Source organism: Malus domestica, chromosome 01, assembly GCF_042453785.1.
Source record: "Malus domestica chromosome 01, GDT2T_hap1".
Taxonomy (NCBI): domain Eukaryota; kingdom Viridiplantae; phylum Streptophyta; class Magnoliopsida; order Rosales; family Rosaceae; genus Malus; species Malus domestica.
This window is the reverse complement of record NC_091661.1, coordinates 31084919-31209314: the sequence shown is the minus strand read 5'-3', so window position 1 is coordinate 31209314 and position 124396 is coordinate 31084919. Positions and strand designations below refer to the sequence as shown.

At 37.0% G+C, this 124396-nt stretch overlaps 11 protein-coding genes, 1 non-coding gene and 1 pseudogene across 18 annotated transcripts; 6 read left to right on the top strand and 7 right to left on the bottom strand.

Annotated features, from left to right (window-relative positions):
- Window positions 1-12689: 12689 nt before the first annotated feature.
- On the bottom strand, window positions 12690-18401 carry LOC103443860 (protein phosphatase 2C 51-like). 3 transcript variants are annotated; one of them, XM_029104537.2, is made up of 3 exons: window positions 17514-18401; window positions 13617-13722; window positions 12690-13330 (listed from the first exon to the last, which is right to left on the bottom strand). In XM_029104537.2, the coding sequence occupies exons 1-3, from the start codon at window positions 18237-18239 to the stop codon at window positions 13326-13328; spliced, it is 837 nt and encodes a 278-aa protein (XP_028960370.1). In that variant the 5' UTR covers window positions 18240-18401; the 3' UTR covers window positions 12690-13325. The 3 variants fall into 3 exon arrangements, with proteins under 3 accessions (XP_028960370.1, XP_017190209.1, XP_008380981.2); XM_017334720.3 differs by having other exon boundaries at window positions 12690-13259; XM_008382759.4 differs by having other exon boundaries at window positions 12690-13225.
- Window positions 18402-25926: 7525 nt separating this feature from the next.
- Window positions 25927-30533, bottom strand: LOC103443868 (probable pectinesterase/pectinesterase inhibitor 34). Its single transcript, XM_008382766.4, has 3 exons — window positions 29184-30533; window positions 27693-27829; window positions 25927-26785 (listed from the first exon to the last, which is right to left on the bottom strand). The coding sequence occupies exons 1-3, from the start codon at window positions 30188-30190 to the stop codon at window positions 26088-26090; spliced, it is 1842 nt and encodes a 613-aa protein (XP_008380988.1). The 5' UTR covers window positions 30191-30533; the 3' UTR covers window positions 25927-26087.
- Window positions 30534-38173: 7640 nt separating this feature from the next.
- TRNAA-CGC (transfer RNA alanine (anticodon CGC)) lies at window positions 38174-38246 on the bottom strand. Its single transcript has one exon. It is a non-coding gene; the product is annotated as a tRNA-Ala (tRNA).
- A 1893-nt stretch (window positions 38247-40139) lies between these two features.
- LOC103443878 (protein BOBBER 1-like) lies at window positions 40140-42556 on the top strand. The gene is made up of 6 exons (XM_008382778.4): window positions 40140-40640; window positions 40968-41140; window positions 41359-41407; window positions 41718-41884; window positions 42121-42204; window positions 42286-42556. The coding sequence occupies exons 1-6, from the start codon at window positions 40202-40204 to the stop codon at window positions 42322-42324; spliced, it is 951 nt and encodes a 316-aa protein (XP_008381000.2). The 5' UTR covers window positions 40140-40201; the 3' UTR covers window positions 42325-42556.
- Window positions 42557-54933: 12377 nt separating this feature from the next.
- Window positions 54934-58173, top strand: LOC103417882 (zinc finger protein CONSTANS-LIKE 4). Of its 2 annotated transcripts, none has more exons than XM_008356037.4 (4): window positions 54934-55239; window positions 56210-56629; window positions 57206-57352; window positions 57750-58173. In XM_008356037.4, the coding sequence occupies exons 1-4, from the start codon at window positions 55135-55137 to the stop codon at window positions 57837-57839; spliced, it is 762 nt and encodes a 253-aa protein (XP_008354259.2). In that variant the 5' UTR covers window positions 54934-55134; the 3' UTR covers window positions 57840-58173. The 2 variants fall into 2 exon arrangements, with proteins under 2 accessions (XP_008354259.2, XP_008354258.2); XM_008356036.4 differs by having other exon boundaries at window positions 54939-55239; window positions 56210-56707.
- Window positions 58174-66284: 8111 nt separating this feature from the next.
- Window positions 66285-73993, top strand: LOC103443747 (histone-lysine N-methyltransferase ATX4). Its single transcript, XM_070820706.1, has 24 exons — window positions 66285-67833; window positions 67942-67997; window positions 68082-68271; window positions 68616-68744; window positions 68879-68947; window positions 69050-69118; window positions 69222-69313; window positions 69403-69495; window positions 69679-69814; window positions 69914-70019; window positions 70099-70198; window positions 70337-70461; window positions 70581-70726; window positions 71089-71193; window positions 71319-71383; window positions 71489-71714; window positions 71854-71940; window positions 72047-72103; window positions 72174-72263; window positions 72390-72476; window positions 72656-72730; window positions 72879-72979; window positions 73091-73286; window positions 73515-73993. The coding sequence occupies exons 1-23, from the start codon at window positions 66880-66882 to the stop codon at window positions 73179-73181; spliced, it is 3249 nt and encodes a 1082-aa protein (XP_070676807.1). The 5' UTR covers window positions 66285-66879; the 3' UTR covers window positions 73182-73286; window positions 73515-73993.
- Window positions 73425-74882, bottom strand: LOC103443732 (GCN5-related N-acetyltransferase 10, chloroplastic). Its single transcript, XM_008382630.4, has 3 exons — window positions 74289-74882; window positions 73991-74043; window positions 73425-73891 (listed from the first exon to the last, which is right to left on the bottom strand). The coding sequence occupies exons 1-3, from the start codon at window positions 74664-74666 to the stop codon at window positions 73501-73503; spliced, it is 822 nt and encodes a 273-aa protein (XP_008380852.1). The 5' UTR covers window positions 74667-74882; the 3' UTR covers window positions 73425-73500.
- Window positions 74883-78035: 3153 nt separating this feature from the next.
- LOC139192241 (B3 domain-containing protein At1g05920-like) lies at window positions 78036-78842 on the bottom strand. Its single transcript, XM_070813972.1, has one exon. It carries the CDS (start codon window positions 78840-78842, stop codon window positions 78036-78038), a length of 807 nt encoding a protein of 268 aa, XP_070670073.1.
- Window positions 78843-79342: 500 nt separating this feature from the next.
- LOC103445505 (eukaryotic translation initiation factor 1A-like) lies at window positions 79343-79943 on the top strand (annotated as a pseudogene).
- Window positions 79944-80545: 602 nt separating this feature from the next.
- On the bottom strand, window positions 80546-87702 carry LOC103443757 (uncharacterized). 4 transcript variants are annotated; one of them, XM_008382650.4, is made up of 5 exons: window positions 86372-87702; window positions 83143-84067; window positions 81618-82992; window positions 81451-81531; window positions 80546-81358 (listed from the first exon to the last, which is right to left on the bottom strand). In XM_008382650.4, the coding sequence occupies exons 1-5, from the start codon at window positions 87027-87029 to the stop codon at window positions 80666-80668; spliced, it is 3732 nt and encodes a 1243-aa protein (XP_008380872.1). In that variant the 5' UTR covers window positions 87030-87702; the 3' UTR covers window positions 80546-80665. The 4 variants fall into 4 exon arrangements, with proteins under 4 accessions (XP_008380872.1, XP_008380879.1, XP_017190187.1 ...); XM_008382657.4 differs by having other exon boundaries at window positions 81618-82962; window positions 86372-87675; XM_017334698.3 differs by having other exon boundaries at window positions 86367-87523.
- Window positions 87703-92238: 4536 nt separating this feature from the next.
- LOC103443780 (probable plastid-lipid-associated protein 14, chloroplastic) lies at window positions 92239-96406 on the top strand. The gene is made up of 14 exons (XM_008382679.4): window positions 92239-92547; window positions 93101-93402; window positions 93500-93543; window positions 93619-93697; window positions 93791-93907; window positions 94049-94231; window positions 94322-94408; window positions 94533-94636; window positions 94735-94822; window positions 94901-94981; window positions 95072-95148; window positions 95250-95385; window positions 95523-95585; window positions 95705-96406. Exons 2-14 carry the CDS (start codon window positions 93109-93111, stop codon window positions 96356-96358), a joined length of 2007 nt encoding a protein of 668 aa, XP_008380901.1. The 5' UTR covers window positions 92239-92547; window positions 93101-93108; the 3' UTR covers window positions 96359-96406.
- A 417-nt stretch (window positions 96407-96823) lies between these two features.
- LOC103443790 (splicing factor SF3a60 homolog) lies at window positions 96824-101417 on the bottom strand. The gene is made up of 12 exons (XM_008382689.4): window positions 101075-101417; window positions 100790-100903; window positions 100397-100501; window positions 99919-100061; window positions 99737-99833; window positions 99082-99246; window positions 98528-98599; window positions 98084-98242; window positions 97872-97949; window positions 97617-97745; window positions 97309-97455; window positions 96824-97240 (listed from the first exon to the last, which is right to left on the bottom strand). Exons 1-12 carry the CDS (start codon window positions 101246-101248, stop codon window positions 97094-97096), a joined length of 1530 nt encoding a protein of 509 aa, XP_008380911.1. The 5' UTR covers window positions 101249-101417; the 3' UTR covers window positions 96824-97093.
- A 637-nt stretch (window positions 101418-102054) lies between these two features.
- LOC103443799 (uncharacterized) lies at window positions 102055-104350 on the top strand. The gene is made up of 6 exons (XM_008382698.4): window positions 102055-102292; window positions 102404-102457; window positions 102972-103045; window positions 103204-103321; window positions 103761-103819; window positions 104075-104350. Exons 1-6 carry the CDS (start codon window positions 102188-102190, stop codon window positions 104151-104153), a joined length of 489 nt encoding a protein of 162 aa, XP_008380920.1. The 5' UTR covers window positions 102055-102187; the 3' UTR covers window positions 104154-104350.
- The last annotated feature ends 20046 nt before the right edge of the window (window positions 104351-124396 follow it).

Here is a 124396-nt window from a genome sequence, read left to right as displayed (position 1 = left end):
CTTTCATAAAAAGGGCTTGGGTCAAGTATTTTAATAAAAAAATTATGCTATAATTTTATTTAATGAAAAAGACTTAAATTTTAATATAAAAAAACTCCTAAACTTTAATAAAAAGACAAAAGAACTTAAATTTTAATGAAAAATACATAATTTTAATATTTAAAAAATTGACGTGCAAGGCGCACGCGTCTTCACACATATTGTTTATGAAACTTACTATGTTATTTATGAAGTTTAACGATACTACACTATTTATGAAATTTACTACGTTGTTTATGAAACTTATTACGTTGTTTATGAAATTTAACGGTACTACACTATTTAAAAAATTTACTACACTGTTTATGAAACTTACTATGTTGTTTATGAAACTTAATGGTATAATACTATTTATGAAACTTACCGGTGATATAATGTTTATAAAACTTACTACATTGTTTATAAAACTTAATGATACTACACTGTTTATGAAACTTAACAATAATATATTGTTTATGAACCTTATTACATTGTTTATGAAATTTAACGGTACAACACTGTTTATGAACCTTAACGATACTACACTGTTTATATACGTATGTTATTTCTTTTGCTTTAAGAAGATACAAGTGAAATATGCGTATATTATTTCATTAATTTTCCTTTTTATCAAAGACATCACAATTTTAAGGTAATGGGGGGAGATCCCCTTCTCAAGCTCATAACTGTAGATAGGTTCAAAGCTGATAAAATCATAAATAGGTTCGCACTGCATCCCAGGTGCCTTGTCTAGTCGAAGCCAGAAAGAAGCATCAATTTGTAAGTTTCCATTTGTAAGTTGTACTAGTCTTCAATCTTCAGGCTTCATCTAAACCAAATTATAATTGGTACTTTACTATGCCGCTGACAGACCTCCAAATCTAAATTCTTTGTTTGCTAAGTTTGTGAATGGAAGTGGCATGTTTTGCAATGAAAGATTAAAGTTAATTCCAAGCATTATTAAAGAATATTGGATGGTCAAGCCCGCGTGATTTTGGAACAAAAACTTGCCCACCATGAAAGGTTGCATCCTGTAATATTTGAGGCAAGCCAATTTCCTAGAGATTGATGTAGATATAGGACCATCATTTGTGGCAAGGCGTATCATCTTTGATTTTTATCAAAGAATTGAGAAACCATTACTGCAATGACGAGGAAGAAAGGTGGGGGTGTATGGTGGGAGGCGCTGGGCCAATGTCTTTTTTTATTTTCTTTCTTATTTTCTAGTATTTATTATTAAATAAAATTATTAGGTGTTTTTTTTATTTATTCATGTAGTACTGTCTCACTACGTCCTGTTGTTGGGCTGTTTCCTTCAATGATTCAGTGGCTAAAATAAAAGGGAAACCCGCCACAGCATAGAACAGCAGATTTATCTCTTTTCTATCTGAATGCATGCATGCCTTCGGTTTCAGTTTTTCGTATAAAGTAAGCTATGCACACAACTCCTTAATTGACAAATAATGAGTGGTTTTGGTTCCTCACTTTTCTTTTAGTGGGTGCTATAAAAACAAAAGAAAAGAAAACAAAGAAACTCCATGTGTTTCTTACTTTGGTACGTACTAAAGTACCATTCGATTGAGCTGGAAAGACACTAATCAAGGTTTCATAAAAAATTAAAAAAAAATGTGATGCGAGAGAGATTATTTTTTTAGATTATCTTTTTAGACTATATTTTATAGGCCACATGATGTTGCTGTTAACTACATTGCAAAAATGAATAATTGGTACAGAGGAAGAGAAAGAATTGGTAGAGAGAAACAAGAGAGATTGTATTGATTGACTAGAGAAAATGCATACAACTGAACTTAAGGAAATGATAGCTATACAATTCCTTATATATATAGCCATATATCCCATTTACAATAATACCATTCTAAATATATTTCTGTTATATCAATTATTACTTCCCCCTCAAACTAAACTTGGAGTATCTAAGTGAAGTTTGAACTAGCTAGGTATTTGAGACTGATCTAGAACTACGAAACTAAGATGTCTGCAATGCTTCAAGAACATTGGACTGTGCAATCCTTGTGGAAATACATCTGCAATTATTGTTACGAATCAACTGAAAACTTTCTTGGATGCATCTCGAGTCATCTATCTCTCATGCAAAGTCAGAGTGAGTGCCCTGAGGAATGTAGGGAAGCTGTTCCATCTTTCATGTACGCTGCAACACGATTTTTTTTACTTGCTAGAATTGTGTGACCTCCGAACTCTGTTTACTGAAAAATATGGAAATTCTCTCCAACATTTTCTGAATAAAGAGTTTGTGGAGAGGTTGAAATCAAAGCCTCCAACGAAGGAGATGAAGATTCAGTTAATGCAAGACATAGCATGGGAATTCTCAATTGAATGGGATTCAAAGGCCTTGGAACAGAAACTGTATACTTCGCCTACACCTGACCAAGGTCAGCATAGGTATAGGTCTCCAGTTGACAGCGATAACAATATGCACAAATCACATAAAGGGCAGGATAAGAGCAAGTTCATTGGGGGTGGGATAGGCCAGCACCCAGTGGAAAAAACAGGCTGAGACTCAGCCAATCCACTCCAGCCCGTGGAATCGACTGGCACCCAGCCCAAGCCAGTCCACAGGCCGGCCTAAAATCGACAGACCTTGGGATCGGCTCAAGTGACGCCTAGCTGACGCCAACGTGGTGTCGGAGGGCAAAGAGCCACGGAGGGAAGGAGCCACGGAGCAGGGATAAACATATATGTTTTGGAAGTGGCAAGGCGAAGACCAACTTCCCCACCCCCACTGAGCTCCATCTCGACGCCGTCAACAACGCCTCCAAATTAGCTGTGACGACGAACATCAGCAACAGCCACAGCAGCACCATGGAGTCTTCCTCCCCACCGTCCCCGCGCCCGCTCGACCTCACTCTCAAAACCCCCCTTTTGTCCACCGGCGGCGGCTACTTCACCGCCGCGAAAAGCTTCCGCCCACTTCCCGCTTTTCGTCCCGTGATCTTCTTCGACGCCTTCACACCGGCCGACAGTGCCGCTGCCCTCCAGCACGCCTACGAAACTTGCAGGTTCGACCCCCCCCCCCCCGCCCGCCCCCACATCAGGCTCAGGCCATATCAACTCGTCCTCGTCCTCAGTCATCGACTTCGAGCGCACCTTCCGCAACGGGCGGCTCGATCTCGACCTCAACCTTCCTTCCCCCTTAGAAGTCGCCTAAACTACCGCCGCCCGCTGCGAAAAATCCCCCTTTTTCTCTTTCCGGTCCAAGTTTGTTCATTTTTTATGTAAGAAACAAAACCCCTCTTAGCTTGGTGCCCAGCTTTATTTTTATTATTTTATAATAAAAAATAATTATTTTTTAATAAAATTGACTAGACTATTTTTTGTTAAGGGTGGAGATGCATTGGCCTATTACTGTTCATTGGAGTTTATTACTGTTCACTGGAGTGGATAAAGTGGCTGGGTGTTGGCACAAAGTCCTTAGGGGTGGATTTGCTCTAATGTTTTCTCGAAGAGAAGAAACCATGATGCCGAGGACAAATTAAGCCACACAACGACTTCTACTGCATCAAAAGGAAATAAGATCGACTTGAAATCTCAGGCAAGCAAGGGCGACTCTTATGACAGATACAAGCTACAGAGCAACAGTGAAGACGAAACCACCAGTGTATGATAATTTGGACAACCCTGCTATCTCGAAAGATAAAGTGATCCACAATTGAATGTTCATTCCCACACCTTAATACTCTTATGATAATTGTGTACTCTTCCACATTGAAAACAAGTCATCAAGAGCATGCACAGGAAAAGTCCAGAACACAGACCAACAGTTGCAGAGTTATTAAGGCATCCACACTTACAACCATAAGTCTTTCAATCTCCACCATACATTCAATGCCGCAATGCATCATCTGTTTTTCTTCCTATATGTCCACAAACATTCTTGACAAATTCTATGGCAACAAGAGAATGACACTCTTGACAAATTCTAAGGCAACAAGAGAATGATACTCTTGACATATTCTATGGAATCAAAGAAAGAATGATACTTTCTTAACCATCAAGAAAGAATGACACTTTCTTGAAATCTTGTAATCTAACAAAATTACTAAATGAAACAATAGTTTATCTCGTTGGATTTATCTCAACAGTAACACCAAGAATGTAACACCAAACCACCTCATACTTTCACACAGAGATCCATACCAAGAGTTGCATGCTCATATATACTTCCTTATTGCAAGGATGACAACGAATATGGATGCCAAAAGGCCCAATATAAATGAAACTTGTGCTGCAATTCAGTGAAGCAGAGAAATAGAAACACAAAAAGAATATCCAAATCTTTAACAAATATACTTCCAAAAGCAACACAAGCCACATCCAAGTAGTAGAACAGTAATTCTTAACCAGCACCAAAAAACTTGAGAAACCCATAAAAGATCCATTCTAATTGTTCAAGAATTCAGAGAAAATGAACTGAAAACATAACCTTCACAAAAAATCTTGAGTTGTGCATTTCGTCAAACATGTGGAGTGTACAAAGTTTTGAGCTTCCCTCCACATTAGAGAACAGAGCATGGATCAAAGCCACATAAAATATAATTCAGAGAGTTGATCTAAGAACACCACCAAGAATTCAAAAGCCTGATCTTGCACCAAGACACCAACATAATCACTCTTTGCATTTCGTCGATCAGATAGTGTGCAAGAATACGTTTGACTATTGCATCCAATTCACAACTTGATTTTGAAACCTTAGACGATATAGATGAAAACCCATAAACAATTCATCTCTAGAATCACATATTACTAGTGGAAGCAGTAAAGATCACACCACCAATAGTCATAATCTCAATCCGAAAAATGAAGAAGAAAGAAAGAAAAAAAAACTAATGAAAAGCAAAAGGGAAAAGGAATTGACTAGGGGTGGGTTAGAAAAACCAAAAATCGAAAAAAACCGGACCAAAAACCGAACCGAGGCTGAATAAATCGAATCAAATCTATTGAACCGAACCAAACCGAATCTGGTTGGTTCGGTTTCGATTTCTGGGGTTCGGAAACCAAACAGAACCGAAGTTAATTTATTAATTAATAATCCTAATTCTAAAACGGCACCATTTTTACCCCAAAGTGTAACCTAAACCTCGGTCCCGAATCCTCATCTTTCGATCTCTCCCTTTTTCCCACTTCCCAGTTTGTGTAGCAACCCACAAACTCCACATCTCCCCCAAATTCGCCCACCCCACTCCACCCTCTTCAGCATCGTCATCTCCGCCCGCCCCTCCTCCATCCACATCCGCGTCTTCCACTTCCTCGACGGCACCGCCCCTTCCAGATCCTCTTCTTTTCTGGCCCTGAGCTTGATGCCTTCGGCTCTGACGTCTCTGAGAAGCTTCTCGAGTCATGCTGAAAGGCGCTCAGGTCGTCCGACTTTTGGTTCAAGGACGAGTAGGCCCGAGTCATTCCAGGTTACCATAGAATCCTCTGTAATTTGGTTAATTAGATTGAAATTTGGGGTTAAAATTGAACTGAAAATTGGTGCAAATAGCAGGTGAGGAACAAGGTGTTTATGCCCAAAGGTGAACCTATACTCTCATTTTTAATATTCTGTTCTACTTATACAATTTTAGAGGTTTGGTTTGAATGTTTGCTCTCTGTGGTTGCCAGAGTCATTCCAGATTACCATAGAATCCCTTGTAATTTAGTTAATTAGATTGAAATTTGGGGTTAAAATTGAAATGAAAATTGGTGCAAATAGCAGATGAGGAACAAGAGAAAGAGAAAGAATTGGTAAAGAGAAACAAGAGATATTGTATTGATTGATTATAGAAAATGCATACAACTGAACTTAAGGAAATGATAGTTATACAATCCCTTATATAATCATATATCCTAATTACAATAATACTCTTCTAACTATATTTCTGTTATATCAATTATTACAATTGCGAGTGCTAGATTTCTTTTTAAATCATTAAAAAAAAATTAATCATCGTCTGCCATATCATATTATTTATAAAATTTATCTAAAAAATTGGTCTGACTAGTATTTTTCAAAAGAAAAAGTTGATTGTTTGTTTCTTTTAAGTTATAGCTGTCAAAGTTTTAGTGGTCTCTTTCGCGGATCAATTCCAATTTCGGATACACGTTTATCTTTTGAAATATGTCCTCGTCATTCAGGGATTCGATTCCATTTAGAACGAACAATACTGGTTGGATTAGGCCCCCCATGCAGTGATAGCTCTCTCGCCTTTGTTGATTAACCAAAATTTGGGTCATTCTTTCAACACGTGTATTAAGAATTAGTAAAAGCACCCTTCGAATTTATAGCAAGAATGATAAATAAAGATCTTATTTCTGAGTATAAAGAGCAATTTTCACGATATGCATACATCATTATTATAATGTTTCGTGTCAATCATATCTTATCGAGGGTTTGGACCATTGCAGTTTTCTCCAGCGGAAATGATTCTCGGTGACAATGTTGCACACGGAATTGGATCCCCTCCTGAGCAATTGGTGGGGATCCTCATGATCACACAACACGGACCGTTAGATTTTGATTCAATGGTTACAATTATTATAACTTTTAGAGAGATCCTTATTTGTAGCCGTTAGATCAAAATTCAACGGTCTGTGTTATTTGGTCATGAGGATCCCCACCATTTGCTCAGGAGGGGATCCAATTCCGTTGCACACATGCTATAAAAGTCTTTCTCAAATGTATGTCCAATGATACCCCTTTCTAGAGAAAAGATATATAAGATAATAAATAAATAAAAATTAGAGAACTAACCATTTAATATTACGGTATAGTGTTATTTTTCGTTACTTATAAGTGAAAGGTTTTATGTTCGATTATCGTCAAGGCGAATTTAAACCACATTATTACTAGTATATTATGAGACTTAACCCATTCGTTCATCATTTAATGTAGATAACATTGTAAAAAAAAATTAAAGGACTATAACAATGGACTACAATAAACCATTAAAAGAAGGGAACTTTAACGAATCACTTTAACGAAAAATCATATTTTTACACTAAAAAGTCAACATGTTACTATTCATTTTACATTTTATTTTACCCTTAACATTAAAACTCAAAGTCTTTAAACCATTTTCATTAGTTTTTCTTAAAAAAAAAAAAAAAAAAAAAGGCATCCGTAAATCCAGGACACGTGTTATCATACGTCTTCGAATAAATTTACAACCTCAGGCCCTCAAAGACTTTCCATTAAAAAGCTAGGTCCGCAATGATAGCCATATTCTTCCTTTAATTACGTGATTAGCACTCCTCAACCTATCTTACCTACAATTGAATTGATGTGGCAACAGTCGAGTCTTAATACGGAATCACCGAGCCATATATTTAGGTACTGTTATATATTTCTATTCATCCGATCAAATAAATTAGAAAAAAAATTGGATAAATATGAACTATAATGTATAAGTGAAAAAAAATATTAATAGGTGCACGAATAACAATTATCCTAGTATGTCTTCTGGTGGATGGCATGCCAAAGTAAATATATGGAAAAAGGTGTGCATATATTGTAATGTAAACAAGCATGCATGTAAAGTTATCGTAAGTTCATAACATCATCTTTTCAAAAGGTAGGGGAGTATAGTTCCTCTCACAGCTCATGATCATAACCAAAGTTGATATTTCAGATATATTTTTTGTTACTATTTTTTGCGTCGACAATCACTCAGCAGATCGAATGACGAAATACCCTCGCAATTCTCAACTACGGCTATTATTAAATTAAAGAATGATAAATTACGTTGCATATGTAATCAGAAATCGTTATTCGTACTTCAAGAATTTCATTGATCACTTCAAACAGTTTATTTTAAAAAATAAATATACATTTATAAGAAATACATAATGATTTTGGTGTGCAAATAATAACTCCTTAACATTATGAAACTTATTATTTTTTATTTATTTTATGGGTTAAGTATAAAAAGCAACCCAACATTTTCAGTGATTTTAACTTAGCCTTAACTTTTTTAAACATTTCAAATACCGAACGTTTTGAAAATTTGACATCTGATAAGTCATCTGAGACTTCTACCAACATTAGGTAATAAAGTTACTAGCATTGAATGATGAGGTGGACAAATACTAAAATTGGTTTCATGCACTGAACGTCTATATAGTTCTAACCCTCCAAATTGACCTATTTTAGCCCACTTAAACCATAAATTTGCTTAGTTAAATGACATTTGTTTATATCATATTTAGAGCATCCGTATTGAGATCTCGTACAAATATTCAGGGAACTTAAATGTAATTATGTAATAAAGGAATGGGCAAATATGTAATAAGTGAGGAGCCCTTATTCTATAAAATGACTCATCACCCTCATTATTTGGGGAGACCATTTCGTAAGCCTCCTCACCCCCTCAAGCTCTCTCACATACACATAGGCTCCCTCAAACTCTCTCCTTCTCTGGGGGGACTCCCCCTCACCCTTGTAATCCATACATACAATCAGAGAAATACAATTAGTGTAGACGTAGCCCAAACCTTGGGGTGAACCACGATACATCTTGTGTTATTTACATTTCTTGCAGATTCACGGTCGGATTTATGTTGTTCCAAGACCTCCGGTTTTGTGCATCAACATTTGGCGCCGTCTGTGGGAAACGATACTAAAAGTTGTGTCGATTCTCTTTCATTTTTTCACCTCCGCCGTGAATCTACAAAATCACAAAAAACCCCGAAACATAAAAGATCCAAATCTCAAACACTCCCCTTCTTTCTGCAAAATACACAGATTTAAACAAGTTCAGTTGGCATCAAAGTTGGGTCTTGTTGGGCAAGCGAATCCTCCTATTCTTTCAGCGAATGGAGCTCCTAAGTATGTCCACTCACCTTATCCGCCACGATCCCACCACAATCACTCTTGATCATACATCCAGCTTACATTCTTCTCCTCAAAAGTTATAGAGGAAACTAGGAGAGGAACAAATGGCATCGATGAACTCTAATGTGTTGGCATACAACTATGCAGTCTCCGGTGCCGGAAGATCTGAACTTGCAAAAGCAAAAACGACTTGCATGCTTTCAGTTGAATCAGCTGCTCAGACCAAAATAGTAGCAATCAGGGCCCAACAGCCTAGCACACAAAATAGTCAAGCAGCTGTTGGAAGAAGGTTGCGCTGTCCTCCCTGGCGGCCGTTGCTTTCACCGCTATTTCATCCAACTCCGCTGCCAATGCCGGTGTCATTAATGATTACCTCGAAAAAAAGCAAAGCCAACAAGCCTCTTCCTTTGAAGAACATCCCCGGAGACTACGGCCTCTCATTCGTGGGCCCCATCAGTGACCGCCTAGACTACTTCGACAACCAGGGCAGGGATGAGTTCTTCAAGTCCCGCGTCCAGAAATAACAGTCAACGGTGCTCTTCGACGTCTCGAAAGTTGAGAAGAAGGACATCTTCACCGGAACCTACTTGCCCTCAATGGAGCTCACCGACGACTACCGCATCCTCTCCTACCACGACCCATCAGACCCCAAGCACGACAAGCTGAAGCGGGTCATTTTCTACCTCCTCAAATCGAGTTGCGACTCTGTCCTACCCGAGTTTCACTCGTCATTCAATCTCCATTCTCTCCCCGGAGACTACGGCCTCCCATTCGTTGGCCCCATCAGCGACCCTGAAAGCTATTTAGAAGAACCCCTCATTTCAGGCTTGATTGATTCAAAAACCATCTGGGAATAGAGATTGAAGTCTGGGTCGGCTAGGAATAGGTGTGGAATGCAGGGGCAGTGAGAAAGAAGCTATGGATGATAGCTCGACGACAACAGCGTCTCGGTCCGGCGTCCCCATAGGTGTCGGTGTTCTTTTCCAATACCTATTTTAGTACAGGGTGCACAAGCATGACAGCTCAGAGACAGAAAGAGGTGCAGTAAACGGAGAAAGCAAAAACCATGCAGCAAAGAAAAAGAAAAAAGCAAAGCAAAAGTGAAAAGAAAAAAAAGGAAAAGAGAAAAGAAGAAAAGCAAAAGATTTTCCTATTATTATGATTCCTTCTGTCTGCCAGGTGAAGAGACAGAGAGAGGGCAGCAGAAAAACACAAGCAAAAGTAAGGAATAAACACCCCACCAGAATGATGTGGTTTACTTTCCCTATTTTTTTAACGATGTAATTTATTTTTCGTATCTTTCGGAGATATCTGTATAAACCCCTCAGAGGGTAATAAAAAAACGGCGAAACCCAAAATAAATGGGTTGGAATGTTGTTTTGAAGGCGAATACCCATAAGCCCAAAATAGCACCAACCAGGTGACCAAAACTACGTTCAGTACTACAAAAATTATTTAGCACGCTGCCGCTATTATCACCAACCAAGTGACCAAAAGTACGCCCAGTACTACAAAAAATTATTCGGCACCCCGCCGCTATTATCGCTAACCAGGTGATCAAAAGTACGTCCAGTACTTCAAATTATATATGAGCATTACTCATGTCAATCATATATAAACATTCATGAGCATCACTCATGTCAACATCCATGAGCATCACCCATGTTAACATCCATGAGCATCACTCATATCAATCAACATAAACATTCATGAGCATCACTCATGTCAATCAGCTTCAAAAGCTTTATTTACAAAAGCTCTAGCTTCAAAAGCTTCATTTACAAAACTCTAACTTCAAAAGCTTCATTTGCAGAGCTCCAGCTTCAAAGCTTCACTTGCAAAGCTTTACCTACAAAGCTTCAGTGCAGGGTATACAAATACCGTCTCTGAACAACCGCCACTTCGGCCCATACATGGATTTAATTTGAAGTCTCCAGCCCTTAGACTCTATTGACCGAAGACTTGGGGGACTACATTATGTACCATATATTGGGCCTCATGAAAAATATTTGGGGGACTCTAGCCCATCACTTATGTATTGAGGAGCGAGCCCTTATTCTATAAAAGAGACTCCCTTACCATCATTAGAGAGCATCAACTCTAGCCCATTATTCATGTATTAAGGAGCGAGCCCTTATTCTATAAAAGGGACTCCCTCACCTTCAACGCCACAAGCCGAGCCAACCAAGGCAACATAAGCCACAAGTCGAGTAGCCTCGCAGCATGTGCTACTTCTAGTTGAGCATCATTTCAGATTGAGCACCGCCTCATATCGAGCATCAGTTCAAGACAACATCTAGTTACTTCGGCCCACACATGGACTGAATTTCAAGTTTTCAGCCAAAAGACTCTCTTGACTGAAGACTTGGGAGACTACTGTTTATACCATATTTAGGGCATTCGTATTTAGATCTCGTACAAATATTCATGGGACTTAAATGTAATTATGTAATAAAAGAAGGAGCAAATATGTAATAAGTGAGGAGCCCTTATTCTATAAAAGGACTCCTCACCTTCACTATTAGGGAAGACCATTTCTTAAGCCTCCTCACCCCCTCAAGCTCTCTCATATACATAGAGGCTCCCTCAAACTATCTCCTTCTCTGGGGGACTCCCCTCACCCTTGTAATCCATACATACAATCAGAGAAATACAATCAGTGTGAACGTAGCCCAAACCTTGGGGTGAACCACGATACATCTTGTGTTATTTACATTTCTTGCAGATTCACGGTCAGATTTACGTTGTTCAAAGACCTCCGATTTTGTGCATCAACAACATCAATTTGGATATTCAAGTTTTCATATATGACTTGGGAGTTAAAACACGCTTGATATTTAACTATATGATCATGGAACACTAGTGAACCTACTAGATGTTCATTTTTCAAAACTTAGGTACTTTGTTAGAATGTTGTAAAAAGTTAGGACCAATTTCAATTCACTTCTAAAGGTCGAGTAATTATGTCACATCCTGACCTAAGTCCCCACCACATCCCGGGCTCGACTCCACCGTAGCACGATATTGTCTGCTTTGGGTCCCGACCACGCCTTCACGGTTTTGTTTCTAGGAACTTACATGAGAACTTCCTAGTGGGTCACCCATCCTGGGATTGCTCTCGCGTGAACTCGCTTAACTTCGAAGTTCCAATGGAACCCGAAACCAGTGAGTTCCCAAAAGGCCTCGTGCTAAGTAGAAATAGGAATATACATATAAAGCTTACAGGATCCACTCATGTGGGATGTTACAAATTATCCAGACTTTAACCCTGATTTTATTTATTATTAATTTATGGTGATAACACAATAATATTTGAAATATCATTTCCTCAACAAAAAAAAAAAAAAAAAAACCGATGGTATCCACACATTCCTTTTTACTCTCCACACCTCTCAATTCCGATCATCAAATCCAATGAACTGAAGAAAATCAAATAACAAAAATTAACTAGAAATATAAAAATAAAAATAGAAGGGTGAATCGCATTACTCAAAACATAAACAAAAAATATATATATAACTAACCAAGCAATTGTAAATTGCCCCTTTTTTTAGGATCTACCTAAGGGTTTATTTACACTTTCTTAGTATCCCATTAATTGAAACAGCACACATTCTATGATTATATTGAATTAATATTGGAGTAATGAAATAGCCAAGAATGACCAAGATATATGAAAATTGACTTGCTTTCTTTGTGGGAGTCTTATTTTTATATACTGGGAAAAGGAGACTTTAAAGATGAGTTCTTGACTGTTTAAGTATAAGATAAATAACTTGCTTCTACTGTTGATAAATGGTAAACTCGCGGGAATAATTGATACTTTTACTGGAAAACATGCCGACTGATTTTGATTCTTTGCTTTTACTGTACGAATAACGTCTGAAGCATATGCTTCACATGTGGTGCCTGACTGGTGTGAAATCACGTGACTTCAACTCCAAAGGTATAAAGGGGCAAAGAAAATATACGTTAATTTAAGAAAACGTTCTATATTTACTATAAAATAAAATGTAAAATGTAAAATGCATGCTCGCTACAGCGAGCTGGGTTTTGTGAGGTCGACCACAATCACGCTAATGTTATCTCTGCTTCCCCGAGCCATAGCTAGGTCAACCAAGACTGCCGCTGCCTCAGATGTGCGACTTCCTACATTTAGGAGAACACGATGTTCGTCGTGAATGGATATTCTCTTCATTCGGCCACGAAGACACTTTTTAACAACCTGACATGCTACGTCGTTTGATATAACATCCCACAGCCCGTCACTGGCAAGGATGAGGAATTCATCCTGGTCGGTTCGCCTGGTCACCGTCACCTCTGGTCTTGATATCACATATGGCCTCAGGTAATGGTCACCTGCACCCCCAATCAATTTGAAACACCACCAAGTCTGAGAAATGTCCGAGCAATATTTCCAAATTAATCCAAAAGGGGATCCATTTGAAAATTAAATCAATCAACCTAATGGAAGTGAATGAGTTAGCGTAAAACCGAATGCAGTAACGTTCTAAGATTCATACAGCCGACCACTTCAGTGAGATAAAGTTTTGTTGTTATAACCTAATGCAGGTGAATGTTACAACTGTTAATAAAGCTAAATTTGGTTGTTCACTTGAATTAGGCTCCTCGATTTGCTTTGTCCAATTGCGAGGATTTAATTTGGCCCGAGATGCTTAGTGATTTTATTTATAATGCCGTTACTAAGAGATTTAGAGTTTATATCCCGCCGATTGTATAATGTACATACCTATTGATCTGGAAGTGGCAAGCACCCCAAGTACACGGCTTCCGTTCCAGTTGATGACTCTCCCACCTGCAGCTTCAATTCTCTTCAACTCATCCACTCTGTCCGGCTTATATATGCACGTAGAAATTAAAAACCATTGCATCAACAAAATAATAAATGTACTCAGCTAGCGGAATTAAATTTTAAAGCAGTGATGACTGTGTTTAGTTGAACTTAATAATAAAGTACATAGGGCTCTACTGGAGAAATTTTTCAGTATTAGGTAAGTTCTAAAACATAAATACATGTAATAAAATTAAGGGAAAATTAGGTTCACATCCTTCTTTTTGTTACTCCATTGATTAAAATCCTATTCATTTTCAATTTTTGATCAAGGTCCTTGGGTATTAATAACATCATTAATTATTTGAATAATAAAATATTTTTATTTTTAAATATATTCCTTTTGTGTTAAAAATATTACAATTAGTATATTTATATTTATGGCTAAATTTTTTATCATATATTTTTATTTTTAGTTTGTACCAATTTTTAATTTGCAAATATTTTTTAATTTGTACCAATTTTCTTTTCATTTTTAATTTGTACCCATATATTAGTTTCTTTTTGTGCCCATATTTTTTAAAGTTTTATTTGTGTTTGTACCCATGTGTATACCATCACGTGACATTGTATATTTAATCAATGATAGAAAAATTACATATGGTATATTTATGTTTTTTGCCTAAACTTTGTATCATATATTTATATTTTTAGTTTGTACCCACTTTTAATTTGCAACATTTTTTTTTTAATTTGTAGTATTTTCTTTTTAGTTTTATTTTGTACCCATTTATTAATTTCTTTTAGCACCTATATTTTTAAAAATTCATTTGTACTCATAATTTTTAATCTTTTATTTGTATCCTAATTTATTTATAATGTACCCATTTCTTATTTATTAATGTACCACTTTGTTATATGTGAAATGTACCAATTTGTTTTGTAAAATGTACCAATTTTTTTAACACTATGGATACATTATTTTGCCATTTATTATTTCTTATTTTTACATAGTTTTTATCCATTTATTCAATTAAAATGTTTGAATTTTTTTATTATAACCATTTCTAATAGTATTATAATGAGGGATTTTAAATTTATAGGATTATAAATCTCATAAAATATCAAACAATTAATGTCAAAACTATAAGAATATAAATATTAATAGTAATATAATGAGGTGTACAAAGTCAAGGGACCTTGATCAAACTTTGAATACTATTAAGGTTTTAATCAAAGAATGTTAAGGATTAGGGACCGCAATCAAATTATCCCTAAAATTAATTGGTTGCGCAAGAGACTTGTAACTTAAACAATTAAGAGCATAAATTCATCCTTACACCTGAGATCGTGTGTTCAATTCCCTCATCTCCAATTGTTTGTACACAAATTACATGGTGAAAAATATTTAACTCTCACCAATGAACTCTCTAAATGAACTCCTAGTCAAAATATGGGAAGGAGTTGAAAATTTTCATCTCCAATCTATAGATCTCCTAAATTTAAGAAGTGAGAAAGGAGCTCATCACATTATTATCGTTTTAATAATATTTTAAATAAAAAAACTTTATTCCTATTGGTTCACAATTACTATGACTCCCTCGATTAGAGAGGGTGATTGAAGTAAATTTTTTCAGGAAGCTCTTAAATAACTTTAGTCTTTTTTGTTAGATTTTGACTTGAAGGTACTGATTACTTTGTCTAATATCAAGACTACCTGCATCACATATCTCTAGCCAATAAGTTCAAACTGTAAGAGTATGAGTATGATTCTTATAAGTCTTGGGATAATTGATATTATAAAGAAGTCTAAATCTGATAAGGAATGCAGTCTTGAGAGAAGTTCCAATTGGTTTTGGAAAAGAACTTTGTGTTGGAACTTTATAAAGTCTCATGAATCTTTATGGTTTGTATGTCTTTGAATCCTAGTCCAATTCTGATAGGGAATGGACGAAGGAGCACTATATATTTATGGTTCAAACCACTGCTCTTGCGATTATTAGCTTATGTTGTTCTAAGTCCTATTGATTAGAGAAGCTATTGTGATCGTAAAAGAGGAGAAGGTTTCGAACACAGAGGCTGCAATGGCTTCTTCATTGGTATCGAACAATGCAGAACCAGGTTTGAGTTCCTGTCTCCTTAGAAATCAAGGTTATAAAGGTACGATCCTATAGAACAGATCTTGTTCAGGTATGTACTGGTGCAATTGTTTCTGTTTTCACATTCACATTACATACACGATCAAAGGGTTGTGATTTCGTTGATTAGTCCTTATGTTCTTGGCTGATGCGTTAGTCTATAAGTTTATATCTCCTATCTTACACAAACAATACAGCTTTATATACTCATTTGAAAGTTATTTTAAAATTATTATATTACAAATGCATTTAAGAGTGCTTCATGCACTATGTTATGTACTTCTTACAAAAAACACAAATTATGTGATACGTAAGAAGAATGTCAAACACTTTTCATGATTGACTTATATTTATTAAAATTTTATGGAATTTTTGAACTTTAATCCTTGAAAAAAATTATAATTCAATAAAGACCTGGTGTTTAATTGGATATTGATTTTAGTCTTCTAATGTGTACTTAAGTTATTTTAAAATTATTATATTACAAATGCACTTAGAGTGCTTCATGCACTATGTGTTGTACTTCTTGCAAAAAGCACGGGTTATGTGATGTGTAAGAAGCACGTCAAGTGCTTTTTTCATGATTTACTTATATTTTTATTAAAAATTTATGGAATTTTTGAACTTTAATCCTTGAAGAAGATTAAAATTCAATAAAAACCTAATATTTGATTGGATATTGTTTTTAGTTCTCTAATGTGTACTTAATACAATTTTATATAATATTTTTATTTTAATATTTAATAAAAATCTTATTTAATATCATTATATTAAAATTAAAATTATTTATTATTATACACATTTTAATTCATTATATTTATTTTACTTTCTCTAATTAGTGTTCGTATCATAATATATTTTACTAAATTAATGTACCGAAATATCTATACCTAAATATATTATAGTGAATTAATGTCATATAAAAAAATTTACAAAAACATAAGTGTATCGTAAAATTTCGTACCTAAATATATGATAATAAACTAATATATCAAAATGTTTATACCTAAACATATTATACTAACCTAGCATACCAAAATACTCGTACCTAAATATATTATAATAAATTAGTGGCACGTAAAAAAAATATGCAAAAACATGTGTACCAAAAAATCTTTACAAAAATATTTTCTTATATAAGATACTTACCATAATGAGATTTAAAATTCATAATATTTTCATAAAATTTAATTTATGAACACCATAAAATTATAAATAAAAGAAGAGACATTTAATATACTAGCATTAAATAAAGTATAAGCACTAAAATCAATTTTTAATCTTGTATAATATATTTTTTCTAAACTTCATATTATTTAAGGATTAAAATCTAGTTTTTTTTTTAAATTTATTTCAAAAATACTTTCATCAAACACATTTTAAAAAACTCTTCCAAACGAGCTATATTTTCTATCTTTCTGTTCAATTTTATAGTCAATATTATGCAATATTTCCACTCAACAAGGCATCCTATCTTGCAACATATACAATGGGATGTGAATTTATACTAATTTCAAAATATGGAACAGAATTGTTGCCATGAGTTCTACATCTTTTGGGGCTTATTTACTGACACTAATTATATTTTTTTTTGTTGGATACTAATTAGTTAAATGTACGATGCATATAGTTATAACAAAGCACTTAAAATCAATGAAAATCAACTACAATGTCATCGTTGTCACAGATACATACATAAAGTTTGGTAACTACGCACCTTATGGTCATTGGACAAGGCCAAGGCAACACCACCTCTCGACAAAACAGCCCTAGAATCGCCACAATTGGCCACCACCACCTGCTCCTCCATCACCAAAGCCACCACCGCTGTCGCCCCAACCGTCCTCGCCGCTGCAATATCACTCACCTCCACATCCATTTTCTCAAAACACCCCTCCATCACCGTCTCCCAATCAATCGCATCACCTTTAGTCCCTTCCATTTCCACCACCTCCGCCACCACCTCATGCATCCTCTCCCTACAAGCCCCAGCCACGTCAGCCCCACCGTGCCCGTCATACACCCCGTAAAAGTCAGACTTCCCAAACCCTACCTCCGCTCTCACTGCATCTTCCATCTCCTTCCTCATCCCCTTCACCGAGACGATGCCATACCCTCCCCTCTCTTCCGAACCCTCACCACTCCTTTTCTCTCCGCCTTCATCTGATCCGGCCACGGATCCACTAGACAACACGACGTCATTTTTCGATGCCGAAAATGACACCGACAATATCTCCATAGAACTCCCAACATCTTTCTCTTGTTCCTTCAACTCCAATGTCTTGCAATCTTCGGAATCATGTTTCTGGCCGCTGCCGCCGGTGATCTGCACCTGGATCTTCTTCGCCTGACACGTGTACTTCAGTCGTCGGACTCTGAGTCGTTGTCGCCGGGCATTCTTGGTCTCGATGACGAAACTCCGTGGCCTCATCTTTCCATTCATTCCCCAGCCTGAAAGTGAAGGGCTTCTTTTAAATTAGATGAAAAAGCTGAGAGGCGTAGACCAGCTTCTAATCTCAGCCGTTGATTGTTTTCACGGCAAACGGATGATCGCCAGGCATGCTTTGTGCGGACCACTGGCTTTGATTTTATGAGAGAGACGTGGACGGTGTGGATGCGATCCTGGACACGTGGAACGATGGACGTGCCGCTAGTGATTCTGTATTGGTAGGAGATCTTTTGGTGCAGGGCGGGGCCTACCTGCTGTCGCTAGAAAATGTGTACGTGGCGAGCCGTGAGGGGATGGGGTGGTGCCTCTCCTTTACTTTTCTTTTCTATGTTTTTGCCTCGCTGACAAGGATGTTGACTTGTGGAAAAATGTAGCAACACGTGTCCTCGTTAGATCTCGTACCTTGTGTCGTTGCCGATTGTCGTGTACCGGTTTCTTTGGTTTGAAATAAGGACTTGGATTGTCTGCTCTCCCATTTCGGTACCTTTCTCGTGCCCTTCTGTTTTGTGTGATCACGGTTAAGTCATGTTAATATTTTATATTATTTTTTTATAAAAATAATAAAATAAAAAGAAATAGTAATATAAAATGTTGACGTGGCTTAACCGTGACCACAAAAACAGGAGAGTACGGAAAGGGCACCACAATTAGAGGGCAAACAATCCAAGTCCTTGAAATAATACCATGTTTTTGGTTAAATAAGGGGTTTAAACTTTAAACAACCAAAACAAAACTAAGAAATAACACGAGAACAAACAAAACGAGTCATTGAGATCCCCGAGCAATCATCCATAAACACGATCCAAATCCACATATAGGAGGATCACGAAAAATATAAACCCAGATCTTTGTAGCTCTTACTAGCTAAATAATCAACATAAGAAAAAATTTCTCGAAAAGTGTGATGGTTAAGGATTTCAATATTCTACTTTTTTAGCGACTTTATGAGCACAAGATTTATTCATGATGGATCCTCCATTGTTAGCCCAATTTTTATATATAAACTCATCAAAATTATTATGCCTAATTTAGTCACATTGCCTCAAAGCGAAAAGGCCTATGTTGGGGTTTAGGGAGGTGATTAGACTTGAGATAAATTAAGGAAGTTATCCAAGAGTTTTGTCAAGCCTACTAATGTGGTACCTAATCATATGGTATCTAAACTAGGTAAATAGTGGTGAGACTTAGTTTTAGAGAGGTGGTGCGCCTCAAAGCGAAAAAAGGCCTATGTTGGGATTTAGGGAGGTGATTAGACTTGAGACAAATTTTGAGACGAAAGTGGTGAGACTTAGTTTTAGAGAGGTGGTGCACATATGCCTCCGAAAAAAGATTCCTCCAAGCCAAATTACAAACACCTTTATCAATCCCTCAAGTGTTGGAATCAAATGAATCTTAGCCCTGGATCTTGGATTAGCCAGGGGAAAAGAATCCTCGCCGGATCATTTTCCTGAGGATTCTGTGATCGTGATCGTTTATTGTACATCATGCGGTAATAAATTATTTTAAATTCAAATTTTAAAATTAAATATAAATAGTACCTAACGAAAAATGATCGCACTATGTATGATGAACAGTCATGATCATAGGATCTCCGAGATCCCAAGGAAAAGGATCCATCCACCGGATCCTTTCCTTATCCAGCAAGGAACCCTAAGAGTCTAACGGTTAGTTTGCTTTTAAAATGCAAAATAGGTTGGGTGATGAAGTTTTATCTTATAACCACACGTAAGGCTTAGATTAGAGAGTGTGTTGTAAGGCTTGGATTGAATTAACAATTATTAGTGTATTTGAACAGCTTGTTGATAAGCTTGTACTACACCAATGGAGGAATCCAATGTGAATGAATCAATGAAATCATCACTGCAGTAGCCGCAACGTTTTGCACTGTACATTCTCTGATTATTCCTTTGTGACTCGTCAATTTCTTCTTGCTACAACCAACAATTTCTTGGCTGAATTTAACACCAACCACTCGTTTATTAGTCCAAGTAAACTTTGGACCAATAAAGCCCAAAGCAAGTATAGAATTTTTATCCATTGAATCTTTGAATTCGTTCAATCTAGATAAAGGAACTCATCCTAATTTATCGTCAATAAAAAGATTCTTATTGAAATCCCCCACCAACAACCAAGGCAACTGGTGACAACCAACAACAAAATTTAGATACTCCCACAACCTTGCCCTAAGAGCGATACAAGTGCTAGCATAAACAGCAGTAAATGCCATGGATTTTGACTGCCATCATTAAGAAATAATTTGAACGGTGGTGGCCATCACCTCCAACCTTAATCTTGCATCCTTCCAAAGCATCCACAGCCCTCCAGAGAACCTAACAGCGTCCACAATCTCAAAACACGGAAACCCAAGAGCGTCCCTTACACCATCGCCTTTGTTCTTCGTGGAAACCTAATCTTTCTTTTTCCGGATAGCCCTTACTGGTATCAACATATTTCTCATTCAACATCTCATCAGCCATATTAAGGACATTAAATCTTGATCCCTTCCCTTCCCTGAAATTATCATATCACCTCCTTCATGGTCTGCTTTCCTGTGATGTGACTATTATCATCTTTCTCATTCAACAACTTGATGGTCAGCGCATTACTCCAAGGATGACATAGCTTCTCCAAAGCCTTATCAGAGAACATGAATTTAGGCTCCTTTTGACCATGAGACACAATACAACGTGCCGATTGGATTGCATAAGCTTATCTTTGAAACTAATTTAGCTTTGGGTCCAAAGATAGCCCAGCTATATTCTTCAGCAGGACCATCACTCCATTAGTAGCGAAGTCATATATTCTATTATGGGGGGTCAATCTTAAATATCTATAAAATTAAAGTGAAAAAGGAAAAAAATTACGAAAGCTTATATAACAACACAATCATAGGTTGAAAACCCGTTGAAGACAATTTTAAATGTATAATGTATGTTAATTTCTACATGTCTAATATGACATGATTAGACATAAATTGCATAATTAGGGTTAGTAGTTAGCTAATTAGTGATTGTTGACACAATCGAGGGAAAAAAATACAAATGGTAAATTTCATTCATATCTTTGAGGATAAAAGTCAAGAAATCAAAGTATCATACTTTTCAATGGACCAGAAGGGTCAAAACCACGTTTTGATTAAAAAAAATTTTTTTAAAAAAACTAACGAAAAGTAAAAAAAAAACTTCCCTTTTAATGAAAGGTCATTTTTAAAGGTATAATGAATAGTGACAGGTAAAGATAAAAATGTGGTTTTTCGTTAAAAATGAACAGTACCTGAAGTGTTTTGTTAAAACTCCCAAAAAGAACAAATAGAACCAATCAAATAACAAAAACTTGGAAGTGAGAAGGTTCTAAGCCTTCATTGGCTTGACCAGTGATTCCCACCAATACGCCTATTTGTTAAATACATTGTAAAAGATGAAGAAAATGAAGAATTGTGTATGAAGATTTACAGAGAAGAAAGACAAAGAGAATGAAAGAAATGTTTGAGACCTTTCAGATTACTTTTCATAAAAATGTAAAGGTTTACAAGATATGCTATATATAGCCTTTTACACTTTGACAGCTCAACTCTAACTAACTTTTAACAACTCAGCTAACTACCAACATTTCTCAACTATATTTAGCTGACATGGCACACACTCACAGTCTATTTGATGTCTACACTTATCTTCCCCCCTCAATCTCAGCTGGGTGTACCAAGCTTGAGATTGCAGCGATGTTTAAAGAAAGCTAAACCAAAGTTGAACAACAGCAACCCTCTCAATTGCACAATCAATCTCTTCGCGGTGGTTCTATCAAGTCTGATACTCCAAAGACTTCTAAAGACTTCTAAGTTCCTTGTTTTCACCAAAAGATGGGAAAATGGAGTCTCCTCTCCACCAAAGGATGTCACTTGCCCAACAAGTAATGCCAGTAGTAGATGGAGAATTTTACAATCCCCTGCAAACCAAGCCTTTCAACAGCTACAACTCTAATCAACTAATCTTTACAGAAAACATGGCTTCGTGCCCACAAACTTCAATCAACTAATCTATACAGAAAGCACAGAGAGCTAAACATGTTATCAATGTCATTCGACTCATTTTCTGCATCATAACCATATCATCTTCTATATCATCAACCACAACTCAAATAGTTTCCTCTTTGTGGACTTCTCTTCAAGAAAATTCACAAACAACTTGCGTCTCGGTAAGGCACCATCATGTTTAATAGAATCCCTTATTAAAGGAGTGTGATTTGCCAGATCATTCTAAGAACACTTAACGTTATACAAACTGAAAAACTTAAGCAAGTGAACCAGTGGATTGAAATCATGACACCCTTCCTCTGCCTCTAACAAGAGCTTCACAAAAAACATCCTTCTATAAAGGAGTCGTAGCACACCCTCATGCCAGTATACAAATTCTTACGGGATTACCCTTCGTGGGATTTACCATCAACATCTCATTCAACATTGGCTTCAGCCTTTAATATTTACAAACAGAAAATTAACAAACTATAGTGTGACATCAGCCTTAACTATAGTACCATAGGATCGCCCTTTGTGGATTTTACCAGAAACAACTCCTTTTAACAATGGCATTGGCCTTCACAATTTTAACAAAAAAAAATTAACATCTATGTAGGATTACCCTTTGTGGGATTTACCTACTCATAACACGAGATTACCCTTTGTGGGATTTACCGTCAACAACTTCTTCAAACTTCATCTTTCTCTAAAACACATATACCCGAACTTATGGTAGATACATGCTAACAACTGAGCTGGTTAGACTCAACATTATAGGCTGTTATAAGCTTCTGAAGAATTCAAACCCAATAAAGAGACAGTAGAATTTCAGTGAGCCAGAGAGACAGAATTGGACACCATAAAAATTGCACAGTTCATGATTCGAAAATCCAGCATACCAAATGAAGTCCATGACAAACACTGATCTTGAAGCAATGAAGAATCTTGACCCCATATATAAAAAACAACTTGAAGAACCCAGAAAAGATGCATTAGAAAGATGATTTCATGCTTTTAAATCTCAACATCTCAACTTAAATGGCTTATTGCCCATAACAACAAACTAATTGATTTACGCAATACTAAAAGAATCAAAGCAAGTAACTGAGAAACTTAACCTTCACCTAAAACTTTTGAGTTGGGCATTTCGTCATGCATCTGGGCTGCACATAGGTCTAAACTTTCATAAATTGATGACCAGATGTGATTCTTAACACCGCACCATGCCCTGAGCAAAACCCATCAAATTCAATCCTCAGCTGCAACAAATTCCGAAAACCCAGAAAAACACGTGATAACCCGATGCTTTTCAAGAATCTCATCATTGAATTCTCTCCTTAATAAAGATCACAGCAGTAAAGTGCTTCCCAACAACCCCGAGATACAAATAAACGGCAAAAGGATCAGAGCTTTAATGGACCCATCAGAGTCAACCAAGATGTTTCCAATGGCATGATGTCGCCATGGAAGCGTCTGTGGCATGAACGGATTGCAGAGAGCAGAAGGTTATGAACTGCATGACCACCCAGAGACGGTGCTTAGCGGTGGTGAGGTTGGCGCCATCTTCTTTCCTTGTATCAAGAACTCGATGAAAATCTAAAAATTTCCCGAATTCAAGAACCGAAACTTCAAGAACTAAAAAGAAAAACAAATGGCGACTTCTCTTTGGCCTGAAGAAAAAATTTTGACGACCCAGATTTCACCGACAATCTCTGTTCATAGCCCAGACGAAAAATCAACCAAGAAGTTACAGAAAGATTGCGGAAGCACTGAAGAACTTGACAGAATTTCTATTAAAAATCAAAATAGAAAATAAAACTAGAAACCGATGAAACTAATGAAAAACGGAACCACCAGAATCTATGGCGTGAGCCTGGTGGCTCTGATACCATGTTAACTACATTGTAAAAGATGAAGAAAATGAAGAACTGTATATGAAGATTTATAGAGAAGAAAGACAGAGAGAATGAAAGAAATGTTTGAGACTTTTCAGATTACTTTTCATAAAAATGTAAAGGTTTACAAGATATGCTATATATAGCATTTTACACCTTGACAGCTCACCTCTAACTAACTTTTAACAACTCAGCTAACTACCAACAGTTCTCAACTATATTTAGCTGACATGGCACACACTCACAGTCTATTTGATGTCTACACTTATCACTATCCGTATAGGCATCAGACGCATTAGTTCAAACTGAAAAGGAAGAAAACCAGGCTCTCCACTCAGCGCCGTCGGCCTTGCCGCCGCGGATCAACCAGGTTCCACAGCAGACGCCATCGCAGCTTAGCCACTAAAATCTCCTTTTTGGTATTTCGTTAACAAGACTGGTTGATAAAGGTTTCTTTTCTTCTCGAATCTTTCATTAAAGTTTTTTAACAAAGCACCAACAATGTCCACAATACACGAGTTTTAACAAGATTGGAAGTAATAAGCTGAAAATACAAAACTAAAGCGAATAAAAACTACACAAGCATTAAGCTTCCATTCCAATTGCTAAAATCATTATTTAGCATTAGAATTTTCAAATCATATCAAAGAATACAAAAGGCCATATACCATTCACCAAAAGAAAAAGAAAGTAAAATAATACTCAATATACATGATGTTTTGAACCATATCAAAATTTGGGTAGTGAACATCCTTATGGGAAGAGCCATGTGAGAATTTGGTGCTTGGTGGCAAAAAATGGATAAAAAGTTCGAAAGTCACATTCACATCAACTTGACTCAGTCATCTCCCACCACCACCACCAGCAGCACCGCGTGAGCTGGCCATGCCCTTTGCATTTGGTCTTGGGAATGGAGGGTACCCATCTAGATCTATCAATCTATCCCTGGCCAACCTTCACTTATAGGAGGGACCAAAGAAAGGGGCACGTGGTTTGACCTAAATACAACGACAAAATATTACTTGCACAGACAATATAATTCACCATTAGTCACTAGCTAGCTTTATGCAATTTGTCCACCCCAAGAAATCGGCCTTTAAGGTGGGTTTTCCGAGCGAATGGTGATTTCTAACAAGACATGCTTCACTCATTTCTCACTTCGTTTGACAAAATTTGCAAGGAAACGGGAAAATATTATCCGGGACAATCAGGCCGTTCAGCCGAGCAGATGGGGGATGTTTGTGCCTGCAGTGGACAATCACATAGTCATGTCGTCCATATTTTTTAATCCCTCAGGAAACCGGGGTAGATTTATGACAACTTAATTGGCAGTGGTTGGCCGTGTTAATGAGATAAACTTAGCACCAATGAAATATCACCGTTGTATTAAAGTTTAACACACAAAAATAGTACTGGACTTGAGATATAACTACAATGAAATCTCCATGTTGGCGGCCATAATTGCAGGTCACTAAATTCGAAAGACAAAAAAGTAAGTTACACGTAATGGACGCATTACATGCAAGTTTCTCTCTTGTACAAGAAGAAACCGCATTTGTGGAGTTGTGGCTAAGTTTCATGGTATTTCCATTTTGATGAAATGTGTTTTATAGTTTCGCTATATATAATCTGAGCTGCTTCGAGGAAGGTCAGATTCCTGGCTCTCCCAGCACAATTTGTTCTCCAAATCGTCACGACAGCACCGCCACAAACACTTCAAATCAAAATCCAAGGAACCATATAAAAGTGGCAACGACTACAAGGAATCATTGAGTTAAATGACCAAAAAGAACAAAGCAACTTATTCTCTTATATAATGTTAAAAAATATACAACAAAAATAAACAATAACTATATTCTTACAGTTACCAAGGGTAAAAAGAGCATTTATCCACTAATGCATGGTTTGGGCCATGAATTACCGCTTGAGTGTAATTTAGAGTGATAGATCGGCCAAGAATGCCACCCCGGTGGATGGCAACCACGACGAACCGTATATAAACTGTCGCACGGTGAACCTAGCCGCCTCCACCTGGGATGTAATGACGCGATACCCCGGCCAAGTTACCCGTTTACCTATCGCTCCGCCGGGGCCATAGTTCATGTATTCACCATAATATAGCGTATCGAGAGCAAAAGTGGTATTCCACTCAAGCCATCCATGTGGATGTACGTGATCACCAATGAACGATAACATGTACACTGCCCTAGAGTACAGCTTCCACGGACGGCCTAGATACGTTGAGAAGTTACCCTTTGATCCCTCGAGCTCTGGAGTGGCGAGAATCCGGCAAGCATGGATTGAAATGCCCGTGTTCTGATTCGGGTCCTTTCGATTTTGGGCAGTGATTGTGTTTTTTTGGAAGGCCATGGGCTTGCGAGCGTAGATGCTACAGTTTTGGAACACTACGGCCGCATTGCCAAAAATGAAGTCCACTGTACCGTAAATGTCCGTTTCACGGATGAATTGACGATTCGAGTGCACGTAAAATGTGTCTTGGTATCCGATGATGTTGCAAAGGTAGACCACGGCATGGTCCGCCCCAATTCGAAGGGCAACGGCTTGGTGCTTGGCCGGTCCGGCGTAGTTCTCGAACGTTATGTCACGTGCAATAAAACCAGCTCCGGTGGCAGCTGTGGACCAACAAGAAATAAATTCAATAAACCATATTTCTCTATTCACCTATAAAATATGGCTATGAAATATGGCCATTGACTAGTCACCTACCTCCAATAATGTGATTTGTCTTGCTTTCAACTATTGTGGGTTTGAAATGACGAAAACTACTAATCAGTTTCTTTATATGATGCTAACCCTAAATTCCCAAATTAGTAAGCTTACAAAGCCTCCAATGGAATAATTTAGATGCCACCTATTTGCAGTAAAAAGTGGAAGAAAACGGCTAACATAACATCTTAACAATAAGAGAGGAACTTTCATGCAACGTGACTTTCTATTATGCGAAAGGGTTGTGCTATCCGCACACCTATTTTTACTTCTCACATACTCCTTATTAATTTTTATTCTTTGATCTTTTTTAATTCATTCAATCCAACGACTGCAAATTAAAAAGATGTGTATGAAGTAAAAAAAAAAAGTGAGAATAGCACACCCTTATGCGAAATTATAAGCTAGTGACCGGTTTGCCTTAGGATTGTGTCGGAGGAAATAGTTTATGCCCACCCATATTTAAAGCTCATCTTCGATTGTTATTGATTTATTCAATCTAAAGCCAAAAACAAAACTAAATGAGTACAAAGTGAGTGAGTGAAAATCACTTCCCAACTTTCTAAAGTAGGTAGGCTTCCCTTGTTGGGAGATGGGGTTGGAAAGGTAATTTGAGGCTATGAGGTCAGACAAACATCACCAAGTTGCATGAGGGTGAATGGTTTCTGTAGCCTAACAGACCACGTGCAAGTAGAAACGCATGTCGTGCATGGTAATGAATGATGTGGCCCACATGTTTACGGTGACCACAGAGAAAGAGGACAGTGATTCAAAATTACAACGTGAAAGACGACGGTATTTGACGGAACTTACCGAAGGATGCAGTGTGGAATGTGGTCAGGTTCTGAGAGACGCTTTTCCCGCCGGTGATTACGGTTTTGCCCTTCCCGTCTCCGACGAACATCAAGTTGGTCTTCTTCCTCCCCACCTTCAAATTCTTCTCTTCGTACCTAAAATATAAACATGTAATCATCCTTAATAGTTTACCGAAAGCCGAAAAATGAAAACCAACTAACGACAAAAACTTGATAGTGTTGGTAGATTAAATTATTAAGTGTCAAGGAAGGAAGATCCATGAGGATTAAACCCGCATCATAGTGCATATGCGTTATTGTTTTCCGTCACTATAGTAAAATGTTGTCCGTGACAAAAATTTACTTATATAAAAAATGTCACATTTCAGTATCACAAGTCATTTACATGATCATATATAACAATAGTTAACTTGAAATATTGTCATCGTAACATTCAAATGCAGGAAAATTCCACTCGAAATTCACATGCATACATACATTTTGAACTATCAATGGGGATTCTCTCCGGATGCTCTGGATCCTTCAATTATGGAGTTGAAGAGAGAGAGATGGAGAAGAGGGAAAAAGATGAACATAAAAATATGAATAGAAAAAGAAATGAACAGAAGATGATGAAAGAAGTTGAACAGAAGATGAGGGTGAAAATAAAGGATCGGGATGGAAGGGATCGAAGAGGAACCTATTCGTTGAACTATGAAGTGCATGACAGCAGAGTAAAATTGATGACCACACAAGTCAAGTAGGTGTCACATTACATGCAAAAATCCAACGTGTACTGTACAGTTAGTATATGGATGTGTGTCATGACTTGCGACCAATCTCCACCGACAACCACCCCACACACAACATAACGAAGATAAAATAAAGAATTCAAATTCCATGGACGGGCACCATATTAATTAAAAACATGACATCACTTATCAGTTTCAAAGAAAACAAGGGGTATTTTCGTAAACGTGATTTGTAGAGGAGGAGAGAGAGGGGGGGGGGGAGGTGGGTGGAGGGAGAAGGATTAATAAGTTCTCTCACATGATTATGGTTGTGTATGGTAAGAGGGAGCTCGCTCAAGTCAATGCTACAGTCGATACACACAAGGAATAACAGAAAGTTTGGAGAAAATTCTTTTCACCGACATAATGTTAATCTAAAGCAACTAAATAACATCGGATGCCAAAAAGTAATTAAACGAAAAAGGGGAAAAGTAGTCTTTAGATGAAATCTTTTTCAAAAAGAGCCCTCAAAATATATAAATAATGTTATTTAGACAGATAAAATTGGCTATATTAGCGACGCACTCGCACGAATCACAGCTATCGAATTTAAATACAATGTTATGGTCCATCTTATAATTGCGCTAAAAGAAAATTCAACTTCAATAGCGAGTATGAGCAGTATGGTGTGTCTAAATAATTGAACGAAAAGAAAGAAAAAAGATGGAAGGAATAGAAGTACCAAAGTGAAACAACTTTATGGAGTGAGTTCTAGTTACCTTCCTGCCCTGACGTAAATAATTGTCCGACGAGAACTATACTCCGGCGCCTTTTTGATCGCCTCGGCGATCGTCTTGTACGTCCCATTGCCGTCTTTTGACACGATAATATCCGCCTGTATCTGCCATACCGGCACCGACAGCAGCCTCCTCTCCCTCCTTCCTAACCACTTCGGAAAATCTCGCGAGACGTCAGCATTATCCCCCATTATATCACGCTCCATTTCTGAATTCCCCAACAACCTCCTCCGCTTGTTCTGTATCGGCACCCCGGAGAAATCGTCGCCTGCGACCGCCGAGTAAATCGCGAGGCAGTTGCTCACCAGTTCTGACAAGTCCTTGAGCCGCTGGTCCATCTCGTTCTTGACGTCGCCGCCCTTGATTTGCGCAAAACCCTCCCCGCACGTGTCCTGGTTCGTGAGCGCCGCGCTCAGCCACGTCCGGACATCTTGTGTGGACGAGGACTCCACGCCGGGGGCGACGGAGGTGAGGGCCCGGGAGAGGGCGTCTACGGAGTCGTCGAGGAGCTCGAGGCAGTCGTCATAGGCGGAGCGGGAGTGGGGGTCCATCTGGCGGTAGGAGAGGGAGGAGGAGAGGTAGAGCGCCTTGCTGAGTCGCTGCAGAGTCATGTTGAAGGAAATGTGGACGAGGTCCTGCTCCGACGCGGCGTTGGAGCCGGGGAAGTCGAGGAGGGAGTCGACGCAGAGGGAGGGGAAGCGCGTCTTTGCGCACGCGTTTGAGATAGCCTGCGTTGGCTTGCGGCGGAGGGCGGAGGAGGCGGCGGGGTTTGAGGCTTTGGATTTTCCGACGATGAGTACCACCGCCGAGACGGCGGAGGCGAGGATGAGTGCCACGGCGAGGAGGAACATTAGGATGAGCTTGTTCTTGCGGCTGCGGCCGTTGGAGCAGGAGGATGACGTGGCAGTTTGTGGGAGTGATGGGTTTTCCGCCACGTAGAGACTGGGGGAGCCTCCAGGGTCAGACGGCTGGAGTCTGCCGTAGCCCATTTCTCTTTAGGTGCAGAACTGAGAGTGGAAAGTTTACGACGTTGTTAGGACTAATGGACAGCTCGCTCTGCTGCAGCTAAAAGACTGAGGGAGGCAAGAAAGAAGATCGAAGAAGTGTGGGGTTTTAATATAGAGTGGGGGCTCTATATATATATGATTGGGAAATTAACTCATTTTTTAATTAGGTTTAAAATCTAAACAATATGAACTAAGTAGGGACGTGGGAGAATAAAAGAGGTTGTTGTGAGGTCGATGTCGAAGAGGGGATGAGCTGGCTGCAACTTTCATCTCCACAAACTTACCAAAAATAACTTAACACGAAACGTTGCGATAATGTTGTGCCCGTGGTATGTAAATTATTCTTCGCATAATTTATAGAGAGACCCAAAACCCAAAAGAGGTTTTTTACTCCTCTTTCTTTCTATCTTCCTTCTTCTTTGTTTTTAAATTTTTACTTAATTTTGGGTTTAATTGATTAATTTATTTGAATATTACTTTGACAAGTGGAGTATCTAGGAGGGTCAAAATCGTTATCAAAATTGAGTGCTGCACGCAGTGCATGCATTTGCAAGATTTTGTTTGCATGATTCTCTTAGCTCTTAAGCTAACTGTATGCTAAGACTAGTGCTTCTTGCTCTTTTTCCTTTATGCTATGTACCTAGAGAATCCAGTTTCAACAAGAAATATCACTTGTTTAAGGCTTCTTGCTAGCGAAGTAAATTTTTCACTACAAACTTTTAGAGTAGATCAATGTTTAAACTAAATATGAATTAAGGATTGAAGCATTTGACCGGGCTCCGAAGATGAATACCAAAAGAACTTACATGATGCACCATCGACCTCAAACAGCTTAATCAGGCTGGTATGTATAAGTTATATGGTTAAATTAAACGGCTGGATGTGCATTAGTTATTATATTGTATATTTGTATTAATTAGGGGTTTAAGCATTGTTGAACTTTTAAGTTTTAATCCATTTGTACAAAAGAATCACCTTTCTAGGCTTTTAGCTAGCTGTATAAAGGTTTCAATTTCCCTTGGTATTATTAACTACAAGCTCATTTTTATCTAGTAATTAAACTTTTGTCTTTGTATATTTTAGAAGTTTCAGAAGGGGCTAGGTAGTTTTGTTAAACAATATATACTGAAAGAGTCAGACTCAGTCAAAAGTTCCCCACAGTTTAGCATATATAATAATACTTTGTCCATATATCCGAAACATGCATGCGCCCCTTGTTTTCAAATGAAAACTGGTATAGTGAGGACATAGATCCTCTACGGATCCATGCATCCTAATTCTAGGAATCTACCAATCTAGACAATTGAAATTTGATCCAACGGCTATAAATATGGGCACACTTTAAAAATTATAATAACTTTAACCGTTTGATCAAATTTCAATAATCTGGATTAGTGGATCCTTAGAATTAGGATGCATGGATCCGAAGAGGATCCATGTCTGTTTAGTGGTATAACTTTTTATGAAACTAATTTAATTATTTAGACTTCTAATAATATTCGGAAGGACCTAATATCAAAAAGTAATATATGCGGAAAAGTCAAATTAAAAACAAAAAATGAAGGGTTGGTTTGGTATTGCTGTGCTTTAAAAAACAAATTGCTTCTGCTGTGTTGTGAGAATAAGTAACTGAGAAATAAAACAGTAGAGTGTTTGACAAACTTTTTTATAAAAGTGCTTTTGGAAAAAAAAAATAGCAGTATGATAGTGTTTGGTAAACTTTTATGTAAAACCGTTATGACTGTGTGAAATGACCAAAAAATGTATAATACTAAATATGCCATTAATTTAATTTTCTTAACAAATAAAGGTGAATTACTAAACATACTTTATTTTTTAAAATAAAAATATTTATAAATTTTATCTTAAATATTTATAATTAAGAAATTAAAAAAAAAAATTTACATATGAGGATAAGACGGTCGTTTCATCCTCTCCAGTTCATCTCTTCCGTAGTCACACCCTATTCATAAACAAAGGCATCACGAACTGAAATCACATCCGCTTGCACAATTGAATTCTTTGATTGAGCTGCTCTTTCTTCTTAATTGATGTTGCTCTTTCCATCTTTTCGTTTCGGTTTTAGATTTGATTTTTGTTTTGGATTTTGATTTTAGATTGATGCTACTCATCGTTTATCTTGTAGTTTAGGAACATAGGTTGAAGTGTTGGATTTGTTATGGGGATTGGATTAGCAATTCTTAATTTAAGGACTTAGATGGATATCCTTTTTCAACCAACAAATTGAGAAATGGGGGAGATAGAAAGGTTTCGCAATATATAAGTAACCCAGCAAAACCAAAAGAACCCCACCATGGTTTCACAATAATATATCTCTATCTCTCTTCATTTTAACAATAATCGACAAACAAACGATCACCCTCCTGAAATTTCTCAATCCTTACCTACCTTCGTACCCTTCCCCTCTCTCTCGTTTTTCGTCCCCTGTATCGAAAAACACATCTCATTTGACAAGGAGATCACCTTGCAGCTCGGAACGTTTGCAATTGACTCATTCCCATCCGCTGTTTCGGTCCTCCAAAACAATTTGAATGTCGTTTTGTTGATTTTGGATCGAAGAAAAATGTTTTCTTTGTCTCATTGCATCTTCGTTATTGTATCTTTGAATCAAAGGATCAGTGTTTGTTCGGTGCGATGGTCAGGGTCAAATCGTCATCGTCAATCAGATTGAAGTTTGCAACCCGACGTATTACCAAGTTCATTTATTTTTATTGTTCCTCCTTGTTTTACCCAAATAAGTTGTTTTGTTGAAGTTGTTATTTCCAGCTTCTAGTTTTTAGCTTTTTTTCACCTATAACTTGGAAAACTGATTTAAAGTGTTTACCAAACACTTAAAATGCTTCAACTTTTTTTCATACCCATTTTTAAAAAAAGTTAAGCTAAGCCAAACCAGGGAGAACTCTTGAAGTATAGATTTATGTCAATCCAGCAAAACTTGTTGGCAATATTTTTAAAACAACTAAAATTACTTTTGATGAAATTTTTTTTATAAATAGTTTTTAATAAACATGTAAGTAAATTTTGAAGAAAAAAAAAAGCACTTGAAGTATTTTTTACAAGAAGTACATAATTGGTAATTCTTGCAGGAAACACTTCAAGTGCTTTGGAACCCAAAATCGTTTTCAATCATTTAAATCTAAAATAGAATTTTCCGAGTGATAGATTCATGACGTAGCTGTTTGTAGATTTTGCCAAAATACATATTGGAGCTAATGTATGTAGTGACATGTATATATAGATCGATGTGATGCTGGCTTCCACATCAAATTGATCTTCTCCTTATAATATTGTATTAATTAATAACAATATGAATAGGACTAATACGTACCTTTTAAGGGTTTGATAACCAAAAAGTGAGATGAAACACGATGATGATGATGGTAACACGTTAAACCTCTTCGTCTCCACGACGTACGTTCTCTTACAGTAAGCAGAACAATATGCATCCACAGAGTCCACGAATTGACCACCGACTACTGATGAGGACTACTGGTGTTTAGCCGTTCAGGGTTTATTCGTTTGGTCCGATTTACACTAGGGTTACCTCCTAATTACCAATACATAACCATATTCATATGATGGCGGATAAGTAAAATCAATTTTTTTACAATTTTTGGCACATGTTTTTGTGGAAATCACGTCATAATATATTTAACTATCCGTATGTTTATCTTTTATGTCTTTCTTCAAAGATTATGCCTACAAAAAAAAAAAAAAAAAAAAAAACCCAAATATGCAATTATATGATTGTTGGATTAAGGGTTTAGGGCTTTTTTTAAAAAAAAAAAAACCATATTCGTCCATTTTCTCTTTACTACAAATAAATGTCTTAACGGTTTTGGATTTGTCTAATTTTTTAGAAAAATGATCTATAAATGATAACCTAAAAGATAGACGGTTTAGATTCTTGAAACACATTAGGAAGTGGGCTCCCAAAAAAACGTTTGTCAAAAGTTATGCTTTTTAGCCAAAATAGTCTCTAAGATTTGCATAACTCATTATTTTGGTTCCTCAGATTTGAAATCAATAGAAGTGATCCCTTGGATTGTCCACCATCAATTATTTTGGTCCTTCTGTGAAACATTATGTTAAATAAAGATCAAAATGATAAAAATACCCTTAGTTCAATAAACAATAGGTCAAAATGATTTGGCAAAAATTGAGGATATTTTTGTCATTTTATGCTTATTTAATGGAGATTGTTCACGGAATGGCCAAATGGACAATCTCAAGGACTAAAGTGAAAAGTTATGCAAATCTCATAAACTATTTTGGCTAAAAAGTCCAAAAGTTATGTATAAAGGTAGCGTCATATGTGTGTGTGTCTACAAATATAATGATAATATGTAAGGGTTTTTGGTACAAATTAAATGCATTTACAGTTGTCGACCCTGCTAAGATTTAAATCGTAATACCCACCCCTATATTTTTCACATTTAGTATGAAAACGAACTATGATCAGTTTTATAATTATAACTTAACCAAAATAGGTCAAAGCTAAGATTGCTTTCATAAATTAATTTCAATTAAGATGTTATATTAATTAGATTTTCTCATGCTTTCATAAATTAAATTCATTTAAGACGTTATAAATTTAATTATATTTTCTCATTCAAATTTCAATGCCCAACTCCATGATGTAGGCCTTTATATATATACCCACTTTTGTGAAAGCAACTCAATAATAAACCAAATAATAACAAAATGGATTGTAGATGTGGGGAGCTTGTGCCAAGATGTGCAGTTACAGGCAAAAGAAGAAAAGGGACTCAAAAGGTGCATGATTGATTACCCGATGAGGAAGGCAAACCATTTGGTGGTGAAGAAAAAAATTGGGAAAAAGCAATCTTTCACGATTTTGGAGAGGCCCGTGACATTAATTTATATATTTAATAAATAAAACTTTAGTAAAATTGTAATTTAAATCTGTGCAGCACTAAAAATCTAGTAAGCGAGGGTTATTATAATAGGAAAGAGAGAAAAGAAAATATGAATTTTTTATCATTATTTTGTGGGCTTAGCGTTCAATTAAAATATGGAGCAAGTTAACTTGTTTATAGTCATACCACCTCACGGACTCACGGGCACTGACACCGGAACGTTCTGTGCAAATGATATCATGTTTTGTTTAAGTTCTGTTTTGTATGATTATGTTTTAGCATGTTACGCCCCACATTAATATACTCATGTCATAAAAATCGATCTCTTAAAATGAATTAGTGTCATCATACACATTGAAACTATAGTCAAATAAACATGGGTCCTACTAAAATTCACCAATAGTGTTCATCTCAAAATTGTATAGTAACTGTAGTATATACTATGCTCTGAAGCATAAAGTTTCCAGTGAGATTCACCGACAGTGTTTATCTCAAAATTGTATTTAATTTACAGTATGCTTACGAAGAATATTATATTGAGTATTATCAATGAATAATTATTTCGATTTAAATACGTCCTCTACGTAATTAGTTGTATATGCAACTGGAAAAAAATGATTTGGCTGCCTACGAAATCCAGTAGGGATCCGTGGAAAGGGAAAGGTTTGACCAGATTGATAAAATTTGAGGAGAGTGGTCACACTCACACCAAGCGAAGCTTACAAGGCAAGAGATTGAAAGCCATGCTGCCATGCTGCCATGCAACTGCATGTGCCTAATTATATGAAGGTAGGGAACACAGGGCCTCTTGCTCGCTTCGTAATCACATGGTTTGTTTAATTTTGGTTTCTAATTAACGTATCTCTGCATACACGTTGATTTATCATTATTTGGAGCCATGCACTGATTAATGCTACAGCTCCTCTAAGCAATGCTTGACAAAACTATTCATCAATTATGTTTTTTCAAAATAATTTACTCGCCATATGTATGAGGGTTCAAACGCTAACTAGTTAGTAACTTAATACGGATCTAACCATTCATATGAGTTTACTTCACAAAATACTCTCATAATCTGAATCGCTCATTTTTTTTATTATTGTTGTGAGCATTTCACTATTTGTCAACAACACTGTATTCGTTTATTTATCATGTTACGGTTAAATAACTTAGTTAACGTCGGACGCTTTTGTATGTATGCATAAATGAGTGTCTCATATATAGTTAGGCTTTCTTTAAAGAGCATCGACATGGACATGGGGGAGCTATCCACATGCTTCCCTAACTAAAACAGCGCACTATGATCCGTTGTAGACAATCATACATGCATCATTTTTTAAATTGTATACACCAATTATAATTTTATATATAAATTCGACACACAAACACATATAACACACATATATAAGAGGGACGTCATAATCATATTCATTAAACCAAACTAGGATTTCTAAAAGCAACAGGAGTTAATTAAAACGACATGACTTTCCCTACACGTAGGGACATTTCACAAGAGAAAAATGATAGAAAACAACTTCCACCCCTCGTTTTCACTTTTGGCTAGATATATAGGTAAATCACAGATCAGTCACAGGCCAAGGATTAAGCTAATTAACTTCCATATAACTAGGATTAGTCTAATAAAGTATAAGATAATGATAATCAAGATTTTGTTGCGTTCTTGTTGCTGCCTTTCGTGTTTTTTCACACCGACAAATATACTAATATAAAGTTATGAATGATTGGCCAAGGAGACGTTGTTGTTGTTGTTCTTTTTATTTTTTTTTCCTAGTATTTTTGGTTTGAGAGCACGCACTACAAGAAATTATGGTTTGCTCTACAAGTGTTTTTCCCACGAATCAAATTTTGTTGGCTAAAGTGATTTTACTCGACAATTTTTTTCAATTGGAGGGCAAAGCTGGTCAACATTTAAGTTGTACTCAAAACCTTGATGCGACGGAAGAGAGACGTAGGGCAAAGTGAAACTTGTCATGCAACGTTTTGGTGCCAGGAGGGGAAAATGGTGCGTAATATCTGAAGATTTGCCTGATAAAATTGAGGTTCGTCGGCTAAGTTAACTTTGCCCGGTGCCCCAGTTCATAAGTCCAAGTGTGTTTATAGTTGAACAAAGGCCCAAAATGATGTGTAAAAAAACCCACCGACGAAATCTTTGCTCAACGAACTCCTGCTTTAGGAGACAAACTTTTCTTTTGGCAAATGCTTTTTTTTTGTTTGTACTGACCTCAAATTTAATCCAAAATACATTAAAATTTGTACCGTCTTTAAATTTTATGATAAAACCGCTAGCATCACTTGAAAAATTATATATAGACAATCGATTGTACTAAGCATTGAAACACAAAACGTTGACTAATATTATGTGCAAATGGAAACAGAGAGAGATGGTATTGGATACAATTGGATACAATTGTAAGGCACCTGTCCACTATGTCGATCGAGAGATATCAATATCAAAGACATTGAGAAATTGCGATGTTTGTGATAAGTAGTCATACAAACCACATGTTATATGGTTGTCGTTTATACGTTTAGTCACCTCTCTGGCCTCACCTTTGCCTATTACGGGACGAGAAAAAGGAGAAAAAGAAGATGGAGGGATCATGCATGGCCCATGCATGTTGAGTTAATGGATGGAGGGGACATAGTGGAAGTTCTTTGAGGAGTTTGGAGTCTTTGGACGTTGTATGACAAAAGTATTATAATCTAGGATAATGTTAGAGAGATAAACTTTTAAACTAAATTTGCAAATCAAATGATGCGTCACCAATAAGAAATAAGCATGTTAATAAGGGGTAAAGTAAATAGTATCATGTTTGATTTTTTAGTGTAAAAATGTGATTTTTCGTTAAAATAAACAATACCGCGGGCTTTTCGTTAAAACTCTAAAAAAAAAAACCCTTTCATGTGACAAACTAAGAACGTAGATGGGCGAAACTCTTGTATCTGTTTAAAATTATATTGTGGGCTCACAAAGCCCAAAATCAGAAAAAGAGAGTGCTGAGCCCAGATTGTTTAAAAAATAAAATTATAAGGCAAAAAAGGTTGGAGGTGCGGGGAATCGAACCCCGTGCCTCTCGCATGCGAAGCGAGCGCTCTACCATATGAGCTACACCCCCGATTGATGGTTCTTTTATTAGTCATCATATTTAAATTTAATAATTTCCACGCAGAGTAAACTTTGACAAGCTAAAACGACATTTTTACTGTTCATATTTTGGGCGTGAAGCGTGAGGGCGGTGGCCATGGAGCCAGCTGAGACAAATATAGCACCCGCAGTACTCATGAGGAGTCAATCACAAAAGAAGATCATCAGCTTCCGAGTCTAAGTCCGGCTTCACGCTTGTTCCGTTTGCCGCGGTTCAGCCGTTACATCGTTATTATCGTGGGAAGATGCTCGGTTGGCCTAGCTCACATATTATGTTGCTTCTCTAATGTTGTTTGCATAACAGCCTATGGGCCCTGTCTGATACGTTCGCGTTCGTGACCAAAATAATAGGAGCTAAGATATCAACACTTCCCTCTATTTCATCCAACATATTTTCGACTTGAAGGAGCGAAAACTAGAATATCTTATATATCGCACACATAATTCTCCTTGATCACAGAGTTGCCTCTGAAAATTTACCAACTCAACTACAATTAAAAGAAAACCACCAACAACTGCTTCTGTTTTGGACTTGTTTATGTTCAATGTTGCTTCTTATGTTGCAGGCATTGCATATGCATTGGCAAAGCTACGGGGATGAAATGATGATTTCCTTAACCGTTGATCCAAACGCAATACCTGATCCTGAGAAGCTGTTGGACGATTTAGAGGAATCGCTTAAACTCATTTGTCACGCTGTCATGGAAAGAGGGCTCACTGCGGAAGTTGTCTAGCGCGAAAGGTGGCGTGCAGTTTGTTGTGACTAGAGAGTAGAATCAGCAGATGACCTAAGCTTTCTGTTATGCGCATGGAGTATTGCCTTTCTGTAGGTGTTTGTGGACACAAGTGCAAACACAGCTCAAACAGCTGCATGGGAAATGTGATTGTCCTTGCTATTGTACGCCATGTAGTCGGCTCAACTCCGGTGCGATGTTTTTCTTGATTGAGCATTCATTCTCATGTTATCGTTGATCGCTTAGAATACCATCACTGTAATATCCCAGTTGCTTGAAAGTGTTTGTCTCCTTTTGGTTGTATGCTTTGGTTGAATGTAGTGAAGGAGAGCTTCTCTCTGTTATATACAAAACCTTTACACAGTGAAATGAAACCTAAATTTCTCACTTTTACTTGAGTATTATGGGATTTGAACTGCTTCTTTAAGAAGCACTTATAAGCGTTTTTTTTTCTTTTTCGAAGTGCTTCTAAAATAAGCATTTGGAAAAGTTTCTTCAAAAAGTACTTCTATAAATGTCAAAGAGTTTAATATTTGCTTTAAAATTAGAGGCATAATAATAATTCAATTCCAATTTTACACTCATTTTCTCTCCAACTTCCTACTTTTTCTTATTTTAATGAATAGAATAAGAATTCTAATTGACGACAGAAATAGCCATTCCACACTTTTTCACTTTAGTTCTTTTCTAAAAATGTTTCCTATACGGTTTTTCGATAAATTATTATGAACACACCAACTACAACAAATAAAAAACTAAAAATTAAAATTTGGTAGGTTAGTATTGTGTAAGAACACAATGGTAAACAATACCACCGCAAAACTTTGTGTTTAAGATAAATTTAATAATATATTTGACTGCATTACAAAAAAAAACGAAAAATGTAACAATTATCTTATATAATTTTTGAAAAAGTCGTACAGAACACATTACTGAACGAAAATAATGTGGTTCCATTGAAACTTATCGAGTCACACTGAAACGATTAAATCTGTCGAGTTGACGGGTGTCCCCGTTTTAATAGGTCATTTACTTTTTACTAATTTAATTACATTCCCACTTTCCTCTTTTGGGTATTGTGTAAGAACGAGTTCATAGAAAGACCAAGCCAAAGCACAAAAGAGACTTTCCGGACCCGGATCCGATGAACTCGTCAAGGGCATTATCGTCATAATAAGAACAGTATAAATACATGCACACTCGAAAATTCGAAATCGAAAGACTCCGCTTAAAGTCTCAAACTTTGATCGAATCCATGGCGATAATCTCCGACATCCAGGAAGAGCAGAGGGCGCCCGAGAGGAAGCCTTCGAAGGCGTCGCCGTCGTCGAAAGAGTATACATTTACAGCGAAGATTGATCGCAGGAACCCACTTGATTTAGTGGAGAAGACGTTGGAATTTATTGCTCGGGAGAGCGATTTCTTCAAGAGGGAGTCGTCGGAGAGGGAGGTCTTTGCGCTGGCGCGCCGCTTCAGGGAGAAGGAGAGGAAGATGCAGGAGGAGGAGAGGAAGAAGAGGAGGCAGGAGGAGGAAGAGAGGAGGAAGAAGGAGGAGGCGGAGAAGAAGGCGGAGGCGGAGCTGAGGGGGGAGGTGATAAAGGATGAAACTGAGGAGGAAAATGGCTTAAAAAGTATCAAATATTTTATCTTTGCTTCATATTTGATTAGAATTCTACTTTCTTTGAGCATTTAGTATTGATATATCTTAGATTTCAATTCTTTTGTCCATAAATTCCTAAATTTTGTTCTTAAAGAGTAATTGGAAGGTGGGATAATGTGTTTTTGTTATGTGAAAGATAAATTACTAACATAGTTTGAATCTTTTAACCAGTTCGACGTGAGTTTTCGGGTAAAATTTGATATGATTGTTCACCAATGCCTGTTGGGATACAAGTGTTTTTGGATGTGTGTAACTTATAATCTTGCTTTCGCTATTTAACACTAACCTATGTGAACAGATCCAAACAAAGGGAATGGACTGGATTTGGAGAAGTACTCGTGGACGCAGAGCCTTCAGGAGATTAATGTCGTTGTCCATGTGCCGCCTGGAACTAAATCTAGCTTTGTTGTGTGCGAGATCAAGAAGAATCATCTGAAGGTTGGACTGAAGGGGCAGCCTCCGATCATTGATGTAAGTTTCATTTTGGATAGTTATCGACTTTTGTGATGAACATATTGTCTATGATTCAGTTGGAGAGTGTGAATGTAATCGAAAATAAGGAAGATGGTTGTTCATCTGACTGATCTGAGACAACGGATGCTTGTCCAGTAGACAATGCCTTTTGTTCTGCCAGTTTGTTTCGTTTAGGCTATATATCCCTTGACTAATGTGAACTTTAATACCTGCAGGGCGAACTTTTGCAGTCTATCAAGCCCGATGATTGTTACTGGAGCATAGGTATATTGATTGACACTATTCAACTTATTACTTATCATTTTGCTTATGTACATTGGAGCATAAATACGCATTGAAAAATATTTCACTTTTGTGAATAGTAAATAAATTCATAACTCATAATTACATCGTGAATTTTAAACACGTCGGAATTCCTGTAGGGTTCCATGGTTATGAGTTTCACTTCCACACACAGCTTTTAGGACGTAGTGTCTTTTAAGTGCGTGTATCATGTTTTTGTGATTTCCTAATTATAATCCATGGGTTTGAGCATCTGAGCTGTTTGAATTCGTAATATCCATGCTAATTGCAGAGGATCAGAGGGCTGTCTCAATTCTTCTGACCAAGCACAACCAAATGGAGTGGTGGAAGTGTCTGGTGAAAGGTGATCCTGAGATCGACACTCACAAGGTTGAGCCTGAGCCCAGCAAATTGTCTGAACTGGATTCTGAAATGCGCCGGACTGTTGAAAAGATGATGGTAATTCTCCCACTTCTGCTTTTTTCTGTATTTTGTTTTCGCTGCTAATTGTTTTTAACCGAGTAACATCTGTGAAAGGCAGTTCACTTGCCGTGATGTTTCCAAGTAGAGACTATCATTCATTGCAGTTTGGTCCTCCGCGAGTTTATATGTTCACCGTTCATGTTCACGTCGCTGCCTATTTGTACGTTTTGTTTATTCATAGTTACTGAGAGGTGTATGTTTTGATTTTACAGTTTGATCAGAGACAGAAGCAGTTGGGGCTCCCCACCAGCGAGGAGATTGAAAAAGAAGAAATGTTAAAGAAGTTCATGTCTGAGGTAATTTCTTGAGGCTCTTCTACGCTCTAGTCATTCAATCAAGAAATTTACTTACATTGTTTATATACCGTTCTGTTGCAGCATCCGGAGATGGATTTCTCAAGGGCCAAGAGAAAGTAAATCTGAGTTATTCGGTTCGCGGACATTGTTTAATAACTTTGTATTCATTGATCAGAAGGGAGAGAGGGAAAAAAACACATTTTCGTTCAGCTACTGCTTAATGTTGAGTTAGGAAACAAATTGATGTCATCGGTGCGTGATCTTTTTACGGGTGGTTTGGACGTCTAATTTGTTTTGAACGCTGTTAATATTGTGGGATCTGTTTCATTTATGGATTCAAGTTTTAGTATAACTTTTTCTCCTGCACATTTTATCGTTCGAGTTTGATTTGTTGCTTGGTTTCTACTTTTTTCTTGTTTGCATCTGTAGCCTCGACGGTCATGTTTTGTTCTCCGTACGTGTCCTTTGACTTGTACATTCTTTGCAATGACATCGAACCTAACTCTGCCATTTGGCATTGAAAACTTGCGACGTATATGCCTCAAAATTGGGGAGAAAAGCTTACCTACAACAACGAGATATCAATATGACTTCATCTCTAACTATTCACAATTATAAATCAACACACTAACATTCCTGTTGTAAGTAAACGAGCGAGGGACGTGTCAAAATTGTTCAACCTAGTCCCACGCTCAAGCATCCTTGGCTTGAGATGTGCACAGTTCAACCAGAGGGCACCACAAGCTGCCACGTGTCCATAAATGCCACCCGGGTCACCCTCGGCTGCCCCTTTCCTTAAAAAGGTAGTGGGATCCCCCCACAAATTGTCCTGTTGTGAGGGAGGGAGGGAAGTCACATAACCCTATAGCCCTAGAAAAGGACCCCTTGTTTTATCCGCTATTCCAGAACAAACCCGATTCCCTTTTGGATTTGGGAGGCAGATTCACTCACTCAGGATTTGTTCCTCGCTGTAATCACATTTAAATGATCCTCTCTTTCTGTAGGGTTGTGCATCTTTTCTTTGGACTACAATGCATGCTTTGTCCCATCATTGTTTGACATGATTTACGCGTTACTAGTTATCGGAAGAGTTAATCTCTCTATCACTTAAAACCCTAAATTGCTACCCTGCGCCTTTGTTAATATCGAAGATAGGCATTACAGATCGTGTTACAATTCTAAATTGGTTTAATTAGGGTTAATGCCACTATCATTGGGTTTATTATTATTCCCATTTGCAAACACAGGATTTTGATTGTTTTGCTAGTGTGATGGCCGGGGCTAGTGGCAGTCGTTTTCGGCCGACTCATTCCCTTAAAAGAATAAGAAAAACGGGATTTAATCAAGCTGCCCAATCTTTGTTTAGTTTATGTGCGTTGGGATACGTTGAGGCTTCTTTCTTTAAGCTGCCCATATTTAACCCTTTTAGTTGAAAAATCAAAATGATCCGAAAGCGATGCATTCTTACTCTTCCAACAGTTTCGCAGGCAAGAGACAATCGATTTACTTCTAGATTAATTAGCATTTAGACTAGTTTGGATGGTAGGGTTTTGGTCAATGAGTCAAAGCGTGATGCTAGGGTATTAGAAACAGTTTCATGACTACAATTTATAGTTTGATCCGATCCTAGTTATTGAACTAACAGATACATTTTTTGTGAAAGTAGCTAGCGAGGGCATCCTTTACTGCTCAAGATGCACATACGCATGTGAAGGAGAAAACAAGAATAGAAAGTTCATTATTTGTTTATGCGTTCAAACTAGTCTCGTTAAAACTCAAACAATTGTATATTTTATCATAAAATTGGCCATAAAGGAGCATTTCTTTAGGGGTCATTTGATAGCCATTTCGTTTTCAGTTTTCACTTTAAAAACTGAAATCCTGTTTGGTAACTACTTTCAAATTTACGGTTTTCAAAAAAATGAAAACGGAACTGCTACTGCTTTCTCAAGTATGCAAATATTGGCCTTGAATTTTTACTTTTTGATTTTCAATTTTCAAAAAAAGTGAAAACTAAAAACGGAATGGTTATTTCAAATAACCTCTTAATAAAATAACATATTAGAAGAAAAGAAAACCCGTATAACCTTTCTTTTTTGTTTGAAAAATTGGTCAAAATGATCATTATTTTTCAAATCCCAATTGCTAAAATATCTAGTTTTTCAATATGTCGTCAATATCTGATGACCATCTTGTCCATCTTTGATCGATATATATTGTCAATCTTTAATCGCTATATCGTTAAATATTTGATCAATATTCAAACAATTGAAATTAACTTATGATTATTTTAGCCTTTTTTTAAGTCCAAAAACCATTTTGTTCGATTACCAAAACGAAAAAAAAAAACATTTTGTTCTTCTTCCAAAAACTCAAGTTATTTTCATACACGAACTGTTAGATATTCCACAAGTGGAACAAGACACATATAACTTTGCATAAAACTCCAAATGACTCAATAATGCGAACTGACACCTTATCTCTCTCGATCGCATAGGACAACATGTCAATGGGAGGGAATTAGGTCAAAACTACATATATATAGTTAATTTTCTAAACTCTCTTACATAATAACAATATGGCATGCATGTATGGATGGTAGATGATGTATTGCATTCCCTTGCTTGCCTGGTTGTCATGGATCCAACGAAGGCCTACTGGGGGTAGATGCCCTCACTGAATTAATTCGTTTATTAAGCTGCATACTATAGTTACATATGTGCATTATCTTTGAAGAAGTTCTGTCATTCAAATCGAAAAACTCCATTCCCGCCTCTCATTTATTATGTTTTTCTCATCACTTTGCACTTTCCACTACTACATTGAAATTTTTGTAATATTGGAAACGTGATTCATCATCATTTGAAATCATTGGTATTATCTAGTGGGTTTAAGCCATACTATAATAAGGATTTCTTAGTTGTTTTCCGAGTTGCTCCTACTAGAAGAAATTTCTTGTTCAGTCTCTGCTTGGTTGTTAGGTTTTAGTATCTTCTTCTGCAAGTGGGGTGGTCACGAACCCTATTAGGGTTGTTTTTATATGTAGTATAAGGGAACTTGTACTGCAAATAATTCGAGTAAGACAACGTGTCCTACACATGGAATGGTGCTACTTTTTCTGAAAGTGAGGAGGTAGTCTGAATTGTAACCCAAATTGAAACCCATTATTGGTGACAGTGATATGAACTGATCACACATACAGTTTCTAAAAATTTGATCAAAATTCACCAAAACCTTATAATGCTTCAAAGTATCTTATACATAATTTTGAAAAATTATAGATGTAATCCGGATCGATACATATCTCCAAATGAGTGTTTTCACTCATCGAGTGAAATATGGAATATCTCCCGAAAACTATCTACTACCTGTCTGAAAAACGTTGGGTCCTAGCTTCCAATGTTTAAAAGGCTTTTACAGTTTTGACATAATTACGAAAGCAATATGAAACTGAATATTATATTATATGCAGGATGTAACCCTCCCCAACCAAGCGACCTTGACATGTTAGTAACTGAGCACCACAAATATGTATACTAGGAAATAATAAAGTCAAATGAGCGGGAATATGCATAATTTTCCTCTATTTTGGAATGATTTTCTGAGTGTGGAACTGGACAGATTTTATTATCTTCCAAGTTATACTATGCAGTTTAGCTTAATTTTCATTAGCAAGAAAAAAATAAATATAATACTTCCATTCTCTCTTGGGGACGAGCTCATTCTCCCTTACAAATAATATATATTGACTGTACAAATTTCATAATTGGAACTCTTCAATTTCTTAATCTTTATTTGAAGATCACTCCTATAAAAAATTATTTCAATCATTGAAGTGTACAGAGCGACGATGTAGGTACCAAGCAACATATTCATGATGACCCGTTCATATACACCGTTCATTTACTTGATATGTTTAGATGATAAAACGATCTCCTATTTAAATGATTTTTTTTGTAAGAGTCACATTCAAATGAAGATTGATAAATTGAATAGTTCCGATCGTTGAGTTTATTCAATTAAAATAGGTTATACACAAATCGAGAAGATATGTGCATCCACACATGAAGGATGCAAATATTATTCGAAAAGAAAACTTATGAAAGTGACCGTACATCTACCACACCTTCCAAAATTTGAGAGAATTAATTCAACATAATAAAGGTCACATTTACTAGTGCATCTCCCCTCTTTTTGCTCTTTCAGATTGTCCCTCCTTCTCAATGCCCTAGCATCCATGATCCATCCAAGGCATTCTACGTACTAATCGTGCTGGAAAAATAAGAGAAAAGGATGCGTGAACACAATTATACAATGGAAGCTAGCGATGAGACCAAAAAGAAAATCCAATTAATAATATTAGCGAGTAAAAAAGAAAAAATTCAAAACGTACCATTGCAAGTTAATTTGCAATTGGAAAAGAGTGTTTGTTTTCAACGAGCGGAAACCAAACAAAATTACATGATAAAATATGAAATGATATGTCCAAAGCAAAAAAACATATATGATATGTACATATCACTTAACTTTGTTTTCCACTGACTCACTTATGCTTGTATTGGACGATGGTCCTATCACTTGCAGTATTATGACCAATTCCAAATTACTAATATTGCACATTGACGTAGACATTTAAGAAAATTTAAAAGTTAGTATTGTATACAACTCTTAAACTAGCTAGCTAGTAGTATATATTGAGAAAATCTTGAATGTCGGTACGAATTCCTTCATCATCTTAATTATATGAATATGTTAAAGTTCAAGGATCATCTCCGGATTCTTGTCGTTGAGTTATGTTTCCTTATACTATAGGTTAACTCAATTGTAATTATAATTTAGATTCCTACCACATATAGGTCATGTAATATCCTATATAATGTAAACATTGTACGCTCAATCCAGAAATAATATTTCTACATGGTACCCGCCTAACTAGGCTCTAGGGTTTGTCTCACCAACGCCTCCAAATCCTTTCATCATGTCATCTTCTTCTTCTACTCACATAAAAATATGTGAAAACACATATGATTACAAAGCAGAATATCTCGTAATTAAGAGTAAAGATTAACTAAATCAGAGGCAAGTTGCTACACTGCATGCCGAAGTCCAATTGTTCGGCTTTATCTGCTAAACCAAAATGAAACCAAATACGACTACGCTGCCAAGTTGCAACACTTTTTTTCCTTTGTTATACTGACTGAAGACTTACTACATTCATGAAGTGAGGTACACAAATCCGCGTGATCTGCCTTTCACATCCGAATATGAGTATTTGATTAGGACATCCATTTGATGACAATTTAAAGAGATTATATTTTTACTGAAAATATGACTTTAATCCTTCAAATTTAATTTTTTTCCATATAAAACCCGATATAAGTTTTTTACTAAAAAAAAAACCCAGTGACTAGGATCCACCTAAGTGAATTCATTAATTACATATTACTTTACACATTTTACATTTTTAGATGCCTAAAATACCCCTATTGCATATTTGATGTGCACAATTAATTCTATGCAGATTGTAAAGAGAAAGTTAATGATTTTTCAAAAAGAAAAATAAGACATTAATGTTAAAAAATTCATTGCATATTAATATCAAATATGAGAATTGTTGGCTTAATTCTATGTATCTGGCATTATGAGTTCATATATATATTTATACAAAAAAAAAAACCTAATATATGTAATAATACATAAAAAAAAATTTACTTACCATGTACAAAAATGTTATTTGATTCAAAATGTGTATAAATATATATACATGTGTGTGTGTGTGTATTTATATAATTAGACCATATTAATTTACCCACCTACTATTTGAAATGTTCATTTCCAATGATGCAAAATATTGTATACCAACAACAAAATATTGCATGAACTTAGGAATTGGATCATGCTTTTGGTTTTATCTTTTCCCTACAAACAATCATATACATAGTACTTTATATATATTTTTACCAAAAAACGTCCCTAATAGGCTAATATATGTAATAATACATGAAAAATAATTTACCTACCATGTATACAAAAATGTTATTTGATTAAAAATATATAATCTAGGTTTTCTCTAAAAAAAAAATATATATATATATATAATCTAGGTGTAGTATATATATTTGTTTATATAATTGGAACAAATTAATTTACCTACCTACAAAATATGTAACAATAAACGTGCCTAATATATGTAACAATACATGAAAAATAATTTACCTACAAGTTAGAGAAGTGTTATTTGATTCAAAATATATAATACGGATTTAGTATAATTTTATTTAATAATTGGAACAAATTAATTTACTTCCCAATTAATGCAATATATATATATCACAAAAAGGAAAATTTTTGGTATGATATGGATACAATTAATGCAATACAACAATTTATATATTTTATTTCACTTTTTCTACAACTTTTAATTTGGAATAAATTTAGGGATTTGGGAAAGTGGCCTGGATGTAAATAAATTGTATTAGTAAGTCAATAGTGTTCCGATGTGGCTACAAATTTTAAATTTGAACTTTATTATATGTAAATGAGTTTTTATCTAGGAATCATGAATTGTAAGGGCCAAAATCTAAAGCACCATTTGGCTCAATATATCCTTCCTTCCTCTCTTTTTCTCTTCAGGAACTCTTCACAACAAACAGACATATCATTTCAGGGTTTACATCCAAAAGAATCCAAAAAGCGCCTTCGAGTGAGGAGTGAGGACCCCATTGATACCAAAGCAATTCCAATTGCAATTGGTGAAGGAAGACAAAATTCCATTAGGTACCAGACAATATTCCTCTCCAACTGTGTTTTTCACCAACCCCTCCCACCCATCTCTTTCCATATTCGCACCTTCGCCTTGCAATTTTCTACCATGCACCATGCACAAATTTCAACTCAAAACTTACAAAACCCTAATTCTGCCAAATATTTAGTAATTGCAATGAGAAGATTTTGTCGCATTTACTGTCTAATTTGTAGGTCTGTAATTGTTTCCTCTCCTGCAGTTTTAAAAATCCCCATTCATCTCTTCTATTTATACTTGTAATTTTGACCACTACGATTTCACCTCAAAACTTATAAATCACTAGAGGAGGTTGAATCCTATTTCAGTTTTGAAAAATAATTTTCGCACACAAATTTTCTCATTTTACATGCTCTTATTTATTTTTTATTTTTTGAATCCTATTTCAGTTTTAAATACTTCTCTCAATTTTTACTACTTTTTTTTCTTGCAGCATGCATGCATGCATCAGCATGATGAAGTGAAATGTAAGGATTCACGATCAGTTGACTTTCATGAGCACCTATATATTCATCTAAAGCTTGTACCATTTGCTATTTAGCAATGTGATTTGAATCAGATTAACAGAAATGGAACCCAAAGTATAGATTCTCAAGCGCACCTCTTGTTTCCCGAGAAAGGGGAATAATTAGGGTTTTGAGAAAGAGGAATAATTAGTGTCTTCAGAAAATAAAGTCGTGTAGCTTAAAGATGCTAATACAAAATGACTAAGTTCACTTCACCTCTCTTTCCTCTCAAGTCAACGTCAGCACTTGCAGAGTTCGTGTCTTCATATATACTTGACTTATGCTATATAACAATAAATAAAAATATGAAAAAAACTAGCCGACCCATAAATATGTATGTGTTGCGCAGCCATATGTACAATCATTTCCCGTGATAACTGGCAAAGCCAAAGACATTATTTCATTCTTTGTCTGCTAAAGTGTGTCCACTACCAAATTTCAGCTGCCAAGTGTACCGATCCAAAAGCGCCAAATGGAAGCGAGCGATTCATGCAATCTATCTATCTCCCATGACATGGACATGCAAAGGAATGAGCTAGCTAGCAAAGTGTGAGCACCTTAAAGCCTTTTGTTAAGGAGGTTCCTTGCCAGCTATGGTAAGTTAATTTATATATGGCTTGAGAGAGCTTCCCTTTTACATTTTCTTTTTTTCCCAATGTGGGAGAGTTAAGGTTTTATGTACATTCCTTGGTTGAAATTCCCCTATAATTAAGCACTTTCGTAGAAGCTGCTTCTTACTTTTATAACTTTACAGCCCGACTCCATATTTGTCACATGGAATTTTATTTCAAACTTGAAAGCTATTTGACTGAACAATTATTTAAAGCTACACGTCTGAAAAAGAAATTCCATTTTTTAGTGGGTTATTCCTATTCCTATTTGGGTTTCACTTTCCCACTTCCTTTTAATAACACACACTTCAGTTCCAGTTTGATAAAACTAGAAGCTACATGCTATGCCTATATACGTCACTATATCCATATATTTCTTTTTTGCCCAGGCATTGTTATAATTACAGCTAATCAAAAGTAGCGTTTCCTTTTCATCGATCTCATGAACAAAACTTATATACAACCTTATGCCTATAACTTACATCAACATACTTATATGTATCATGTGTGTTATAGGCACAAGGTCGTATATAAATCGGTATCATGACAAAATTTCTCATACTAAAAGTGCTTGGGACCGCAAGTGAAGTACCACTTTGTTAATAAAGAAATCATCAATGTATACCTGTCAAGAAGAACAATCCTCTGTATAAATGTGGGAGTAATCAGGATTTTCCTCTTTCCCACCAGAAAACAACTATTCAAATAATTATAAGGCTATTTGTAGTAAAGGTTCCTAATCTATACCACATGTTTAGTTTTCATTTTTGAACTCTACTAATAGTTTCTTCCGTCTTCGAATTATGTCATTTGTTGCACTAATAGTTATTTTCATTAACTCCAACAATATTTCTGTTAAGTTGAGGGATAAAATAGGAATTTCATCCAAATAAGAAAATAATTTTTTAAGAGAAACATGTGGCTCCTCAAGAATTGAGGAGGAACCCTCCTTAAAATACCTCGTGACCTATTCACATAATTATTTCGTGCTTATCATGACAGAACTCCTTAATGATTGACTAAACGATCTTAATTAGTTTTAATTGATGTTTTGCAAAGATGATCTTTACATAGTGATTTATAATATGAATGACACCGATTATAATCACGAAATTTTGTGAATATGTCACGAAGTATTTTGAGGAGCAACTCCTCCTTAATTTTAAGGAGCCAAAAGCTCTTCTCATTTTTAACTAAATTAGTTTTTTATGTATGAAAATATCACTATACCCTTAAATTTTACGGAAAAGAAGATTAGATTTAACGGAATGACCACTTATGCAATGCAAAATTAAGTTGAAGGACGGAAGAAACTAATATAAGAATTCAAAGACGAAAACTAAACATGAGGTAAAATTCAAAGACATTTGCTACCACCCATCCTAATTATAAGGATGGTAATTTATTTTGTTCTAATATTAATTCTGCATTTTCATTTCATACAGCAGGCTTATTCTTTATGCTTTGAATTTGAGGAAAGGACTAAATTTCATTTGACTCTTTAACATGATTTTTCCCCTTAATTCCAAATTGCAGTGTGAACGAATAGAAGTCTCTACGTCGATCGAAGGAGAATTTGAATATTTGATCAAATTGGAGGACATGCAGAATCTATCTTCAAACCTTTTAGTTTTACAGCTAATAAGTCATTTTCCTAACAGTTTATATATTTTCCGATGACTGTTGGCTTCAATATTAGATGACATATTTTATGCTTGGATGTATATAGACGTACTCCTTCAATTTGTCATGCTCGAGAGTAACTTTTTATTTTATATATATAAACAAAAATCAAAACAAAACTTATAGTCTTACACTAATAAGATATGATGGAACTACTATACTTAACTTGTTTGGCATCGACTACAATTTAATGATATTCTTTTTTATTTATAAGTGGGAAATTTTAAATTTGACTCTAGTGAATGATGAGTTCAATATCAGACTATTATGACTAACTTATTGTGTGGCTTAAAACCAAATCTCTCACCTCACAGTCTATACAATATATGCATAAAACATGGAAAGGGTAATGCTAAGGAGACCATCTATTTAAATCATATTTAGTAAACTATATGATGTGGTTTTTTATGATTGCATTATTATTTAATTGTTGATTAACATACTTATTTCCTATTAGTGATACATTATATAGTTTGCAAATATAATCTAAAAAGTTGATCTATATGGTATTATTCAACGTAAAATTGGTTGTCCTCTTTCCCTATTTTTCAACCCATTATGATAACATCCTGGATTGATAAGCTAGTGCTGATATTTGTGTTTTTACAACAGTATTATATTCTGTCCTCGCACATATCTAAATCAAATGTCAATAATTACAGGTAAAACTAGTCGATTGTGTGACACTAGCTAATCCCAAGACTACCTTTCTATTATATATATTTATTGTTAGCTCAAGCGACTACTCTTTCTTTCAAACTTTTCGTCGATCCAAATTTAGTGAACTATTTTCAATCTATCAGATCGATAGTGACTTTGATGAGCTTACATATGGTTGAGCAATGAGCACATAACCTTACCTACAAGTGTACTGTATATCTCATTATGTGTATCCAACAATATATGGTTGCATGTGTATGGGTTTTTGTTGTGTATTTTCAAATAATATTGTTTTCGTTCTATTTACGGGAAAATTTGTAATCAACTATATGTCAATGATTAAAAATAGGATAATATGACGTACATATTCTCTCATTTGCAAATAAGATATCTTGACTAAATAAAATGAATGATTGAAACCATTTAATTTATTACTCTTCATTAAGATCAATCCTACAAAAAAAAAATGAATTGAAGATCATTTAATCCTTCAAATGTATTAAATAGGATAATACGACGAACATATTCTCTCATTGAGATATCTTGACTAAATAAAATGAATGATTGAAACCATTTAATTTATTACTCTTCATTAAGATCAATCCTACAAAAAAAAAATATTTGAATTGAAGATCATTTAATCCTTCAAACGTATTAAATAGGATAATACAACGTACATATTATCTCATTTGCTAATAAGATATCTTGACTAAATAAAATGAATGATTGAAACCATTTAATTTATTACTCTTCATTAAGATCAATCCTACAAAAAAAAAAATTGAATTGAAGATCATTTAATTCTTCAAACGTATTAAATAAATGAACAATTCATCATGAATATATTATAGTACCTAGACTATCGATTTATTTTATACATTTAAAATTATAACCTTAAAAATGATTATACATTTAAAATTATAACCTTAAAAATGATTATACATTTAAAATTATAACCTTAAAAATGATAATAACTTTAATATTTAACGATAAAATAAACTCAAAATTAGAGTTAGTTTTAGAGAGTCTGTAAGGTGGTCTTTCAATCCCCCAACAGTTTTTACAAAAAAAACAAGTGGATTGTTTTTACCAAATTGAACAAAGATGAAATCAAAGCAAAACACAATGACCAAAATTGCTGAAGAAAACACAATAAACAAAGTTGAAATCGAAGCAAAACACATAACCAAAAGTGCAATTTACCTTAAAAATAATTAAACATGTAAAGTTTTTTTCAAGTGTTTGATGAGCAAATATAAAGGAAAGTAGAAGCACTGTGATATGACCTTTCAAATTGTTAAACAACTTGAAGGCATTCACAAAACAAGAACTTTGAGATGATGTGTCATTTGAAACATAATCACAACAATGCTAATTTTGCATATTGGTGTGTCATAAGACTTGTAAAAACAAAGCAAAGCAAATAAAATACAACCTTAATTAGGAAAAAGGAAACCAAAAAAAGGAGCTCCCACTCAATATCATTTTTGGCAAGTGATTCCCACCTACGATTTGAAAAGTTAATTAAATTTTGTAGCTAATAACTGGGGAGCGGGGACTAATCCACTATAGCTTTATGTAACTTTGGCTATCTCTAGCCAAGAGTTATAAAGTCACATTCAACCTTAAAATTGATAAAATTAGTCTCCAATCAAAGAATTTAGGGGAATTGAGCTAAAAGAATCAGACTAAGTTTGGCTCTAAAAAGTAATAAAAATTAAAGTGAAATCAATATAGCCCTTTATGGTTGAAGATGGAAAAACTTAGCCCTTAATAATTTTTAAAATATTAATTTTAGAGGGCTAAAACATAACCAAATACTACGTTTTGCTCTAAATAGCCTTTGTGTATAGCTAGCTAGATGCAAGTCGTTGAATTGTAAAACATAGACTACAATACAAGCCAAGCCTACAACATACGTACGGATGTTCGATCACGTCATCCGATATCATAATTACCCTGATCAGTCAACCTTGACCTAAAATTATACAAAAGGAGAAGATATGTAATTACATTGAGTTCTACAGTGAACTCCAAATACAATGAACTTGAAGTTGAGATTGCCAAATTGCCAAATGGGAAATTAATTAGGATGATCTTTCCAACTTCCAACCAAACAGTCAAGTCCACAAACATCTCAAGAGAGTTTTTTGGCCTGGTGCAATTCACCCTCACTCTCTTGCAAATTGCAATAAATTAATAAACACAAATAACATATCTTGCAAATTGCGATAAATTAATAAACACAAATAGCATTTCTTGCAAATTGCGATAAATTAATAAACACAAATAGCATATATCTGCAATTGAAATAATATTTTAAATAGTAAAAAATAAATATTAAAAAGGAAGCATGATAAAAGACGTGGGGACACTGCATTATAAAAATAATTGTGTCCTTTTCTTTAATTTGTCCTTTACTATATGATATTATCATCACTCTGCCAATATTACTACTCTCCCCCACTCAATAATTATTTATATAAATTCTCTGTCTACTCGCTCTCTCTCTCCTCCTTCTCAACTTATAAATTGTAATCTCCAAACCCAAACCAACCTAGACTCATTTTTCCTTCCTTCTTTCTCTCTCTAGAAATTTTTGGCTGCTCTGTTGCAGTCATTTCAGTGTGATTTCTGTTTGCTCTGTTTTCTGGGTTCTCTTTTGAGAATGTATGCAGAAACTGGGCTTTTGTTCCCATATTTCCAGAACTTTTCTCAAGATTTCCAGCAGCTGGATGAGTTCTGCAGAACCCAAAAGTCAAATGCTTCAATGGTACCCTTATTCTCTCTCTCTCTCTCTCTCTCTACAAACAAATATATGCACCTGTTTGGTTTTTCTCATAGATTTGCATGATCTGCATTGAATTGATTATTCTGAGATGGGTTTTAGGTGAATTAGTAGATAGTTTGTGAATTTGGGTTGCTCTCTTGTGATTTAGTGTGTACTCTGTATGATACCATCAACAACCCTCTGTTTGTTTCTCGAGAAAATGGGGACTATTTATGTATTCATTGTTTGTCAGAAAAAAAGAAGCTCAAAGTTCAAGTTTTTGGCATATATTTATGTTCATTGGTTTAATTTTTCACCTAATTCCCTGTTTGGTTGCCGAGAAAACCAGTGGGAAAATGCCAAATTTGGTTAATTCAAGTTAGGAAGTGGGAAAGTGAGAAAATTGTTAATTTCTCTGACTAATTAATTGTAAAGTTGGAAGATGTAACAATCAAAACAAGGCACAAATGTCAAATTTTAATCATAAATTTCAGTCCAAAACACTGTCTGTGTTTCCAGAAAAAAAAATGGAAAAAGAAAAGGAAAATGAAAATATCTTGGTCTGTACAGTCTTGTTTTTATTTCATCAGGGCATGCGATGGAACAGCTGGACTTTGCTTTATGTGCTGGATAAAGAAGGAAAAAACTTTCTTTTCCTCTAAATGCAATCTGAATGCTAAAAAGGAAAAGACTTGACTTTGTTTTTTTTCACCTTTGTGGTTAAAAGTAAAAAAAGTTGAATCTTCCTGGAACTGTAACTTATGTGTTAAAAGAATGACTTTGCAGTAAAATTTGTATGGAACTTTCAGCAGTAGTAATTGCTTTGGTCCCCATCCATTAGTGAGTTTCATAAAGTTGAGAGCTTGCAAACTTTTCCTCTTTCTTTGTTTTGGTCTGAAATTTTAGGTATTGCCAGAGTCACTTTTGATGTTAGTTTAGTTCTGAAGTTCAGTTCTTTCTTTGTCTAATGCAGAATTGCTTCTCCGAGGCCTCGATGATCTCGGAATATGACCTGGGAGGAGAATGGGATCTGTTCAAAGCGCCAGAGCCTATCATCGAAGAACCGGCCATTGGCCTTGATCCCATGACAGCAGCCATTTCAATGATATCTAGCGGCGAAGATGTCACCTCCTCTCAAGGACTCAAGGTTGCAGACCTTGAATCACTTCAAAGCGAGCAGCTTTTGAACGATGTCTTCTATGACAAGGATCTCTTAGGGAAAGACGCGATAGGAGCACCACTTTCTGAGGCCGTAGATATCAAAATTTCTGTTTCGACGGTGGATGGAAATCATATCCAGGAGAACAAACCGCTTCGCGACGTGTCATTCCAGAAAAGTGGGAGCTCAGGATGTTTAACCTCGATGGACTGGATGCACGGAACTTCAACGAAGGCAAGTTTTCTGGATTTTCCTGGAATGGATTTGAGTGCTTATGGGATTCGTCGAGCATACAGTGAAGGTGATATTAAGGTCAGATATAGTTAGTTTAGTTATTTTATGCTATATATCTTAGGTTTGAAAGTATTCATGTTCTTACAAGAACTAAAATATTACCTATCTACACAACAACGATTCGGTTGAGAAGAGGTTATGAATTAAAAGGTCATACAAACAAAGACTTAAATCCTTCTCTCATAGCCTTTAGACCGTCTATAACCCCATTCCTTACCATTCTTCGGTCTGTTAAACAATGCAATTTCCTAAGAGAACTTACCAAACATTTTCCAGCTGAGAGATTGATGCATTTGTGCAACCGATGTCTGTGAATCTCTTGACCCCATGTCTACAAGTCTGGGAGTTTTTTAGACCGATTGATAATTCATTTATTTGAATTAATCAATAAGTGATGATTGGCTATATGCAATTATTGGCTTTGTAACAAAGACTGCTGGACTGAGAAATGTTTAGACATGTCTGGCCATTTCCACAGGATGGGACTAGGTCATTGATACTGAGTTTTTATGACAGACTCTCGGTAACAGTAACACAAGCCTCATCCAGTCCTCCCTAGAGCGGCCCATAGTTACCAGCAACTACAGCAGTGAGGAACGCAGGGAAAAGCTTTCAAGGTACCGCAACAAGAAGACAAAGAGGAACTTCGGCAGGAAAATCAAGGTAAAATCCTGATCAACATTGTTTCTATGGACTCACTACTATAATACTGAATAAATAATTGAATGGAATCATAACAGGGTGAGATATAGAGCCTACTGAAGCAACATTTGCAGCATTTGACAATGATCTTACAAACATTTCACCTTTTCTGATTGACCTTTGTGATTAAACACTCGAGGCTGTTGAAACAGGGTTGGTTGTTCGCTTTATATGAGTGGATGATTTTCAGTCCCGTTTAATAGCTTAGATTAAAAAGAGCTGCATATCCATACTTTAACTGTTATAGCATCTCGTGTCGATTGAAGCACTTTCTTATATACTTCCAATTTACTGGATTCGGCCCTTGAGCTGATACGTTGCAGTGGGTGGGGAAACTGATTAAATGCTTTCGTTTCAGTACGCATGCAGGAAGGCTCTTGCAGACAACCAGCCAAGGATCCGGGGAAGGTTTGCAAAGACCGAAGAATTGTATGCCAAGAGGCTATAACTGTTAACTTATACATATGATAAAATAATGAACGTAGAAATGAAGTAGCCAGGTCAAATGATGATGTGATGAAAGAGATGAGATCAGTAGTAGTAGTAGTGTAGTCAGTTTAGGTATTGCTCATCAATAAACTAGACCCCCTAAAATCCTCCTCTGCTAAGTGTTTGATCTCTTATATCATCTGCTGTAATAACAACCTCTTCTCTAGACCTACGTATGTACACGGCCAATCTACGAACGGATGTAAATACGTATGTATGTGGAATAATCGGGCCGGGGAAGCAAACAGTTGTACTTGTTCATGGTACATGTTATAAAATGGCAATCTTTTCTAGTCCCTCTCTTCCACTGCTGTAATCTTTTCTTGTTCATGTTATTTGCTTGTGAGAACACAATCCAGTTTGGTTGGTTTCATGTTTTTTTCTCCCCTTATAAGCATTTACCATTGAATAAATTATTAACTATTGAAGTAATTTGATGGGATTATGTATAGAACCAGAGCAGTTTCCGGTTTAATTTTAGTTTTCTTTTGTATATTTACTAGTGATGGATTGTTACGGTAGATAAAGTCTTTCTCTTCAACCTACTATGTCTCGCATTCAAATAATATTTTAAACCAAAGAATAACACGACGAAAAGACAATCTCAAAATGGGGCTTGAGTCATACAGTTTGATTGACCCGACGATTCTAAACCAAACGAGTACAGATCCCATAACAAAAGAAGAAGATTCTCCCAAATTATTCTCTAACTCTCAAACTCACAAATTGGCTTTCATTAATTTGCCACTCAAATAAGCCACAAATTTGCTACATACTCATAATTTCAAGTAGTGAACTCCACCCCAAAACCAAAAAAGAGGAAACTCTCTACACGAATGGTGACGGCAACTATATAAACTAATCTTAAGGTCCTATGTATAGTGCATAGGACTTAAATTAAAATGAGCAATGAGAATTTTAATCCTAATTGGAAGTAAATTTAAAATCCTAATAGGTAAGGAAATCAAATACGTAACGTAAATTATCAAAAACTTCTCCATCAAGCACAAAATCCAACCAAGAAGTGCGAAACTCAACCATATAGAACACAGAAAACAAAATAGAACGTGCGAGAGGATTTCTCTGCCAGTCTTCGATCGATTCGCCAATAACTTTTTAAACACTTATGCTATGCTTATGTTCCATCGATCATCATTTCCAGATTCAACTTCCACCCATTGGGTTTTCTCCTCAACCGGAAAATCTTCCTAATAGTACCAATAGGTTTCTCCACTACGAGAAAATCTTCGATCAGACTGCCTAACAACGCGAGTGATTTGACCAATTTTATGGAATAACAAATTTTTTGTATCTTAATCTCATCCGACTTTATATTAGTTTCACTTTTGCAAGAGAACTCTCTTGTATGACAACCCTACCAATGCAAGGACGACGACCCTCGTTAAGGCGGGTCCGCTGACGGCCGCCCATAGTTCACAATGATAAACCAAATATTCAGTTCAAACTACCTGAGTATAAGCCATGTGCTGCTGACATATAATCCATGTGCTGCTGACATGGTGAAAGGACTATTCTAAATGAAACCCATGAAGTCCTGTCGAAGATGGGCAGAAGAATATTGCATGATCTCACATTATTTATTGCATGCGTGTACTATTGTTTATGGCATGCGGGTGTATGTAAAACTGTATAAAAACCATACTGCAATGATGCAGATGGTAAGAAAGCCAAACCATACTCCTTGATGAGTTTATGCAGTTCACAGTTTTCGAACCCTAGCTTAAACTCTTTCATGGTATCAAAGAGCTAAAGTCTAGCGACAATAATTTTTTTTTTCCCCGTTCTCCCATGGCTTCTCAATCTTCCTCTCCCATTCCCCTTCCTAATGTCTCCAATTTTCTCACGATCAAACTTGATCGTACCAACTACCCTCTCTGGCAAGCCCAAATGCTACCTCTCCTCCGCAGTCGAAATCTGGTTTCCTTTGTTGATGGAACTAGTAAGTGTCCCCCAGCATTGCTGACAGATGAGGATGGAAACATCACTGACAAAGTCAACCCTGATTTCGACACTTGGATACAACAGGATGCAACTGTTATGTCATGGATCAACTCCTTCGTCCATCCTACCGTGCTTGCTGCTTTAATTGGGAAAACCAGCTCCCACTCTGCCTGGACAACACTACGTGATCGTTATGCTTCTCAGTCCACCGGTCGCCTTCTCCAGCTTCGTAGTGAGTTGATGAATACTCACCGAGGTGATTCTTCCATTTCTGAATTTTTGGATAAAATTAATTGTCTCGCAGATACCCTCTCTCTTTCTGGTGCTCCTGTTTCCGACTCCGACATCGTTGCCATCATCCTCAACAACGTTGGTCCGGCCTATGAAAGTACCGTTGCTTCCGCTCAAGCCCGTGATGAGGCTATTACCTACAGTGCTTTGGAAGCCCTCCTCCTTGGCGCTGAAAGACGACAGCAAATACATTCCGCGTTTGGTACTGACAGTGGGCTCACTGTCCTTGCCGCCGCTCGCAATGGCAACCGCGCACCTGCATCTTCTCGAGGACGAGGATCCTCTACTGGCTTCCGTGGTCGTAGTAACTTCAATACTGGTCGCGGCTCTACCAATCGCCACTACAGCTCCTCACCCTCTCACCAAGGTTCCTACTATCACCAAGGGTCCAACTCTAACCAAGTATCCCACTCCCGCCCACATGATGGGATTCTTGGCACCTCTCCTTCCCAAGGTACTTTTACTACAAGCCGGATTCAATGCCAAATATGTAATCGTTATGGTCATTCTGCGATTGACTGCTTCAACCGCCTAAATATGTCTTATGAGGGACGTGTCCCTGCACCACGTCTTCAAGCCTTTGCTGCTCGTGCTCCTCCTGCTTCTGCAACAGCACCTGCCATACAGGAATGGCTGTTTGACTCCGGGGCCAATGCTCACATCACCAATAATCTTGCTACTGTTGCGCATCCTCATCCTTATACTGGCATGGACCAAGTCAATGGAGTTGTTGGTGGCACAGGTTTGCAAATTTCACACATAGGCAACACTTCCATTCGTACACCTACCTCTACTTTCACATTACCTAATACACTACTATGCCCTAATGCATCAACCAATATTATTTCTATCCATCGTTTTACTACCGATAATAACTGTTCTCTAACCTTATATCCCAACTCATACTGTGTTCAGGAACTCCACACGGGGAGGATGCTTTTACAAGGCCCGAGTAGGAATGGATTCTACCCTTTTTCTGGTGTTTCATCTTCCATTAAAGGCGTGTCTGCATTTTTAGGAACTAGAGTGTCCAATTCAATTTGGCACTCTAGGTTAGGTCATCCATCTTCTCATATTTTGCAAAATTTGGTTTCTAGGAACAAATTGCCTATTAAGGACGTTGTAACTAGTGAGTTATGTCACTCATGTCCCATGGGCAAGAGTCACAAGTTACCTTTTCCATTGTCTGTCTCTAGGTCTTCATCTCCTTTACAATTGGTTCATTCCGATGTATGGACTTCACCTTCTTTTTCTATCAATGGTTTTAAATATTATGTCGTGTTTATTGATGATTTTTCTCGCTACTCTTGGCTATATCCCTTAAAATTAAAATCTGATGTTTTTCTCACTTTTGTGTCCTTTAAGAAATTGGTTGAAAACATGTTCCACACTACAATTAAATCCTTTCAAACTGATGGAGGAGGGGAGTACGTAAACAACAAATTCAAAATTTTTTTGACTCAACATGGCATTCTACATCGTTTTACATGTCCACATCATCCTGAACAAAATGGAATTTCCGAACGTAAACACCGTCATATCGTTGAAACTGGTCTCACTCTTCTTGCTCATTCCTCCTTACCAACTTCTTTTTGGGATGATGCTTTCCATACAGCAAACTATTTGATCAATCGTTTACCCACTAAAGTTCTCCATGATGAGTCTCCCTTTCAAAAACTGTTTCAAAAATCTCCTCAATATGATTTTCTTAAAGTTTTTGGGTGTGCATGTTTTCCATTTCTTCGTCCTTATAATACTAACAAGCTGCAATTTCGCTCCAAACGTTGCATTTTCTTAGGTTATTCATTAAATCAACAAGGTTATAGGTGTTTAGATACGTCCACAGGTCGCATTTTTTTGTCACGCCATGTCCTATTTGATGAAACCAATTTTCCATACAAAGAATCCATTTCTACAACGTCCTCATCCTCCCAATCGTCTATGGTACTGAACATTGACCCCTCTTCTTTCCATTATCCCTCTAGGAACCCCATTTTCCCAACTGTACCACCAAACCCGCATCCGTCCAACTTATTCCCCATATTATCTCACCCACCTAACCCTAGTCCTATTCCCTGCCCTTTACCACCACATCCGCACCATCACATGCATCCCACTATACCATCCCCCCAACCTAACCCTATTTCCTCTAATTTCCCACCAAATCCGCACCTCCCTGCCCCTTCTTCCATTCCATCCCATACGACTGCAGTGGGTGTTGCTCCTGTCTCACCTTCCTCTCAGAGACAAATTCAACCTGTTCACTCCATGGTTACACGCTCAAAGGATGGCATTCAGAAGCCAAACCCCAAGTATGCTCTTGTTTCTGATGTGACTAATGAACTTGTTGAGCCCTCTTGTTTTACACAGGCAAATAAGTCTCCCGAATGGCGTATGGCAATGGCAGAAGAGTTCAATGGTCTACAAAGCACAGGAACGTGGTCCCTAGTTCCTTCTCATCCCTCCATGAATGTCCTACCAAATAAATGGGTCTACCGTATTAAACGGAAATCTGACGGTTCCATTGAAAGATTTAAAGCACGTCTTGTTGCCAATGGTTTCCATCAACAAGAAGGGCTTGATTACAGTGAGACGTTTAGTCCCGTCGTCACTCATGCTACCATCAGGATCATTCTCTCCGTGGCTCTTCATTTTAACTGGCCAATTCGCCAACTTGACGTAAAAAATGCGTTCCTTCATGGCTCTTTAAATGAAGAAGTCTACATGCGCCAACCTTCTGGTTTTGTCGATCCGCAGTTTCCGTCACATGTATGCCGTCTTCGCCGGTCCTTATACGGCTTAAAACAGGCTCCACGTGCCTGGTTTCAGTGCTTCTCTCACCATCTGGAGGAGCTCGGCTTTCAAGCCTCCATGGCAGATTCTTCGCTGTTCATTTTCTGCAATGGAACTAATGTCATTTACTTGCTCATTTACGTTGATGACATCCTCGTCACCGGTAATAATCCAGCTCACATCTCCACCTTGATTCATCAATTGGGTCGAAAATTCTCCATGAAGGACCTTGGTCCCTTGCATTATTTTTTGGGAATGGAAATTACGAGAACGCCAACGGCCATGTACTTAACACAATCAAAATATATCCTGGACCTCCTCAAACGAACTCAGATGGCTGACGCCAAACCCTTGTCTACTCCAGCCCTCCCTGGCCGCAAGCTTAGTTTGTATGAGGGCGAGCCCTTGGCGGATGGAACAACCTTTCGAAGTATTGTTGGGGCTCTCCAATATCTCTTATTCACACGTCCGGACATTGCTTTCGCTGTGAATCAAGTCTGCCAGTATATGCATTCGCCCACCACTACACATTGGGTTGCCGTCAAACGCATTCTTCGCTATTTGAAAGCCACTCATGATCGCGGTCTCGTTTATAAACCCAGTTTTTTGTCCCTCACAGCATTTGCCGATGCTGACTACGCTGGTGACCCTGATGATCGTCGCTCCACTGGTGGTCATTGCATATTTCTAGGGGATAACTTGGTCTCCTGGAGTTCTAAAAAGCAGCGCGGCGTGTCTCGCTCAAGTACGGAGGCCGAGTATCGCCAAATGGCCTACACAGCTGCCACCTTATCTTGGTTCAGACACATTTTTTGTGATCTTCGTCTTCCCCTCACTCCACCAAAATTGTGGTGTGACAATATCAGTGCACTGGCAGTGGCTTCCAATCCCGTTTATCAGGCTCGTATGCGTCATGTGGAAGTTGATTATCATTATGTTCGAGAGAAAGTCACTAGAAATGAACTTGTTGTGGGATATGTTTCATCTACTGACCAACTTGCCGATCTCTTAACAAAGGGCTTGTCCACCGCACGGTTCAGTTATCTTCTTTCCAAGCTTCCTGTTCGTCCGCGCCCACTCAGCTTGCGGGGGCGTGATAAACCAAATATTCAGTTCAAACTACCTGAGTATAAGCCATGTGCTGCTGACATATAATCCATGTGCTGCTGACATGGTGAAAGGACTATTCTAAATGAAACCCATGAAGTCCTGTCGAAGATGGGCAGAAGAATATTGCATGATCTCACATTATTTATTGCATGCGTGTACTATTGTTTATGGCATGCGGGTGTATGTAAAACTGTATAAAAACCATACTGCAATGATGCAGATGGTAAGAAAGCCAAACCATACTCCTTGATGAGTTTATGCAGTTCACAGTTTTCGAACCCTAGCTTAAACTCTTTCACACAACTTCACATGCCACTCATCCAAATAAAATCAGATCGCATCTTAAAAATGGAGGAGAGATCGCGCCGCCATGTGACCACCTCATTGCTCCGGCCGCTGTCGTCCTGTTGCAACCCTCCTAGTTCTTACCTACCACTCCTAACTATTCATTTCCAGTTTCTTATACAACTCCATGCAAACTGAACAAGTACAGTCTAAAGTGTGTTCCAAATTTTAACTTCCAAAAACATGGGATAGGGATGGACCCACAAACATAACATAAGCTGCAGCTGTCGAACCCTTTTAGTGTCCAATTTTAGTAACATTTCCTAAAGTCTTGGAACAAAACTCTTCCGGCTCCATCTCTTTGTTGAAACACCATAACCACCAAAGCTTCGTGGAAGAAAGAAGTTGCGTACGCCCGTACGGGCGGCCGCGCAAGCCATCTTTCTCACAAGGTGGGACTAAAGAGTTCTGATATTGTAATGCATGAAACTCTGTATACAAGTAAACACGTGATTCGACTACTGGACACAAAATTTTCTCCGTGCCTAATCATTTTCTTCGTAAATTCAACCCCAAAAAAACATTGCTTGGCGATGATCTTGTGCTTGCAAGTTGACGTTGACCTCCCAAAAAATTGAAGTGGGAGGTGGGTGAATCTCTACGCGAAATCACCAAACTTTGTTCCTATTTTCAAAAACCCATCCACCTGAAAACACGACCACTCTCAAAAAACAAACACCCACCTTTGCAACATAACCCACAATACAAAAATGTTGGGAAAAATATCATCACCTGTCTCTCACGAGCTATCCATCGATGCAACCAAGAAAAAACTTATCGAAAAATACAAATTTACAAATCGAAAAATTTGATGGAAAATGTCTAACTTTCATTTGGGCCTAAAAACAAGGAGAGGTCGTCGAACATAGTAGTGTGAACTTGTATAACAAATCATTAAAGTGATTGGTTGTCTACACGAAGTCTAGTTAAGTAAGATTATATTGGTCTAGATTTGTTCATTTTGAGCAAAATCACACAAAATGCGTTCTTAAACTCTCGGGTTAGTAGGATCCCATATCTGCCATAGTTGGGTAGCCAATCGAAAACAGAGGGAGGCCATGATGCTATTCAATTTCAGAAACATATTAGTTTCAACCCAACACCACCATGGCCATCTCCGTCCCCGGACAACTTCGAAGTTATCAATTTTTTTTCCTTTTCCAGGGCTCGCAGATGATTAATTTCCAAAGGTTGTCCTAAATTCCTAATTAAACATAAGAAAAAATTAAAATTAAAATTAATTACACACAGACGTCGTCGTATTAATTGTGACCTGTTAGCAGGGCAACCAACATGAAACTCTTTGAGAGCAAAATACCCAAAATAACCTCACAAAAAAGAAATTAGTGGGAAAATTCTTGATTTCCATTGGTGGAGCTTCAAACTATCATACCCCCCGAAAAAAGTTAAAGAATTTGAAAACTGTACCTATGCCTGCCGCCGTGCTCCGGTGACCACCACCAAAATCCAACAAACATCAATCGACCAAACAAACCATCGTACTAAAGTTTGCAAAATTTTTGAGTTCGGTCGAGTTAACTCAACTTTCGACTAACGCGAATCGAAACAAAACGAAAAACATAGAACTTGGATTCGATGCCAACATTGTTGTTTCGCATATAAAGTTGCCAACTTTCTTGGAACACAAAAACGTTGCGACATGTTTTGGCCTCTGCAACGAATTTTTTTAAAACGAAACAACCTCGAATTAAATCTGCAAAAACAATCACGAAAATAAAAGAACACGGCCGAAGAATGTTACTATATTACCAGATTGTCCACGATGACCATGCCCTCTCTCTCTCTCTCTCTCTCTCTCTCTCTCATGACCTTGCCAGGAAGAATTGCGCTCTATACGCGTCAGGCGCACGTTAGCCTCTCTCTCTCTCTCTCTCTCTCTCTCTCTCTCTCCCCCCCAATATAACGCTTTGGAAAGATAACGCCGACCCCCTTCTCTCTCTCTAACTCCCCGCTCCCTCTCTCTCTCTCTCCTCGCTCTTTCTCTCTCTAAAAAGAGAGACATTTCCAGGTCTCGAATTTTACGGTTTTCCTTCAGCTGCTTGACATAATTACATTACAATTACAACAATTTGATTTTCTCTCTCTCCTGTGTCTCATTCCTCATCTCTCTCTGCGCTCTGAAGCAGTTGGGAAGAAACTTCCTGGATAGATCGATCCCTATTTCCCAATCCAACATTTTTCTTCTCAATTTCGATCCTTTTCGTCTAATTCTCGAGCATTCTTTCTGCTCTGTTTCTCTCCCAATTTTCTGTTTGTTTCCCGAGAAAAAAAAAATACTGTAGCGGGAATCGTTTCCAATTACTCTGTTTGGGGAAACCCAATTGGGAATTAGGGTTTATAGGAGATTTGGGAATTGGGTTTTTGATGAAATCAAAAGGGTTTTGTGGGTGTTGATGTTGAAGTGAAAAGATTTACTCTTTTGGGTTTATGGGATTCATCGATTCGTGGGGCCTCTGAGTTTTGCATTTTTTGATACAATGATTATCAAGAAGAATCTCAAATCCCAAATGCCGAGTCTGAAAAGGTGCAAACTCGGCGAGTCACCGGGTGAGGACGACGATAACTCGGGCAGGAAGAAGAGGAAGACTAATGGGTATTATCCTCTCAGTCTGCTTGGCGAGGTCGCCGCCAGTATTATCCCCGTCAGCCTCCACGGCCTGCTCGGCTCGGTCGGGGCCTCCGAGCCGGGGTTCTCTGCTTCGTGGTGCACCAGAGTCTCCTGCTCCCCTGAGGATGAGTCGAAATCGAAGAACAGAGAGTCAGCCACCACAGCGAAGACGGAGGTTTCGCGGCCGCCGCTGGTGAGGACGTCGCGGGGCCGAGTTCAGGTACTTCCTTCTCGGTTTAATGATTCGGTAATTGAGAATTGGAAGAAAGAAAGTAAGACTAGTTTAAGAGATTATAATGTAGATGAGGAGATTGAATGTAAAAAAGAGAAACCTACCTTTAAAGCCCAGAAATTAGTTAGCCAAAATACGAAAAAGATGCGAAATGTGGATGGAATTGGATATAACAGTAAGAAGTATTCGGCTTTGTGTGAAGAAGATGAAGAGGAGGAAGTTGAGGGGAGTGTGCCATTTAAGAGTTTCGACAATAGGAAGTATTCGAGCTCACCAAGCACACTCTCGTCAATGCATGCGCAATTGGGTGAAGATGACAAGTGTGCAGTTGTGGAAATAGATGAAGGAAATGGTTTAGTGGAGACAGTGAGGGCTGCAAAGGAGAATGGTGAGAGGAAAGATGGCTTGTATGGACCCGAAGACTTCTATTCAGGCGATATAGTGTGGGCAATGCCAGGGAAAAAGGAGCCTTTCTGGCCTGCCATTGTCATTGATCCAATGTCGCAAGCGCCTGAGCTTGTTTTGAGGTCTTGCATACCCGATGCAGCTTGTGTGATGTTCTTTGGATACTCTGGGAATGGGAATCAACGGGTATGAATTGTTTTCCGTACGGAGTTCATCTGTTTTTATGAACTTGTGATGTTTTCATGTTTGGAAGAGTGTGGCATTTATTTTAAGATTTCGTATCATCTTGAGCAGGATTATGCTTGGGTTGAACGTGGGAAGATTTTTCCCTTTATGGACTATGTGGACAGGTGTGTGGCTATTGTTGTTTCATAAATTTTTGAATTGCAATGTAGTAACCGCTTTGTCGTTATGTAACATTTTACTTGATATAGGTTCCAGGAGCAGCCTGAATTGAACAACTGCGAGCCCTGTGAATTCCAGTTGGCAATTGAGGAGGCATTTTTGGTGGAACAAGGGTTTACAGAAAAGTTGATAGCGGATATAAATATGGCAGCAATGTATGATGACTCTGTACGGAGAGGGGTTCAAGAGGCTACCGGTTCAAACCATGACCTGGACCAGGCAAGTTCTCTTAGAGCACTGTTTCCTGTCTTTTAAATTGTGTAGTTTCTAGGACACAATATTGAGCATAGAATTTCTCAAACACCATCCAAAAATTAATTCAAACAGTTTTGATATCATCAGAACGGGGTTGCTGATGGAAGTTTGGCTATTGCTTTGCTTAATTATTGAGAATTTTACAGAACTGTGCTTCTTTGCTTAGCTATCCAGTGTAAATATACCTTGGGTTCAAACTATATACTTTCCTTATTTCTCTCAGCTGTTGAAAGGGGGAGGTTTTCGCTGCAGTAGTAGACACTTCTCTTTTTTATGTCCAGTGTATTGAATTTGGTTCCGTTGAGCAGGATGTATATGGGAAGAAGAAAGACATACGACCCTGTGAAGGCTGCGGCTTGTATTTTCCTTTTAAAATGATAAAGAAAATGAAGGATCCAAGTCCCAGAGGCCAATATCTTTGTAAATCGTGTGCTAGGGTTAGTATGACCTACCTTGTGTTAGGTGTTATTTATTGGTTTTAAATTCAGTTCTTAATAAAAGTAAAAGAAGGTTTTCTCTGCGTTCTGGATATTGTGCATTGTTGACAATACTTGCATCATTCTTATTGCAGTTAGTAAAATCGAAACATTATTGTGGGATATGCAAGAAGATTTGGAATGATTCAGACAGTGGAAGTTGGGTGAGGAAACCTACAAACTATGCTTGGCTTGTGATTTATACTTCCTATTTTTAGAGTGCAGTTCATTGTCAATTTATTGTAATATATTTGCATTGGGAGTAGGTCCGATGTGATGGTTGTAAAGTGTGGGTGCATGCAGAATGTGACAAAATTTCCAGCAACGTTTTTAAGGTCCGTCTATTATGGCAAATTACCCAACTTCGTTGTTTTTCTCATTCATAATTAGTTTAAAGAGATTCTAGACTTCCCTGACTATGTTATTTCCTTTTTGAAGAACTTGGGAGCCACTGATTACTACTGCCCTACGTGCAAAGTCAAGTTTAATTTTGAATTATCAGATTCTGAAAGGGGGCAACCAAATGCAAAGTAAGTTTATCCAAATTTTAATTTTATGAGTGAATTGGGTTTATTATTTCACCGACTTGTCCCTATTGATTATAGAGTTTCTGATGCAGATGGAGTAAAAATAATGGTCAATTGGTGCTGCCTAACAAGGTTACTGTTCTCTGCAACTGCGTGGAAGGCATTTATTTTCCAAGTCTTCACTCGTAAGCATAAGAATGAACGGTTTTCCTTTTTTCTTAGGACTTATAATTGATGTTAGTCTTGGTGGTTAAATTCATATTACTTAACCGTTAATTTATTTTACCTTAATAAGTCAATTTGATTATTACTTTGGTTTGACATCTGAAAATGTTTTATTCATATACATTTTCTTTCTTATGTTTCAGTGTCGTGTGCAATTGTGGATTCTGTGGGGCAGAAAAGCAAGCACTTAGTGAATGGGAGCGACACACAGGTTCCAAATCGAGAAATTGGAGGACTAGTGTCAGAGTGAAAGGTTCCTTACTGCCACTGGAACAATGGGTACTATTCTTTGAGTTTACTCCCCATCGTTCAATAGTAGGCCTATGACCTCTCAATTTGGGAATCATACTCATATTGCAATCCCGCTTGACTTTGCAGATGTTGCAGTTAGCAGAGTATCATGAAAATGCTCTTGTGTCTTCTAAACCCCCTAAACGGCCTTCTATTAAAGAACGAAAGCAGAAGTTGCTTACTTTTTTGCAAGGTATATTTGTTTTCTATATTTGTGCATATAATTCTACATTTGATGTAAACTAATTGTATTTATCTGATTGCTATTACAGAAAAGTATGAACCTGTTCATGCCAAGTGGACAACAGAACGATGCGCTGTATGTAGATGGGTTGAAGATTGGGACTATAACAAAATCATCATCTGCAATAGGTATCATCAATAGAGTTCATTAGTTATCATTGTCAAATCAGTGATGTCGGAGGACCAACTGTGCGATGCCCCTTAGAGACTCCCATGGGTTATAAAGGCATGAAAACCGGGAAATGTCTAATGTTTCATTTTGATCAGATGTCAGATAGCTGTCCATCAAGAATGCTATGGAGCAAGAAATGTTCGGGATTTCACTTCGTGGGTCTGCAAAGCATGTGAAGCACCCAAAGTCAAGCAAGAATGTTGCCTCTGTCCTGTCAAAGGCAAGTTTCTGGCTAGAGTGGATCCGTTGAGTCATACACTGTCCTGTCATCAAGTTTCACTTAGCTGTCATGATCTCATGTCTTTGATCTGATCTTGCTTATCTACTTTTTCCCTGCAGGAGGTGCGTTAAAGCCAACTGATATTGACGGATTGTGGGTTCATATTACATGTGCTTGGTTCAGACCTGAAGTCTCTTTTGCAAGTGATGAAAAGATGGAGCCTGCTCTTGGCATCTTGAGTATTCCATCAAATTCTTTTGTGAAGGTGGGTTCTTTGTTCTCGTATATTGTTTTTTGGCTATTCCAATGCAAACTCAGGATAAGGTTACAATACATTACATCTAATCATATGATTGAACTTGACATTGTTCTTTCGAAGACTTCTATTCTTAAATGTAACAAACATGGTAATGTAAAAAAGTGACACCTGACCCGTCATATCTACAATTAGTGAATAAAGAACTGAGTTGTGCGATAACTTTGACATAGTGGATCTAGAAATGTTCCAGAATGTATCTCATTGATTGCGAGTCTAGTTTGTTCTTTTAATTTTATCTTACAGATTGAACCCTGAAATATTTAGAGGATGCAATCTAAGGTTTTTTTTGTTGTTCACATCTGCTTCAGATTTGCGTTATTTGTAAGCAAATTCATGGTTCATGCACGCAATGTTGCAAGTGTTCCACTTATTACCATGCAATGTGTGCCTCAAGGGCAGGTTATCGCATGGAGGTATCTTATTGCTCTTTGTTCGTTCTCATTATATTCATATCTATGGCACCTTCTCGTTGTGAATCAGATTATTCATATATCTGGTGATATGTAATTGCATTTGTATGTGCATTCTTAATATGCAGTTGCATTGTTTGGAGAAAAATGGAAAACAGACCACAAAAATGGTTTCTTATTGTGCTTACCACAGGTGTGGGTTCTCATATTGTCTTATGTCCATTTGCTTCCAAATTGTTGGTTTTCTTGTACATATGTAAGTTTCTCCCAACTCTTCTGTTTTTCATTGTTCGTGCAGGGCTCCAAATCCAGATACGGTTTTAATCATACAGACTCCTCTAGGTGTGTTTTCAGCGAAAAGCCTTCTCCAAAATAAGAAGAAGCCTGGTTCAAGGTTAATTTCATCTAATAGAACAAAGCTTGAAGAGGTTTTGACAGTTGAAATGACAGAGCCTGAGTCTGAGCCCGAGCCATTATCTGCTGCAAGGTGCCGGGTGTACAATAGATTGAAAAATAACAAGAAGGTATTCTACCTTGATGCCTAGTTATCTGTCCATACACATTATAGTGATCCTCAGTTGATATAAACAGTTAGATTGTTGAATTATTAGATCTGTAATTAGCCTGATCTTTTCTCACTGTTTTTTTTTTCTCTGATTCTAGAGAGCAGAAGAAGAAACTGTTGCCCACCATGTGAAGGGACCTTCCCATCATCCCTTGGAAGCAATTCGAAGTTTGAACACATTCAGAGTAACTTTTTTACCTTTTCAGGGTTTGATGAAATAGTATTTCCCTTTTTATATGGGATTTAAAATAAACTAATCTCAAATTGACTGTTTTTTTTTTTTTTCAATAGGTAGTAGAGGATCCTCCAACTTTTTCGTCTTTTAGAGAACGGCTACACCATTTACAGGCAAGTATCCTCCTCATTTCCCATTCAATTTTCAATGTTTGATTTTCTTACTATATGTGCATGAATGCAGAGAACAGAACACGATCGTGTTTGCTTTGGTAAATCTGGGATACATGGATGGGGTCTCTTTGCCCGTAGAGACATACAAGAAGGAGAAATGGTATGGAATTTGAACGTTGTCTTTTCAAATGATTTCCCTTCATTAAGTGTATAAGCTCTTGTATCTTGAGAAGTTAATCCACTATGTTGAAAACAGAATGTACTAAGAAGCATGCGTCTGTTTCAGGTTCTTGAATATCGTGGTGAACAGGTGAGACGTAGTGTTGCAGATCTTAGGGAGACACGGTATAGATCAGAAGGCAAAGACTGTTATGTGAGTTGAATTCTTTTCAAGTGGTGTAATTATTACCTTCAAAATTTGCTCTAGTTATCTCTCATGCCACGTGTTTCCCAAGTTCTGTTTCCAGCTAGAATTTCAGCTCTTAAATGCCTTGCATTCCTTTTTCTTTCCGTTTTTGCTTCTTTTCTCATGGCTCATGTTTTACTCTGCAGTTGTTTAAGATCAGTGAAGAAGTGGTTGTAGATGCCACTGATAAAGGAAATATAGCACGCCTGATCAACCATTCGGTAAGTCATTCTGATAAATGTTATGGTACTGTCCGTTCATGATTTGCTCCTCCACCGTTCTTCAATAGATTCAATCATCTTCTTGTTGTCAGTTTGTTTCCGTGACTTGTCTTTACGGATTTATTGTTGTTGCCTATCTTTACTACAGTGCATGCCGAATTGCTATGCGAGGATCATGAGTGTGGGTGATGAAGAAAGCCGGATTGTACTTATTGCAAAGGCTGATGTAACTTGCGGCGATGAGCTAACGTATGTATCTCTCTTACTCTCTCTCTCTCTCTCTCTCTCACCGTCTCTCAGTTCTTTACGAGGAAGCTATTAGCTTAACGCTGCTGCATATTCCGTTATTGACTCTCGCAGGTACGATTACTTGTTCGATCCTAACGAGCCTGACGAATTCAAAGTCCCGTGTCTATGTAAAGCTCCCAACTGTCGGAAATTCATGAATTAGTAGGATGATGGATATATAGGCCCTCACTTGCACAGCCATTGTTTCTCCGCAAGGAACAACTAACCCTCCAGTCCATCCATATACCAAATTTGTAATTTTGCCAAGGTAAAAAAAAAAAGAGCTTAATTTTACTTTTTCTTTGGACAAACTTCTTAGCTTAATAAAACTATAAAAGCTAATAGTTTTTGCCGGCTTTTCGAACATCGTCGTTCTTTCTTTGTTAGCGATGGTATCAGTTCGTCATTTATGACTAGCGATTTTAACACTTACCATTAAAAATCGCTACCTTTATGTTGCATACACACAATGATTTAACGTATCATGTCTTAGTAGAGTGTTTGACCATCAGAACACGGCGTTTCCGGCCAATCCAAGTACTCAGCCATGGAGGATCGCTGGAGACAACTCGGTAGCCTGCGTTCGAGTACAATTGGCGAGCTCCGTAATCATCCTCATATGCCCGGAGGGCAAGATACTCGAAACCCCATTCGACTGAGAGCGCATCACACGCTTTTAGCAGGACAGTAGCTATTTTCTTCCTTCTGAAACTCTTCAAAACAGCAATGCCGGATACGTAAAGATATTCCGGTGACCTAGATGGGAGATGCTGAAGGACGGCCTGGTCCCTCGACGCCGTGACGTCCGCAACTCCCACAAGTTCTTGTGACTCGGAAGTTTCAGGGGTAGACTCAGCAACTAAACAAGCATATCTGTTGAATTATTAATGAGATACCATAAAAACGCATAATTATTACGCTAAATAATACTTGTAACAATGTACATTGCAATTTTCAAGTAAAATTGTTTACCTATCTGGGGGTGAATTCCTAAGTTTATATACAAGCCCAGAAAGCACTTCAGCCTGTATTTGCAGAAACCAAATTAAACTAAAACTTATGACCATATATGATGATGAAATTTGAAGAGTAACCAAAAAACAAGAAAGAATATTAAACAGACATGAGGCGTAGTCATTTTCGTTAAAGGATTAAAGCAAATATGGCTCTTATGCACCCGAGTTTAAATTTCTCTCTTGCACTTTAGATCAGTTTAAATTTATAAAGAAAAATATCGCTTATATAAGAAAGTACAGGATATAAGAAAAACCTGGAAGAAGGTGAAGAAGAAATCATCGAAGAGAGATACAGGTTCATGAAATGCTTCAGCTTGAACATAAGCTGCCTTCCTCACCTCATCCCCATTTCTGAACAAACTCCTGACCTTCCAACCAAACTCACTCACCAAATACTTGAACTCTCCCTTTCTGTCAATACCAAACTTCCCACTCCCCACAAACCCTACTTCTTCCCGATCGGTCGACGACGTCAAACTGTTGCTGCTGCTGCTGCTGTATTGCACTGAAGAAGAAGATGAATTACTTGTCCTAAAAATATTAGCTGGTCTAGAAGGAGTAAATCCATATGATGAAATTTCTTTGCTGAGTTTTCCTGATATATGGTAGCTCGCTAGCAAATGATGCGCCATATCTTCTGCTTAGTTTTTGGTTTCTGCTTTTTTAATAACTTAGTTTACATCTTGAATTCTGTTCTATATAAGTATATGCCACTGAATTCTGCATTTTCTGATCCTTTGTATTTGTGGAGGGTGACGATAAATTGTTAGGAGGAAAGATAAGATATTGTGGACACGAGCGGTCCTAATTTCTCTGCTTGGCTTAGGCCAGAAATAATGATCCACGTGGTCAACTTTACCCATCCACACATGGACTTGTAGAAAATTATTTTTATGCATTACCATTTTAATTGGTACTAGTTTTCAGGTCATATCAAAATGGTAAGGCGCATACATAATTTTTTACGATAGACGGTTTTTTTTTTTTTTTTTTGCAAAGTAGAGAGTCTTGTTGGTTTGAGATCGTTTTTTTTTTTATCATTACGATATTAAAAAGAAGGAATTCTTATGTCCGACTAGCAGTATGTATCACTCTTTTATGAGCGTGATCATGAATGATTTTGTAAGATACAAAATATAAAAAGGTTTTGACCTTGTGTATATGGTTATACAGACGTGATCTGAAGGTAGAACACCCTATTTTCTCTGGTGGTACTGGATTGTTGGACATAATTAAGGTGCTGCCTCTCCAAGTTTGTTTAATTTTATTTCGTGTACATAACAAAATTTAAATGTTGACCTAACAAGTAAAATCAAGGTTTTCTTCTTTCGGACTGGACTAAATTTCAATGCACTTGCACCATAAAAAAATAATAAAAAAATAAAATAAAAAATAAAAAAACTCATCAGTAGACTATAATACTAATTCCCAAGCATTGAGGGGAAACAAAGTGATATAGTGCAGCCAAAAAATCTTAATATCAAAGAAATAAAAAATTTATTCCAAAAAATTATTTGCACACATTTAAGGATTTATAAAAAAAAGTTCATCTTTTGGCGTGTGAGTTTACAGTTAAGTGTTTAGAGTTTGGGTTCGACGTCGGCATCTTCTTTCCTGCTTCCGCTACGGTTGGGACTTGCATGGTCCGACCCATTGATCACAGTACTTGCCCCACTAGCATTCCCATTGTTGTCATCCTTCTTTTCTTCCATTATCTCACTTCCTCCTCCGCTACCACCAATACCAGTACTACTGCCACTAGTTTCACCCTCAACAACACCACTCTTACCCCCGCTATGGCCGCCATCGCTCTCCTTATGATCACCTTCACCGCGACTCTCCTTAACCAAGACCAGAGCCAAGTAAAGCGCTCCATTAACCCGGAACGACCAAACCTGAACAAGCTGACCTGGTTTGAGTTTATTCCTCTTTGCAACCGCACCCCATTGAGTTCTCAACACATAGATTATGCTGCCATTTTTCTCCGGTTTGCTGCTATTGTTATCCGGTTTCTTTTTCATATGCCACCGTCTCAAGTTTATACCTCCTTTTACAAGACCAGGGTCTATCAACTGAACCGACATTGTTTGATTTTCCTTAAGCAACTCCTTCTCTGCACCTTCCAAGAAATCCATGGATACGATTTGAGCTTCAGGCATTGACAGCCTGTTGTCGTTCTGATTTACATCAGTCATAGTCAATGGCTTCTGTATCACCAAGCTCAGCCTAGTCCCCTCCAACCTTGCAATTTCGCTCTTGAATTCGTCAGGCAAGTCGTGATATTTCGGTGGCGTGGAAGGACTACCAATTGGTTCTTTCGTCTTCAGAGAGTTCTTGGTCGATCCCTTGGCTTTCTTGACTTTGTCCTTCGGCATCACATTTTGTTTCTTGCATCCCAGGTCACCCCTACCAAGATCATCATCACCACGATACATGCTTTGGAAAATAATTTTCGGTCCACCACACGACCTTTGGATCTTCGGCGCACGATCATCATTTATGCTATTGCTAGCCCATTTTCTTTTCAACGAATAATCTGTTCTTGTAGAACCGATAGGGGGCGACCTTTGTTTCTTGGGCGGCTCGACTAGCATCGGCTGCTTGAGAGCCTTCTCTTTCATCAAAGTTTCTCTCTTTCGCTCCATCAGTTTCTCCTCCTGCGTATGCATCTCAACTTCAACCCCAGCAATTGTAACTAACCAGTCGAACTTGGTAAAGTTCTGAGGCCACTCCGTCAAGCCATCGAAGTATTTTGCACTTAATAACCGCGCCATGTTATCTTCTTCCTTTTCTTCTTCGAGAGATTGAAGAAGATACGAGGTAAGCGAAGTATGGCACAGAGCTTAGAACAAATATAAATGTATTATTCTGGTTAACCCTGCAGGGGTTTACTGAGATTTTATACGGTTTTTACAGCACCGATCAGTGTGTGATTAGGATTACTAATCGGCTAAAAGCGTGCCCTTCAATTATAGGAATCTTAGGGTTTTAGGAAATTAAACCCGCATAGGTTTAGGAATCCTTCCAAAACTAGGTACAGTAGTTGCTGAAACACTGGTAATATAACACTAATCGAACTTGGAATTTCTAAAAAAACCCGTATCTATATAGGAAACAAACTGCTTGCCCACAAAGATAAGGAAAGAATTGACGCTTAGTAATTCGTGCAACTATTTCGGAGATGTCTGGACCTTCAGTTCCTGGACAATTACCATTCTCCCTAGCAACAGAGGCAGCAATGACATGCAACGCCATATTATTACTTAATAGAAGAAAAATACTTATGAGACTCAAGAATGGTATGAACACTTCTTCCAAATGGCTTAAAACTTTCAAACTCAAAAGACATTTTTTTCGTAAAAAATGTGACTATACTCATGTTTTTCAATCAGCCTTGCAAATTATTTTTTTAAATCATAAAATATCTTCTAGCATAAGCACTAGCTAGTAAAAATTATGTGGGCCCTTGTGTCACATTGTCCCACAGGGCCACAGGTACCGTTATCTGGGGCCTAAATGATCAGCAACACTCCTACTTCACTGACATGGAGTCTGTGGGTCTTTTGTGGCCTTTGAGGACAAAATTGTCATAGAAAATCAATGCCTTAGGCCAGATTTCTACTAGTGCTTCTTTGTCAACATGCAACTCAATATTCACGATGATTATTTTCTGTTTCTTTAAATTAAATGAAACTCGTAAGTAATAATTTATGCATGATATTCTCGAAAGATTTTTTGTGTTCTATTGATTTTGAAGATTGAAGAAATAAAAATTAAAAGATGTAGGAAACTTAATTCTGAAATAAGTTTTAAAATAACGATAAATCACTTTTTCATAAAAAATTAAGATGTTTCTTGAATGGAAACTGAATGATTACAAACAAACTTTGATCCACGAAGTCAAACTTAAAATCCCAATCCAAAAGTTTGAAAAAAGTATAACTAAAAGCCTTTAATTATCTTCTAGTTTCCTGCATGCCACTGCAAGCTTCCCTTTGTTGTCACCACCTCTTCCATTCTTCCATGATCTCCTGACGATCGCCGTCAACACTGCTGCTCTTAACCAAAACTAGGGCTAAGTGAAGCGCTCGATTAACCCGAAACGACCAAACTTGAACGAGATCGGCAGCTTTGAGTTTGTTTTTCCGAGCAACATCCCCCCATTGAGTCCTCAAAACATATATCGGGTTTTTCCCCTCTCTCTTTTCCAACCGCCGCAAGTTGATATCTCCTTGTACAAGACCAGGGTCTATCAACCGAACCGTCATTGTCTCACCGTTCTCAAGCATCTCCATATCTTCGTCTTCCAAGAAACTAATTGAAACGATTTGGTTTAGAGGCATTGACATCCTACCCGAACGTAGATCAGTCTTGGTCAATTGTTTCTCTATCACCAACTCCACTTTAGTCCCGCCCAACCTCTCAATTTCTCTCTTGAATTTTTCAGGCAAGTCATGATACCCAAGTGGCGCAGAAGGACTAATCGTTTCTTTCTTCTTCAAAGCGATATTCATCGTGTCTGCGCCTTTCTTGTTATTGTTCTTCAACGACATCTTCTGCATCTTGAGTTCCACAGGCGTCCAACCAACATCACCAGGATCATCTACCATCTCCCAGTTTCTTTTGAAAGAAATATTCGACGACCTATTTTTCTTGGCCGCCCAATCGATCAGCATAGGCTTCTTGATCTTCCTCTTCTGCTTCATAAGCTCCTCCTGCACCAGGTCCTCGGTAGCGAGCCTAGCAACCTCAAGCAAGGCTATCATCCTGTTCTGTGAGGCATCAAAGTCTTTTTCAGTGAACCCCATCTCAACAACGTCTTCGTCGTCTTCTTGTTTGTGCTCTTCCCCTTGGGAGATTGGAGAAGAATGCAATGCAGTATTGTATTTGTAACATACTTATAGGGTACTTATAGTCGTCTGTGTCCCAAATTGCACAAGCTTAGCATTTCCAAGACAACTACTTTTTTTCTATGCAGGAAACAAACTGATTGGCCAAAAGGAAAGGAAAGCATGAAGCTTCGATTTACCGATGTTAACAAGGATGACCCAAAACTATATTACCTTTTTTTACCCCAAAAACAAAACTACATTACCTACCTGTTTTTTAACCCAAAAAAAAACTATATTGCTTGCCCGTCAAGTTTATTAGGATTTATTGCTCGCATACGTTTAGGGTTTGCTTTAGTTTTCTCTATAAGTTTATTAGGATTTATTGCTCGTTATTGCTTGTATTGTGCTCCTCCATCGAATCCAATCCACCTGCAAGTTTCGCCCCTTCACAAAGCAGAGAAACAGAGCTAGTAATCATGCCGAGAAACAAGGGTTAGGGAGGAAAGAACAGGAAGAGAGGCAAGAATGAGGCTGGTGACGAAAAGGTGAGCTTTTCTTTAAGAAAGATGGACAGGAGTATGCCCAAGTGCTCCGAATGTTTGGTAATGGCCGGTGTGAAGCCATGCGCATTGCTGGGAAGAAGAGACTTTGTCACATCCGCAGTACGATACACAAGAAGGTTTGGATTGCAGCAGATGATATCGTTCTTGTCGGGCTTCACGATTATCAGGACGACAAAGCTTATGCGATCCCCAAGTCCATGCCCGATGAAGCTAGGCGTCTCAATGAGGGAATCGCAGCTGGGGTTCTTGACGAGGATGAAAACGAAGGCGGTGCAGATGACTACGTAGGGCTTGAGGACAAAGGTATCGATAACATACAGAGGTTTTCAGATCAGAACTCCATATATTTGCCGGATGTTATATTTTACCGTTACTGATTGGATTGGCAGTCGGCTTTTTTGGTTAATTTTGTATCTCCAAATGGTGAATTGGTCATGTTCCTTGTAACATACACTCCAAATCATGTTCATTTGTACATCTAAAGACATTTAACGAATTGGCCTTTTAGTCAAAATGATCTATGAGATTTGGTTAACTCCTCACTTTGATTCCTGAGATTTGAAACCAATAGAAGTGGTCCCTGAGATTGTCAACCATCAATCATTTTGATCATTCAGTGAAAATTACGTTAAATAAGGATCAAAATCACAAAATTACCCTCAACTTAATAAACAATAGCCCAAAATGATTTGACCAAAATTGAGGGTATTTTTATCATTTTAATCTTATTTTATGGAGATTTTTCACGGAATGACCAAAATGATTGATTGTGGACAAACTTAAAGACCAATTCTATCTATTTCAAATCTCGATGACCAAAGTGAGAAGTTATGCAAATCTCAATGACCATTTTGGCTAAAAAACCTAACGAATTTCACACACGTCCTAAGAAACACAAACTCCACAAGTTACTGCACGTGTGTGTGTGTGTGCGTGTGTGTGGACTATACAAAAGCCAGGTAGAAGCAGAAAACACACCATGCAAGAAATTCAAGCAACAAATTATCGAAGTCGAAGAAAATGGCGACAATGCAAGACAATCAACAGTAAAACGAAACGCAGCAAAGTCAAGGGCTGGAAGAAAACAAGACTCCGGGCAAAGCTCGACGAGCCGGAAAACCGAAATTTTGATTTTATTTCCTTGCTGAAGTGAGAAGCCACAGAAAATAAGATGAGCATGATTAACTGAAATGCAATAAAAGGAACCGTAAAAAACATGGATATAGAAGAAATTGTTCAATGTGTACTTTCAGGAGAATGATGTATCCGACTTAAAATTACCGAATCAGACTCATTAGACCCCGGCATCAAAGCCTCACAAGCCTTTTGGGAACCCTCGGGTATTATTAAAGGACCAGTTACTGCATCAGCCGCGCCTTCGGTAGAAGCCTGATCAATTGGATTATCATCTTTAGTCTTGCTAATCGCATTGTCGTTGGCAGCTGCAGGTAAAGTGGTGGTAGCAAGAGACTCGATACCAGGTGATGAGAAACCATTTGCATCGCCGACCTCTAATTTCACCTGCTCCGAGGATTCTATTTCCACCCCATTTGGAATTGTATGGGGATCTCCTGCTTTGCTTCCACCATTATCTCCAGCTGCCATTTCCAAAATAGGAGAAGGGACGCATGTGTCGTTCTGCACCTCGTGATTCGGAGATGAAACTGGTACCTCCAGGTTCTCAGCACCATCACCCAATGCAGTGCCAAGAGGAGCATCTGCCATTCCTACATCAGAAGTCAGGACACGAGCACCTTCCATTTCTGCATCAGAAGTCAGGACTACTCCCTCTACTTTCTCCACACCACAACGGTCTTTTGATTCCATATTCTCCGGATCAGATGCTAAAATAATATCCAATGCTCCTCCAGCAATAATTGGGAAGCCTATAGTTTCCATCCTCTGCTTCTTGTAAAGATTCATCGCTTTCTGCAAGTCAGAAAATAAAATGTCAGTCAACTAGGATGCAAATACATAAAGATTAATACCTGCAATTATGTAAGCAAGAAATTCAAGCATACCTGAAAGACAAAATCCTTCAAAGGAGGAAAAAGTGAGGAACTTAATAAGGTTCTGGACGATTTCAATCCTGCTCTTACACCCTGTGACATTAAGAGGAAGATGCAATTAGTAAGACTAGGTTCTCAAATCAAAACGCTCTAAACTAAGTTTTGGAAGGAATCTGCACCTCCAAAATTGTATGTGTAGTAGCATCTTCATCAACAGTTGCACTTCGTTCACTATCCAGTATGCTCATACACTGGCTATACACCTCGGGATGAGCAAGTTCTGATGAAATGTCAAGCTTGGAAAGATAATAATGACTTAAAGAGAGGACATCATCACTCTGAAATTTAGAGCGGCCAGGTGACTTCTCGTGACTACTTTTAGGCATAGGCTCCTTTAAAGGAGAGGTCACAGTGGACCTTCTTTCAACGGTTTTCGAAACTCCAGGATCCAGGTTATCCTCATGGAGAGACATCTGACCTGTCTTCCAAGCCACAGCATCATCCATGGCAGCCTGCACAAGATAATCATCTTTCTGTGCTGGGGAAGGCAAGTCCCTTTTCACATCATTGTTATGTACTTTCCATGTCTCACCACCAGATTCCCATCCGCGAGCATTCATTGGATGCCTGCTTTGATCCCATTCGGCACCGCCATACATGTGAGTCTCATCCCTAAAGGCACCATTACTCCCATCCCATAGATGCAAGTGAGAAGGACCTGAACCATCCATCATATTCTGCCACCCAAGTGGCCGCAAGTGATTGGAAAATCTCTCAGCGTCAGGCATATGATAAGGCATCCCAGAGTGGTTAATATCCATTGAAGGTCTAACACCAAAAATTGTTGGAGCTGGAAACTGTGGTAGCATCCCTTGAAAACCACCGTGAGGTGCCCCATGTTGGAAATGCATGAAGCCATTTGGAACAGGTGAATTCCAGCTTGGGACACCCCTCCACGCATTACCATGCCCTCGAACCAAATTGGGATCATTACTCCTCCTGTAACGTGAACTGGAGTTACCTCTACCTTCTTCTTCCATTGAACCAATAAAAGGGCTGTCAACTCCGACCCTAAAATTGGGGTGAGGGGGATACAAAGAAGATAAATTACTCTGATTACTTCTATTGTTAGCTGACGAATCAGCTGGGGATGAATCATCTGCCAAAGGCTTCTCTGATGGCAGGTCCCGACCCAGTCTATCCTCAGTATTAGAGAAATCTCTGTTGTCCACTGAAGCACTGCTTCTTCGACCTGTTTCTTCAATGTCAAGACTCTGCCTGACACCAGTTCTGTTCATGTACCTGCGGTCAATACTTGATGATGAAGGAGACCTTTCCATCAAGGGCAGGGGTGAAGCCTTGGAACTTGAAGACTTGTCATTTGACAGCTCGCCGAAATGGCCATCATCCATTTTATTGGGTTTCTCCATGGATCTGTACTTGGAACCTCTTTCTGAAACTCCAGTGGGACCAGAACCATCTTTGGGAGGCATTGCTTTGGACCTATGCTCTACTCCAGAATCCCTATATTTCAAATCTTCTGAATTTAGATACCTTGGACCAGGAAAAAAATAATGACATATTAGCATAAAATACAAAAATGCATCAAAAAATGAAAAGGTTAAACACAATCACAGTATTTCCTTTCCAACCATGAAACTATTGCATACAGAACTAGAGAGAGAGAGAGAGAGAGAGAGGCACCTGTACTCATCTATGCCACCATGTGAAATAGAAACGAGGGAAGTCCTGCGTTTATTGACACTCAATTTAGTGTCTACATAAGCTTGCCGCAACTGAGATCTTCCCTTATTAGCATCTGACTCAACTCTATCACCAATGGATGACTTTTTTTCCAAGTCAGAGTACCGAGCTTTCATACCTCTGGATTTATCACTACCATCATCACGATCATCCGGAGATCTTTTCTTTCCCCTGCTACTATCTTTGTATCTCGTGCTGCGATCATCAATATGTGACCCGTCATAGTCCCGGTCATAATCCCTATCGCGATCTCGATCACCATCTCTATCACGGTCTCGGCCCCGATCACGATCATGATTGCGGTCTCGCTCGCGGTCCCCATCTCGCTCCCGCTCACGGTCCCAATCCCAATCACGATCATAATCACGGTCACGACCATGATCCCACCCATGTTCACGTTCACGATCATGGTAGCGGTCGCGATCACGGACATGATATGAGTCACGGTCCCTATTGCGATCACGATCGCGATCATGATCTACTTTGCGTTCACCATCTTGAATCTTGGATCTCTTCTGTTGGATTTCTATCAAATCCTTTTCATCCTTTAAATGCTTCTCATCAGACTTGCTGCTAGCATAATCTTTTGGAGGGCGCTCATCTCTTTGCTTGTCATCTCGGTGCTTATTGTCCTTATCCACATCTTCCCGATGTTTTTCTCTGTATCTCTCATCCTTCCGCTTCTCATCTTTATGCCTGCTATCCCTGCCAGAATCATCCCTATAAGATAATAGCCCGTCAATGATGTCTTCCACATCATCTTGATGCTTATCCCCATCACCAAAATCATCTCTCCTTTTCCTCATTCGTCTCTCAATCTGGTTCTCTGAGTCAGGACTCTCCAATTCATCCCATGCATTTAAATCTGCAAAACCACATGAAATAAGACATAGAATTGCACTCCAAAATAAAACTGTGAACATAAAGTTTAGTTTTAGCAAAGTCATCTACATACTAATGAATATTGTCAACTCATTAATACTACATGCCCCCTAAAGATTATGTTGAAGCCAGATACGTGTCATTTGGAAGCCTTTTTAGCTTTTGGTCACACGTGTTATGTACCACTAAATATTTTTTACATATCTCAAAACAACATACGTCATTTGGCATAGGGTAAACGATACATACAAATTTTTATTGGTCCAACACATAAATTATATTTTGCATGAAACAAAATAATATTCCAATGGCTTTTACTGTGTCTTACTGAAGAATCATGCGGAAAAAAATAATGAAAATCAGTTAATGATCTGATCTCTTTGCCTCTTCATTAACAGCAATAATTCATATCTTAGCAATTAATCCAGCAATTGACACACATAATTGGTGCCTTCATACATCTAGTTCCATTCCAAACAAATATTGAATGTTAACTAAAATGAAAATCAGTTAATGATTATAACAATTATTAAAACAGCCGACAGGATAAGCCCTTGTGCTAATAAACATTTTAAGAAAAAACAATTAAAATAACAAAAGATGTGGAAAAGAGCAATTAAGAAACTGAATCAATAAACATGATTACGAGATTTTAATGACTGACAAGGGAAAGACCATATTCAACCACACAAGTAATACAACGATAACTCATAAAACCTATAAATATGAGAAATGCAAACCTGGCTCAAAACATCCACATCTTCCCCAAGGGAAACAACCATTAACAAGCCAACCAAAGTGTCATAAAGATGAAAATCATAATCACTCCAGAATTAGTGAAAATTAAAGAAAACAGCTACACCTCCAAACTTCTCAAGAGTACGTTTCGATCCCCCCTCGATTCACATATGGGCATTAAAAAACATTCAGAAGGTGATAGAAGAGAGGTTATCTGCACAGACTTGATAGGATCACCCCTGCAAATACAGTCTTACTGGAACCTTTAAGGTATAAAAGATGAGTAATAATTCCAAAATCTAGAGGTGAAACGGCCACATCAAGTAGACCAATGAGAATATGGCAACTAATAGGTCAGACAATCCCACTATACCTCAAGCAGTCATGTGGATCATTTCCCCAGATGTTGCATCCATCATAAATTTGGGAATAGAAAGTACAATGGAGCATAACGGTAAAGGAAAAATTAGCATAGTGAGCCCAACCTCTTTTAAGTGACTATGAAACTAATAATGACAAGGAACATAATTACTAATATTCAAAGACAGCGGTAGGTCCCACGATTAAGGCAGACTGCAGCTTCCAATAGATATGAGATGTTACAAAAAGCCATAATAGCAACCCCTTTTACATCATCACTCCAGTTCAATCTGTATATCAAGTTCAATCTATATATCTATTCAACAGAGTAAGATCTATCCACCAACTGCAAAATGAAGCATTAAGATCTATGTAAAAACTTTCACACGTTAAGGATAGTATTATGATTTTAAGTGTATGTGTGACTGCGTTTGAAGAGAACGTATTCAAAGTTAGTCTTTCCATTTGGTACCACTCCCACCTACGTTATGCAATATAACAAAATCCAAATTTTACCAAGATGGATCACCTTTCAAAAGTCATGAATCTGACTTCAATGAACTCAAATATATTTTCCTTTCAAATTGTGCTAAAAAATCTTGCCGATCAAATACAGCATGCTCCAAAAATTTTATTCCTCTTATCTAATCTCTAACCCCCATCAGAGTTCAATTTCCACCATAAATTATTTGTGAAAAGCGTATAAATATTCTAGCAAAGTAAACAATGAAAAGAATCACATTACAATGACACGCAGAAATCACTACATAGATGGATAGAAAGAGAATTTTAATTCTAAGCAACTAGATATGCCAACAAATTCTTCATAAGCTGTTTCCAATTTGCTTTGCTTTTTTGAAAATGGATTCCCTATCAGAGTCAGCATTCTGTATTGTATGATATGACAGTTCAGAAATATAGTACTACAATCAAACAAAGATGGATCGGATGCACCATAATGGTGTACTATATTGTAATTCATCACACTAAATCACAGTAAACTACGATGAAGTAAAATAAGTGCAAAGTTATCAACATTCTCTTGGCCGGAAAAGTGGGGGAGGGGTAGTAAAACTGTAAGCATATGTCTACACAGTAAACTAGTCATGCTAAGTAACACACTGCTGGAAAAGAATCCATATAGACGTATAAACTACAAAATAACAAACACCCCAATCAGTTACCTTACCAGTTTTTTCATTGACTTGCTTTGCAGTGACACGTTGTTCGTCGCTACTGACCAATCGCTCGGTTCTCCCATCTTTACCTTTCTTTTCCCTTTCTCTCTCCCTGTCCCTCTCCTTTTCCCTGTCCCTTTCCTTCTCCCTCTCTGCTCCACCACCTTCCTTGCCCTCCTTTCGAATTGACTCCTTATCCCTATCCCTATCCCTATCCCTATGCCTCCCTTCACCCTTTCCACTACTACTAGAATTCTTCTTCACTTCGCCACCCTCTGCATACAATTCCACACTCTCATCTCTTTTCTTACTCTTGGACTCCCCTGATGCCTTCAACGACTTCTTTGACCCCTCACTGCTTCTTCGGTGATCATCATCGCCTCCATTCCACCTATCACTCCCTCCATCATCAAGCCTCTCCTTGCGCCGCTTAGTCGATACTAAATCCACCGAATATTCCCCATTCCCGGAGCCGCCTCCCGAGTCCTTCCCATCCTTTAAATCAAGCTTCCGCTTCTCACTTGAACTTGAATCCTTTGAAACCCTAACTACACCACTCTCTTCCTTGCCCTTTCGATCCTTTAAGCTCGAATCTTTCTCCGAATCCGAATACTCCCTGGCATCCCTCGAGCTATGCTTGCTTGATTTGTGCCTTGAACTCCTCGTCATCACTGCGAAGTACTCAAAACCCTAATCTTGAATCCTCAAACAGTATCAAAATCTCAACAAAATTCAAAATTTCAAAAAACCCTAACGAAAAATTGAAGTCCCAAACCGAATAGCGGAAATCCCAGATTCAAATCGCCGAGATAGATCCAGTGATCAGATTGGAGATTGAAACCCTAATTGTAACGAAACCGAATGCTCCAATCCAATGTGCAAAATTGGAAACCCTAATTCCTAAAGGTTAAACCAAGCCTAGAAAATAAAATTTAATAAAAAACCTAACCGGAAGGAAAGAGCGGGCGGCGGCGGAGAGGGCGGATCGCCGGGGGATAGAAGGTGTGAGATTGGGATCGAAAATGGTGAAAATTACGGCTGAGACAGAGGGAGTGGGCGTCGGCTGGGGATAAATGTGGAAAAACATGTGATGTTAAAAAATGAAGAGAGAGAGAGAGAGAGAGAGAGAGAGAGAGAGAGAGAGAGGCGAGGCTTCTGTTTCTTGTTGGTTTATCGGATTTGGAGAGAGTAAATGAGACTCGGAGACGACTTGGTGGACAGTTTTTGTGTTTTTTATCTGACGCGATTGCCCTTCCCATTTTCCGTTTATTTCGATTCCGATCGGGATTCCTCTGATTCCATAGTTTCCTACCTGAAAAAATAAAATCAAGAAACAATACTTATCTTTTCCTTTTGAGTTTTTTTCTTTTTGTTGGGGTTTTTTTTTTCTTCCAAGTTGTTAATAACTCATCGATACGCCTGTATATGGGTCGTGTTTTTGTTGTTTTTGTATTTTCCTTGTTATTTTAATGGAGCGTGTTGTGTCAAACCCGTTATTTTAACGGATTATTAATAGGTGACTAGATAACGTCGTTTTGTATTGAGTTAACGGGTTGCTTAAAAAATTATCATGCCTAATGCAAACGATATCTTGTCAGGTTTTTAACACCTGACTTAATAACGATTCGATTCGTTAACGAGTTCTTAACAGGTAACCCAATAAATGGTTCGTTGAAATATAAGTATTACCCAAAAAAGGAAACAATTTCCCCAACTCCTGGAATTGATGAATAATTATGGTTTGCCACTAATTGTCCATCTTTAAAAACAAAAATAAAATCAAAAAGGAAACAAAACTCCATGTAGACAAAAGTTGATGCAGTGCATAAGGAGTTTTTCAACCGGGTATTTTGGTGTTCAGCCATTCCATTAATTATTAATTTGAGATTCATGTATCTTAGGTTGTGATGTAATGTCTTGTAGTAATTTTGATGCATTGTAAGTTGTGTTTTAAATGTTTCAGTGGCTTAGGTGAAACAATTGTCATTTAATATGTTTCAGTGGCTTAGGGAGTTGTATTTGCATTGATGAAGATGTTTTGGCACAAGTTTGATATGCTAAAGGAGACAATTTGGAATTATAATTTTATGGTAACGAAGAATTGAGTATTGCTCTTCTATCATTTTTCTGTCAAGCTTTGTGCATTTTTTGACATCTCCTATATCTCTTTGTTGTTTTGCATTAAAAGTAATAATAATTTTCGATAAATAAATATTAATGCGTGTGACTGTGAATGTCTGTCAAATAAGAGCTTGTTTGGATGTGCTTTTAAAATGACTGAAAGCGTTTTTAGTGAAAATGTTTTTGGAACCAATCCTTAGTAAAAATGCAAGTAAATTATGGAAAAGCACTTAAAGTGCTTCCTGGAAGAAGCACATAACTGGTGCTTCTTGCAAAAAGCACTAAGGGCTGGTTTGGTATTGCTGTGCTTTGAAAAAAAACTGCTGTGAAAATAAGCGGCTGTGCTGTGAGAATAAGCGGCTGTAAAATAAATCAGCAGAGTGTTTGGTAAACTTTTTTATAAAAGTGCTTTTGGAAAAAAAAAACAGTCAAATAGTGGGTCTTTTCATTAAAGAAGCACTGTAGCTCCGTGTGCTTTGAAAAAAAACCATTTTTCCAAAGTTGCAAATAGCAGCTTCAGCTTTTTCCTTTGATTTAAGCTTATTCTCACAGCAGCTTCCAAAATAAGCCATTTTTTTTCAGTTTACCAAACACCTAAAACCCTCACAGCTTTTTTTCATGGGTGCTTTTTTTTAAGCACCTCACTCCCAAACTAGGTCTAAGTGCTTTTGGAATCAAAAAACATTTTATCTAAAAGCATTTTCAGTCATTTTAAAAACACATCCAAATAAATTATAAGTTGTGTACTAAAATGCTTAACATACCAACAACAAAGAAGACCACAAATTTAAAAAGAAAAAAAAATGGTGAAATTAAAAAAAAAATTACAGCTGCCCTCCCAAGTCCCAAGTTCGAAACTCAACATGCCAAACCTCCCAGCAGAACTATTCATCGACGTAAGAATATTCTAGGAATCTTGTGATCGTGATTTTGGAAATTCCTAACCTTTAATATCATTGTATATTGAAAAGATGAAATTAACTTGACAATGAAAGATGACCCGAGTGTTTGAGAAATTTTAGTTGGCCACACTCTTACCTTTAATATCATTGTATAATGAAAAGATGAAATTAACTTGACAATGAAAGATGACCCGAGTGTTTGAGAAATTTTAGTTGGCCACACTCTTATACATAACCCGATATGTAAATTTATGAAAATATTGATGGACATATTAATTGTTTTCGCTGTAAATGATGGAAATGTGCTAAAAACATGGACATTTAAAATTGACACACCCCGATCCGGAGGATCCAGGTGTGCTGGCCGTCACGTAGGCGTGACGTAACCATAAGCACGACACGGAAGCGGAAACAATATTAAACAGCAGAAATTCAAACCAACTTAAACATAACCAGACGAGTCATAGGGTAAACACATAAGTTCAGAGCATAGGTTAACTGCAGTCAAGTAGGACTAAAATAAGATACATCACCCTCAGGTGAGTCCTACATGTCGAAAGTCTGTCAGAAAGCCGGAAAAAACCTCGTGAGCCAACCACCGCTAAACTAGAACCTGGAGGGACGCAAAACAAAATTGAGTGGGTCAGTAAAACAATTTAGTTTTCCAAAACAGTTCATTAAAACAATTATATCCCCTCGCCGTAAAAACCTGTATACTTTCCCAGAAATATATATAACCATATAAAATCTCAAAACTTAAATCCCAAATCTTTAACATTTTCAAGAAAACATGCCATGTCATGCCATAAATCAAAATATAAATCAGGTGAAATAAGGAATCAATCGGAGACCCTGCAGTTGGTCCTATACGATTAATTCAATAGCTCAAATCCCACTAAGCCGGAGTCACCACAGTGACCTGTACGGCCCTACTCTGCACATCACTCGGAACTACGTAAGGTAGTCTATACGATGAAAGGTGTAAAAATACGCTCTAGTGCTTCTCTCATCATATCATCAGCGCGCATATCTAAGGTCACTCACCAGTCGGAACCCCTCTAATGGTCTGTACGACTGGCATGTCGGAACCCTCACATGGTCTGTACGACATCCACCTACTTGGATCCAAGGCGAGCATGCGGTGTGGTGAATAACATAAGCACTAACACCTAGGGTGCAGATTATGAGCTCAATTTATCTCAACATCAAATAATTCAATGAATAAATGAACTCACCTGACTTACCTGTGCCTCCACAGCACCATGCAATATGTATGCATCATATATCAATCATGTAATTCATATAACAATTCACATTTTCAAATAATTCTATGCATGGCATTTAAAAACATATTTTCACTTAAATTCATTTTCTGGGAAAAATCAATAGTATAAAGGTAATACGAAAACAAAACTGCCCACTTACTGATAAGTCGACGGGTCGTAACCCCCGTGGCGTCCCTGGATGCGGTCGTCCTCGTGATACGTCTCACCTATATGCGAAATAACTATAAAAACGTTAATTTTAAACATATCACCAATAATTCGAAATAATTTCTCATACGATGCTCAATTTGGGTATATGAATATACCATATTGACCTACTCGACGTCACGAGCGTCGAGAAATTTTTAGAACTCAATTTGGACTCCCCACGCGCCCTCACGCGCCGGCTAGGGCTCGGCCCTACGCGCGGCCACGCGCAGGACACGCGCCGCACGTGTCATCTTCTCCAAAGGCTCGCCGGACTGGTTTTTCCGGCGGCCGGACTCCAGCCAACCTCTGGCCGATTTTCAAACTCCTTATTCTCCTTCGTTTTTCACCCATTTTCTTCGAATTTTATACCAATTTGAAGCCCTAAGAGTGTATTATCACGTTGGACTAGTTTTAGGGCCTAAAAACCAAGAAATCTCACCTTGCAAAAACCAAAGATTCGGCCAACCTTGAAACCCACGATCCCGACGTCCAAAACTCTCCAACGAACGTTCCCGAGCTTCCTTAGGACCTCCTAAAGCTCGCCACAAGCTTGAAATTCCCTGAAACGCGACATTTAACGACTGCATGAACAGTACCTCAAAAATGGAGGTTCGGGATCCACGTGAAATCGAAGGTTTCACTTCCTAAAACTAGTACCAATGAACTCAGGACGTCGAGACGATGAAGATACATACCTTATTTGCCTCGATCCGTCGAGTTTTTGGAGGGTTTGGGTGTGTGCCTTACGATGGGTGTGTGTGTGGGTGCGAAGTCGAGAGAGACAGAGACAGGAAAAGCACGGGGGAAGGAGAGGGAGAGAGGGAGGTCTTGTGTGGTCCAAACTAATCCACACCCTCCATTTCATCCTAATCATACATAACAAAATCCATCTTTCAAAATATTTTCTAATACCCTTGCATCATATTTAAACCAATAAAATCTCACACACGTACCTTAGTAACGACAAGGGCATTCCCGCCATTTCATATTCCCGTCAACAGTACCTCCGGGACGGGCTGTGACAAAAATGAAATTTAAGGAATGTCATGTGGCAGTTGGTCGATATTTAACTGATATTTCTGAATTCATAAGTATCGACAAAATTTATCGATTTTAGCCGAAATTTAAAAGTTTCTCCAAAATCTTATTAAGTTTAGACTTCATCCTCTCAAATTTTTCTTTGATTTTTCCAATATTTTCACAAAAATAATGACCGTTTTAAGAAATTTCAAACACTGTATCCAAATCGAGCTCAAACTTTTCTCATATAATTTGTATTACTTTAGGTCTATTATAACTTCAATAACGGAACAAAAAACTGACATCGAGGTTGTCCACATCTGCTTAAACTTAGATTCCAACGCCGATTAAATTCAATCGAATCAGAACCGTCGTTTCATGATCGGCATACATTAACGAACGGCCGCGATGAAACAAAGACGAAAGCCACAAGATATTCGGAGGGGCGGGACGTAGACGTGCGACAAACCCATGGCGAAACGCTTCGCCCAGTCTGTCGCACACGCAACTCTCCTCCTCCACGCGCGCACCGCTTTCCTCCTCAAGCTCGCAATCATATACACATACACCTATACATACATATATACATACACTCTCTTCCTCTCCTTTACAACTTCATTTCTCAGGAACAGTTAACACCGCCGTGGCCTCCTTTTTCAATATTTTCCGGTAAGTCCTGCGAAATTCCGCTCCTTTGTATGGATTTTCCCTCTTAAATTTTGTAGCTTTTGAGTGTTTGGTTGCTGAGAAAATTCATAAAATTGTGGAACTTTTTGGTTTCGATTCAATAGTTTTGCCGGACTTCTACTTAATTCACAATAACTGTCAAGAAAAATGACTTTTTAGTTTAATTGGAGCTGAATTAGTTTTCGAAGATTGCAGTTTCTTTTGGGGAGCTGGAATTGAAAAATGTGAAAGCTATGCGCTTTTCGATTTGATTTCTTTCGAAATCTTCAGTTTTTATGATTGATTGAGGAAGAATTGTGTTGGAACTTGTTTTGTTTGGCTGGTGAGAAAATTGAACGGGAAAGAAAAGTAATGCTGGAAATGAATAATTCGGACCTAATTGAGTTGGATTATGGAACCAATTGATTAAACCGGAACGGTATGAAGTACTTGATCATAGAAGTTTATTAATTAAAGGTTGTGTTCCAACATGCTTCTTAATTGAGAAGTTTCAGAAACTGATATCATCTTCTTTTTTGTTACGTGGCGTTTTAAGCTCGATTAATGGCGCTATGTGGGGTTGGCTTGAGTCCAAGTTTTGAAAGTTTTGAAGTAGTTTGTGTTAGTGGAAACTTGTCGACAAGACTGATCAGACCGAGCCTTATGCGGACCATTGGAAAGACATCGGATTGGAAGAGGAGACCGTGTTTGGGAGTCCGTTGTTCATCGCTGAAAATGGAGGAGAATGCTCCAAGTGACTTGTCTGTTCCTGTGGAGGAAGATTCAGGGCATGTCATAAGGTTCAAGATCTCTGATTTCAAGATTCTTGACCGTGTTAGTGCTGGCCTTGGTGGTCGGGTATGAAGCGGTTGTACTTTTATGCAAGCGCTATTGTTATACCTGTGATCCGTTGATTTCGTTGTTGTCTAAATGATCCGAGCTTTTTTTTCTGTAGGCAGGCGAAGTAGTTTTTGAAGCTATAGTAAAGGATACTGATAGGTAAGTTTACTTTTGTTTTGATAATGACATTTTTCTGCAAGATCAATCTTGATGATTCGTATTATGAAATTGCAGCCCTTTGTATAATACACAAGTTGTACTTCGACGTCTTACTAGTGTTCGTGCTCAGCGTAGGGGTAGACGAGCAATAGAGGTCTGTGGACGCGTTAAATTGTTATACTTTGTTATGTAAGGCTCCGTTTTATTCGATTCTAATTCTTTACTATTGAATCATTGATGTCATCAGGTGTTAAAGAAGTTAGCTCGTCGTAGACTCATGTACCATTCTTATTCAATGCAAGTGCATGGTTACATCTCTTCAGCTACAAGTAGTGGTCGTTCCTCATTCACTCTGGTCCATGGGGTATGTCCCTTTTGTATCATGAATTCTACTTAGATAGCATGTGGGTTGAACAAAGTAGACCTGAAAACTTTCTTCTCTGAATCATTTGATCATCTGATCTACTAACACAGAGAGAACTGATAAATATTTTTTTTGTTGCAGTATCATGGTAGTTTTTCTTTAAGACATTGGCTACAACAATCGGATTGGCTCCCAACCTTGGAGGCTACTCTTGCATTGGACAAGGAATCTGTTAGAAAAGTGGGAGATGACACAGTTGGAGGATCTGCAGTTTCTCGGCAACTACGAATGACTAGAATATTGATGAGAGATCTCTTAATCGGAGTATGTATGATTCCTTTAGTAATGAGTGCCTATTATTTTCGGTCAAGAAAATGATGGATTTTGATATTTCAAATGCTTATTTCAACTCAGGTGAACTACTTGCACAGCCATGGACTTGCCCACACGGAATTGAGGCTGGAGAACGTGCACATAAGTCCAGTGGATAGACACATTAAAGTGAGCTCCAGTGTTTTTTTATAGATACTAACGAGTTACGTGATCTATAATATGTAATCTGATAAGAACACTTCCCTCCTATTTATGAATCTTTTTTATGTGTAATGAATTTCTCTCCTATCAGGTAGGAATATTAGGTAGTGCTGCTGACTTTTATGAGGATCGCCCAGATGGAACTATGGATAATAACTTGGATAGGCGACAAATGATGATTGCATTTGACATGAGGTACAATTTGGAGATGACAAAGAGATATTTGTAAGAAGTTTCACGTTGATTGCTCTGCTGGATCTGAATGTTCATTTTGTTCAATACGTGTTGCACAGATGTCTTGGATTCATGGTGGCAAAAATGGTGCTGCAGGAACTTATGGATCCTGTTATATTCGCAAAGTTCAAGTCATTTCTCACAAAGGTATAATGCAAACTTTTCCTAATTTGGTCTTTGGTTGATGGATTCTAACGCCTAATTTTATCAATTGTGCAAATTCAGGGAAATGACCCTTCATGCTTGCGTGAATTTTTATTGCAAATACTCCATAGAAATTCCTCATCTGGAAATGCTGGACTGCAAGTAAGTACTGTGCCTTCAGTGCAACTTACTGTGAATTCAAGACCCCTTCCCATTTTGGTGAAGCCTTTTCGTTTATTATCTTTCTTGCAGATACTTGATAGGAATTGGGGTGCAGGGTGGAACCTTTTATCCTTGTTGCTAGCAACAAAACCTTCTAAAAGAGTAAGGTATGCAACGGTTCATATGTGAGGCAGATACTCTTCAAGTGAAGTGTTCTTATGGAGAGAACTAATTCCAAATACAATTATCCTTTTAAAATGCTTCACAGTTGCTTAGATGCTCTTACACACCCATTTCTATGTGGTCCTCGGTGGCGGGTAGTCCCATCCATTGATGTCATCAGATGGGGACTTGGCTCAACTGCAATGCGAATCTCAGAAGAATATATTTACGGCCAGCCTCAGGTATATGGTTTCTATTCCAACATATATGAACTTTTTTCATACGAGTCACTGAGTGAGTAAATCTCGTTGTCATAATTTGTGAATGCAGAAACTTGGTGATTGGGAAATTTACTTGACTGTATAGTTTTATGTTTCAGCGTAGCAGGCTATCTCACTTCATCGAGTTAATGGAGATGCTAAATCCTCATTCAAGGCCAAAGGTAGTGAACTATGTGTTCTTTCACGTGTCTCTTGCTTGGCTATTGCTCGACAACATTCCATACTCTCGCCTCTTATTATCCTCACTCTATTCTTTTTCTTGTATATTTTGAACATGCAGAATTGGCTGGAATTGCTGCCAGGAAAGTGGCGTCTGTTGTACTGTACTGGAAGGCACATTGGTTTAACCTTTCGGCAACCTCCTGAACAAGTCCTCATTGGCCATGTACACCTAACTGTATCAAGCATATCGAAGTTGAACATGAACCTGTCGTTTACCTCTGACATTGGCTTCACAGTCATGACCGGCAAGAACTGGCCCCATGACAAGACTGGTGTAGAGGGGAAACTGCAAGTAAACTCTTTATTTAGATTAATGGCCGGGAGACGGTTATATCTCAAGGAAGAAGAAAATAGCACAGGACAACTCTCCTTCAGCCCATCTAATGCTCGCGACGCCTTTGCTCAGAAATTATCAGGTGGAAAGTGGAGGAAAGCACTCCCATTTAAGGAATCTCCGTCAAGCCTGCCAGTGGCAAAACTCCTTTCAAGCGGCGTTGATGATGTAACACTGAATCTCGGTGATCCATTGAGTAAAAATCTCAATAGCGCAGGAAATGTAGTTCAAGAAATTCGAATACAAGTCCCGCCTGAAATGTTCGATTTGTCGAAGCTCGCGTGTGGAACATACGTCGACTCCAGACTGCTCGTCCTTCGTGGGGTAAATGGTTCTGCACTCTTTTTTACACGGTCTGGTTTCGATGAAAGTTGTTAAATAACAATTGTTCCGAGTTTAATTATCAAGTTGTCGTCTCTTTTGTTAGTGATAGCAATTCGGAGAAACCACATCTATTCCTTCTCTATGATTTCCATTAACATCTAACGCGAACACGAGCACGAGCACGAGCAAGCTCATGGTCTCACATGCAACTAAAACATCCCGAGCTGGTTCGGTATTGTTGTGCTTTGAAAAAATATTTTTCTGCTGTGCTGTGAGAATAAGCAGCTGTAAAATAAAACAGAAGAGTGATAAACTTTTTAATAAAAGTGCTTTTGAAAAGAAAAAAAGCTGATTTTTCAAAGCTGAGTTTTGTAGATTTGTGTTTTTGGTTTTTTTTTTTTCACCCAAAACTGTGAAAAAAAACTGAAGCTGAATGTTTACCAAACATTAAAAAGCTCCCAGCTTTTTTTGATAGCCACTTCTTTTAGAATCACCTCAGTATCAAACCGAGGGTCAGACTGAGCGAAAAAAACACGAAGCAACTCCATAAAGATAGAATATACACAACAGATTCTAGCGGCAGTAGAAGGGTTGATGTGCTTTCAAATGCTACATAACATCGAGATCTTATACTTTTCGTCACTCTTCGCTACAAAAATCCTACAATCTCACCGGCCCCCTCTCAACCGCTTTGCAACCCAGAGACTATGGCTAGGTTGGCACAACCCCACTCCGCATCATTACATAACGTCAAGCAAAGAATGATATAACACCAAACAGCTGCATTCTTTAAATCAGTCCCTGTCGCTGCAGATCGGTGTATGTCTTCTTATTGTATATGTTACCCTCTCTGTCTTCGTACTCCTCTTCAAGATCCGGGCGCCACTTGTTCACACCTTGTCGTGCTTGTATCCTCTTCCAGAGTTCTTTAGCCTCCTGCATAGTGAAATGGTTTAGACTTCTGTAAAATACCAAGCTAGCGAATTATTCGGAAAAGAATATACCTCAATTGATGTGATCTCATTGAAGTTCTTGGTGTTCGGTATGCCAAGGCAACGCATACCATGCTGATGGCGCCATTCCTTAAAATGTCTCTCGAAAGCTCTACGTCCCCAGTAACTGTAATTCCCGCAAATCTCACACTTGAATTCCTGAAATGCATGGATAGAGTTGCAATCACCTGACCTTTAATTCCGCAAATCTCACACGTAAAATAGTCCCCAGGGACCTTGGAAGTAACATGATTCACATCCTAGCGGGAAACAAGAACATATGTAGAACTAAATCATTCTGCAAAATAAAATTAGCTTACCTGACCAAGACCATGAAGCTTATACAGCCAGTACGGAATGGGCTTCCCATCCCAACCCATTGGCAATTTCAGTGGATTGTAAATCTGTTGTTCATCATCATCACTTTCAGTATCGGCCTGCGTCTCTTCCTGTGAGGAATCAAAAACCCAATCAAAGCATTTGTTACAAAACCACTACAAATGTGATCCAACAAAGAAAACTAACCATATGGTTTCATTGATGTCAGCATATTTCTTTAGGGGGTGATTTCTTACCTCTTCACGTTCTGCTTCAATTTCTTCATATGTCAAAGCCTGTTTCTTCATGATGTTGTCTCTTGTTCTTTCAATAGCCTGCACAATTTCCACCGATTATTTTTTGTAAATGTGCACTGATATTCAAACTCAAAAACAATAGAAGTGGGCCATTAAAAACAGACTACAGACACAAACATGTGAGAGTAGAAAATTAGTAAACATATGCCAACCTCACTCAGTAAGTCGCATAATTTTTTCGTTTTAGCCTCCAATAAAGCAATTTCTTTTAAATTGTCAACTTGTTGTGGAGCTGCAGCAGCCCCATTTTGTTCAGCACCATGCGAACCTTTGGCAAAATGTTTCTTGTCCAACTTCTCCAGAGGTGTGTCCTGCGTAACATAAACAAAGAGATTTAAGTAATACGTGGAATGGAAATTTTATCAGAAACAGTGAAAAGGATGTCAAATTATCAGACAGGTTTCCATAAGGATTCATATTTGTGGATAATACATCATTAACAATGCATGCAGTGCAATGATTTGGGTAAGCTAGGGCATCCTGATTTCTGGCTAATTTAATAGTCTTATTGATCCCCATCACAACAAGAACAGAGAATGTACAAGCACATATAATATAGGCCACTTTTCTCGGAGAAAAAGTTACATAACAATCACCTTTGTAAGGAAAAGCCTCTCTGCACGCTGCTGAACAGTACCACCCGTCTTCAGTCCTAATGATGCTAGTGCCTGGAAGAAAAATTAAAGAGATAATACAAGGTAAGTTTCTTTTGTATTTTGTAAGAAACAAATACATAGAGCTCGCTTAAGATGTGTTTTAAACATAGTATTGAACTTGGCTTATATTTTTTTGGGTGACATTAAATTCGTTCTAGTTCTATAATTCCACACACATCTAACAAAATTTATTGATTACAAGAATTTTTAATTCATTTTCAAACACATGTGAAAGACTGCGCAAGTAATTCTGGTAACTATCGATTTTGAATTTCTAAAATGAAGACAGAACGAAACCCTATTCCCTAACTCCTCTCCACTTTTCCCATTCCCTTCTTATGTCTCACTAATACTAAAACATTTGTATTCATTAACAAGTTACTTTGGAGCTTTTAATAATCATTATTTAGTAACTTTTTACCTCAAGCTGTGTGCATTTAAGGTATAATATTTGGCAATAACTTTTCTCTTTAGGTCATAAATGTCACCCTTACCTCCTTTAGCTTTTCCGGACCCACTTCCATAAGTTCTTCCACCGTGCTATAATAATCAAGATCAATCATAGTAAGCTGATCTTGAACATGCCCATTTTCTTGCTTCTCATTTTCCCATCCTTTTACCTTACCATCTGCCCATTGCTCTTCAAATTCAGTTTCAACCTACCAAAAAAAAAATTCCATCGTTCAAAATTCCAAATCCAACCACAGTCCAGGTTCATAGATACCATGGAATTATATCAAATCATGCATAAATGTATTTACAAAAGCCCATTCAACTAAAAACATTAAGTTCACAAAGACAAAGGTAACAATGATAAATTGGCTTCATACATACACACACATTCGTAGAGATTGTTAACATTGTTAACACCCATGTATAACATGAATTACTACTACGGTCAATTGTAATTCAAGCCTTCAAATCATTAAAATATAACAAGGTATGCTCAACTGCGATGTTTATCATTATTTCGTGCAAATTTACTAGAGTACTAGTGAATTATTACATTCAAACCTAAGAAAATTCATAACTGGAAACTATTAAGAATGATAAATATATATTTCTGATTCACTTTCCTATAAGAACAAGACTAAATTGATGCTGTTGCATCACACTAATACAAGTAAAGAAGATAGTATTGATATGAACCTTCAAAAATATCCTGTCAAGATCTTGCAAAGGCTCTGTCCTCTGGAAAAAATATATCAGATATGCGAGTAGATTTTCCATATATTCCCTGTACTGCCTGAAAAAAATAAAACAAAGTCATTCCCAAATTTCATGTACATGAATTAAAAGCAACGGTGGAAGAAAATAATATAACACTTCACCTTGACGACTTCAGCTTGCGAGGAATCTTTTGTGGTTGTGAAATAGTATCAAGGTAAGCAGAGTACTCAATAGGTTCTCCAAATTTGGAATTAATATACTGGTTGTATAGTTCATGCAAGTCAAGGTATCGTCCAAAAGCTTCCTAAAAACAGAACTAAACAAATTAATGAAAGGATAGGAAAGTATAAATGTAACAACTAAATAACCTGAATAAACAAAGATGATAACCAGATATACCCATTTCTGTATTATTTGCCTAACTACACAGTTACTGTCAACAGGAACAAACAAACAACAAAGAAGTAGCATTTTACGGATCAATATTTCCACATCTTGTGTGGAAGCAAAATAACTGAATCAATCTAAGTTCACTCGTCTTTGTAACTTCAAGCATAGTTTACACAGGCATGCATACACATAGAGATAGATACAGAGAAATAAACACAGAGACAGGGAAAGAGAGAGAGAGATAGTGACCTCTCCACTGAACTCGATTTGAGGCTCCTCCTTAAGCAGTGCTTCTTCTTCCTCATTAGCATCAACAACACGAGCAACTGGATGCTTTCGGTGATACTCACGAATCTGCACGTATGGCAAACATTACACCAAAAAACTTAAAATCCAAGGCACACCTACTAATTGATACTCATCGATAAACTACCAAGTACTCGGACTTCTCGTTTTAGAAAATCAGAACGCAAAGCGCACACTCGTACACGCAAAACACAGATTTCGACACAAGCCTCACCTTAAATGAATAAAGCTCCCACTTCAAAAATCCCCAAAGTAGTAAACACCATTACTATCAAAACTATTAACTTTTTCATACAACAAAATCGACAGACAAAACGAAGAGAAAGAAAGAAATACCTCCTTCAATCTATCATAAAATGCGCTGAAAACGTTGGTGCCAGTGGCAGTCTGGCCTCCGAGAGCCGCAATCTCGTCCTTCCTCGCATTATCTTTATCTTCATAGATCTCAATCTGAAAACACACACACACAGAAACCCCCCAATTCGCAGTCAAAATCATAAACCCTAGCCCTAGAGTTTCCGCAATTAAAAAACCTAAATTCCAAAGAATCCACACACATTCCGTACAGTCGCAATCCCACAGAGTGTAGGAAGTGAAGAAACGGAAGGGAATAATACGTACAAGTTTTTCGGTGGTGGAGGTGATGGTGTCGATCAGCTGGCGGACGCGGTGGCCCTGGTACAAGCGGTCCTTGCTGGACGGCGGCTCGTTCATGAAGTCCTTCACTATCAGCCGCTCCAGCCGCTCCACCTCCTCGTGAGCTGCACGTGTCTGCTCCAGCAGCGTCGACGACATCTTCTCTGCCAAACGGAGGAGCTAGGGCTTTGGGCCTCTCTCTCTCTCTCTCTCCCCAAATTTTTAGAGTGAGAAGGAACCGGTGATACGCAAACGACAGCGTTTTATCATCGTTTGAGGGAGGCCATTTTACAGTAAGGCGGTTGCAGAAGTAACACTGCTCCTGCCACCTGGCCGTTGAAAAGAGGAATATTTTCTTGAGAAATTGCAAAAAAGGTACTAAACTTCTTGACTCTTGTGAATTTACCCTTCAAACTGAAAAGTTTTATAATCAACCGCCCAGACATTTATCATCCACAGTTTCGTCAAATATGAGAGCCTGACTTGTACGAGGGTAATTTTTGAGGGCCATTTTCATCGATTCACAAGTCTCTGACCCGTGTTTTATAAGTTTATTCTTGTTAAGGAGTTTATAGAAAATGTAACACAACTGTTAAGTTTATCGATTGTGTATCATATGTTTATTTGTTTTAGAATTTTTGTATAGAAAATGATGAAAAACTTGTGCGGGGAATAGGTTTGTATGTAATATTATATGTACAAGAATAGGAGAATCTTTTTTGACAAAAACGTCACTGCACTTGGGAATGCATGAGAGAAAAAATGACCTCTAAAAAGGGCTTACATGCAAGTCGTGTGCTCATTTAGCAAAATAAAAATTAGACGAAGGTCTAATTTTGAGACCTTAATTTTTCTTCTGGTGGTGTAAATGCACAAAGTGAAAAATCAAGTTGGTCCTTTGAGCAATTTCCCTTTAATTTCTTCTTTTGTTTTTTTAATAAAACCCCGAATTTTCTCAGTATTTTGTGCTGCAGGCTGTAAAGCTCCTCGAAGCCGTTGAAACTTGCAGAGTGAGGAGGAGAGAGAGAGGGATAGAGAGGGAGGGAGGGAGGGAGAGAGAGAGAGAGAGAGAAGGGATATCGGCTAATTTGTGGGAAAATGTGGGGGAAGCTGAACCAATCTGTCCTCGGAGACAATGAAGAGGGAGGAGAGAGCTTACTGGATGAAGAATCTGAGGGCTTGTTTAATCTCTCTGCTACTCAGGTTCCAATTTATATAGCAAATAAAGTTTCAATTTTTAGTGTGATTTTTGCTATATTTCTTTGTTTTTAGCTTGACATTGCTTTTGGGTATGTGGGTTTTTGAGTTGATCAGAGAATGTACGCGTTTGCAGCTTGTTTCTTGGCTGGGATGCTTTGTATGTTCCTGGTATGTGAATTCTTCACCCCTCCAGGCTCTATGTATTTAATTTTTAATTTTTGTTCTTATTATTTACTGAATTTTGTTTTGAATGTGCATTGTTGGTGTACTGAATTATATATAGTGGGAGAGAAATTGGAAATTGGTTTTTTCGACATATGATTCATTGTGTTTTGGTGAAATTGTTGGAGTTTCAGGGTGGAGTTAATATGTAATTGTGTATGTACACTCACTATATTGGAATTTAATTTCTTTTTCGACATGAATGTTGTTGATAAGGAAAGAAAGCTCTATTCATGGGCACGAATCGGGCGATTTTAAACTCGTTTCTGCTTCTTGTTCAGCTAAAGCCGGTTTCTTGTATGATTAGTTATGCATGAGAGGAACTTTCCATCTCCATTTTGTAATACTGGGAGAATAATGCAACCAAGTATGGGGAGTTGCAACTTAATTATGAGAAAAGTAACTTTTGCTTACGATGTTTTGTTACTTCATTTCCTTACAACTTTTGCTTCTTTGGCAGTCGATGATTGTCTTTGCCAAACCCATCAAATTTGCCGTTTTGTTCACCTTCGGCAATTTGTTGGCAGTTGGAAGGTAGGTCAATATGAATCGGTTTGTGATGGCATTAGTTCTACTGTTATTCCTCAAGCTTGTTTAAATTACCTTTTTTTTCTTGTGCATGTGTCTCCGACTGAGTTTGACTAAAATTCATCACAGTCGTTCAGATGCTAACCTGTATTCTTGTTTGGCAGCACAGCTTTCCTGTTTGGCCCTGCACGACAATTGAGAATGATGTTTGATACTGTTCGAGTGTTTGCAACAGCTATTTACCTTGGATGTGTTGTTCTAGCACTCATTTGCGCTCTCTTGGTTAGTATGAAATCTTTATCCTATGATATTATGGAGAAATTTGAGTGAAAGCTACAACTTCGGATATTTTTTGGGGTCTGATTCTCAGTAAGTCGTGGTAATTAAAGGGAGATGGTTCTAACTTCTATACTGTATATATGTGAGCCCACGCGGTTCCTGATTCGACACTTTTTCATCCCTAATGGCCACAATTGTCCAACAATCCACCTTCAATATGTATAAACTAAAATATTGTGTTTCTGAGTGATGCTAGCAAGGTGGTTATGTTGGTTGACTCTTCCTTTCTTTCAACTTCTTGTCTTCACAGCCTCCCGCTTACTGGCTCGTGCCCACTACACATGTCAATTTATCATCACAGTACATGATTATTGGATCTTTCCGAATACATTGATCTATTGGACTGAATTGAAATCTTGACATTTACCTCGTCATCTTGCAGATCCGTAGCAAGATTTTAACAATAATTGCAATCATATGTGAGATTTGCGCCCTTATTTGGTAAGTTCCCCTTTCATGTTCGCCTATTTTACCATATTTTATTTTCCACTTCGGTGAAAAAATGCAAAAGGGTATGCACCCTGTGCTTTTTCCGAATTCAATGTCAAAGTAGCCGAATATTATTTGCACTTTGTGCCATGTCACCCATCTGGAAAAAACTTCCAGCTTGTCTACCTTGTAACATCTTAGTTTATAAACATAATATGGATACTAATGGCTCACCCAGACAACTTATATACGGCTGAACTGTTTCAGGTACAGCCTGAGTTACATTCCTTTTGCTCGAAGAATGGTTTCAGGACTGATGATTCGTTTATGTGACACCGAGCTTTAGATCGTGCAATTCAAAACAGTTCGGGGTTAGACTCTTGAAAATTTTGTGATCCGGTTTGATCTCTTTTAACATTGTTGGTTCAGTTTTTTTGTGAGCTGTTTGTGAGCTGGTTGACCGCTTTCGTTGTGTTTATGGCCCTTCCGGGAACAACAAATTTGTTTATTCTTTTGCTTCATATTCCAATCTCAATTTCTTTTCTTGTTGATGTTCCTTTAACCCTCTCTTTGGCATACAAAATGAAGGACTTACATGAAACTGGGATGGGAAGGTGGTAGTGTTTCAAACCAATAACGTGATGTCATGTGAGTAACTTAAAACACATGACATCGTATTATTGGTTCATAACGCCACTGTACCATCCCGAGGATGTAGGTATATCCTAACTCCAGAAATTGGGATCCACATATAAAAATTTGGCCCAAAAAGGCCCATATAATAGCCCATCTCAGGCAACTGAAAAATTTGTTGGGCCAATAATGGGCTCTGGTTTTCTCAAGGCAAAACTGTCGGCAACATATGGGGCCCAATGAATGCATTCTGCAAATGTACAAGTTCTTCTGCGCCGCCTCTCCTTTAACCAAATTATTGAGGCCTGAAAATGATTGTATGGTGACAAGAGATTTTTCAGTGTGATCAGTACACGAAGTGATACACCACGTGTTACTAAATAAATAGTGGGATATGTGTGCTAAAAAGTTAATAATTTAAAAAATAAAATTTCCCACCATTCCTATTAAAACACGTGGTATACCATTTGTGTTTTCGTCACAACTAAAAATTTCTTGTATGGTGACAGATGGGAACTGAGCACCAGAAAAAGCATGTGAAAAACAAATCCACCCACCTTAGAAACAGGTGCCTACCACATACCAAAATGTGATTTAAGCTACCAAAACTTACTTGCCCAATTGATGAAGTGTTCGTGAGTATCATCATCTTCATCTACCTGTATTAATGTGATTTTCTTTTTTGTTTTCGGACAACAATTCAAAATACATTCCATCGTGGCATCATATACAAACCATCTCAACCAACTTGCTTTTAATCTGGCGGTATTTTTGTAGGGCCGAGCCATCAGACCATGATGTAACGGACTCCTGGGCCCATGGATGGAGGCATCATATGCCCACTAGGGGCAGCTACCATCACTCAACTCATTTTGCAACGGAAAATTGCTCTAACTAAAGATATAAGGGATGTGATATCCACACACCAATTTTTACTTCTCTCACAAATGTTTAATTTCTAGCCGTTGGATTGGATGAATTGAAGAAGATCAAATGACAGAAATTAACAAGGGATGTGAGAGAAGTAAAAAGAGGTGTGTGGATAGCACACCCCAAATATAAAATACCTTTCCACGTGTTGTACATTTCCTACCCTCTCACCTTTCCAAGTCAAGTAAGATATGGACCACTTGAATGAAGTTTTTTTAACCATCTTTATGATGAGCAATAATTATTTTCTTCGTGACGAATGGGGACTATCAAGACATCAAAAAAGAGCCTAAAAGAAGCCCTTGAGAAATAATGGAAGTGTGTTTCATGATGTTGCTTTATATTGCAGCATTCCTTTGTTTTCTTGGATTCTTGGTCCACTCCAAAAGGATGCTCACTGAAAAAGAGAGACTCCTGTGCTTCGTCAAAGTCGTAAAAGTATCCTCGTCGGATCTTTTTTTTGGAATCCTAAGATTCTCGAGATTGTGATCGTTCATTATATATTGTGCAGTCAGTTTTCGTTAGGTACTATTTATATTTAATTTTAAATTTTAAAATTTGAAATGATTTCTGACCCTACGATGTATGATGAACAGTCGGATCCTTCTCCGTCAAAATCGATATAAATTTTGGTAGGAAAAATTTTTCAATACCGGGAATACGACCTGATATATCAAGTGTCATAATACAGTAATACTATTAGTTTAAATTTTTTTTTTTTAAAGTTTACAGCCAATTGTGTTACAAGCCGTATTTCTGGCACTCTGAAAAATCTCTCTTTTGACAAGGATACTAGACTAGAATAAGATTCGGTAAAACAAAACTATAGAAGTTTCATGCTTTCGTAAGATATATTATTCCACGAATGACGTGTCAGGCATCCCGCCTGAGTTTTTATAGTAAAAATCTCCCACCAGCCAAAATAACTAAAAAGCAGTATTGGTGACGGTTTCAGATGCCACCAAATCTTGTATAAAAAAGCCTTGCAAAAGTGTTGCCAAATATATCAAAAGCATTTTTGTTACCCTTTTTTATTTGCTGTTAAAAAGTTGCTTTTTTACCAAGCAAAAGCTAAAAGCAAGTAGAGAACTTCAAGTCAAATAAGCTAGAGGGAATGTGAATCGGGTTTAAGGGGGTTGGTGAGAATAGTTAATCACTTTGTGATGATTCATGAGTGTGACCTTATTCTCAAATTCTAAACAAATATTGTTTAATTATCATTAAGAGGAACTATTAGACTCATTAACCTTAATCCAACAACCAATATAGTTTTGAGCTACCAACCCACTCATATAGTGTATGGTTTATCAACTAATAAGAAACAAACCTACCACCATCTACCCTTTGGAATTTGGAGAGCCATGAGCCACCACCAACATCACACTGGGGCCTCAAAATTTTATTTCTAATACAAATCATATTGTTAATTTCAGTGGCTTTTTCTCGACAAGTCACTTATTATAATGGAGATTCCAACATAGCAGTATATCAAGTCAATTAAACATCACATTTATTTCTGTTACAAATCATATTGATAATTTCACCAATTTTTATCGACATATCACTTACCTATTATGGAGATTCCATTATAGCAGTATATCGAGTCAATCGAACATGCTCATGCATTTTAAGTCTTCGACATGATAGCTCGTGATTGACTTGAGATACCAACTTTGTGGCACTCTCATTCCATGAAATCACATCATCACTACAAGAATATTGACTATTAGGGGAGGTAGATTAGGGCAAAAATATGGATTTGCTTCTATTACTTTGCATTAGGAACGAATGTATGAATCTGCCTCTAATAGAAGTAATAGGGGCGAAACAAAAATTGCTGCTATTAGTTTCAACTATTAGAGGCGAATAAATGGGCCCCTAGCTAATATATTTTTTGAAATTTAATAATTTCACTTAGGTATTTACTTATATATAGTTTTTTTTTTGTTTTAGGTGGATATGTTTAATAATAATAATAATAATAATAATAATAATAATAAATAGGCTTAAATGTCAACATGGTCCCTATGTTTTAATTTATCGGCCAATTTAATCCCTATGTTTTCAATTCGGTCAAATTGGTCCATGTGTTTATATCTGTTAGTCAATTCAAGACAATCTGTTAAAGGACTGTTAAAATTAACATGTGCTAGGCACGTGAGAGGACAAAAACGTAATTTTATTGTAAACCCACTAAACATATGCAATGCATATCTTTAAGAATTGACGCTTCGTTTCACCCACTTGAATACTATGCGATTTAGGGTTCATCCATTAGGTCAGAATTTGTGGGGTTGCCAATTGAGATTTTGGTGACTACTCCAGAGAAGATGACAAGTAGACAAATTGAACCAAACAATCAAGGTGACGATCGTCTTCAGCTTTCAATATTGTTAGGGTCTAGGGTATGACTTGTTGGATTTGTTGTGTGCTTTTATAATTGAGATGGCTTGGTAGACTGGGTAGGGAAATAAGGATATCATTTTACTTGGTTTTTATTGGTTGCAACTTGTCATATGAAACCATGACTACCAAAGTTAGCTCCTTTGAATTTAGATGTTTTTTTTTCTTTTCTAATAACCATAGCATTATGTAATCGGCGTATGCCTTTCTTTAACAATAATGCATATTTTGTTTATGTGTGCAAATTTTCGTCAAGTTATTGAGGATTTAACCCAACCACCATTATCACAAGCTCAAATAAATTATGAAGAATCATTTAATGAATTCCTTGCGGAATTGTTTAGTCAGGTTGATGAAAACAGGTATTGCCGAAATGGTTTTAGCAATGAATTCTTATTTCAAGAAGAGAGCATTGCTTTGTATCATGGTCAACCTCAATATTATTATGATGTACCAACACAAACCAAAGAGTGTGAATATGATGGTGATGGTGAGCAAAAATCGGATACAGAGAATTCCTTTTATGAGGAAAGCGATAATGATGGTGACACTGGTGATTCTGATACAGACAGTTCCTTATATGATGAAGATAATGATGCAATGGTTGAAGATGACAATTTCAATGACAATGCAGGTACACCAGAGAGTTTCACTGGATGCAGTAAGAAACAAAAAAAAAAACAATTGGGAAGCGGATATACAGGTTGAGGATTTGAACATGGATGAGAAGCAGTATAACTTAGATGAATTACATTAGCCACTGAACTCTGATGAAGAAGGACATGGTCGTAGATGCAAAAAGTTTAATGTTGACACTGATATGGAAAACCCATAATTCGATGTTGGGATGAAATTTCCAAGTAAAAAGGTGTTAAAGAAAGCTATACAAAAATGTGGAGTCCTAGGGTCATATAAATGTAAGATAAGGAAGAATGATAGGATCAGGTTGTCTGCTAAGTGCAAGCAAGGTTGCAGTTAGAGGTTGTTTGCTTTTGTGATGCAGGGTGAAAATACTTTTCAAATCAAAAGCTACACTCCTAGTCATTCATGTTCAAAAAGGTTTCTCTAACAAAAACATAACTTTAACTTTTCTTTCTGAAAGATATATGGGTAGGATTAAAGATGATCCTAAGATTAAGAAGACAACGCTTCAGTCAGAGATATATAGAGACTTAGGATATGAAGTCTCAACAGACCTCCTTATAGACTTCCCAACCCAAATACTTCAATCCTGCCAATGTAAGTTATCCTATTACATTCCTTGCTTCATTTTCTTAACACATCTACCAACCTACACATATATTATCAGATACAATTGTTTAATACTTACATTTGCAGTTTCATCCACCTCATAATTTTGTTCAACCAACCATCACTAGAGGCCCTAGAAGGGGCACTATGTGTCCAGGACACCAATTACATGTCACATAGAGACAAGACCAAAACCAAAACTTATTCACAAGCAAACTGGCCTCCAATGCCACAAACAATCCTATGCTCTAATATGTCTAGGCCTAGAGAAGACACCTTCATTATACCAAATGTGACAAGGCCAAGTGCAACCCCAACTTCTTTGCAAGCTAGGCTTCCAATGCCGCAAACAGCCTCAGGCTCTAGTATGTACATGCCTAGCATATCCAGGCTAAGCATACAAACTACAACTTAAACTTCAAGTATGTCTGGAACTTCATATTCATGGAAACCACCTGGCAAAACTGTTTATACAACGACCGCAACTACAAGTTCAAAGAAAAAGAATATTTGATTGTAGTTTGAGTTGTTTTAGTTTTTCTTTGGCAGTAGGGTATCTATGTACGAGAAAGACCATGTAGTACTTGTTTTTGGTGGAGTTCAAAGCAACTTCATTTTATACTATATGGAATTAAAGCATGGGTTTTATTTTTTACGTTTATAAAAGCATGGAATTAGTTTTCTTTGTGATCTTGCTAGAGTTCACTTTGAAGTTGCTTTTTGTTTTCATTTGTGCATATATGAATATATTTGTGATCAAGTTTATGTGCATATTTAATTGGAACAAATGTAGTCTCATTTATACTGAAATCGAACAAGAAGTCAACAATAATCTCATAATTAAAATTTAAATGAATGACTTTCTCTATTTATGTACTTGTGACCAAGTTTAGTGGGTGTCCAATAAAATTAAGTTTTTGTCCTCTCATGTACCAAGCACATGTCAATTTTAACAATATTTTAACAGATAAGATGAAGCTTGGAAAAATGCTATGACATAAGAGATGTTGATGATAGAAAAGAACTCTACTTGGGAGTTAGTTGATAGACCATGCAATAAACCAATTGTGGGAGTGAAGTGGGTCTACAAAACAAAGCTGAACCTTGATGGTTCCATTCAAAAACACAAAGCTAGACTCGTGGCCAAGGGCTACACACTGAAACCTGGGGTTGATTTTAATGAAACCTTTGCCCTTGTGGCAAAGTTGGACACCATTAGGACACTCATTGCACTAGCTGCACATAAAGGATGGAGACTATGGTAATTAGATGTTAAATCAGCCTTCTTAAATGGTGTTCTTGATAAGGAAGTATATGTGGATCAACTGTATGGCTTTGTGATTAAAGGGGCTGAAGACAAGGTATATAGGCTGAGAAATGCCATTTATGGTCTAAAACAAGCACTAAGGGCCTAGTATAATGAAATAGACACATACTTGATTCACCGTGGCTTTCATAGAAGCTTAAGTGAAGCAACCTTATATGTGAGAAGCAAGGAAGGTATCGGTACTTTAATTGTCAATCTATGTAGATGACATAGTATACATAGGAAATAGTGCATAAATGATGGAAGAATTCAAGGCTGAGATGATGTGCAAATATGAGATGTCAGATTTGGGTTTACTTCATCATTTTCTTGGAATGGGGGTAACTCAAACTGAAATTGAGTATATTTATAAATCAGAAAAAGTATGCTTTAACACTCTTGGATAAATTTGGGCTCAAAGACTGCAAGCCAGTGAGCACTCCATTGGTTACAACTGACAAATTGAGAAGTGATGATGATAGTGAACCTGCAGATGAAAGTTTATACGGGAAAATTGTTGGAAGTCTGCTACCAAACCAGATATTATGTTCTCTGCTAGCCTACTTGCACGATTCATGCATAAACCTTCCAAGAAGCACTATGGAGCTGCTAAAAGGGTTCTAAGGTATATCCAGGGAACAATTGATTTTGGGATTGAATATGTGGTTGGAAAGTCTGCTCTATTGATTGGCTACTATGATAGTGACTGAAGTGGATTCGAAGAGGACATGAAAAACACCTCAAGGTATGTTTTTTCATTTGGAAGTGGGGCATTTTCATAGGCCTCAATTAAACAGCACATGTGGCACTCTCAACTGCAGAAGTTGAGTATGTCAGCGTAGCTAAAGCAACTACACATGCCATTTGGCTTATATTTGTGCTTGAAGACTTTGGAGAAGAGCAAGCCACTGCAACTTCCTTATTCTGTGATAACACCTCAACTATAGCTACGTCTAAGAACCCTGTGTTTCATCAGATAACCAAACACATTGGCAGAAAGTTTCACTTCATTAGAGATGCAATTCAAGGAGTGATTGATTTGATTTACTGCAAGAATGAAGAACAGATTGCAGACATCTTTACAAAGGCTCTTCCCAAAAACAGATTCAACTACCTGAGAAGCCTACTTAGTGTGAAATCAGTTAGCAATTTAGAAGGGAGTGTTGAAAAGTAAATTGCTTACTAATTACTTGTTAGTAAATGGTTTACTTAGTAGATTTTTTATTTGTCATTTTGTGAAACTGTTTTCTGTTGAGATAGCTTGAGCTTATATGTCAAGTGTAGGCCTTAGATCAGTTTTCATTCTAATGGCTCAGATGCCTTGTAATTGCCATGTGTCATAATCACAATGGCTTATGTATTGAATGGTGATGATGATTGATGTAAGGAATGAATGAATATATGAAAGTGGAGCACCATTCTAAACGGTTACAATGTTGCTGTTATGAAACTCTCTGCTTCTCTCTCTAGCTAAGAGACCAATTTGATCAAATTGAAAACACATGGACTAAATTGGCCGATAAAGTAAAACACAGGGACCATGTTGACATTTAAGCCTAATAAATAAATAAATAAAGATATTAACTCCCAAAATCCTAATTCTCAAATACCCATGCACTCACTTCCCTTTATTTCTGTCACTTCCAAATCTTTCGAGACGCACACACCCTCCATCTCCTCCTTCCTTCTGAACTTGTATTTTCCTTCATTTCTTCCTTCTTCATAGTCTTTTCCTCTCTATTTCTTCTTCATCTTCCTTCACTGTGATATTCCCAAAAAGCATAAGAAGGAGGGATAAAAGGTGAGAAGGGGGAGTTGGGTTTTCTTTGTTTTTTTTTTTTTTTTTTTTTTTGCTTTCGCAAGTTTCACTTGCAATTCGTTTGAGAAGAGCAACAATGCTGGTTTCTCTTGTTTTTGTATTCTGCATATTTTCTTTTTGCAAGAGACTCAAGCAAGTTTAAAATTCACCAATTAATTATGTACTAAGCATGTCAAAGATAATTAAAGAAGTTTAATGTGATTGCAACAAAGACAATTAAAGTTGGATTAATTAGTGTGATTAGTGTCTCGGATTGGGGTGTCAAATGTGCTTTCTTAGCGCACAAGTTTCACTTTTGACTCTGCAAATCTCGAAAGGAAAAAGTCTTAAGCTCTTTGTCCTTTCCTTGCATTTTGTGGAACACAATTTGACAATTGTACATACAAATACAACCAACTATTTGACCAGACAACAAGAAAAAGAGAGAAGAGCGTCAAAAGAAACGCATGCCATGACACCATGCTGAAAACTCGACCCCGCAACTGCAAGTCAAGCAATTGACGAGTCATTGTTTCATTAGTTTTGTGTTTGGCCTCCCTCGTGAGTGTTTTTAAGTGTGGCAAACATATTGTAGCGGAGAAATGTTAAGGGAAGTCTTCCAAAAGTTGGACTCTTTATAGATTCTCTGTCATTATATATTGTGACACTATATTTTATAGGGAGTTTTAACAAAACACTCCCGGTACTGTTCACTTTTAACAAAAAACCACATTTTTACCTTTAACTGGTACTATTCACTATACCTTTAAAAAAATATTTTCGTTAAAAGAGAAGTTTTTTTGGACTTTTCGTTAGTTTTCCTTATTTTATAATGTTGGCACGAGAATTGACGTTAAACTGTGAGGTAATAGATAGTTCATGGAGAGTTCAACTTTAAAAAAATCTCCTTAGTAATTCTCATTGTTGCATTACTACTTCACGTGATATAATGTATATAAAATTTAATAACATGAGTGAATAGTTGCCAACTTGCCAGTGTGAAGAATCGTACTAACAAGATGAAAATTCAAACTCGAAGTCTCAAATGCAAACCTGAATGTTAATAAATCCTTTGTATTTTGTCTCTTGACTCTTCTATTATTGTTTGTATCCACGTTTTTTTATCAAGAGTGTAAATCAATTTGGCACAGCACATGGAACACCAGAACCGTGACCTCTAATTCAACAGCGCGTGTCGGACATAATCTGAAAGCTGGTCCTGTCAGAACCAATGATAATCGTGTGTGTTTTAGAGAAAATTTTTAATGTATTATAAACACAATTCGAATATTATGTGTAAAAATAAAATTGGTTGACTTTTTTTTTTAAGTAATAGTATATTAGGCTGTGTTTTTGACAAATTAAAAAAATTTATCTTGTGTGTTCCAAACCGAACGTATACTTTGTATGAAAAGTACGTAGGTAATAACTACATATTTTGGCAATTAAAATTAAAGAAAATATTATTGAATACATATAGCATTATTGTTTTGAACATTGAATTTTAATTTCATAAACAAATTGGATTTTAGCAAGAAAAGCATTGACTCTTGGGCTCTACGAAGGAGTAATGAGCATGATGATCGAAGGACTCCTCAACTACTGAAACGACCATTTGAATAAACAACGAAAACGGCCAAATATCATTATTTTTCTAAATATTTGACCAAAATAATTCATTTCTTAAATAACAAAGGAATAAAAGCACGTCAAGTAATTGAACAAAAAGTAAATAATTAAAGCAAGAAAGTATTCACGGACTCTATCATTCATAAAAACATTCTTATGGTTTAATTTATTTCTTTTAGGATCAACTAAGGTGGTCTGGATATATGAATTGAAGACCTACAAATAGTTCGGTTGAAAGATACGATTACGAGACAGATGCTCAGGAAAAAAAAGTAGAGGAAGACTTGAAAATAGACTTTAAGAAAAGACATCGAGTACTTGGAACTAACAAAATACTTGGCGTAAAACCAAGCACAATAGCATTCTAAAACTTATGCACCCAATCTCACTTAGTGGGATGAGACTTTGTTATTGTTGTAGCGTGTCATGAGGTGTTATCATCTCACTTATCACTTATGTTAACAGTTGGATTTGTTTATTAATACTATAAAGTGTGTCCATAATTTCTAACTACGTTATTTACCCATACTATACATTATATATTTAGATGAACAAATTTATATAACAATGTGATCGTCACACTAAAAAAATATCTTGCTAATCTAGTTCTTTCCCCTTTGCCAACTGTGCTGGGTCTACGCCAAAATGCATGGGACCTTTCTTGACCTACAAAGTCTCCAAACCCTAGCGAGACACAGTCACAACCAGCGCACAGCCGCACGCTGCAATCAAATTCTCATGTCTCCTCCAAAATCTGGATTCCATGTAAAATACACACAAAAACAAATTAGCCAACGGCTACGAGGAGCCGCATCATTGACTGTAAGTTAGTTAGTTTCCAAATTTTATTCGTATAAAAATATAATTATGCATGCGCATATGACAGCATGCTGATAAGTAGGTGACAATGACATTATGGGATTGAGATCAACTCTAGATTTATGTGTCCAGAGCTTACGGACTGAGAGATTTAGACCATTTAATTTCCAATTATATTGTTCTTATTAGTTTATTCCATTGACCCACTTTATAAAAACCCACAAACTTGAACACCTCGAATCTCTCTCTCTCTCTCTTGAACGGTGAAGATATCTCGTCTATGGACTTCGGACACAACGATCAGAATGGCTTTCATTCTAACATTATGGGTTTCATTCAATTATTGTAACCAATTAAATTAATAAAAAAATTGCTCAAATAAAAAAGAACTATATATCTCTACCAACTAATAAGAGAGGGTCTTATGTTAGTCATGTATAGATGACAATGGCGTATAATATTTTTGTTGAGTTCGATAATTAGTTATAATCGTCACATTATTATGTGACTTAGCTTAATTTCCCTCTTTTTATAGTAAAATATATATATGTCTCCCCTTATATTAAAATATCATATTAATTAATTATACAAAAATAATTAAAATAAAATCAACTCTCTCCAAAGTCAAAAGTCTTTCAGTTCATGTTCATGAACATGGTTTCCTATAAAGGGACCCTAATGGCAATGCCCTTTATAGGGTGGCATAAACTTCTTTTTTTTAAGCAATGCACATGTTGTATATAAGTCTGAAAAGTTTCTGCCTCTCATTTTCCTCTATTAGGTGTATAAATTAGTAGCTTTCCTATCTCTTTGAGGGCACGCATGAAGAATGGTGTATATCCATAACTGATCAGGTCGTGTTTGATTCATTTCAGTCGGTTTAGGGTTTCATAGAAACGTTTCATACATCTTTTAACAACGTGACAATTTCGATTCATTTTTCGAAAAAGAAAGGAGAGGATCAACAAGAAAAACCCTACGTGAAGAAAGTTTCAAATGACATATCTTATGAAGGGACAACTTGCCCAACTTAATATAAAAATTTCAAATGACATATCTTATGAGGGGACAACTTGCCCAAACTTAATTATATTACTAATTACATATCCAATGTCTATGACGTGCTTGTGCTTTTGTGTTGCACGGGGCTAAATGACAATTACATTGCTAATCAATCTGTCATAGATTTTGTCTTTCCATGTAATCCCATGCCATTAGTGGACAAGCAGCTGGATTCGTTTTAAACTGCTTTTAAAATTACTGAAAACATTTTTAATGAAAATTGTTTTTGAACAAATTCTTAATGAATACGCAAGTAAATCATGAAAAAACACTTTAAATGTTTTTTAAGCCTAAAAACATTTTATACAAAAACCGTTTCAGTCGTTTTAAAAGTATTTTCAAACGAACTCTAATAAACTTGTTTAAGATTTCATTTCTTTTCTTATTCAACTACCCTCATCAAGAAAGATGTCAAACAATGCTTTCAAATTTTCAAATCACATAATCTTAGGCACACCATTTTTATAATTCTTTTTTTTAATGTTTAACCATAATTTATTGAGATTAGCGATTTAAAATATTGTGGCCAAAAGGTATGGTCAATTGCAATATTTAAATAAGAGAACCAACTTTTTCTTGTTCTAATTGCTCTCCTTGAACATGATGAAATGATTAATTATATTAAGGGCGGCGGTTACGAAATATGCTGAGAGAGAAAACCTTTTCTCTTCTCTTAGGGTTTCTGTTCCGTTTGTTTATTCGTCGATGAAAGACATGTAACCAATTGCCTTGCGAGGTTGGCAGGTCATCTGGTTCGGACGAACTCCATCCCTCCCCTTCATCTTGCTTCGGAGTTGCAGTAAAACTAGTCTTGCCAATGGGAATTAATTTAACTGAAGAACTGGTGTTTTTTTATTTGAATTGCAATTTTGATTTATGCATGCTTTCTTTTGTGCAGAATTTGTGTTAATAAACTTTGTGGTCTTGAATATAGCTTTTTTTTTGGAGTAATTAGGTTTTCATCCTTATTTTTACTACTCTATTGATTAAAACCTTATTACTTTTCAATTTTTGATCAAGGTCCTTTGTATTAATAATATCATTAATTATTTCAATAATAAAATATTTTTTATTTCTAAATATATTCATTTAATATTAAAAATGTTACAATTAGTATATTTATATTTATGGCTAAATTTTTTATCATATATTTTTATTTTTAGTTTGTACCCATTTTTAATTTGCAACCCTTTTTTAATTTGTACCAATTTTCCTTTCAATTTTAATTTGTACCCATATATTAATTTCTTTTTGTGCCCATATTTTTTACAGTTTTATTTGTATTGTACCCATATTTTTTTATTTATTTGTACCCATTTTTATTTTTGCTAAATGTACCCATTTTGAAGAATGTACCCATTTTGAAGAATGTACCCATGTTTTGATACAATAATTTTTTGGTTATTTTTTATGAATGTACCCATGTTTACACACACACACACAATAGTATATTTATATTTTAATATTTTTAATCCCACAAATTATGTTTTTTATTTAAAATCTCATTACTATAAACAACTATAAATTTTAATTTTTAATTTAAAAAATATAGTAACGTACATAGAAATAAATTATCAATTAATTTTAGGGACTTGGATCAAAAATTGAAAACCAACAAAGTTTCAGTCAAAGATTGTTCATAACTAGGGACCGCATCCAAAGTCTCCCTTTTTTTTTGGGTAAGTTTTTTTCACCATCCTCAAATGGTGGTAACGTTCATCGTCTTATTTATTATTGTTAAATAAATTTAAATTTTGAAATTTATATTTATTCACTAAACTCTACTCATCCAATATTTTGGATGTGATAATGAGGGTGAAATTATAAATGAATTTTTTTAATAAATGAAATAAAAAGTTGGCAATATAAATATATGAATGGTAAAATGCTAATGTGTACAAAGTTAAAGGACGATGATCAGAAACTGAAATTCAATAAGGTTTCAGTTATAGAGAATTGATGATTAAAGATGGGATCCTAATATTTAAAGGAAGAATCTCCACATGCAGGGCGGCTAGTTGACTAAGTCATGTCATGATTCATGGTCGTAGATGTTCTTCATTTGTTTATATACGTATACTATTAAAAAGAGAAAGGAACTTATTACTGATAGGTTCATAGATCTGGTAATGTCTAATCGTGTTTAAAGACTAATCCAGGTGTTAAGCCAGTAAGTTTAATTAGATTCACGTTCGGCAGCGCAGAGACTATTGAAAAGTAATTTCTCACTACAATAGTTAATAGATATCGATACTTTACGAAGCAATCTAATGAATTCTAATTATCGAAAGCATTTGTCGAGTATTGTTGATGTAATTTGTCGAGTACTGCTATGATATGCCTATCATACATTACATCAAACACTAGATGGCCACAAAAGAAATTCATACCAAAAATTTGGAAAAAATCTCAAAAGACCTTCACATGCTTCTTTTCCAGCTTTCGGATGGTCCTAGAACCACCTTGATGCCAATGTACATGACCCTTGAACTCATAGATATAACCATGTCTAATCAGGTGTTTAAAGACTAATCCAGGTGTTACGCCAGTAGGCTTCATTAGATTCACATTCGGCAGGCCAGAGACCCTTGAAAAATAATTTCTCACAGCACTAGTCAACATATATCGACATTTGCCAAAGCAATCTAATGAGTGCTAGCTATTGAGAGCATTTGTTGATGCAACTTGCTAAGTGCTTCCGAGATATGACTATCATGCATTACATTGAACCCTAGGTGGGCACAAAACAAAACTCGTACCAAACACAAAGGACCTTCGCATGCTTGTTTTTTGACTTTTGGATGGTCGTGGAACCGCTTTAGTCCCAATGTACATCGCCTTTGGACTCATAGACTTAGTCATGTCTAATCAAGTGTTTAAAGACTAATCCAAGTGTTAAGCCAGTAAGCTTAATTAGATTCACATTCGGCTGGACAGAGACCCCTTGAAAATAATTGTTCGCATGCATCGCTAGTCGAATGTGGAATATGGTGCCAACATGGACCCATTCCCAAATATATTTAATTAATTGCCACCATAAGAAAAGACCACGTGTGGCTGTGGACCTGATTTAGTCATCGATCATTGATCTGAACCATACTTGAGGAGTAGCGTTATGATCATGGTCATGGTCAATCAGGTCCCAAAGAGTGAAAAGCTTTAGGTCCCATCGATGTTTGCTTGTAACAATTAAGCCAAATCAGTTTTTCACACTCCAACAAAATTCGTTTCGCACTCCTCAAACAACATTTTCTCACATAAACTAAATAGTGATGTAATGGTGGATGTACATTGGGATCAATGTGATCTAAGGATTACTCGGAATTTAAGAAATATAATTGTGAAGGTTTTTTTATGACCTTTCAATTGTTTAGTACATATTCTTTTTGTGTGTTGCTAAGTGTTTAATGTAACGCTTATTTAACATGTCTTTACAAGTTGCGTTGACAACAATTGAATTTTTTATATCAAATATCACTTATCAAAATACTTCATCATATGTTAATATTTATTTATATGTGTACAACATTTAAAACAAACTAAAATTTCTTTTAAATGTTTCGTGTTATGTTTCTACGCAAAAAAACTTATAATTTAACATTTGAACACTTCAGATACAAATCCTGTGCTTCGGAAAAGGATCATTTTCTTGGGTATCCGGAGGATTCCGTAAGCATGGCCATTCATCATACATCGTGGATCAGTTTGCATTAGGTACTATTCATATTTAATTTTAAATTATAAATAATTTCTGATTGCACGATGTACGATGAACGATTATGATCACGGATCCAAGAAATGTGCTTCTAAATATATGATAACTTTTTTGTTCAAATGTTAGTAATAAAAAAAACAAATAAATAAATTGGAAAGACAAAAGGCTTTGGATTTTCTGACAGAAATGACAAGTCACAAAACAACGTTGAGTCGATAGCTGTCAATGACACGTGTTTCATTTGTCCGTGTGTGAACTCTGCTCTCTGGACCATAACTTCCCAATCAATTTTCACCTATCCTTATTTTTATAAGGAAAACTAATGAAAATGGCTTGAAAACTTTGAGTTTTAATGATAAGGACAAAATAAAGGGTAAAGTGAATAGTACCAAGATTGACTTTTTAGTGTAAAAATGTGGTTTTTTGTTAAAGTGAACAGTACCGGATGCTTTTCATTAAAGTTCTCATTTTTATATCCTTTTCACACCAAAATTTTTCTCCCCACAAATTACCACTTCATATATTATAACGGTATTTATCTCAGAATGTCTCGGATTTAATTCATTTGATTATTGAGTTTGATTGTTAATTCTTCTAAAAACAAATCAAGTCTCAGCCGTTGATCTTTGTTGATCATAAAAAATACTTCCTCTAAAGACGACGGTAACATTTCATAACTCTAACTTGAGAACAAAAGGTGTATTAACATATTTCTTAGTCTATAGATATAATTGTAAATCGTACATAATATGCACCGGTACATTGTACAGTTTAATACGTTCATCTTTATTGCTGATCAAAAAATACTTTCTCTGAAGATGACAACTCTAAACTATTTACTCTAAATTAAGGACAAAATGAGTTCAACGAATTAGTTTATTTCGTAGATATAATTACGAATGCATACATAACGGGGCCGGCACAGTGCTTTGGCAAAACTAATTGGATCCACATATATTGGGTCCGTCGTAAATTCTTACTTTAATTAGACATTATATTAATTTCTTAAAGCTAATGTTTGATTATTTTAATAGAAAAACTAATGAAAAAAGTTTGAAAACTTTTAGTTTTAACGATAAGGACAAAATAAAGGTAAAGTGAATAGTATCAGGATTGACATTTTAATGTAAAAATGTGGTTTTTCGTTAAAGTGAATAGTACTGGGAGCTTTTCGTTAAAGTTTCCTTTTTTAATTAAACATTATATTAATTTTTTAAAGCTAATGTTTGATTATGACCATTTATTATAAATAAAATCCAGTAATTATCCATATCCGAGTCACCATGTTTATCTTAGACGTTCTATAAATCAACGTACCACCAAACAAAAAAAAACAAACCGTCGTCGTTTGCGTAAATTTTGTAAGAATACGAATTCGTCGATAAAAACGACGTTGATGATCACGACTGTAATTAAATCGTAATCGCATCCAATTCCAACCCAAGCCATTTCTTTTGGGTTGTATACGACAATGAGAGGTCTTTATCAATAGGTGTCATCTCATGCATGTTTACATGCAAAATACAAAGCAACTTTTATGACAAATAATAATTTTTAACATGGCGCATATTGGGTTCAATTTTTTGCACTGGTGAATCACACGATAGTGGTCAGAGAGAGGCTTAAATATTTATGTGAGTCTTTCGACACTCAAAATGGTAGAATGCCATGATGAAACCACCTGCTAGTCCCCTTTTTAAAAACGAAAAAAAATAAATAAATTTTAGACTTGTTTACTTAAGCATTTGTGTGCACATTTAACTAAAGGGTAATACTAGGGATATCAAAATTTTAAACTAAATTATGCATCACCAATATAAAATAAACACGTTAATCAACACTTAAATAATAATTCAATCATCAACAACCATATCATTTGGTTTACCTAATTTAGTTTTAAAATTTGATCTCCCTAGCATTACTCTTTAACTAATCCTCATCATTCTCCACTTTACGTAATGTATTTCTCATTATCACGTACGATATAAAGTAAGATAAATTGTTGTTTGACCTCTTGAACTATTGCATGGAATATATCCTAGACGTTCTATAAATTAATGTATGCCAACAAAACAAACAGTCGTCGGTCGTGTAACTTTAGTGAGAATACGAATTATGAGCATAATACAACACAAACAAATTCGTCGATAAAAACGACAATCATGATCACGATTCTAATTAAATCTTAATCGCATCCAATTCCAACCCAATCCATTTCTTTTGGGTTGTAGACGGCAATTCGTGTGGTATGACAGGTCTTTATCTATTGGTGTAATTTCATCTCATGCATGTTTACGTGCAAAATCTAAAACAAGTTTTACAACAAACTCAAGTTATCGTTTGTCGATGTATCAATCAATTGAATCTTACAAAGAACAATTTTGAAACTTGCTTATTTAAGCATTTGTGCGTACATTTAACTAATCATCATCATTCTCCATTATACGTAGTGTATTTTTCATTATCAACTACGATATAAAGTAGGGTAAATTGTCATTAGTTGAAAGTATTCGTCTAAACTATTGAAATCAGTCAATTAACCCATCATTGTCATATTCGATGAAATCTTATTCACTTTGCGATCAAATATGTCTCTATGAGTCTTCCGACCCCCAAAAGGATGGACTGCCATGATGAAACCACATGTTGGTCCCCCTTTTTAAAAAAAAAAAAAAAATAGACTTGGTTGCTTAGGCATTTGTGTGCACATTTAACTAAAGGGTAATGCTAGGAAGATCGAATTTTTAAACCAAATGATGCGTCACCAATATAAAATAAGCACATTAATCAACACTTAAATAATAATCCAATTATCAACAACCACATGTTCACCTAATTTGATTTTAAAATTTGATCTTTAACTAATAATCATCATTCTCCATTATATGTAGTGTATTTCTCATTATCACCTACGATATAAAGTAAGATAAATTGTTGCTTGACCTCTTGAACTATTGCATGGATTTGGAATATATCCTAGACGTTCTATAAATTAATGTATGCCAACAAAACAAACCGTCGTCGGTCGTGTAACTTTAGTGAGAAAACGAATTATGAGCATAATACAACACAAACAACTTCGTCGATAAAAACGACGATCATGATCGCGATTCTAATTAAATCTTAATCGCATCCAATTCCAACCCAATCCATTTCTTTTGGGTTGTGGGCGGCAAGTCGTGTGGTATGACAGGTCTTTATCTATTGGTGTAATTTCATCTCATGCATGTTTACGTGCAAAATATAAAACAAGTTTTACAACAAACTCAAGTTATCGTTTGTCGATGTATCAATCAATTTAATCTTGCAAAGAACAATTTTGAAACTTGCTTATTTAAGCATATGTGTGCACATTTAACTAATCATCATCATTCTCCATTATACGTAGTGTATTTGTCATTATCAACTACAATATAAAGTTGGGTAAACCGTCGTTAGTTGAAAGTATTCGTCTAAACTATTGAAATCAGCCAGTTAACCTATCACCGTCATATTCAATGAAATCTTATCCATTTTGCCATAAAATACTAACACGATTTTACTATTAAGAGTGAATCACGTGATTGTCATGTGCCAGTATTTGATAGCAAAGTAGGCGAAATTTCATCAATCTAACATTGAGGGATTAATTGGCTAATTTTGAATAGTTTAAGAGGTTAATTTACCAAAAAAAAAGTTATAACGGTCAATCACAATTGAGGTAATAATTTAGGAGGTCAAACGAAAGTTTCCTCTATAAAGTATAACATCATAAATGTACTTTACAAACTATCAAACTTTCAACATGTGAGCATACTGTTACCTCTCTTTATAACAAGAATACAATTTGGTGATATGACAATCCGATATGCATTGTCATGTGAAAAATAAAACGCATACCAATGTGATTGTTTTGGTCGGTTTGTTTACTTCTAAAAGCACATTGTATTCATTTTTTTTCTGTGTGAAAACACATGTATTTTGGTAAGTTACCGAACTACCTCATAGGCAAAGACTTGGCATTCGTAACTTTCATTTCTTCCAATATATATTATATATGTTTATTATACGAGAGATTTTTTAGTATGTTGGAAATACGACTTGATACATCAAATATAAAATTAAATTTTTTTTATTTTTAAGTTTTATATTAATTATATTATCACATTCGATGTATTAACCGTCTTTCCAACGCCTTTAAAAATTCAATTCAACCTACTACGCATGCTTGGATTTGGGGAAAACCGGAATTTCCATTGGGTTGGTGAAAGTAAACAAGTCGTCGCAAGAAGGAGTCCGCATGCGTCGGGTCTCCACTGATTCGGTACACAGCGTATCGTATTGGGGGACAACCCAAAGTCCACGTGGTGCCTGGACTTTTTACTGTTAAAATCCCACCTAACATCGCAGTGGTTGGTGGCCACCAAATCCCCACCACGTGTGTGTTTCCGTGCTGTCTCCTTAAACCAAAAAATAAAAAATAAAAAAATAAAAAATCGAACTAAAAATTGCAAAAGTAACGGGGCAATTTTTTGAATTTGCGGAAATATTTACGTCGTTTTCGAGACTAGGTTGAAAAGTCTGTTGGGCATCCGTACTTTTCGGTATATTTGATACAAAGGAGTCCTTATAATCTGGTTTTCAAAAAGTGCCCTAACTAATTCTATATTTTTATGATATAGTCCCTTTGATTTAGACAGCTGAATAGCTGGTCCCATCCCAAACTCCCAAAGACCTATCATTGCGTAGAGTGATTAGGGTGTGGGAGTAGGTGACGACACGTGAGTTGCAGCTAATTATTAGAAGGTTAAACAAGAAGATTACAAGGTGAGCTGTAATTAGCATGACTGATGGTGCGAGTGGCGGATCCGTGATTTTTACTTAAAGCAATTTGATAACTATTTTGTTTTAACTTTTATTTTATCGGATGAAGTTTTGTTTTAACTTTTTTTTAAAGGAAAGTGTTATTGACATTTCAAAATTTTCATTATACTCTCATTCCAAATGTATTTTTTTTCTAAATATATAAAATTTGAGGTGTAGAATAAGAATTTTGAAGTGCCA

What these genes read in the sequence shown, in the direction of transcription:
- LOC103443860 (XM_008382759.4), bottom strand. Translation starts at nt 18,239, where the DNA reads ATGAATGGAAAGATGAGGCCACGGAGTTTCGTCATCGAGACCAAGAAT. An exon ending in CCTTGTCCAATGACCATAAG is followed by an intron (nt 13,723 to 17,513) that starts GTGCGTAGTTAC and finishes TGCATATATAAG; the next exon opens with CCGGACAGAGTGGATGAGTT. An exon ending in TGCCACTTCCAGATCAATAG is followed by an intron (nt 13,226 to 13,616) that starts GTATGTACATTA and finishes TTGGGGGTGCAG; the next exon opens with GTGACCATTACCTGAGGCCA.
- LOC103443868 (XM_008382766.4), bottom strand. Translation starts at nt 30,190, where the DNA reads ATGGGCTACGGCAGACTCCAGCCGTCTGACCCTGGAGGCTCCCCCAGT. An exon ending in ATTTACGTCAGGGCAGGAAG is followed by an intron (nt 27,830 to 29,183) that starts GTAACTAGAACT and finishes TTTATATTTTAG; the next exon opens with GTACGAAGAGAAGAATTTGA. An exon ending in ATTCCACACTGCATCCTTCG is followed by an intron (nt 26,786 to 27,692) that starts GTAAGTTCCGTC and finishes GTTGGTCCACAG; the next exon opens with CTGCCACCGGAGCTGGTTTT.
- LOC103443878 (XM_008382778.4), top strand. Translation starts at nt 40,202, where the DNA reads ATGCACACTCGAAAATTCGAAATCGAAAGACTCCGCTTAAAGTCTCAA. An exon ending in GGAGGAAAATGGCTTAAAAA is followed by an intron (nt 40,641 to 40,967) that starts GTATCAAATATT and finishes CTATGTGAACAG; the next exon opens with ATCCAAACAAAGGGAATGGA. An exon ending in TGATTGTTACTGGAGCATAG is followed by an intron (nt 41,408 to 41,717) that starts GTATATTGATTG and finishes TGCTAATTGCAG; the next exon opens with AGGATCAGAGGGCTGTCTCA.
- LOC103417882 (XM_008356036.4), top strand. Translation starts at nt 55,135, where the DNA reads ATGTATGCAGAAACTGGGCTTTTGTTCCCATATTTCCAGAACTTTTCT. An exon ending in AAAAGTCAAATGCTTCAATG is followed by an intron (nt 55,240 to 56,209) that starts GTACCCTTATTC and finishes TGTCTAATGCAG; the next exon opens with AATTGCTTCTCCGAGGCCTC. An exon ending in ACTTCGGCAGGAAAATCAAG is followed by an intron (nt 57,353 to 57,749) that starts GTAAAATCCTGA and finishes CTTTCGTTTCAG; the next exon opens with TACGCATGCAGGAAGGCTCT.
- LOC103443747 (XM_070820706.1), top strand. Translation starts at nt 66,880, where the DNA reads ATGATTATCAAGAAGAATCTCAAATCCCAAATGCCGAGTCTGAAAAGG. An exon ending in GGGCAGGTTATCGCATGGAG is followed by an intron (nt 71,194 to 71,318) that starts GTATCTTATTGC and finishes CTTAATATGCAG; the next exon opens with TTGCATTGTTTGGAGAAAAA. An exon ending in ACATACAAGAAGGAGAAATG is followed by an intron (nt 72,264 to 72,389) that starts GTATGGAATTTG and finishes CGTCTGTTTCAG; the next exon opens with GTTCTTGAATATCGTGGTGA.
- LOC103443732 (XM_008382630.4), bottom strand. Translation starts at nt 74,666, where the DNA reads ATGGCGCATCATTTGCTAGCGAGCTACCATATATCAGGAAAACTCAGC. An exon ending in TCTTCTTCACCTTCTTCCAG is followed by an intron (nt 74,044 to 74,288) that starts GTTTTTCTTATA and finishes CTGCAAATACAG; the next exon opens with GCTGAAGTGCTTTCTGGGCT. An exon ending in AGGAATTCACCCCCAGATAG is followed by an intron (nt 73,892 to 73,990) that starts GTAAACAATTTT and finishes ATAATTCAACAG; the next exon opens with ATATGCTTGTTTAGTTGCTG.
- LOC139192241 (XM_070813972.1), bottom strand. Translation starts at nt 78,842, where the DNA reads ATGGGGTTCACTGAAAAAGACTTTGATGCCTCACAGAACAGGATGATA.
- LOC103443757 (XM_008382650.4), bottom strand. Translation starts at nt 87,029, where the DNA reads ATGACGAGGAGTTCAAGGCACAAATCAAGCAAGCATAGCTCGAGGGAT. An exon ending in GCAAGTCAATGAAAAAACTG is followed by an intron (nt 84,068 to 86,371) that starts GTAAGGTAACTG and finishes GTGGTTTTGCAG; the next exon opens with ATTTAAATGCATGGGATGAA. An exon ending in GGTGGCATAGATGAGTACAG is followed by an intron (nt 82,993 to 83,142) that starts GTGCCTCTCTCT and finishes TCCTGGTCCAAG; the next exon opens with GTATCTAAATTCAGAAGATT.
- LOC103443780 (XM_008382679.4), top strand. Translation starts at nt 93,109, where the DNA reads ATGGCGCTATGTGGGGTTGGCTTGAGTCCAAGTTTTGAAAGTTTTGAA. An exon ending in CAGTGGATAGACACATTAAA is followed by an intron (nt 94,409 to 94,532) that starts GTGAGCTCCAGT and finishes CTCTCCTATCAG; the next exon opens with GTAGGAATATTAGGTAGTGC. An exon ending in ATATTTACGGCCAGCCTCAG is followed by an intron (nt 95,386 to 95,522) that starts GTATATGGTTTC and finishes TTTATGTTTCAG; the next exon opens with CGTAGCAGGCTATCTCACTT.
- LOC103443790 (XM_008382689.4), bottom strand. Translation starts at nt 101,248, where the DNA reads ATGTCGTCGACGCTGCTGGAGCAGACACGTGCAGCTCACGAGGAGGTG. An exon ending in CGCAAGCTGAAGTCGTCAAG is followed by an intron (nt 99,834 to 99,918) that starts GTGAAGTGTTAT and finishes TATTTTTTTCAG; the next exon opens with GCAGTACAGGGAATATATGG. An exon ending in TTGAAGCAGAACGTGAAGAG is followed by an intron (nt 97,746 to 97,871) that starts GTAAGAAATCAC and finishes GATTCCTCACAG; the next exon opens with GAAGAGACGCAGGCCGATAC.
- LOC103443799 (XM_008382698.4), top strand. Translation starts at nt 102,188, where the DNA reads ATGTGGGGGAAGCTGAACCAATCTGTCCTCGGAGACAATGAAGAGGGA. An exon ending in TTAATCTCTCTGCTACTCAG is followed by an intron (nt 102,293 to 102,403) that starts GTTCCAATTTAT and finishes TGAGTTGATCAG; the next exon opens with AGAATGTACGCGTTTGCAGC. An exon ending in CACTCATTTGCGCTCTCTTG is followed by an intron (nt 103,322 to 103,760) that starts GTTAGTATGAAA and finishes GTCATCTTGCAG; the next exon opens with ATCCGTAGCAAGATTTTAAC.